This window comes from Nicotiana tabacum, chromosome 19 (assembly GCF_000715075.1).
Source record: "Nicotiana tabacum cultivar K326 chromosome 19, ASM71507v2, whole genome shotgun sequence".
In the NCBI taxonomy this organism is placed as follows: Eukaryota; Viridiplantae; Streptophyta; class Magnoliopsida; order Solanales; family Solanaceae; genus Nicotiana; species Nicotiana tabacum.
The window spans coordinates 131958826-132103004 of record NC_134098.1 but is presented as its reverse complement, the minus strand read 5'-3'; the positions used below and the strand labels follow the sequence as shown (position 1 = coordinate 132103004).

At 36.6% G+C, this 144179-nt stretch overlaps 6 protein-coding genes and 1 long non-coding RNA gene across 20 annotated transcripts; 2 read left to right on the top strand and 5 right to left on the bottom strand.

Moving 5' to 3' along the window:
- Positions 1-15201: 15201 nt before the first annotated feature.
- LOC107806591 (uncharacterized) lies at positions 15202-17154 on the bottom strand. Its single transcript, XM_016630774.2, has 2 exons — positions 16938-17154; positions 15202-16786 (listed from the first exon to the last, which is right to left on the bottom strand). Exon 2 carries the CDS (start codon positions 16475-16477, stop codon positions 15287-15289), a length of 1191 nt encoding a protein of 396 aa, XP_016486260.1. The 5' UTR covers positions 16478-16786; positions 16938-17154; the 3' UTR covers positions 15202-15286.
- Positions 17155-28364: 11210 nt separating this feature from the next.
- LOC107806590 (COX assembly mitochondrial protein 1) lies at positions 28365-33429 on the bottom strand. Its single transcript, XM_016630773.2, has 4 exons — positions 33221-33429; positions 29314-29380; positions 28798-28902; positions 28365-28688 (listed from the first exon to the last, which is right to left on the bottom strand). Exons 2-4 carry the CDS (start codon positions 29356-29358, stop codon positions 28599-28601), a joined length of 240 nt encoding a protein of 79 aa, XP_016486259.1. The 5' UTR covers positions 29359-29380; positions 33221-33429; the 3' UTR covers positions 28365-28598.
- A 4016-nt stretch (positions 33430-37445) lies between these two features.
- Positions 37446-39943, bottom strand: LOC107806589 (uncharacterized). Its single transcript, XM_016630772.2, has 4 exons — positions 39806-39943; positions 38381-38446; positions 37904-38008; positions 37446-37795 (listed from the first exon to the last, which is right to left on the bottom strand). The coding sequence occupies exons 2-4, from the start codon at positions 38423-38425 to the stop codon at positions 37700-37702; spliced, it is 246 nt and encodes an 81-aa protein (XP_016486258.1). The 5' UTR covers positions 38426-38446; positions 39806-39943; the 3' UTR covers positions 37446-37699.
- Positions 39944-83621: 43678 nt separating this feature from the next.
- LOC107806587 (uncharacterized) lies at positions 83622-102230 on the bottom strand. Of its 14 annotated transcripts, none has more exons than XM_075238648.1 (13): positions 102099-102230; positions 100934-102014; positions 100215-100406; positions 99822-100022; positions 98401-98520; positions 98205-98313; positions 87027-87278; positions 86841-86953; positions 86571-86635; positions 85638-85882; positions 85399-85546; positions 84053-84093; positions 83622-83975 (listed from the first exon to the last, which is right to left on the bottom strand). In XM_075238648.1, the coding sequence occupies exons 4-13, from the start codon at positions 99924-99926 to the stop codon at positions 83851-83853; spliced, it is 1323 nt and encodes a 440-aa protein (XP_075094749.1). In that variant the 5' UTR covers positions 99927-100022; positions 100215-100406; positions 100934-102014; positions 102099-102230; the 3' UTR covers positions 83622-83850. The 14 variants fall into 14 exon arrangements, with proteins under 14 accessions (XP_075094749.1, XP_075094748.1, XP_016486252.2 ...); XM_075238647.1 differs by having other exon boundaries at positions 101930-102014; XM_016630766.2 differs by having other exon boundaries at positions 99822-99972; positions 101930-102014.
- A 71-nt stretch (positions 102231-102301) lies between these two features.
- LOC107806584 (uncharacterized) lies at positions 102302-105606 on the top strand. Its single transcript, XR_012702967.1, has 3 exons — positions 102302-102640; positions 102998-103351; positions 105396-105606. It is a non-coding gene; the product is annotated as an uncharacterized LOC107806584 (long non-coding RNA).
- A 2726-nt stretch (positions 105607-108332) lies between these two features.
- LOC107806593 (uncharacterized) lies at positions 108333-114855 on the top strand. The gene is made up of 12 exons (XM_016630778.2): positions 108333-108487; positions 108573-108728; positions 109241-109414; positions 109864-109946; positions 110066-110264; positions 110575-110696; positions 111356-111422; positions 112062-112112; positions 112702-112754; positions 112903-113113; positions 113380-113550; positions 114402-114855. The coding sequence occupies exons 1-12, from the start codon at positions 108425-108427 to the stop codon at positions 114462-114464; spliced, it is 1413 nt and encodes a 470-aa protein (XP_016486264.1). The 5' UTR covers positions 108333-108424; the 3' UTR covers positions 114465-114855.
- Positions 114856-115244: 389 nt separating this feature from the next.
- On the bottom strand, positions 115245-132545 carry LOC107806595 (dynamin-2A-like). Its single transcript, XM_075238645.1, has 22 exons — positions 131992-132545; positions 131176-131226; positions 130934-131054; positions 130730-130819; positions 130229-130290; positions 130028-130142; positions 129593-129935; positions 129152-129299; positions 126059-126160; positions 125855-125974; positions 124910-124993; positions 124702-124829; positions 123024-123108; positions 122724-122856; positions 122523-122599; positions 121107-121163; positions 117910-118057; positions 117679-117827; positions 117245-117358; positions 117104-117171; positions 116651-116823; positions 115245-115784 (listed from the first exon to the last, which is right to left on the bottom strand). The coding sequence occupies exons 1-22, from the start codon at positions 132133-132135 to the stop codon at positions 115627-115629; spliced, it is 2670 nt and encodes an 889-aa protein (XP_075094746.1). The 5' UTR covers positions 132136-132545; the 3' UTR covers positions 115245-115626.
- Positions 132546-144179: the final 11634 nt, after the last annotated feature.

Here is a 144179-nt window from a genome sequence, read left to right as displayed (position 1 = left end):
TGGGCATGATGAGTGGAATGTGTGAGAAAGTGATATTGAGTACTGTGAGAGTGTGAGTACATGAGTTCATCTCTGAGATACATTACATTGACATGCACACATGACATACAAGCATGGAGATGTATTTCCTCATGTTGTACAGTGTAACATCATTCATGATTTCTCACACATGTTGGCAGATGGGCATAGTGATGCATTTCTTTTACACTGGTTATCTGGAAAGAAAACGAAATGTCTTATTTATTATTGAAAGGATTTTGGGAAAATTATTGTTTTCAAACTTATTCATATTTTTGGCAACTCCGGTAAACGATTTGGGGTTTTCATTGATGTACTTGAAAGGGAGAACTATTTTCAGAAATCATGTTTTGTTGAGCATTTTATTGTTGAGTTACTTCTAGTATTACTTGCTTTATGTTATTATGAACTGTTGTTGGTTATGGGAGTTGAACTCTGACCTTGGTACAAGCTCGTCACTACTTTCAACCTAAGGTTAGGTTTGTTACTTATTGAGTACATGAGGTCGGTTGTACTCATACTACACTTCTGCACCTTGTGTGCAGATGTTGATTGTTGATGTCGCCGTGTTCGTTGGGAGCTGGATCTGAAGATGTACCTGCACTCCGGTTGTATCTGCCTCTTGTTCATAGTAGCCTTAGATTCACAAAACTTTGTTTATGTACTTTTCAAACAGATGATGTATTTACTTCATACCAGCTTGTATACTCTATTTTTAGAAGCTCATGATTTATACTACCACTTCTTGGGGAATGTACAAGATTAAGATATTTCTTTACTTAAATTGCCTTATTAATTGTTATTGGAATTTGTTAGTGGTTAATTGGCTTACCTAGCGGGTTGGGTTAGGTGCCATCACAACTAAACGGATTTTGGGTCGTGACAAGGTAGTATCAGAGCTCTAGGTTCATAGGTTCTACAAGTCATGAGCAAGTGTCTAGTAGAGTCTTGCGGATTGGTATGATGACGTCCATACCTATCTTCGAGACGCTACATGGCATTTAGGATATATACTTCCCATCTTTCCTTCCTTATCATGCGGAATTGATTCAGCTCGAGACATAACTCTTTGAATTTCTTCCACGCATTCGTATACGCACATGAGCGCTCGGTATCAGTTGTGCAACGCCGGCTATTGATTCTATGAACGAGGTTCGAGAGGTGTATTATGTGTTTTGGTGATGGGCCATTCTGGAGGACTTGAGGCCATGGTTGAACCTCAGCTTAAGCTCGGTAGCTTCAGTTGTAACTTGTACATTTGGACACATATGTCCGGTAATGTCCCTATGAGTGAAATTTATGGCTCGATGAGCGGTAGAATGGTTTTGTGATGAGTATGATGTGACTGCGGGATGTGATAAGACGATTTCAATGTGATGAGAAGTGTTTCCTTGAAATGTAAAGAAAGGGCCATTGGGTGCTTGATTTTCGTTTTGATGTGACGTACAGTCTCGAGTATGAATATTTTGAAGGATCTTTCACGCTGTTAAATTGTGGGACAGATTAAAGTCTCATGTCTTGTTAATATGTTTGGACTCAGAAAGATTAAGTGGTTGCGTAGTAATTGTGGCTGCGAAAGGGTATAACAAGATACCAAATTAAGGCTAAACAGGTGAATTATCCCCTGCGGAGTAATCTATGTAGGTGTGTTCCTTATAATGTGAATAGAGAGAGCTTCTTTTCTGCCAGCGGAGCATATGTATTGAGACTTTATTTTGAATCTGGTTGAGAAAATTGACTTGAGTGTCAAGAGAATGAATGCGAACTTAGCGGACGATTGGGGTATTTTTATGATTGGCGTGGTATGAGCTTGAGAAGAATTTTTGTTGAACTGACCGCGGTGTTATGGCAGTAATAGAGTATGGGTACTGTGAATCATCGAGTGATATAATTTATGGCTTTGAGCCAAGTAGGGGAGCCTGCTATTGACAATTCAATTTCATGGTTATATGTTAAATTTTAGTTTTGGTCTGAGGCATATTTGTGGATTAGTTATGACTTGCAGAGGTTGAGATCGAGGATGACGCGAATACTGAAATTCCTAGATACGGGATATATTGCACTTTATGAGTATATGAAAATTATGGGAGGAGTGAGTTGTTAATTGTGAAGGATGTAGTGCGCACGGAGTATGAATTTGATTGATGGTGTTAGGGCAGGGTTACCTCTTTGAGTGTTGTTGATCTAATGAGGCACGTGTCTTTCAGCCCATTTGGGTGGTGCAATTTAGATTTGAGCAAAATGGGTGACTCCCGAGAAGGTTCTAATGGGTTCGAGAATTATATATACTAATCGAGAAGATTTGTGTATGGATAGAATATGATATTTATATTTAGTGGTGCCGGGATTTGCGGTAATTCTGTATGATTATGAATTCTATATTTTTGTATAAAAAAGGTAAGAAGAAAAATTTTAAATTCACATAAGGTATTTTCAGAGTGAGTGTTACATTTATGGTATTTATGGAGGTGCTTAAGAAGAATACAGTGGCTTATGGACCTTAGGGCGATATGGTATTATGTTAGGATGTCTCGTAGTGAGCTTTGGGTAAGGATCGTTATGTTCTGACAAGGAGAATTGTCAACTTGAGGGTAATTCAGAAGAAACTCGGAGAAAATAGGATAAATGGGTAACATGCTGGATCAATATGGTAATGGTATGCTCGGTTCTTTTGATTCTTATGATGAGGTGGGGCTTTACGGGTGTTTTGTGGCAATACTTTCGGATTTGGCAACCTGTGTGGCTTAGTTGAGTTAGAGAGATTCAGTTCTGATGGCTTGATTATGTACAAATGGATTCCAAAGCATTCTCGAGGATTTCTACCACGGTTTGAGATGGATATTTCCTACCGGCCTGAGGAACATGTTGAGTATTATGATTTTCTACCGGATAGGATCAAATGGAAGGCTTCTGGTTGATCGAATTTGTATTCTACTTGTGACTCAGAAAGATTATGAGGTTCTCGTATTTTTCATATGATGGAATGATAGCTGTGGGTGTTGTGCGGGGTTTAGATTTACATGTACAAGGTGGCAGTTCATTCTTGAAAAGGGAGATCACGAATTTTGGACAGAATGGTAACTCTCAAATATTTAGACGAATGTTATAACTGCTCGGTAATCCCTGAGAAGGGTGTGCATTTTAAAAAGTGCATAGTGTTTTGATTTATGGGTGTTCATTGGTATTGCGGTACTCACATGGTTGATAGACTGTTGATATTCAGATTTTTGCTATGTGGCACGGGAGAATTATAGAAGTATTCCTCGTGGGATGATTGTGCATGAAAGATGTGTTAGTCATTCTAGTGATGGAGTTGGTATCAGTTACGGTGATTCATGTGCTCGATGAATTTGGAGACTTGGAGTTCTCCGAAGCATATTGTTTCGGGTTGCGACTTGTTTAAGGTGAGTATTTTATTTAAAGTCAGTGGAGGTACTAGTTGCGTTAATTATTTGTGATAGCTACGCGCTATAAGTGTACTTGTTTAATTGCTCATGTATGATATGCTGGGACTGGAGGCCTGTGACCATGCCAGGCGATTCATATTATTGGCACGTGAGTTGTCCGTGCCGTGTACGAGAATTGTATTTCTATGATAATTTATCTGATTCATTAATTTCCTTCCTCTACAATTGTGCACATACGCATACGGTTATCTTCTTCACAAAATTTGAGGAGTTGGTTGTAATATTGTGGTTGTGATGGTACTTGTTGAACTTGCAATACGGTTCTCTTCCTTGAGACATCTCCCATATTTGGGTACACTAATTGCGCAGATGTGACTGGAGTTATATTGATGTGGCATGTACGTGGGATAGTTGCATTTAATAATGTAAGGTCATTGGACCTAGAATGGGTACTATCATGTTTGATTACAGTATATTCGGAAGGATAATATTGAAGTCGGCTTAGCAAGTGATTATGGTTCTGGTTGGGGTGAGAGAGAGCTCCATGACTTGTTGATCTGATAATGGGTTACGAGATTCTGTGTGTTTCTTTTATTATCAACAGTGTACGAAGGTGTTGGGATGAGGTTTTGTTCGATATGGGGTTTAATGCTAGTACTCGGCTGGTTTGAAATAGTTACTATGATCAGGAATGGTGCTACGAGCGGGCAAGTTATGTAACATGCTGGGTGATTATATCCGTGATTATAGTTATAGCTCGATACAGCTTGTTCAGACTCATACAGTGTGTAAATATAAGATTCGTGTCTTGAAAAGAAATTCTGAAGGTTGGGAATTGAATTCCAAGGTTTTTGGGCTAAGGTTAAATTAAGAAATTTCAGTTGTATTGTGTTGTCAGGCCTATGTGGAATAGGGTGACGTAGGATCACCCTCGGGGACGTGCGTGGTAAGATGGAATAGTGATTGGATGGCTTGGAAACAACTCTTGGCACGTTCGAGGACGAAAGTATGTTTAAGTGGGAGAGAATATAACGACCCGATCGGTCGTTTTGAGTATTACAGCCATGTTCCCCCATTTACTGCTCTGTTGGTGCTTTATAGCTGTTGTATGACTTATCGGGTTAGTTAGTTCGGGTCCGGAGAGAATTTAGAGTGAAATGAGACACTTAGTCTCTTAAATGGAAAACTTAAGTTAGAAAAGTCGATCGGATGTTGATGTTTCCGTAAACAACCTCAGATTCGAATTCTGATGATTCTAGGAGCTCTGTATGGTAATTTTGGACTTAGGAGCGTGTCCAGAAAATTATTTGGAGGTCCGTAGTGAAATTGGGCTTGAAATGACGAGAGTTAAATTTTTGGAAGGTTTGACCGGAGGGTTGACTTATTGATATCGGGGTCGAACTCCGATTCTGGAAATTTGAATAGCTTCGTTATGTCAAATGTGACTTGTGTGCAAAATTTGAGGTCAATCGGACGTGATTTGATAGGTTTCGACGTCGTTTGTAGAATTTGAAAATTTCGAAGTTCATTAGGCTTGAATCCGTGTATAGTTCATATTTTTGAAGTTGTTTGAGGTGATTTGAGAGTTCAAATAAGTTCGTATTGGGATATAAGACTTTTTGGTATGTTTGGTTGAGGTCCCGGGGACCTCGGCTTGATTTCGGGTGGTTAACGGACCAAGGTTCGAAGTTGAAGAATTGCTGCACATATGCTGGTTCTGGTGTTGTCGCACCTGCGGAAATGGACTCGCAGGTGCGATGGGCGCAGAAGCGACAATGAAGTCGCAGAAGCGAGGGAGTGCTAGCTAGGGAGGCATCGCAGAAGCGGACGTCCAAGCGCAGAAGCGGGGGTCATAGGTGTGACCATGGCCATTGCAGAAGCGGCCAGCTTTGCAAATGCATGCCTTTTTCCACAAAAGCGAGGGTCGCAGGTGCGACCTCTTGTTCGCATCTGCGAAAGTGTTGGGCAGAATCCTTTAAGTTCGAGGTTTCGTGATTGTTCACCATTTTCGGATTTTGGAGCTCGGTTTAGGCGACTTTGGAGAGGAATTTTTTCACACAACTTGGGATAAGTGTTTTTGACTCCCTTGTGATTATATTCCATGAATCTATCTTCATTTTTAGCAATTAGTTGATGAATTTAAAGAGAAAATTGGAGGTGTTGGCCTAAAGTTCATAATACGAATTTTTGAGTTTTGAACATCGATTTGGAGTCGGAATTGAGTGAAATTAGTATGATTGAATTTGTAATTGGATGGGTTGTCAGATTTTGTGAGTTTCGTCGGATTCTGAGACGTGGGCCCCATAGGAGATTTTTGGAGTGTAATTTCGGCTTTTGTGAGAAAATATTAGCATTTTGTTATGGAATTAATTTCTATAATTGTGTGGACTGAATCAACTAATTATGGCTAGATTCGAGCTGTTCGGAAGTTGATACGCACAGAATGGATTTTCTGGAGCATTGTTTAGCTTGCTCGATATTGGATTCGTCTTGTTCGAGGTAAGTAACTCTTCTAATCTTGGAGTTGAGGGTATGCACCCTGAATATACGTATTATATGAATCGTTTGGAGGTGACGCATATGCTAGGTGACCGGCGTGTGGGCGTGCATCATAGAAATTGTGACGTAATTGTTTCCGTGGAATTTTGTAATCAAATAATCTTGGCATTTTCTATGCAATTTTATATGTTGAAGAAATTTAGTTGAGAATCATATTAAAAATCATATTGAGGCTATGTGCCAGTATTATTGGGACCCACAAAGGTCATATTACTGTGAATTATTTGTTTTAAATTAAAAATTTATACTCAGTCATATTTATTTCATTGCATATCATATTTCAGTCTCTGTTGTTATTTATTGATACATCATATCATCATTTTCGGGCTATTTTCATGACATTGTGAGCCCATGAGAGAGAGACTGGAGAGATTAATGATTGAGGGAGGCCGAGAGCCTCACTGTGAGGATATTATTATGTGGATCGGGGTTGCTCGCCTGCAGCAGGCCATATTGGCCTTATATGTATTATTATTATTATGTGGATTGGGGCTGCCCTCCTGCAGCAGGCCTTATAGGCTTTATATAGCGCATAGGCTGAAGGAGCCCCTCCGGAGTCTGCACACCCCCAATGAGCGTGGTTGATATTATTGAGGGATGGATCTTCCCTGGACATGGATCTTGTCCGAAGTATTATATACCTGGAGATGGATCTTCTCCATGGACTGGATTGGCCCTATTCGGTACTGAGTGACTGATGATCAGTTGATGTGTATATTCCGGGATGGATCTTCCCTGGGCCAGATTGTCCATATACAGTACCGAGTGATTGGGCATGATGAGGGAAATGTGTGAGAAAGTGAGATTGAGTACTGTGAGAGTGTGAGTACATGAGTTCATCTCTGAGATACATTGCATTGACATACACACATGACATACAGGCATAGAGATGTATTTCCTCATGCTGTACGGTATCACATCATTCATGATTTCTCACACATGTTGGCAGATGGGCATAGTGATACATTTCTTTTACACTGGTTATCTCGAAAGAAAATGAAACATCTTATTTATTATTGAAAGGATTTTGGAAAAATTATTGTTTTCAATCTTATTCATATTTTTGGCAACTCCGGTAAACGATTTGGGTTTTTCATTGATGTACTTAAAAGGTAGAACTATTTTCAGAAATCATGTTTTGTTGAGCATTTTATTGTTGAGTTACTTCTGATATTACTTGCTTTATGTTGTTATGAACTGCTGTTGGTTATGGGAGTTGAACTCTGACCTTGGTACAAGCTAGTCACTACTTTCAACCTAAGGTTAGGTTTGTTACTTATTGAGTACATGGGGTCGATTGTACTCATACTACACTTATGCACCTTATGTGCAGATATTGACTGCTGATGTCGCCGTGTTCGTTGGGAGTTAGATCTGAAGATGTACTTGCGCTCTGGTTGTAGCTGCCTCTTGTTCATGGTAGCCTTAGATTCATAAAACTCTGTTTATGTACTTTTCAAAAAGATGATGTATTTACTTCATACCAGTTTGTATACTCTATTCTTAGAAGCTCATGATTTGTACTACCAGTTATTGGGAAATGTATAAGATTAAGATATTTCTTTACTTAAATTGCCTTATTAATTGTTATTGAAATTGGTTAGTGGTTAATTGGCTTACCTAGCGGGTTGGGTTAGGTGCCATCACGACTAAACGGATTTTGGGTCGTGACATAAGCGCTGAAATACTCCCGGGCCACCCGATACTCGACCCGAACATATGCTCAAGTACGAAATCATCATACGATCCTATTGGAACCTTTAAATCCCGATTCCGAGGTCATTTACTCAAAAGTCAAACCTTGGTCAACTCTTCCAATTGAAAGCTTTCGAAATGAGAATTTTCCATCCGAATCAACTCCGAACCTCCCGAAATTTAATTTCGACCACATGTACAAGTCATAAAATATGAAGTGAAGCTACTCGAGGCCTCAAACTACCAAACGACGCGCTAGAGCTCAAAACGACCGATCGGATCGTTACATTTGAGAAGTACTTTTGATAATTGTCAGAATTTTCATATGGTGATACTATGATTTGTCACAAAATATGACAATCATCATAATTTTTCATATGGTGATCACCAAGATTAGCCGCAAAATATGATAATTGCTAGAATTTTTAATTGTGGGAAAATTATTGCAATTGCCTTGAGCGCTTCGCAAAATTTTGGCGGGAGGCTATTTTAAAAAAAAAAATATCGGGGTCAAAATATCAATGGTGATCCTACAAAGGTTCATCTAGCGTAATTTTTTGATTAACTTATTTCTGATTCAGGTTCATAAAGGATAGGCTGCCAAAAGGGAACTAGTTTGTGTAAATATATTTTGGGTTATAATTAACTAGTATATCTCTTGTTCTTGATTTACTATCATCTTTGACGTTTATCTTTTTCAAAGTTTCATATTGTGACAGTACAAAGACGTGAAACTGAATAGTAAATGAAAAAAACTATGGAAAAGGAGGAAAGGTAAAAAAAAATGGACTTGTGATAGATGATTTGCAAATAAATCTCTATACACTCACCTTTTTTATTCATATGATATACATGTGAGGTCATAGTGATGCTCTTATTCAACTGTTTCGACCATTTCGAGTACCTCATATCTTTTTCGGGGTATCCGAAGATTCGATAATTTTTAGTTTCGTGATGAAGAGAAGTTTTTTTAATGTTGAAAGGTATCGTCACGGCAACTCAATTTGTCCGGTAAATTATTCGGTGTCAATAATAGATTACCTAGAGAAATAGGTAAAAGAAATTTTCACCCAAAATTAAAAGTTGGTTCATTCTCAACCTCTGTAAAGTCCATCTTGTTGTAATAGGAAGGAACAAAAACAATTCATTTTTGGCTAATGCGATAAAGATACCAATTAGTGTTCCCCCGCTGGCAGCACTCCACTACTATCATCATGTAAATGGTACAACAAGAAGAGAATTAGCAGAAATCGAAAGATTTTTACCCAAAACCTCGCTCTGATACATCCTAAAGCGAAATAGGATAGGAAAAGTTTTATCAAACAATAGTAATATGAGTCCATTAAGATTATCCTCATGCTGCATATAAATAATAACCTCTTAATCACTAAATAAGTTTCTTTGAAAAGCAAGACGTCACTAAATGAATAGGTAAATTTAATTTATTTTGTCAGTCATTAATTTCTAACAAGCAAAAAGCATATGTATCGGAGAGGTGCGTCTTACAAATTTGACCTAAAAATCAGAATAAACTATATATTCTACATTTATATACATACTTCAATGTTCACATATTTTGAACATTGAAGTATGTATATAAATCGACTTATTAAACTTATGTTTCTAATTCACTTCAAATCCACCTAAAATATGAATTTTTCTAATTGTGTACTATTTAGTAACTTGATTAACTACTTATCTTATAGACAAGTAGTCGATATTTTTATTCTGCTCAGGAAAAATCAAAATACGTCCATCAAGAAGTAGAAAGAAAAAGAAAGAAGTCACATACGATTTGGCAGTAGATTTAGTGCTTGCAAGTAGGTCAAAGTCTAGATAATCAAGATTACAACAATTAAGCAATTAAGAAAGTAATTAGAATGTGTGCACCATCAAACACACTTAATTCGGTCAAATCTGTTGTTGCTACAGGTTATCACCGTTTGGAGTTTATCATACTGTATTATAAGTATGAAGGTATAAGTGTAAAGTTAAATTAGCAAGTTATCCATTAAAAGTTAAGAGATAACTTTACCCCTCATTTAAGCACTACTTTATATATATTTTTTGTATTACCAAATAGTAAATTTGCCTTCCGATAAATGTAAAAATACTTTTATTCTTTATTAATTATTGCAAAGGTGCAATTTGTGTCTATTCGCGTTCATTAATTGTCATTATTTTATTTTTTTTAAGAAGTATTTGTTTGAGTTTTTTAACCAAAAGTTAAGTGTAGTTGAGAAGTCAAAATAAATTTAGAGAAATATTTATGTATTATCGTTATAATTAAAGTTTGGTTTACATCATCACAAATGTAGAAACATCATAGAACTTTTCTCTCTAAAAGTTACCTTTTTCTTTTTAAATTTATATCCAGCATGTAATATTTGAAACCGAAAGATAAATTACTAAGCGCTTATCGTATGGGATGGGATGCCTTATTTGTTTTTTTATTTGTCCTGATAAATCATATCAAAATTTTATTCAAATCTACCTAACAATATCATCTTTACGTAAATTTTGGGGTAACGAGCAAACAAGCACCGGTCACAACATATACAAATTTTATCGTATTAAAGTACTTAGAAGTATTGCTGCTCTTTGTAAATTTTGATCAAGTCCAATTTTCTTTTTGTATGGAGTTATAAAATTTCTTAAAATATTTTTCTAAAAATAACATATAACATTAGGGCTAACAGGCTTTCTGGAATTTGAGGACAAATAAAGGAAAGAGTACACAAGGTTCTTCTCTCAAGAGTCAAGACTATAACATTTTGAATAGAAATAAAAATCACATTCACATGTCATTTCTTCATCTGCATGATTATCATTTTTATACTTTATGTGTAAGAAGCTACATGTGATTATTAAGAGATATTTACAGGTCTATTTTTCATATTATGCTATATGTCATGAATAACAGATGGAAGTTATGACTAATGAGACTTTATTTGATTTTAATATCAATTATTGTAAAGTGATGTCAAAATGAAACTTTACTTGGGTTGTTAATTAGTCTAAAGTTCAATTCCAAAAATTCCAAATTGCATATCGATCATTATGTGAACTCTATTTAATTGTTTCAATTTTATAGAAATTTTTGTAGTCAAATCTAGATGGTAAACTCTAACTAAAATTTTCTAACTGATTTTTGCCTTTTATCTTTTATTACTGCCTTAATAAGAAAAAATATTTTATAATAGACTCGTCTATCAACTTTCCCTAATAATGAATGCCATCTTTCCGTTAATAAATTGACTCGCTATTTATTAACGGAAAGATGGCATTCATTATTCATATGTTTGTAATGCAATAAGGCATTTCAGGACTTTTGTATGGTACCGTTTCCTTCTATTGAGTTAGTTAAACAATATTAGCTTTATTTTTAGGACTTGAATTTTTATAACTCATACATTCTTTTATGCTCCCTCTATATCAGTCTATGGTATTCTTTTCTTTTAAATCTGCTATAACAAGAACAATACATTTTTATATTTTGAAAAATTATTTTAAAATTTTATTTTACCTTAAGATGATTTACAAGCACACAAATATCTGCAGATTATGTTGGGAATATCACAATCTTCAATAATTCTTCTCTTTTTCTTAAACTTCATTCACAATCAAATAAAGACACATAAAATGGGACAAAATAAATAATTTTTATGTAATTCTTGAAATATATATATTCATTAATAGGGATACATGTCTCATGCGCGTTCCAAAAATTAGTACACTAAAGTCGGTAAGCAGTGGGGATGCGGGCAGATGGCATATCATTCTCATTTATAGGCATGCGGTATACAATTTATGCCGATAAATTCTTATTGCAACAAAATGAGTTTTTTTTTAATTGCCCACATATTGCTTATTTAATAAAATTTTATGGCATTTATTCGTCAAATAATTTTTAGGTTTTATTTGTTTGATAGTTTTTTGAAAAATACTCATTTTAAATGGAGCGACTCCTTTTTTGGGTCAATTTGAGATCAATTCCAACTCATTCTTATCTACAAGATTATGCAAGGCTTTCTTCTTCTTTTTTCTTTTATGAGAAAACAAAGGCATATTGAAGATTTTCTTGAACTTTTTATTGTTTAATTTTATCTCAAAGTTTTCTTTATTTAGGCCAATAAGTTTGACCATTCAAAGTCTAATAAGTGACTTACATGCTAAAAAATAATCAAACAAAAGAAAATGGGAATGAGGACAATAGATTATACCTTTGGGCCAGAAGCTATACCCAGATTGAAACTCATTTAAGACTAATATTTCAGATTCAGGTTCAGAAAGGACGGATTGTAAGAACACGAGGAGCCGATCCTTTCTGCCAATGAGTTGTGCAAATGTATTTTGGGCTGAAATTAATTATATCCCTTGTTCTTGATTTTCCATAATCTTGACAATGATTTTCCTTAAAAGTCCCATATTATGACATTAACAAAATTAAAGAAGTCTTTGGTGACACGTAAAAAAACTTAATAGTAAACAGAATAAGAAGAAAAAAACAAATAAAGATTACTTGCTTGGCATAAGATCTGTTGAGCCCAATCAGCTAGAGGTTTGAATGCGGTTGATGTTGAAATGTAGAATAAGGCTGCAAATTGCAATTAGCAAGCAAGCACTAATGCACTAGCTACTGGAACCTTTGTCAAAAAAAGACAAACAATGGATTCTATTATATAATTAAATGAAAGTTAGCGTAAGAAGTAAATCCACCACAAACATCTTATATGATCAGAAAGATATTGAAGGCCCAAGAATACTTTGAGGAAGCTGGGTTCACTCACTCAAGATGATGTACTGAATATGAACAAATTTTCTATACACAAGGGATAGATTTGTAGCAATCAAGACTGTGTAGTATGAATGTAGAGCACATATCTTATTGAGATGTTCATATTCATCTTCAGTTTGGTCCAAACTTCTGAGTAATAAGACTGGACAAGAAAGTATGCTAATGAAAAGAATGCCAAAGCCCACATTTATAGAATGATATTGGCTATAGTATATATACAAGGCAGGAGAGGAACAACATAATCTTTCAAGGTATAAAGAGGAGCGCAAAATGTGTTGTAAATAAAAAAATTGTTGGACAACCACGTCCAATGAATTGCAATCCTTAAAAACTGTATAAGTAATTTGAAAAATGGTAACTTGGAGGCTAGGTGAATTAGGTGTGCAGTTGTTTGTAAAAGTTGGGGTTTATCCAACTAACCAACTAATGAGTTTTTTGCTTTGCTTGTACATAATTTTCCCTTAGTAAATCAATTCTTTAGACTCTAATTCCCCCCAACATGGGAAACTAAAGAATAGAGGAGGAAGAGGAGGAGGAAACATAAAGAAATGGACTTACGATAGGCAATTTGCAAGATAAATCTCTGTACAGCTCTCCTTTTTTTTGTTCATATGATATACATGTAACACGTGGGTAAGAAAAGTTTAATCAAATAATAATAGTATGAAACCATTAAAATTATCCGCATGCTACATAGAAAAAAAAACCTCTTAATCATTAAATAATCTCAACGAAGACTCCTTTGAAAAGAAATATTTCACTGACCAAACTAGCAATATTTCTGTTGATGCAGTAGCATTATCAATTTTGTTAATAAAATGTTTATCATATCATGGTCGGCATTATTTTGTTAGCAAGGGTCTAAAATTACTAAATTGTTTATGAGGCCATTGTTATTCTGTTGTCAGCTAGCAGCCGTATTTCTTCACGACGAAGTAGTTTATGATCTGACCAGCGACTTGTTATTTAGTTGTCTTGAGTTGTCATTTGGATTTTTCTTATTTGTTTCTATTATTTGGAAGATATGGTCAGCTGTTCACATTAGTTTCTTGATTAAGGCATCGTTCGGCAGAACTTTTTTGAAGATTATTTAGAAGGTTTTAATCGTATAAGGAGCTAATTAAAAGCTATAAATTGCAGACCAACACTTAAAATGTACGTCTATGCACCAATATTAGCTAACTTAACTCATACATTCTTAATATTAAACAATCAAAAAGGTATTTTTATGAATAAAATCCTAACGAGCCAAATTTTGTTTATTACGGTTTAGATTTATTTTCTTAGTCATGGTTTAATAATCTATTTCTTTGATCATAAATCATATTTATGAATCTTAAAGTATTCTACTTAATAATTAAGTGATAAATAATCTTAATTCTATTTAACTTAATAATTAAGTGATAAATATTTATATAACCAGAGTGATACATGACATAAATTTGTTTATCCGGCGCCAAATGAAGCTTCTTAATTGGAGTAGGCCCTCATTTTTCTCAAATAGAGGTGAAAGTAACATGTTACATTTTTGACACGGTATATAATCAAAGAGATAAATATTAGATTCTGAACAAATAATTTTTGAAGCAAGTGGTTTAATGGTTTTTTTTTAAAGTCAAACCCACTAAAACTTAAATTTTGAATTAAAAAATCAATTGAAAAAGATTTCCTAATTTCAATTAGGAATTCATTAGGCCTATTAAGAACATCCCTTCCAATTGAAAATTTCTATTCGTCCGGTCAATTAATTAACTCATAATTAGATCTTAGTAGATAAATATTTCCAACTCGATAATTTAATACAAATTTTTCAAGTAATTATTTAAATATTATTTAATAGATGAAAATGATAAAAAATTAAATCCAACCCATGTTGTAATATTATTTCAAATTCATTCAATTTGAATTGATACTTTTTTTATCATAATTATTGTGAAGAGACATCTAAATAATTAGTCAACCGCCCCTCAAATCGGATAAAATTATACTTATTCAACTTCACTAAATAGTGATACGACCAGTTAAGCCTAACTTGACCATCCACTCTGAAAAAGAAATGGAATTTAGAATTCGTGGGAGGAAATTTTATCTTCCCCTACTTCTCTTCCACGAGTTCCTCTCTAAATCACCATTTCAACGTAAGAAAGCAATATTCTTCTAATTTATTTATCTCCTCTTAATTCTTTTCTATTAAAAGATTCTACCCACTTGAAAGACAGCTTAGAATCTCGCAAGGCTCAAGGCTGTGGCTATCCTGCATAGACCACAGATAGAGTAGATGTCACGACTTATCAGAAGATGAGGAAATTTGATGATTGTAGTGGTTAAAGACGTAAGAATAAATGTCAAAGGCTGGGAAAATGTAAAAACGCAAAAGTACTCATTTTACTAGAAAAAACCTTCCAGTTGGTGGATGCAAAATGGCAAATGAAAACCACACGAGGGGGAAAATCACAAAAGGTCAACTTATAATGGTCTTAGCATCCTCAATTTGGTTCATAACTTCATGTAGTATTCATTCCCCATAGGTGTATTTGCAATACAAACTACTGTTCGGTGACTCAATATTCAGCTATATGGAATACAAAAGAATGAAAGAAAACCTTTTATACAGCAAATTTTGTTAGATTTCACCTCTCCATCATGTTCGCAAGTCCTAATTATTATTACTAGTAAAAAATGTACCAAACATCAAAATCACTCAGATAATGAACACAAACAATATAAAACCCAAAAAAGTGACCTTTCAGTTATAATCCACCACCATGACAGTAATAGGAGAATACAAGAAAGATACAGCCCCAAGAAACTATAAGGGACCTTGAGCTTGTGAGGGTGGTAGCATAGGCCAGCCAAGAAGTTGAGGTGAGCCAGGAGGGGATGAATGCTGGCTAGGAGAGAATACACTTAATTCCACAAAGGCCCCTGAAGTAGTTTCATCCTTGTCCGTTGTTCGAAAGGAGATGGATCCTCGCTTCGTTGAGGTAGCTGAATTTCTCCCAGGACTGCTGACCATACTTCCTCCAAGGTTAGCAATTAGGGAAACAGTATCATTTCGTTCATCACTTAACCTTCTCCTAGCCTCTATATCCCTCTCTGAGCTCTTCTTCAATGCTAAAGAATCCCGCACGGGCATGAAAACGAGCATGAAGATGCCCAACCCAATACAACAAAAGAAGGAAACAAAACCCACAAATGCAAGAGCTTGAAAAGGTAAATATTCTGGCTGAGTTCTAACAGTTAAACCAAGCAATAGAACCCTTATAGGAAAGAAAGCAGAAACTGATACAACTAGCATGTATACTCTCTTTTGCAGACTCCTATTGATAACCAAATGCAGGATTCTTCTACCAAGCCAGAATAAATAAGAAGTCAGAATGATGGCAAAAAGACCAAGGCAGAAAGTATTCAACAGAGGGTAAGTGCAGAGGGCAACATCCTGATCATTCGTAGATCGCTTAACTGGACTAGTGAAATAATACGGCAATTTGCTAATGTAATCCTTCTTAAATTGCGGTCCAGCCAAAATAAGTATGAGCTGTAGAGCAAAAACCGGTAGGCAAAAGAGAAGTATATATCCAGCTGTTTTGCCATTCCATTTCTGGCCTAAAGTTCCTGACTTCTGTAAGGACGCCCGAAGGAGAAACACGACCGTGAGGTAAAGGCAAGGTTCTGCAAAACCTAAGCTCGAAACAATGTAACACTTGCAAACAGTTTCCTGCCATTTGAAGCTAAGAGCATTCAACAATCTCCCGTCGCCTCTGAACAAGTTAAGCCGAACAACCTCCCCAAAACCCCACCAAATTGCAAACAATATAAACGTAATACGGATAATCCAAGGACCATTAAAATAGCCAAGCTGAATATAACCTTGCCCGTAAATCCTCGTGTGAAAGTAGACCAAGTACAAGATGCAGAACAACCCAAAAAGTACCAAAATTGAAACAAGAAAAATAGTAAATACACCTAGTGCATCACTAGCAACTCTCGAATGGGGCATTACCCAAACCACAAATTGCACGCATGCTCTCTGACAGCATGGAGACCTGAAATCCCTCTACCACATGAACCACCCTCCTCACTCCTCCTCAACAACACAAGTGAAACCACAGATTTATCCTTGTTAACTCCTTTCAACCTCAAAACTACCATATATGAACAGTCTCTCAAGATCTGATCACCAACACCACCTCACACACCCACCAAAATATCAATTCTACCCTCCTTTCTTCGCTCTTCTTCAACAATGAACTCTACCTATATTCACGCCCAATTCAATGTTCAACGTTATAACTGCTCTAAAGACAACCTAAAAAAACATACAAAACCATACACAAAATGATCACAATCTACATATATAAAGTACAAAACTTGCGCATTAACCTTGAAACAAACCCTAAACCAAAAAATCAACAAAAAAGTACTGACATATGCGAAAAATAGATCAATAGAAAGCTTACAGGATGAAGAATCTTGATCTGGAGAGCTCAAATTCTGAATCTTCCGGTCGCCAGAGAGAATCGCGAAAAAAAACCCTAACCAGAGAAAAAAGAGAGAGGATTGGTGGAAGAGAGGAGTGAGGGGGAAAATGGGGGAGAAGATAGAGGGGGTGGGGTAGTGTGGTAGGGGGGAGCTTTGTTGGAAACAGGCTGTCGCCAGCGAATAAACCAAACCCAGAAATGGAAATTATTATTGAGATTATAATGTAAGGAGTAATGTTTAATGGGACACAGAGAAATAAGAGAAAATAAAAATAAAATAACAGGCTGTATACAGCTGGATGATTCCGAGCCTCTAGCTTTGGAATGCTCCGAGCCTAGTTGGCAACCTGACCGTGGCGGCGTTTACGGTGAATGTTCTAACTTTGATTTTTCCTCTCTTTCTTTTTTTGGTTTAATTCATTAATTAATACTTTTGTATGGAAAATTAAAAAAAATTAGAATAGTGATAGTTGAATGGACTTTCACACCCTGGAATTTCATCATACATTCGTTGGTTTTGTGGAATCGAATACACTATTTTTCTCTCTCTTTCATCAACGCATTATAAATAGTCAGTTTTATTTTTGATATTATGAGTATAATATAATATAAAAGTTTTCTTATATAGCTTGTCTGTGAAAAGTATTTATAAAATCAGTTTAATGACAAATGAATTTTAATCATTATTATTAATTGATAACTTCATAAAAATATAAGTAACTTACAATAATAGGTTCAATTATATTAATCGTGTAAACGATTGTTATATTATCACTGTATATACTTGGTTAAACTTAATTCTGGTATGGTGATAAAAGTCTAAGGTGACAGCAAAATATGTGATATAATGTATGGTGATAAAATGTTTTGAGAGTCAATTTCAATATTAAAAAATGATAATAATGTGTTGATTTCAGCAATAATATGGCAGAATTAGTTGAGATACTTTTAAAGAAGTATGCCCATAATTAATACAAACAATTTCCTTGGTTTAAAAAGAAAATCCCCGTTTTGGAACTCTGCTCCAATCAAGTCGCCAGTTAATCGTTTAGTATTTTCTATTTATATTTACTTTTTACCCTTTTATATAATTGAGATGACAATATTTTTAGTGTACGTAGCTCACTATTCAGAACTTGGTGGAATAATGACATCTATGTATTCTTCTTTACGTAAATATAGATTATGTATTCTTTTTCACTTAAATATTAAAATTTTATTTGAAAAAAAAAAATTCGTAACATACATCTAATCCACACTCTCTAACATTTACAATTAGACAAAAGCTCTCACCAAATATTTAAGTTCATACTTGTATACGGTCGAAATAGATTTCGGCATTCGCACGTCCGATCGAGTTCGAACGATGGTCGATCGAATTGAGACTCCAAAGATGGAACAAATAAAACTCGAACTCGAGGGGCCGACCCATGTCGAGTTGGACGTCGTTTTCGAGCTCTAGTCCAAATCGAACTATGACGCAGAGTAAAGCTATCATGTTTATGATCCAGAGACCGACCAACATTGACCCAAAATCAATTCAAGAGCTCAAGTCAGAATCGAGCTCGAGCCAAGATCGAGAGCTCGAGTCAGAATCGAGCTCAAACCAAGATCGAAGGCTCAAGGCAAGATCGAGCTCACAGACAAAAGCCGTTGCAATCCCACTAGCGAGAATCTTGGCAGAAATTATGGAAAAACTGGTTTATCATGGGTCTCCCACTGAGTATATTTTTTTAATTATGTTTAGAGCAAGGTCCCTCTATTATAAAAGGGCATGGTTATCATTTATCAAGGGGCAAGTTTTTCTCAGACTTACATTGTAATAAAAACGCTATATCCTTCCACAGTAAAGAATCGTTCTTTCAGATTTCTTAAATTGATTATATTTGTTGAGTCCTAAGATTCATTGTTCCTTACAACCTTATCTATTTCGCATTCTTTGCAATCCATATTTATATTTCTATTTATCCTTACAATTTGTATTAAGTTACGCCACATATCCTTGGAACTACGTATAAATTCAACTCTATCCATTTTTCGGGTAAACACTTTAGTTTTTGATTAATTAATTAGATTTTCTAAATACCGTAATTGAAATTGAAACTGATATAATCATAGAAAAATTACCAATTTAGTAATCAAAGAATATTCTTAAAATGCACTCGTATTTAAACCAGCTGATGCCCCCGAAGTGACTTCAAATGTGCTATTTCAAACGATTCTTTTTTATGCAGTTTGATTACTAAAAGAGCCCCCTCTTTCTGTTATTTTAAAGAATATAAAACGATTAAAAACGCTGGAACTTCTTAATAATGCAAGAGAAAGAAGAAAGTATTAAGAACTAACGGATCAACAATGATGAATTTGAGTTATCCAATTCCAGCCTTTTTAATCGTTTTATATTATTTAAAATACGAGGGGATCTTTTAGTAATCGAATCGCATAAAATTATGATGTGCTTAGTTTAACCTATTGAACTCCTATTGACTCTTAAGTCTATAAACCAAGATAGTTTTTGAGGGACCGGGGGTTCAAGTTTCATCAAAGTTTGTCTATCCAATTCAGGCGTTTGTGTGTTTTGTTATATGTTCAATTTGAATCAATTTTTATTTTTACTTTTTTTTCTTTAAATTCGTCCCAAATTAGGAGAATCTGTAATATTTTCACACTTCTCTTCCACCGTGACTCGAACCCAAAACCTAATGGCTGTGGGTAGAAATATTTTATCAATTGAACATGTCTCACTTGTCAATTTGAATCAATTGATAACCAATGGGAAGGGGTAAAAATGATAAAGCATCCTTAAAATTTGAAAAAGAACATTAGAGTAACCAATGAAGGCTTCTCTGTAGACATGTGATATCGCCAAAGAGATCCACAACTCTTATCCTTTATAAGGTGCCCCTTTAATTTTTGTACGGAGAGGGTGACTCTGTTAAGTATATATCGCAATTTTGGCACTTATGATTGCTTTTATATCAATGCTTGTTTCAGAACTAATTTCAAGTTTTCAACAGAAGAGTCCAGTAACTAATATTGGTCATTTTCTATTTGCTTTTATACCAATGCCTATTTTCACAACTAATTTCAGCGGCAAAAGAGTCCACAAACTAATAATGGTCAGATGCAACATCGCAGCAGCAAGTTCATCTAAACCAGTATTTTTAATGTGGAACATTAAACTAGTATTTATGTGCGAAAAAATTTATTAAATCGTAACAAATAATTGATTGGAGCCCAACAACAACAATCTAGTGAAATTCACAAGTGAGTCTGGGGAGGGTAGTGTGCAGGCAGACCTTACCCCCACTCCGAAGGAGTAGAGAGACTGTTTCCGATAGACCCTTGGCTCACAAAAATGGAAAGAGACAGTGGAGCAATAACATCAAAGGAAGTCAGAAAGATAACACCAGCAACATAATAACCAGAAAATAGAAAAAGAAAAAAAATAATAACAATAAGCAGTAACAATGGCACAGTACTACATATACAATGGAAGCAATAAGGACACAACAAAAACCTAAGACAAAACACTATCAGACTAGCATCCTACAACCTAACCTGCAACCCTAATGAAGTAATATGGACACAACTAAGCCACTAACAATCCAAGACAAAACACTATCAAGGGCCATGTCCTCGAAAATCTGAAGCCGCACCATGTCCTGTCTAATTACCTCTCCCCAATATTTCTTAGGTCGCCCTCTATCTTTTTGCATACCCGTCAAGGCCAGCCGTTCACACCTCCTTACCGGGGCATCCAAGCTTCTCCTCCGCACGTGCTCTCTATCTAAACCTAGCTTCTCGAATCTTGTCTTCTATGGGAGCCACGCCCACCTTCACCCAAATATCTTCATTCCTAATCTTATCCAGCTTAGTGTGCCCGCACATCCATCTCAACATACTCATTTCTGCCACTTTCATCTTCTGGATATGAGAATTCTTGACTGGCCAACACTCTGCACCATACAACATGGCCGGTCTAACCACCGCTCTATAGAACTTATCTTTAAGTTTCGATGGCATATTCTTGTCATACAAGACTCAAGATGCTAGCCTCCATTTCATCCACCCGACCCTAATACGGTGAGTGACATCCTCATCAATCTCCCCATCTCCTTGGATAACCGACCATAGGTACTTGAAGTTCCCTTTCTTGGGGATTACTTGAGAGGCAAGCATCACGTCCATGTCCGCTTCTCCCGATACAACGCTAAACTTGCACTCCACGTATTCTGTCTTAGTCCTGCTCAACTTCAAATCTTTAGACTCAAGGGTATGTCTCCAAACCCCCAACCTATCGTTAACACCGCCTCACGTCTCATCGATCAGAACTATATCATCAACGAATAATATACTGTAACGACCTGACTTGTCGTTTTAATAATTTACGTTCCGTTCGGTGGCTTAAGGTCTCGAGCAGCTTTGAAATGTGTATTATGACTTGCGAGGGTGGTCAAGTTTGATTTTTGGATGATTCAGGATTTAATTGAAAGAACAATTCTTGTTTTGGAAACTTAAGTTGAAATAATTGACTGGATGGTGAATTATGTGTAAACGACCCCAAAATAGAGTTTGATGATTCCAATAGATCTGTATGGTAATTTTGGACTTAGGAGCGTGTCCGAAAATTTTTTTGGAAGTCCGTAGTGAAATTTTGCTTGGAATGGCGAAAGTTGAATTTTTGGAAAGTTTGACCGGGGAGTTGACTTTTTGATATTGGAGTCGGAATCCAATTCTGAAAATTTTCACATATCTATTATATTATTTATGACTTGTGTGCAAAATTTGAGGTCAATCGGAATTGAATTGATAGGTTTCGGCATCGAATGTAGAAGTTGAAAATTCTTAAATTCCTTAAGCTTGAATTTGGGTATGATTCATGGTTTTAGCATTGTTTTATATGATTTGTGATTTCAACTAAGTTCGTATGATATTTTAGGACCTGATGGTGAATTGGGTTGAGGTCCCGAGGGTCTCGGGTGAGTTTCGTAGTGGTTTCGGATCAATTTTAACTGCTGAATTGTTTTTTTACAGCAATGTGCGAAATTTCTAATGCGCAGAGCTGAATTTAGAAGCTTATATCTTGAAATTTATAAGGAATATGGAAATTATTAAAACATGAAAGTTGTAGCTCTTTGATTCTAGTTTCCATAATGATAAATCATTTATCATTCGAACATTTGTATAATAAGTTATGATCGATTGATTGAAGCTAGTACTATAAATTTTGGCTACAGCAGTGTGCATCGCCAGAAATTTCTGCTGCATAGGGCTGACTTTGGGAGCTTATATCTCGCAATCTATAAGGAGTTGGGAGATGAGCAAAACATAAAAGTTATAGCTCTTTGTATCTAGTTTACAGAAATTTAAACTGTTTGGCAGTTGAAGTTGAGTACAAGAAGTTATGGTTGATACACTACAGACTATCGGGGAAGAGTTTTGGAAGAGTTTGATGTTTTCATCATAAGCATGTAATGATCCAAAGGTCCATTTATAGTTTTAGAGGTCGAAATTTGACTTCGAGACTTCCGAAATTTTGATAATGAATTATAGAAGTGATCTGAAAAGTTTGGTCTAATTCCATCAAGTCGTGGTTGAGTTTTTAGCGTGAAACATGAGTTAATTGTTTAACGAGCAAAATTGATATCGCATTGAGCAAATGAGCTCTGAATTGAGTTTTGATTGAACGAGTAGGTTTATATTATTATTTGTGACTCATAGGAATAAGAATCGTCGAATTCCAAGTTCGTATAATGGAGTTAGAGCCTTTTTAGTGAAAACAAAACTGCTGGTGTAAACAGTTTTATTGCGCACATTTAGCGACCAGATTTGACACTTTTAGCGACGAGATTTGGACTTTTAGCGACCAAAATAGCGTTTTTTGGGTAGAAACTTAAGGACCAAAAATGGTCATTTCCTTCATTTCATTTTGGATTTTTGGAGCACGGTTCTTGGGCGATTTTGAGGATTTCTTCAAGACTCCAACTTGGGTAATAACCTGTTTGGCCAAGCTTCTCAAATCAGCTTATTTTGAGAAGTGCTTTAAAGTACTTTTCAAAAAAGTGCTTTTGGCGAGAAGCAGTTTGTGTTTGGCTAATTAATTTGAAAAGCACTTTTGAGCAGTAATTAGTATTTGGCCAAGCTTTTGAAAACTGCTTCTAAGTGTATTTTTCTCAAAAGTGCTTCTCAGAAAAATGCTTTTGGAGAGAAACTACTTTTTTTTACTTCTTAAAAACTGCTTCTGCTTCTCCTCAAAAGCACTTTTTTCCATCTAAAAGCTTGGCCAAACACCTCAATTTTTGGCCAAAAGTGCTTTTGGCCAAAAAAAATATACTTTTGGCCCAAAAAAAGCTTAGCCAAACAGGCTATAAGTGTCCTATATCCAAAAGTGATTATATTTCATAAATCAGTGGTTATATTCATCATTTAATTCGGATTTAAATGGAAGAAATTGGGATTTTTGCAAAATCTTTCAAAAACGGAAATTTTAGATTTGGAGGCCGAGTTGTTATCGGAATTTGATAAAATTGGTATGAGTGGACTCGTAATTGAATAGGTTGTCGTATTTTGTGAGTTTCGTCGGATTTTGAGACGTGGGCTCCACTGGCAATTTTTGAGTTAATTTTTGAATTTTGTTGGAAAATTAGTATTTTCATATGGAATTAATTCCTATAATTAGTATTGACTGAATTGAAATAATTTGGATAGATTTGAGCTATCCGGAGGTTAATTCAAGCAAGATGGTAATTTTAGAATATCGGCCTAACTTTAAAAAAAGTAAGTATCTTGCCTAACCTTGAGTGAGGGAATTACCCCGTAGTCATCGAGTCTTATGTGCCATTTGTGAAATGTGAAAAGTTGTGTATGCGAGGTGAAGAGTACGTACTCGGGCTTATATATGCAAATTTTATTTGGTTAAAGTCTTAGGCATTATTGTGTAGTAAATTGAATAATTGTTGGCATTTATTAAATCATCTATTTATCATGTCTCAATCCTTATTTGTTGAATTTGTTTTTATATGATAATTTGATATAATTGTTACTTGAATATTTATGTAAATTTCGTGAGTTTGGTGATTTGATATTTCCTGAAAATAATTATATTATGGATTTTCCATCTGTAAATAATTAATGAAATAAGTTTAAACCGAGGCGTTATATAATTATCAAGAATTTGTATTAATGAAAGTGTTGCCCTATATTGAGTATTTTCTATCTCTGTTGTTATTTTGAGGTATTATATACATTGTGTGGAGCCTTGGACTACTTATTGTGAAATTAATTAATTTTGTTATATCTTTGAAATTGGTTGTGGCCATTGGGCAAATTGTGATATGAATTGATTTTGTTATGTTGCCGTGATAATAATTCGTGTAAATTGTTGTGTTATTTGAGTTATTATTTTGAGGATATAAGGGTGGCATTTCAATATTGATATTATGTGGGTATAAGGGTGACATTTTACTGTTGTTATGTGTGTTGGGATATTGTCTAGGCAGAGCGATAAAGGTGGTTATAGAGAGAGATAAAGGTGAATATAGGAGCGATAAGGGTGGCTATTGATATTGTCAGGGCGGAGGAATAAGGGAGGCTATTATAAGGGTTATAATGGTGGATATAGGAGAGATAAGGGTGGCTATTGTCAGGGATGATATGTGATGATGTGGGGTTATTGCGTTGGTAATTTTTATGTGATGTTGTGATTTTTCTTGTGTTTATTTTTATACCTTGTACAATTTGTCTTGTTGTTGGTAAATTGATAATAGTCTGATCTATGTTGAAATTGGGAGCCTGTGGTTATTGCCAGGCAGATTATAAAATAAAATGTGGGCACGAGGTGCCGTGAGTAAATAATGATAATATTGACACGTGAACTATCCGTACAGTTGTGATATGAAATGTGGGCACGAGGAGCCGTGAGTAAATAATGATGATATTGGCACGTGAATTGTCCGTGCAGTTGTGATATCAATGTGGGCACGAAGTGCCATGAGTAAATAATGATGATATTGGCACGTGAATTGTCCGTGCAGTTGTGATATAAAATGTGGGCACGAGGTGCCGTGGTTAAATGATGATGATATTTGGCACGTGAGTTGTTCGTGCGATTTTGATAGAAATTGGCATGGGGTGCCGTGGAAATATGAAAATGGGTTGAGACCCGTATTTTATGATTTTGAAATGCTGTGTCACAGGGTGACTTTTATTCGAAAGAGATTTATTTGAAAGAATTTTATTTGAAAGATATTTATTTGAAGGAATTATATTTGAAAGAGATTTATTTGAAAGTATTATATCCTGAAGATTTCTATTTGAAAAACATATAGGCGAAAGATTTATATTGGAAGGACTTGATTAATTGGTTGTACTTGTATTCATTATTTGTTATGCAATATTTATGGTATTTTTGTCGCCCTGCTGTGTATATCACTGGTTGATTATTGTTGCCAACATTGTTATTTGTTTCCTATTATTTTTGGATACTATATTGCATAGGTTATTAGACTAGTGAGTATCTCGACTGTACCCCGTCACTACTCCATTGAGGTTAGTCTTTATACTTACTGGGTACCGACTGTGGTGTACTCATACTATACTGATGTACATTTTTGTGCAGAGCCAAGTATTTGAGCAATCGGACTCGGACAAAGTTAAAGTGTGATCGCAAGGATTCAAGGTAGAGTTGCTTGGTCGTCACAGTCTATTCGATCCTTGAGATCATTTCATGTATTCAGTTAGAGTTCGTGACTCAGTATTACCAGTCTTGGGAGGTTGTTATATTTGTAATTATTTTCGCTGTTGGTTTATATATAAATAAAAAAAATGGCTTGAATTGTTATAAAATCGGCTTACCTAATCTTAGAGACTAAGTGCCATCATGACGCATATGGTGGGATTTTGGGTCGTGACACATACAATATGTCACCTCCCCTTGAATATGGGGTGTCAGTGCATCCATCGCTAGAGCAAATAAGAACGGGCTAATCGCAGTTCCTTGGTATAGTTGGATACAAAACTAAAAGCTTAAGGCCGATTTCATAAAGCTTAAATAATGGATTCGCCTCTAATATTGGTGCTTATTTAGCTAGAGTTTGGCCATAAATTCCTAAATTTATTTTTAAAAAATTGATTTGGGTGAAGTTTGGCTTGAAGATGAAAATCTGTTTGGACATAATTTTTCAAAACATATTTTACTTTCTTTTTTTTTTTGAAAAAACATGAAATATGACTTATACCCATATATTTAAAAACTATCAAAAATACCCAACAACTCTTAAGAAAATTCATACAAAACAAGCGAAACAAATCTGAAGAAAATTTATACAAACATTAGCAAATTTTAGCAAATTACCTTCAGATTTTATCTTTGCGGTGGATTGTCACGGATTGGCACAACAACTGTAGCGAAGGTTTGCTTCTGTTTATAGAGAAGGCAAAAACGCGTGAGTTTAATGAGGAAAAAGTGGATAGATATGAATTAGTTGGGTCATAATATCAGAAAGTGGGTTTTTTTTTTATAAAATACAAAAGTTTAGGGCAATCTTTGAATTTTTTTTTAAAATCAAACAGTAATATTATGGGCAAAAAACAACTCTTGAGCCTAATTTCCTAATATTTAGGATTTTGGAATTAACTAGAATTTTAGTTATTAAGTCTCTCCTTATTTGGATTATATAAAATAATCCCTTATATGTAGGAATTTAAAGTCAAATAAAATTTAACTTATACAAATACATTCTTAATTTAGGTTAAATAACTATTAGCCCGTCATTTATGTTTCTTCCATTTAGAATGAAGTGATCTTAACTCCGATCCCGAAAAGTTAATTAGATAGACATATTTAAAAAGTTAATTAGATAGACATATTGCATACTTTATAATTACGACTATGTTGTTTCCTAAAGACACATACAAGCCTACGTATTTATAAAACATGATAGTATAAACAAAGCCATATATTGAAAATCAACGAGGATTTTGGTTTTGGAAACCTAAAATATTTTTCAAAATTGCCATGAGATTTGGTTACTTATTAGTATATGTTTTGATAAATAATATTCTGCATATAAAAATAAATACAGAAGTTCTAAAAATAAACCTAACAAAAAGTAAAAATATCCAAGGTACCTAACAATGTAAAACTTTATGGAGTAATTTACGAAGTTAATTGCTACAAATTTGAGTTCGCCGGCATATCCAATTTCATACCTTTTAAAAAATAAATCATTCCTTCAACAAATAAATATATGTTAAAAAGTTACAATAAATTTTTTTTTTTTTTTTTTTTTTTTAAAAAACTAATAGGATTGACAATCATTATATTCATGATTTAACATTATTTATTCGTTATGTTTTATTATATATCTCAAACACAAATATTACAATAATATATATTTGACTTGATTAAAACTTTGTATTCGTTGAGACTAGGTACACGCGCGACACGCGTATCCCCTAAAAACCAGTGAACTTAAATAAGCCATAACATGAATGTAAAATTTTTAAAACTTGTGGTCTGAAACTTGCCATAACATCTATGTCGCTATAAATGATTCCTATTAAGAAAATATTGAAAGGTGCTAATCTTTTTGAAACAGACTAATAAAAAAATTGGCCAATTTTTTTGAAAAAGAGTGAGTAATACCCTTTTGTGGAACAAATTATGGCAATTGTTCGTTCAACCGTCCAACTGGCCCCCGACACAAATCTAGAGTTGCGACTTGCCAGTATGCACTCGCAGGCTCCAAGTTCCAAAAGAAACTTGGCTTACAAATTGTAGTATAACAATTTATTTACAGTATACTTGAATCCATAATACAGGAACAAAGGAGAATATTGATTTAGCACAGGTTTTTTCCTTCGCATTTGGTTCTTTAAATATTCACCTTTTTTAGAGCCGAGGGTCTATTGGAAACAAATTCTCTACCTCGCCAGGTAGAGGTAAGGTCTACGTACACACTACACTGTCAAGATCTCACTTGTGGAATTATACTGGGTATGTTGTTATTGTTGGTTCTTTAAATTCCAAACAAGATTATGTTTATTCTCATGTAGGATTTTTTTAAAATCAATTCTTTCTTTCCCCATATTACTCTGTTTCCAAAACTCAAGAACAGATAATAGAAAGCTTAGAAAAAAACTCAAAAGAACCAAATTTACTTCACTTCTATCAGTTCACACAATCAATTATGTACTTTGATTTTAACTCTTCCCAGGCAGGGCGGATGCAGTGTATATGTTATGGATTCATTAACCCAATAGCATTGGCTCAGACCCTATATATGGGTTAAAATATTCACTAAACAAGTAATACATTTGGAACCCAATAAATAAAATGAGTTATGGTAGACCGGTAGCATTCCAAACTCAACCAATAAAGTTCAAATTCCGGATCCCCACTTCTGCCCAGATAGAATGGTCGGACAAGTTGCTCTTATAATTGATCAGTTCTTGTGTATATACATCTTATTTCACTTCAACTGACTTAAATAATGGAGATACATGAAAACATCAGAATAGACAAACAACAATTCTATTCACGAATCTTTCTTCGATCAACCCCAGCAGCTAAACTTGCGTTCATGAGTTGAGATGCAAAACAATGTCTCGAAAACAAACCTCCTATCACCATCTTGATTACAAGTCAGCAGTTTCCTTCCTGTAAGCCTGGAGCCTCTCCTTCAACTTCTTGCTCTGCTCAAAATTCGCTTTCCTCTTTATAGCTTTCTGCAGGAGGACATCTTATTTCTTTTATATTGACTCATACACGGGGAACATTAAAGAAGATATTTTCAAAATCATACAATTTCCTAATAGGTAAAGCAAGAAGACTTACCTCCTGCCTGAAGCACCGGTCAAGCTTTATCTTCAGATCTGTGCATTGCCCAAGGAATTTTCCTAGTGGGTGGTCTGTATGACACTTCTGAAACTCCTCAATAATCTGCACCAGAGACCTAGCCATCTTAATAACGTATTTAAGATGTTTTTGACACTTATTTCTTAACATTTACCGGAAAAAAACTAATTGATCAGCAATACATAGAGACTACATGTCAATGCGAATAACGACATGCAAAGAAACAGCAATTAAAATCAATTTGCAACAAGAAAAGTATATGCATCTTCTAAATGCGAAAACAGATGCTATATTATAACTTCACCGAGAAAACCTGCAAAATGCATTGTCCAGCTGTAAAATGGCTATCCACAAAACAAGAAAGAGAAAAACAGAAGGGAACAAAACCACCTGGTGCAAGTATCTACCATAAATTGACATAATGAAATGAGCAATCAGCGCTTCAAAAGCACAAGATGAACTTTCATTCTAATTATTAAGAATGCGAAAACTTACATCAGCACATAACGGGTGCCTATGTAGAGTCAAAGGGGGGTGCATCTTTTTCCGTTGACTTCAAAACCTATTAAAGTAAGATAATTTACCAAATAAATACTTCCCTTTCTCCATAGATTAAGAAAAAGCATAAGGACAAGAATCAAGAAGACAAAAGATTAAAGCATAAAGGGAAACACGTTTTTTAGGTAGTGAAATATCTTAGATTTTTTTCCCACCAAATAGCAGCTGGGACCAAGTACTTGGACCTCCATAACAACTCTGTAAAGGCACATCACATTTTCTTTCTTATTTTCAACTGCTAATTTAACTAACCCATTGCACCACATATTATGCATTCCATATTTTCATTCTTATTGTCGACTTCTCTTCCTTTTTGCAGCTCATTTTAACTAAACCATAATCCCATGGCTCACTTTGCATTCAACAACGTAACCATTGGTCCAATCAATCCAACCTTCTTAATATACAATAAATAACACGGATCATTCTTCCAATATAATCATGAAAGATGCCCATAAATGTTCGGACTCAACACACACATTGATACGATATTAGTTGGTATAATTAATAGAAGTTGTGCAGCAGTTATACGGGAGGCTTCCGAAGCAGTACTTAGTCCGTTGAGTCAGTTGTAATACGCGTCAGCTTGATTGCAGAATAGTCCTTCTATCTTTATTAATTTCCTTATTTCCACTTTAGTCCTTCTTCACTTTCCAGAATATCTACTCTGTAAAGTCGTTCGAGAAGGTTATGAATGAAGTGTTTGCTTAATTTTCTCTATAGTTTTTTCTTTCCTTCTTCAATTAGCTTTACTTTACCTATCTTATCAGTTCCATCTTGCATCACCCATCGATTCAAATGAACTTCCATAATTTTAATTCCTTCAATAAATCATACTATATAATTGGTCATGAGCTCTTTTACCTAGGAAAACCATAGAATTACCTAGGGGAAGTTAGCTGTCAGAGATGACCGGAGGTAGAGGAGGAGGACCGGCGCTGGAGAGGAAAGCTGCAGATTAAATACCGATTCTCTTTCTCGAGTTATACTTAATTTAGTTTAGGCTATCACTTCATTCAAAACCTTCTCGAATGACTTTACCGGAAAGTGAAGAAGGACTAAAGTGGACATAAGGAAATTAATAAAGAAAGATAGAAGGACTATTCTGCAATCAAGCTGACACGTATTACAACTGACTCAACAAACTAAGTACTGCTCCGGAAGCCTCCCGCATAACTGTTGCACAGCTTCTATTAATTATACCAAATAATATTGTATCATTGCCCCTCCCATCAAAGCTTTCTTGACCTCAAGGAAGAAATGCAGGAAATCGAGCCTTCACCATAAAAGCATCTTCCAAGGTTGCATTTTCTTCAGGAACCTGCTCCCATTGAACCAACCATTGAGTAACAACCTTATTTCCTTTCTGAACCATCCTACGTTGGAGCACTTTAACAGGCTGAGGTCAATACGGATTAGCAATGTCTAATAAGGGAGGTGAGTGGCTCGCTTAGGCAGTTTATGACAAGGTTTCAGCAAGGACACATAGAAGGTAGGATGCAGCTGCAACTCAGGGGGTAAGGCTAATTTATAAGCAACCTGGCCAACCTTCTCAGTAATCATATATGGCCCATAATACTTGCAGGACAGCTTATTGAAGTGATGAGTAGACAAAGTAACTTGTCTATAGGGTTGAGCTTTCAGATACATCCAATCACCAACACTGAACTGCCTGTCCGATCTGTGATTGTTAGCCCGGGATACAATCCTCTGCTGAGACCTAGCTAAGTGATGTTTGAGAAGCTGAAACTTAAGTTCCCTTGTGACTAAAATTCTGTCAAATATCTTCATAAGCAGAATCCCCTGACATATAAGGAAGATGAAGAGGAGGAGGTTGTCCATAAAGAGCTTCATAAGGAGTCGATGGATGGATAAATAAATGAAAGGTGGTATTGTACCACCATTCTGCAAAAATGAGGAACAGAGACCAATCACCAGGGGCATCTGAACAGAAGCACCTAAGATTAGTTTCCAAACATCTATTAAGCACCTCAGTCTGCCCATCAAAATGTGGGTGGTAAGCCGTGGAAGTGCTCAAAGTAACCCCTTGGATTGAAAAGAGCTCTTGCCAGAATTCGCTCGTGAATATTAGATCTCTATCACTGACAATATCAGCAGGCAATTTTTAGATGTACTCTATAAATAATTTGGCAACACTAGCAAAATAAGGATGAGACAGGGAGATGAAGTGTGCATACTTGGTGAGCCTATCAACAACCACCCAGATAACTGACTTTCCCTGACTTTCCCTCTATAAAATCCATATTGATACTACTCCAAGGAGTGAGAGGAATTTGAAAGGTTGGAGTAAACCAGGATAAGCTAAGGTGTCATATTACTTTTCTGACAAATGTCACACTTTTTGACAAAAGTGGTAACATCCTCTTTGAGACCCTTACAGTAGAAAATAGCCGAGATTCTCCTGTATGTATTATCCACCCCCGAGTGTCCTCCCTGAGGAGAGGAGTGCCACAATGTAATAATTTCTGACCTCAAGTCTAAGTCAACACCTACAACCAACTTCCCATATCTTCTGAGTTGCTGGTTAGTGAAACTGTATCCTTTACATTCCTTTGGTTTGGATTGTAATTGGAGAATAAGTGCTTGCATCCCTGGATTAAGTCTCCAACTGTCTTGGATAGAATCCAGTTGATTAGTCCTCACAGTGGACGGAGACATAGTTGCCAGTTCAACTTCAGGAACTCCAGGCAAGGCATCCGCAACCTTGTTCTCTTTACCCTTCTTATATTCAATTTCAAAGTCAAATTGCATGTGTTTGGTGATCCACTTAAGTTGAGACCCTGTATGTAGTTGTTGTTCAAGCAAAAACTTCAATGCTTTCTGATCAGTTCAAACCACAAAATGTCTGCCTATCAAGTACTGACTCCATTTGGTAATTGCCATTACTAAAGCTAAGAGTTCCTTGTCATATACAGAGAAGATAAGTGCTTGACTAATAATCCCCTACTCAAATAGGCAATTGGTTGCCCTTGTTGCATCAGTACAGCACCCAGACCCATGTCACAAGCATTAGTTTCCACTATAAAGGGAATATCAAAATTAGGCAAAGGTAAAACGGGAGTTGTAGTCAACACTCTCTTCAATTCCTCGAAGGCATGGGTGGCTTCATTAGTCCATTTGAAGCAATCCTTCTTCAACAAATCAGTAAGAAGTCTGCTAATAACTCCATAACCCTTGATGAACCTCCTATAATACCTTGCTAATCCAAAAAAACCTCCGAGTTACTTAAGGGTGGTGGGAGTGGGCCATTTCTGTACTACTAGGATCTTCTTAGGGTCAGTTGCAACACCTTTTAGCAAAAATATAGTGCCCCAAATACTCCACTGTGGTTGCAGCAAACACACACTTAGATTGTCTGGCATACAGCTGGTGTTGAAGCAACAACACAAAAGTAATCCTCAGGTGCTCCACATGTTCAGAAAGGTCTCTACTGAATACCAACAACACAAGTGAAACCACATATTTACCCTTTTTAACTCCTTTCAACATCAAAACTACCATATATGAACAGTCTCTCAAGATCTGATCACCAACACCACCTCATACACACAGAAAAATATCAATTCTACCCTCCTTTCTTCGCTTTTCTTCAACAATGAACTCTACCTATATTCACGCCCAATTCAATGTTCAACATTATAATTGCTCTAAATACAACCTAAAAAAACATATAAATCCATACACAAAATGATCACAGTCTACAAATATAAAGTACAAAACTTGCGCATTAACCTTGAAACAAACCCTAAACCAAAAAATCAAAAAAAAAGAAGTAACAAAACAGTAGTGATATATGCGAAAAATAGATCGATAGAAATCTTACAGGATGAAGAATCTTGATCCGGAGAGCTCAAATTCTGAATCTTCCGGTCGCCAGAGAGAATCGCAAAAAAAAAAAAAACTAACCAGAGAAAAAAGAGAGAGGATTGGTGGAAGAGGGGAATAGGGGCAAACCTGACCGCGACGGCGTCGTTTACTAATACATCCTATTCAGGATTATTCTTATCCACCCTACCAAACGACCCCTAACTTTGATATTTCCTCTCTTTCTTTGTTTTAAATTTTTCCAACTCATTATTCTTTTGTGTAGAAAAGAGAAAAAGTTAGAATAGTGACAGTTGCATGGACTTCAGTTCACACCTGGAATTTCATCAACGCATTAAAAATAATCAGTTTCTTTTATTTTTTTTAGATTATGAGTATAAAATATAATGTCAATGTTTTTTATATAGCTTGTCTATGAAAATTATTTATAAAATCTGTTCAATGACAAATGAATATTAATTATTAACGTAATTGACAGTCATAAATTAATACCTAACCTATAATAATATGTTAAATTATATTAATCTTATAAACGATTGAACATTGTCAGTTTGTCACTGACTCACTGTATATAACATAGATCATTCTTTATATGGGGTTATATCTTAAAAAAATATTTTGTAGATTAACTTTTCATATATTTGGTTAAACTTAAATATTGAAGTCTAAGGTGACAGTAAAATATGTGAGATAAGGTATGGTGATAAAATGTTTGAGAGTCAGGGTGTGTTTGGTACGAAGGAAAATGTTTTTCGTGAAAAATATTTTTCTAGAAAATATTTTCTTGAAAAATGAGTGGTCTTGTCACTTATTTTCCCTTGTTTGGTTGGTGAGTGAATTTTTTTTTTTGTAGAAAATATTGTTAGAAAAATAATATTTTATGCTGCTTTCATTACCCCCTTCCCTCAAATCCCCATGTTTTATGTGGTCCCCCTTCCCCCTCCAAACCCCAAATACCCAATATTTTCATAGCTCTATTTTCTTCAAGAGCATAATTATTCTTTTAAAAATTCACATAAACTCAATGGGACTAATGTGTTGCTTTACCTTTTCATCCAAAAATAACGTTGAAATTTATGCTATATAACTAAAAAGAATATACTCTTTTTTTTGGTTGAAAGATAAAGTACTCTTTCTACAACATGAAAAAAAGTACTCATTTTGTTAAAATAAAAAAAAATTCTATATCATGAAAAGAAAATATTTATTTTGTTGAAATAAAAGAAAATACTTTTTACTACATTGTTTTGTTGAAATAATATTTTTTCTACATCATAATAAGAAAGTACTTTTTTTTGTTGAAATGAAATAAAAGACTTTTTTTACATGATAAAAAAAAATGAATACTCATTTTGTTAAAATGAAAGATAATACTTTTTACTACATCATTTTGTTGAAATGAAAGAAAATACTTTTTCTACAACATGAAAGAAATATACTTTTTTTGTTGAAATAAAAGAAAATACTTTTTTCACATCATGAAAAAAAATACTCATTTTATTGAAATGAAAAAGAAAGTACTCTATTTACAACATGAAAAAAAGTACTCTTAATAACATTTTTATTTAGGGTGGGAGTAGGGCAGGGTTGGGGGTGGGTGGGTATGTGTGGGGATGGGAGGTAGGGGTGGGGTTGGTGGGAATGGAGAATAGGGTGGGGAATATTAAAGAAGAGTTTTGGAAAATATTTTCCCTTTTTTTAATAAGAAAATTTTTTTCAATTGGAAGAAAATGAGTTCATGAGGAATATATTTTCTAAAATATTTCAGTCAATCAAACATGAAAAAATTAAAAAAAATAGTACCAAACACACCCTCAATTTCAGGATAAAAAAACAATGTGTTGATCTTAGTTTGACCATAATTAATACAAACACTTTCCTCGGTTTGAACCGAGATAAAAAATCCCCGGTTTGGAACTCTGCCCCAATCAAGTCGCCAGTTAATCATTTAACATTTTCTATTCATATTTGCTTTCTTATCCTTTTATATATCGAGAAATCTTTTAGTGTAAGTAGCTCACTGTTCGAAAATCGAAACTTGGTGGATTAATGACAGTGTCTCTATATTCTTCTCTAATTTAATATTAAATTTTGTATTCTCCTTCACTAAAATATAGCAAGAGTTTATTTGAAAATACTCTATACGTCTAATCCACATTCTCTTACACTTGTCACTAAATAATGACTCTCGACAAATATTTACTTTCATACTCTGGAAGGACAAGTGATAAATGGAGATTATTTGGTTCTTCAAAGACAGTATATACCATATCAAACACGCAATATCAAACATTGAAAATGATATAATCGCAGAAAATTACCAATTTATTAACCAAAGAATATTTCTTAAAATGTGCTCGTGTTTAGTCCAGCTGATTCCCCCGGAGTGATTTCAAATGTGCTTCAACTATTTCAAACGGTTCTTTTTATGCAGTTTGATCAGTAAAAGAGCCCCCTTTTCTGTTATTTTAAAGAATATAAAACGAATAGGAAGACTGAATCAACTCATCTTCATCAGTGCTAATCTTCATACCTCTACAGCTCTACTAATCTACTTCATAAGTAATTGAGATAAGTTAGTTCCTAATACTTTCTTCTTCTTTTATCTCTTGACATGTCAAAGAGTTTTTCTTAACCCCCTTGGAGTGGTAAAAGGAGGAAGTAAAATTTTAGCTTAGTAACTTAGCTTATGGAGGGGGTGAAAAGAAAAATTTATTTATGTCTATCTTTTCTGTAAAAAATGATTGAGTTTAGTTTAATCTATTGAACGTACACTGAGTGTGCGTCTGAATCAAGATAGTTTTTGAAAAGAGAGGGGAATGTTCAAGTTTCATCAAAGTTAGTCTCCAACCAATTCATGCGTTTGTGCGTTTTGTTTTATATGATGTCAATTTGAATCAATTGATAACCAATGGGAAGGGGTAAAAATGCTAAAGCATCCTTAAAATTTGAAAAAGAACATTAGAGTAACCAATGAAGGCTTCTCTGTATACGTGATATCGCCAAAGAGATCCACAACTCTTGTCCTTTATATGGTGCTGCTATTAGGTGCCCTTTGATTTTTGTACGGAGAGGGTGACTCTGTTAAGTATATGTCGCCATTTTGGCATCTTTTATTTGCTTTTATATCACTGCCTATTTCAGAACTAATTTCAACAGAAGAGTCCAGGAACTAATATTGGTCTTCTTATATTTGCTTTTATATCAATGCCTATTTTCATAACTTCTTTCAGCAGAAGAAGAATCCAGGAACTAATACTGAGCAGAAGAATAATCCAGGAACTAATACTGATCAAAGGCAGAGGCGCTCATTTGAATCCAGTACTATCAGTGCACAACATAATTTTAGGTGTAAACATTCACTAATACTATAACAAATAGTAGATAAAAACCATAATTTTAAAATTACAATTTTGATCAATGCTAAAATCTTAAACGCCGAATCAAATTCGCCCCTAATACGGGTTGCTTATTTACTACCAGCAGTTAACTTCTAAAAGGGAACAAAACTGGAAGTCTGAACATTTCGTTTCATATTACCCAAGGAATACAATCATTTATCGTAAGAGTACAATCATTTTTACCTCCTCCCAATTTTAGAGCTTTTCTTTTTTCTCCCCTTTTCCCCCTTTGTGTTCCACAACAGGAAGAATACTACTCACATTTTTATTTTCATAGGTACAGAAGGAGTACCACTTACATTTAACTTACAGCAACTGTCCATTTAAGACAACATTGGTCATCCTACCAAAACTACGAAAATTTAAAAAGTATGGCAATTGTTCATCCAACTGTCCAACTGGTCCTCGACACAAATTTAGAGTTTTGAGTATGCACTCCAGGCTCCAAAGTTCCAAAAGAAACTTGGCTTACAAATTGCAGTAGAAAAATTTATTTACGGTGCGACTTGTTCCCCATAATCCAGACATAAAGGAAAATATTGACTTATGTACAGCTTTTTCCTTCGCATTTGCTCTTTCTTTTCCCATATTACTGTCATTCCAAAACTCAAAAACAGACAATAGAAAGGTTAAATAAAACTGAAAAGAACCAATTTACTGCACTTCTATCAGTTCACACAATCAATTCAGTATTTTTATTTTGACACTTCCAGGGCGCCCAGACCCTTTACATGTGTTGAAAAGTTCACTAAACAAGCACAAATAATAGATTTCGAACCTAGTAAATCAAATGAGTTGTGGTAGAATCCGAACTCAAACCTATAGAATTCAAATCCCAGATCCACCTCCGCCCAAATGGAATGGTCGGATAAGTTGCTCTTATAATTAATCAGTTCTTGTGTCTATACATATTATTTCACTTCAACTGACTTAAGTAATGGAGATCGATGAAAACATCAGAATAGACAAGCGGCAATTCTATTCACGAATCTTTCTTCAATCAACCCCAGCCGCTAAACTACCGTTCATGAGTTGAAATGCATAACAGTGTCTCGAAAACAAACCTCCTATCACCGTCAAGATTGCATGCCAGCAGTTTCCTTCCTGTAAGCCTGGAGCCTCTCCTTCAACTTCTTGCTCTGTTCAAAATTTGCTTTTCTCTTTATAGCTTTCTGCAAAAGGACATCTTATCTCTTTTATCGGCTTCATACACGGGGAACATTAGCGATGAATTTTCAAAATCATTACAATTTCCTTACAGGTAAAGCAAGAAACCTTACCTCTTGCCTGAAGCACCGGTCAAGCTTTATTTTCAGATCCGTGCATTGCCCAAGGAACTTTCCTAGTGGGTGGTCTGTGTGACACTTCTGGAACTCCTCTATAATCTGCACCACATAAACCTTGAACTAATCTGCAATTATGATCTACATCATGACGTCAAGACTACACGTCAATGCGAATAACCACATGTAAAGAAACAGCCATTAAAATCAATTATCCACAAGGAATGTATATACATCTTATAAACACTAATTTCCTTAACACAGATACTATATTAGAACTTTACCTAGAAAACCTGTAAAATGCAGTGTTCAGAAGTAAAATGGCTATTCACAAAAGAACAAAGGGAAAAAGAGAAGGGAATAATAACACCCCAGCAAGTGTTGGACCACAAATTGACATAATAAATTGAGCAATTGGTGCTTCAAAAGCACAAGATGATCGCTGATTCTAATTTAACAATGTGAGGAACTTACATCAGCACATAAAGGGTGCCTATGCAGAGTCAAAGGTGGATGCATCTTCTTCCGTTGAGTGAAAACCTACAGGAGACAGACAATTTTCCAAATAAATACTCCCCCTTCTCAGGAAATTAAGGAAAAAAACACAAAAAAATAAAATAAAAATATATGACCAAAAAAGATTAAACCATCAGGGAAACAAGCTTCTTTTTTAAAGCAAACAAGCAAGCCTTTGTTACAAAATAAAAGTCAAGTACCGGAAACTTATGAGAAATAACAGATCATAATGAAAATGCCCGAGCACTAGGTGAATGATGGTGGAGGATAGTTACACGTAAAACACATTTTTATTACAGGTTGCGCACAGAATTCAGGAAATTTAGCACGGAATCAATATCAGCCATGCTACACCACAAAGTTAGCAACAACAAACAAAGCATCTTTTTTAAAGGCTAATTACATTCTCCTTTTCCCCTCAAAGTACCTTAGATTTCTTTCCCACCAAATAGCAGCTGGGATCAACTACTGGAAACCTCTATAACAATGCATAAAGATTCTGTAAATACTTCAGATTTTCTTTCTTATCTTCAACTATTCTACACTTTTCCTGCTGATTTAAACTCACTGCACCACATATTTCACATCTAAAAGATTCTGTAAATGCAGTTCATATTTTCTTTCTCGCTGTCGACTTCTCTTCATTTTTGTTGCTCATTTTTACCAAACCATTGCACCATAATTTCTGCATCCAACCATGGCTTACTTTGGATTGATCAAAGTATAACCAATCATTAAAGCAGAGATAGGCAAATCAACTAGCCCAATTGATGGAACCTTCTCAGATATCTAAAAAAACATAGTGAAATGTAATTCCTTCTCTCAAAAATAATTACATCAAAGATGCCCACAGCCTTCTGACTTAACACCAGTGGCGGACGCACATGGTGGAAAGCGGGTTCAGTTGAACCCGCTTCGTCAAAAAATAATACTGTATATATATATATAAATTACGATTAAAGCTACATAAATTTTGTATAAATATTTTATTTGAACTCACTTGACAGCTACTATTTTACGACTAAAGTTATGTACTTCTAAGATTAAATCCGCTTGCACAAAATCCTGGATCCGCCGCTGCTCAACACTCATAGATTCTAAATTAATTCCCCCTAGTTTTAATTCCTTCAATGAATCATACATAATTAAGAGTTCTTTTACCTAGATTTGAATTGCAATTTTTGTGATATGACATGAATTTTAGCAGCGAGACAGATTTAAGACCTCTCTTTGTTTAGCTAACCTTTTATACCAGCAAAATTCATCTGTTTATCAAAAGACAAATCTTTATATTCCAGTTTTCTCTCAAAATTCTTTAACACTAACAAAATCGGTCAAATTAATCTCTAATACGTAGGTAAAAGAAGGCAAAGAAAGAATTACCTAATCGGAGAAGACCGGAGGTAAGAGGAGGAGCACCGGGCGCCGGAAAGGAAACACCGACTGTTTTTGTGCGGTATATTTATTTTACTACTATTTAGAAGCGGGAGTTTAGCAGCTCTTAGTCGTCCTTACAGGGTTAATTTAGGAATTTCGTATTCTTAGTTTGACGTGGAAGATCGTCCTCTAATAGTCATCTCCCTCTCTTTTTACTTAGTGGGCGTTTGGATATAAGAATCGTAAAATTTTAAAATAGGGCGAAATTTTTTTTAAGTAAAAATAGCATTTTAAATTTAGTATTTGGACATGAATATAATTTTAGGATATTTTTAAAATTTTGTGAGTGATTTAAATAAAAATTTTGAAAAATAGTTTTTTGGAATTTTTTAAATTTTCGAAAATTTTTAAAATGCATTTTTGAGTGAAAATTAAAAATTTTATGAACAAACGTTGATTTCGAAAAAAGTGAAATTGTTTTGAAAAAAAAAAATTCTTATGTCCAAACGGGCTTTTACTCTCCTATTACCTATGTCGAAGCGTCTCTGATGATTTATTTTGCAGAGCCTTTTTGTCGTTGGTGAAGCCGGTGCATTACTGGCTTTGATTCAAAGATCTATGAATTCCTAGGTTAGTTTCTACTGAGATGAGACAGGGAGGGTATTTCGAAATCCCTAGGTATTATTTGATGCTCTATCTCTTTGAGAGGCGAGCTAGAATTTGAACCTTATAGGTTCAGGATTATAATCCTTTTAATTTATTGAGTTCTAAATTAATAATTTATACATATTCATTGGATTTCTTAATACATATACAAACTGGGTTCGGTCGAACCCGCGACCAACACTGTGGCTCCACCCCTGATATCTTTTCAGTTTTCCCTTCTCTTGTCTTTTTTCTTTCTTTTACCTTTGGTGTGTACCAATTTCTGTCTGGCTGGGTTCAAATGTGATCATCGGAAGGTGTTGGTGGTTATCGGGGGCTGAAAAATAAAAAATGGTATAGCGTACTTCTTCCATGTCAGTAGATGTGTTTCTCAACTATTATTGGCTAGTTTAGTGTGTGACGAATGGAAGAAATGTTGTCATTTGATTTTCAACGGATTGCTAAAGAAAAAGGAAGGTTTTTGTGTTATTTGTTGGCTGGATTTGGACACTAAAAGGGACTGATAGGTAGTAAAAAAATTATTTTTGATTTTTCCTTGTGTTTGTTTGTCAATTTTGGAGATAAAATTCAATTTCCCTCACCATTAATGGTATGAGAATTTTCCTATTAAAATAGATAAGATATAAGACTATGCAGAAGCATTCGTTTGTTTATTTTTGCACATTCTTGCTCTGCACAAGTTTCTTTTGAGATAAAAGAAGTCACAATTTTATTTATCTCAAGCGATCGGTTTGTATATTGCTTCTCCTGAATAAACACAACTTTATATATTTTTTTTTGATAGGTCTGGAAGAATCAAAAGTTTATATTTCAACCTATATAAGCATTGGTGATTGTACATTAAATTTTTTTCTCAATCTTTGCTTCTTTTTTCTTTATTCCACTCCTGTGTTTCTCGGTGGGAGAATTTTTACTTCACAATCAATATGAACATAGCCGTTTCTAAGAAGGATCTTATTTCTGCACCTATGTGCTACTGAACTGTAATGGTAGCCCGCCCATGCCTTTCTATATCTAAACAGGAAACATGATTATGCTGAAAAATATTAAAAATTAGCTAACGCCTAAACCAAACTTCTTGTATACTCAGTTTCATTCTCAATAATGCTCAAAGTCTTATTACTTTAGATGCTAAAATCTACCAAGATCAAGTAAAACGGCACAAATAGCAAAAGAATTAAGTAAATTGAGAGAAATAACAATAAATAAAAAACTCAAAGATGGGGAGAAAGAGAGGGAGTCGTTTTATTATTGTTCTAGTGTCTAGTCCAAGATTCAAAGATTTCTTGTCGATATAAATTCAGTCAAGTCTAAGAACAAGAACAAGTAAAACAAAGAGATCTTGAGTAATATAATAGTTGTAGTGAGTTAATGATTATTGATGCCCTTGCTTGGAATATTTAGGCTCCTTTTATAGGGTGAAGACATGGTCTCTATATGAGTTGACAAGAATCACGGTGAGTTGATAAGAAGAGCGTGACCATGGATGTTGGATTGATTCAGAGTTTGTTGGTCGTCAAGTTTGACTTGATTAGAAGAGGCTTGTTATTCCTGTATTTTTATTATACCAGCAACGCACCAACTATGTTCTGGTTTCTCCTACTTCATCATGTATTAGATAAAATCCAAATTGTGAGTTTACTTTTTGAGGCTCCTCAACCTTAAAAAATTCAAAGAAGTCTAGGGCTGGTTCGGGGAAGATAACCCCCGAAATTTTGTCTCTGGGCGATGCAATATTAGTTTGTTAAAATGTAACTCTAAAAATATGATGATGCTTGCTTGGAAGACTAGGAATTTAGTAGGTGATTTGATTAAAAAAAGGATAGGCTTGTGTTAATATTAAAGTTCTATTGAGTTATAGACATAAAATAAACCTCGATTTATTAGGCGTTTTGACGAAAAAAGGTAAAGACTTTGATTTGGGAAAAAATCACATCTAGAGGGGGAGCTAAAGGATGCATCAGTTAGTAAGTTTCGCAAGTTTCGTTTTCCCCTCTTCAGGCATATTGTGCGTTCCAAAATACTTGTTTGTTGCTGATGAGAGTAAAGTGCAGGTTGTACATAACTTCAATCTGAATGTGGACTTCTGGTTCTTATCATGCATGATCTATCTAGTATTCTCCATGCAATTCGATTTGCTTTCTGTTCTTATATGACTGAACTTCTAAGGACCTCTCGTCTCCTAAGGAGTCCCAATCCAGTGCAGATCGTCAGTTCTTAGACAACTTTCTTCATGCTTTATATGAAGCTTTTTATTCACCTTTATAATCGTCATGCATCATTATGTCCTTTATTATTCTCTTTGTGCACTTACACTTCTTTTGGGAGGAAATTCAATCGTGATTAGACTTTGACGCATTGGCTTTGTTGTAGGTCTGGACTGAATGAACATGGCTGAATGAATTCGCTCGTAGAGTTGGAGTTCGTGAAGAGTATTTGGTACATTGTTGATGTAAGTTCGGATCTCTTATCCGTTTTCACTGTAGTTACGGGTGTTGGTCTTCTGGTTGGTTTTAATTTTATGAAACTTCCACTTGGAAGAGACATGATGGGGCCAAACAATATTCTTCTTTCATACGTCTGAGGTAACTTACATTGGGTATGGATCTTTTGACATCTTTGTGGTCCTTAAGCGTTATTCATATGGGTGTCCGTTGTGTAAATTAAGGTCAATTGTATTGTTTTCATTTTTTGTTTTGGTTTTTTGCCTCTCTTTTCTTTGGCTCTTTTGGGTGATTAAGTAGGTCATTCAGTGTTGACATTGTCATTTTCTGAATGTAGTTAAGGGCAGTTCAAGTTTCGAGTGTTAACAAATTGAATGATCGTTCGGCAATGCATTGTTGCTGTATATATGTTAGTAAAGATAACCTTCGATGTCAGCGTATCGATATAGCTATTAGTCTTTGGTAGTGATATCCTTTCAACAGAAATGGATGCATAAACAGATGCATATGGGTGCTACTCTAGAAATTCTATTAGAGATGTCCATACCTCATGTTTGTTTTATGGATCTAATTTGCTTAGATCCTGATTGTTCAAAATGCTTCATTATCTTTACACAGTAATTGTTAGGAGTAAATTTCATGGGTGATCATTTAACTTTGTGTTCATTACCTGTAATGATCCAGCCGGTCGTTTTGAGCATTTGCATTCTGTTCAGCCATTAGAAGTCTTGAGCAACATCGTATGATATATTATGACTTGTGTGAATCGTCTGTTTTGATTTTTAGGTGATCCGAAATTTGATTTGAAAGAATGAATTTCATGTTTGAAGCCATATGTTGGAAGAGTTGACCGAGTTTGATTTTTGTGTATTTAACGTCGGATCGGAGTTTTGATGGTTCCGTTAGGTCCAAATGGTGATTTTAAACTTGGGCGTATGCCCGAATTTGCATTTGGATATTTCTAGAAGGTTTCGGCACTAATTGGAGAAAGTTGGAAATTTAAAGGTTTGGAATATTTATAAGTTTGACGGGAGTTGAATTTGATGATATCAGGTTCAGAATGTGGTTTCAGGAATTGGAATAGCTTCGTTATGTCATTTGGGACTTGAGTGCAAAATTTGGGTTCATTCCGGGTTGAGTTGATATGTTTCGGCACGAGATTTGGAAGTTGAAAGTTTAAAAGTTCATTAAGTTAGATTTGAGGTGAGATTCATGATTTTGATGTTATTATGCGTGATTTGAGGCCTCGAGTAGGTCCGTGTTATGTTTTGGGACTTGTTGGTAAATTCAAACGGGGTCCCGAGGGGCTTGGTTAAGTTTCAGATGTAGTTCAGATCATTTTTGTCTCATGTTGCATTGCTGAATGCGTGTTGGTTCTGGTTTTGCGCAGGTGCAGTGGCCGCAGAAGCGGAAATGCAGTCGCACCCGCGAAAAGGGGCTAAGTTTGGAGTCTTTGCAAATGCGGAAATTGGTGCGCATCTGACCTCGCAGAAGCGATGGTCTTAGGCGCAGAAGCGAGCTGGAGCGCAGAAGCGTGTTTGGCTTCACACCTGCAGTTGCGCAGAAGCGGATGGAGATCCGCAGGTACGAGGAGTCGGCTGGTTAGTTGTTATTGCAGAAGCGAAAAGTTAGTCGCAAAAGCAGCTGGGATGTCGCAGATGCAACGATGCCTGGGCAAAAGCTATATATTGAGGGCTTGACTATTTTATTCATATTTTAAGATTTGGAATTCGGTTTTAGGCGACTTTGGAGAAAAATTTCACCACATGGATTGGGGTAAGTGTTCTCTACTCAGTTTTGATTATATTTCATAAATCTATCTTCATATTTGGCATTTGGATTATGAATTTTAAAGAGAAATTAGGGGGTTTTGTCTAAAGTTTCATAGAGTGATTTTTTTTGAGTTTTGAACATCGATTCGGAGTTGGATTTGAGTGAAACTAGTATGGTTGGACTCGTAATTGAATGGATTGTCGGATTTTATAAGTTGTGTCGGTTTCCGAGGTGAGAGCCCGGGTTTGACTTTTTGGTTGACCTTGGGACTTTTGATTAAAGATTCGACCTTTATCATTTGGAATTGTTTTCTTAGGCATTAATTGATGTTTTTGAGTTGCTTTTGGTTAGTTTTGAGCCGTTCGGAGGTGGATACGTGCGGGATGGCATTTTTAGTGTATTGGTTGGCTTGCTCGGTATTGGATTTGGCTTGTTTGAAGTAAGAATCCTATCTAAACTTGGTTGAGGTACTAGTTGCCTGAATTATTTGTGATAGCTACGTTCTATGGGTGCGCACATGCGTGGGGTTTGAATCCATGTGCTGACCCCGGGGACATTTATCCATACGCGGGTTACGTTTAGGCTATGATAAGCTAAGAATTGACTGTTAAGCTTTAAGCTATGATGTTTCTCATATTTGTAACATTGTGTGAACTATTTGAGTTGTGTTTGAGGCTATATAGAGGTTTAATCCCTGAATGAACTTGATAAATGCTATTATGTGATGAAATTGCCGATTTGAGCTATGATAGCACACTCTGCATATGCCTACACTTTAGCATGTAATTTATACCAGTCTAGGAGCATGATATTTGTTATTCATCCATCACATACATGTATTCTTTTTTATTTGCTCCTGTGTGATATGATTGGACTAGATCCATGTGACCACGCTGGGCGAATTGTGTTGCTATACCTGTGACCATGTCGGGCAGATTATGACATTGTGCCCGTGACCATGCTAGGCGGATTGATATTAATAGCACGTGAGTTGTCCGTGCGGATCCAGATATTGATACTAGAGTACGTAAGTTATCCGTGGGGATCCAGATATTGATACCATAGCATGTGAGTTGTCCGTGCGGATCCAGATATTGATACTATAGCACGTGAGTTGCCCGTGCAACACGTGAGTTATCCGTGTGGATCCAGATATTGATACTATAGCACGTGAGATGTCTATGCAACACGTGAGTTGTCCGTGCGGTTGATATTGATGTGAGCTCTGGGAGAACCGGTTATCGCTATTGGATAGGATTGCGCGCCGCTACGGGATGATATTTGGTTATTGCATTTCAACTTTACTTGCAAATCCCTTGACTGATTACCTGATTTACCTGCATATCTTCCTTATATGCTGGATTGTTGACTGAGCAGAACACTTTAAAATAAAGAATTGTGAGTATCAAAGTAGTTTTACCTGAGATTTTCCTGATTTGATCATATAACTGTTCTATCATTGTTGAAATTATGAACTGCACAGGTGCTAATGAGTATCATCCATAGTTCTTGCTTCTTTTATCTCGCCGAAGTTAGTTAGGATACTTATTGAGTACATGGGGTCGATTGTACTCATACTACACTTTTACACCTTGCGTGCACATCTCGGTGTGATATTGTTGTGTATGGCGGGAGCTGGCATTGAAGATGTACCTGCATTCCAGTTATGGCTATCACTTGCCATTGGTAGCTTTAGATTCAAATTCTATTCATTTACATTTCAAACAGATGTTGTAATTATTTCAATTCAGTTTTTGTAAAAATCTAAGTCTTAGTGGCTCATGACTTGTACTACTAGTCATTGGGGAGTTGTATAAAATTTAGTTATTTCCTTCTTGATTCTTAGCATTATTACTACATTATGTTTATTGCTATTTTGCTTACCTAGAGGGTTGGGTTATGTGCCATCACGACGGGTTGGAGTTTGGGTCGTGACATTACCCAAAAGTCACTTTTCTTTCTTTTGTTACGTAAAAGTCATTCAAATTTGTGTTTATTACCCAAAAGTCATTTTTCTTTCTTCTGTTACATAAAAATCATTTTACCATGCTCTAGTTAACACAATAATCACTTTGACCAGATTTTAAAAATCTTTCACCTGAAAAGTCTATTATGCCCTTGACATTATAAAGCCTCCCATTTATGTAATATATTCGTACATTTAAGTAAGGAGTTGGAGACCTGACCGGTCGTTTTGAGCTTTAGCGTTCAATTCGGTGGTTTGAGACTTAAAGTAGCTTCATATTATGTATGACTTGCGTGTATGGTTGGTTTCGGTTTTCGAGCGGTTCAGGATTGATTTGGAAGAATGATTTGGATAAGTTTGGGTTATATGGTGATAGTTTTCGGTTTCGACGTCAATTTGAGCATAAATGTTACCATATTGAGAAAACGATTTTTGAGTCGTATTTCGACTAAACCATTATATCCGTATCGTAATTTTGGAACCATATCATCTGAAATCATCAAATTTTGACATCGTATGAGGAATTTATGGTCATTTTACTAAGAATTGGGTTGCTAGATTTTATAAAATAATTACGAAATTGCCACTGAATTCGTATTTAAAAATTTGCATTATTTCCAAAATTGAAACCACCATATCTCCTTCATTATAAGGTCAAATGGAGTGAGTCAAAAGCCTAACTTGACTGGAATTTTAGGAGGAATCTATTGGAGGCATCAAAAGCATGTTTCGGGATATTTAGCACAAGAAATGAGGCAGAACAACTGGATATTTTTGGCTATTAGTGTTGTTTGAAGTTTTTCTCATCTTGAAAGTTTGGGATTGGAAAACTTCAAAGATGTTCTTCAAGTTTTTTTCATGGGGTAAGGTCTAAACTATAAACTAAGTATTTCCCTTTGATTCATTCCCTTGGTTTAAGCGTTAATCCATGATTTTAATTGAAAATTCATTTAATTCTTTAAATCAAGACCTAGGGTTATGTCCTAAATTTTAAAAAATTAAAAATGAGTTAGAGGCGTTTATTTCCCGATTCCTTTTGGGGTCTTGTTCTCCTATATTAGGAGAACAACATACTCGAATTTGACAAGTTTTGTAGGAGTATTTCGGGAGATATGGGACTCAACTAGTGTGGGTTGGACTCTTGGGTTATGAACACCCAAGATCAATGTTTTGGCGAATTGGTTGAGCTATCAGACTCTTATTGAGTCGGTTTTCATTCGTGTGAGCTTGTATTGGTTCGGCCTTCGCTCAGGTAAGCTTGGATTCGGAATCCAAGGCGAGTCCGACGTTGACTTTTTGGAAAAAAAATATAAAGATCATAGCTTTATTTATTGTAATTAGTTTCTCTTGCATTGTTTGATATTATTAAGTCATTTTTATTAGATCTGAGCCGCATAGAGGTAAATTTTAGGGGGAAAGCTATTTCAGAGGGTTGAGTTGACCTAGTTGAGGTAAGTATCTTACCTAACTTTATGTGAAAAAAACTACCCCTTAGAAATTGGTATTGACTGATTCATTTGTGCTATGTGAAAGTCGTGTACGTAAGGTGACGAGTGGGTACGCAGGTTGTATGTGGTATTTGACCGGTTTAGGCTACTTAGACTATTTACATGCTTTAATTGAAATATCATATCATGTTCTAAATTCTCATAGTAAATTTATTCTTAATTGTGTTAGTCTATCCTTACATGCCTTAAATGATTTTGTTAACACTTGTTCTACATCCTAATTGATAAATTACTCACATGCTTTAGTTGTACTTGTTGCCTCTATTATTGTTACATGTTATCTCTCTTATTGTTATTTATCATTATTTGAAGTCATTTTTCGTGTTATCTCTCTCATTGTTGATTATAATTATTTGAAGTCATTTTTCGTGTTATCTCTCTCATTGTTGATTATCATATTTGGAGTTATTGTTCATGTTATCCCTTCCCTGGTTGATTTTTATTATTTGAAGTCATTGCTACACGTTTTCTCTTCCATTGTGAGTTATTTTTATTTAACATTGTGGTTATACATTGTCTCTCATTATTGAGTTATTGGTGTTGAAGTTGTGAAAGCCACTATCACGTTGAGGCGAAATTGTTATTGTTGAAACATTTTCCTTGTTGAGCATTTTACATTCATTGTTGTTATTGAAATTCTTGTACCCATTGTGGTGGAGCCGTGGGCTATTGTTGTGGAAACATTAATATTGTTTATTGTTGGCAAATTATGATATATGGGAACTTGTGGTGCGAGTTATTATTGTAATGTGATATTGACGTGCATGCGGCGGTATAAGGCTTGGGGTTAATGTGTATGTGGCGGTATAAGGTGGGACTTATGTGCGTGTTGCTTATAGGGGAACTATGTGAAGCCACACAACATCATAAGGTGGGCTAAAGTACGTGTATCTATTTCGGGAAAACTGTTTTCAAAACCTATTTCAAATGTAAGGCCCATGCGGCGATATAAGGAACGATTGTGATTGAAATTGTAAAATGTAAATACGAGGCGGTACCTCGGTTGTGATTTCATTGTACATTCCATGTTGGAACAACTTGTTGATTTGAACGGTCATTGTTCTTCCTTCAATCATTCATCTGCATTTTGATTGTGTTTGGTTATTCGTTGTTATCTTGGTGTTGGAACAATTGTGGTTTCTTGTATGAGTCATGCATTCTACGTGATTTGTTGTGTTACCTTAACATGCCAATCTGTGCCTCCGTTATAACTTGATGGAATTGATTGTCAATGTGAATTTAATTGCGTATAGTCACTATATCATATTATGTTGAGTTGTTGGTAACATAATGGTTTGAATAAAAGAATTATTAATATGTTTTATTCTATGTGCCTCTTAAGATAGAACTCGTTATCTCACTCAATGCCTTATTATTCTAAATGGTTATCGCACGTTCACTATAATTGGGTTCTCAAATTATACTCATCACCCTGTTAGATGTTTACCTTACTTAAAATTGTTATCATGTTTTTTCTTAACAAATTCTATATTTAATTCGTTAATTTAGCTTATGTTTTGCTTTGATTAAAATGATACTTTTACTTTTATTAATTTCTAAACTAAACTCATCTTATATTCTGTTTCGTACAAATTGTCTATTATTTTACTTTACTTGATTTCTAAAATAAACTCATTATTTCATTTGACACCTTATCTTATTCAAAATTGTTATTATATTTTATCTTGTTTAAATATATCTTTCGTTCATCTAAATTAATATTTATCACACTTGCAAAGTACATGGTAGCACGTGGGCTTTGCCATGCGAAGGTGATTGTTATTGTGGGCACGAGATACCATATGTGTAAGATTTGGAAATTGTGGTTTATGACTGTGGTTTATGAGGTGTGGTGCCTCGAGGTAATTCTTGTTGTAAGTCCATACGTTAGGAGCGATTTGATTATTTGAGTTGTCTTTCGTTTTTCCTTATTTGAGTTCATTTACATCTCATCGTTGTTTTGATTATGTTATTTCCTTATTACTCGTTTACTAATTGCTATCATTTATGTTTCTATTACTTCATTGTTGGTTGTAAATCAATAATTTTTCTTCCTTTGGTCTTATATTGATGTTCTTTCCATTGTTAGCTTATGTATATCTTGAACAGGTTTCTATGTCTAGTAGTTTTCATGACCTAGCCTCGTCTCTACTCTACCGAGGTTTGGCTTGATACTTATTGGGTACCATTGTGGTGTACTCATGCTACGCTTCTGCACATTTTCCTGCAGACCTAGGTATTCTGATTGTGTTGTTGAGAGTTGCGTCTGCACGACGGGAGATTTCAAGGTATACATGCTTGACGTTTGCAGGTCTCGGAGTCACCATCTTACTTCATTATGCTACTGTTAAATTGTAATTCAAAACAATATTATGTTTAGAATTCTAGTGTGTTTTAGTAGTGTTTATGACTCTGTACTACCGGTTTTGGAAAATGTATAACTATTGGCCGCTTTCATCTATGTATGTCATTTAATGGTTTATGATAAATGATTAAATAGTTTAATTATGTTATTAAATCAGCATATGTTAGGCTTACCTAGTCTTAGAGACTAGGTGCCATCACGACATCCTAAGGTGGAAAATTAGAGTCGTGACAATGTGGAAGCTAACAATGCAAAACTGGTGGTCATAAACAAGTTTAGTAGAGTCTTGCAGATCGGTACAGAGATGTCTATACTTATCTTCGAGAGGCTACAAAACTTTTAGGAACCACTTCTTTCACTCCTTATCGTATGATATTGATTCATCTTGAAGCATATATCTTATATCCCTTTACATACACTCACATATGATGTTGCGCGCTCAGTATCAACTATGCTACGACGGTTTGTAATGCTGCGGATAGGCTACGAGGGGCCCATAGATGCTCGATCATTGTCTCGAGGTATTGTTCAAACTAAGAACGTGGACGTGTTGGTAGATCTTCAGTCGTTCAAGTGTGGGATACAACTGGTTCGTGTATCTGATTAGTGCTATACGAGCGTATGAAGGTTGGTAATATGGATCATCGGATGTTGTGCCCTATGACTCCGCGCCAAGTGGTGGAGTATACTCTCGACGATCAGATTGCATGGACAAGTGTCATATCAGTCTTGAGTCTGATGTATATATGCAGTGTTGAGGGGTTCCTCAGAATTGTACAAGACTGAGATGTGAGATTTTCATGGGATGGTGCTGGACTTACGGTATATTTGTATCATTGCTAAATCTACATTCCAGTATCAGAGAGGTTAGAGAAACATCTTCAGATTCATAAAAGGTCCCTTCAGAGTGGGTATCTCGGTTACAGCATTGTTGAGTGCTCCAGAGGAAATACATCAGTTTATGGGTTTTCGGACGATGTGGTTCGTGCTAGTGTCTTCCATAGAGAGCTTTGACTTAGGATCATTGTGTACCGATAAGGGAAAGTGTTGACCTGAAGACAAGTCGAGGAGGATTAGGAGAAATGAGTCAGCTTGATGGTGTTGGGTCAGTATAACAACAAAGGTAACTGGTCTTTTAGTGCTTACTAGTATTCTGTGGCAATAATCTTGGGTTTGATGACTTGCGTGACTTGGTTGAGTTGGGGAAGTTCAGTTCTGATGGCTTGGTGATGTGCGGACTAGCCTCAAAAAGACCACAACTTGAGCTAGATGTCTGCTACCGGGATAAGGAACGTGTTACGTGTTATGATTTTCTCCTAGATGGGGTCACGAGTTCTAGACAACATGGATGATTTCAGATGTTTAGAATAATGCTGGCATTATTTGATACCACCTAAGAAAGGTGCACACTCCAGAAGGCGCACTGTGTTTCAACTTGCGAATATTTGACTGATATTATGGTAATCTCCTGGTTGTTCGACTGCTGATGTCTAGATTTTTCTTTGTGGCACGAAAGAGTTATAGAAGTACTTCTCGTGGGTGCCCGTATATGAGGAATGTGTCAGTTATTTGAGTAGTGTAGTTGTGATCAGATATGGAGATTCTAGTATTCTAGGGATTTTAAGACTAAAAGGGTTCTCGAGGCAGATCGTTCCATGATTGTGAACAGTGAAGGTATGTTAAGAGGTTAGCAACTTATGGTATGTACTATAGATGTCACGACCCAAATCTCAATATAGGTCGTGATGGCACCCAACGTTGTCGTTAAGCAAGCCAACGGTGAACTACCAACTTAGTTATTCATTTTATTATTTTTAAAATCGTGAATCTTATTAGATAGAGATATTAATTCATTAAAAAATAGTAGATACGTACAATTTAATTACAATATAAAGTAATAGTGTGTCAATGTAAAGCAAACTATAAACAAATTCTAGAACACCCCAAAATCCGGTGTCACAAATGCATGAGCTATACTAGGAAGTACAATAACAATACAACATCTGTCTGGAATACAAGATAGACAGGATAAAGTAAATAATTATGATGAAACCTCTGTGTGCTGTGAATCGTAACATGGAATGCAGCTCACCATAAAGTCCCCTCAGCAGTTGCGACTACGCGCCCAAATGACCACCAAATGAACCTGTTAGATCCTCCACATTTAGTACAAAAGTGCAACATGAGTACGTAAATCAACGTGTACCCAGTAAGTATCTAGTCTAACCCCGAAGAGGTGGTGACGAGGGGTTGACATTTACACTTACTAGTGGTCCAAAAAATCAAATACAACAAAGTAGACAAGTATGAAACATGGTAAGTAAACAATGAGTACATATATAGGCAAATAATACGGTCTACAGCTGAATAATGAACACAAAAGTCCTCAATTATTGGATACCTCCTCAAATGGAATATGTAATGGTCAATACCAAATCAACGGTCACATCTCAAGTCAGTAAACTCATGAGTACGCGGACTCCTTATCAAGTATTTTGCATGATTCTGTCTAGGCGAGTGGCCCAATCCCATAAGTGTGTTTCATAGAACTTCCAAGGTGAATGACCCAATCCCATAAGAGTGTGATACATAATTCTGCTGAGGCGAACGGCCCGATCCCATAAAAATATGATACGTGATCCTGCCGAGGAGAATGGCCCGATCCTACAAGATTGTGTTACAATATCCTGCCAAGACGAACGACCCGATCCCATAAGAGTGTGTTATAATATCCCGTCGAGGCGAACGTCCCGATCCCATAAGAGTGTGTTAAAATACCTTATCATGGCGGATGACCCGATCCCATAAGAGTGTGTTACAATATCCTATCGTGGCGGATGACCCGATCCCATAAGAGTATGTTACAATATCTTGCCGAGGCAAACTGCCCGATCCCATAAGAGTGTGAATCTTTTACGGGTCTATTACCACACTTATGAATATACGTGTGAGCTATGGAATTCAAGAGAAATATTTCGATGAATAAACACAACGCGGAAGAAATTCGAAAGAGAAGTAAAATTCTTATGGCTAATCAAGTAGTTGTGACGAGTCGATCAGTCGTTTTATGTAATTGCTCCCCGTTACCCATTTTATTGCCTCACACTTGTGTGTTTATGTCTTTATGACTTGCAGGGTTGATTAGTTTCAGTCCGAAAAGCTTTCGGGTTGATTTGAACCCCTGATTTTAGACTTAGAAGTTTAAATTTGAAAATGTTGATCAAATTTTGACTTCTGTGAAAACAACCCCGGAACTAATTTTTATGACTCCGATAGCTTCGTATCGTGATTTTGGACTTGGGCGTATGCCCGTAATTGATTTTGGAAGTCCGTAGGTTGATTTGTGTTGATTTACCGAAATTTGGCAATTTTAAGTTGAAAAGTTTGACTGCCGGTTGAATTTTATCTATCGAGATCGAAATTTGCGGAGGTCCATGGTTCGCAATTGCGAACTATTCATCGCAATTGCGATGACAACAGGGATGAAAGGATTCTCACATTTGTGAGTGATTCTTCACATTTGCGGGGTTCGCAAGTCGCAAATGTGACATTAGCGACTGGACTAATAGCTGAGGGACGGGATTTTTGAGTTCATTCTCTCATTTTTGAACCCTAGACTCGGTATGAGGCGATTTAAAGAGGAGATTTTCTCCTATAAACCTTGGGTAAGTGATTATAATCTATTTCTAATCATATTCCATCAACATATCTTAGATTTTAACATCAAAATCATGTGAATCAAAGTAGAAATTTATGAAACTTTGACAAGTTTTGGAAAAATAAGAAATCAAGTTTTAAGAGTCGATTTGGACTCGAATTTTGAAACTAATCACATATATGGACTCGTGGGGTCATGAGTAGACGGAATCTACCATTGGACCCAGGTTTTTACCGAGCAAGCCTTAGGTTGACTTTTTGGGGAAAATGTAAAGATCTTAACTTTATCTATTGCAATTGTTAATGATATTGAGTCAATTTTGGTTAGAACTGAGCCTTGTGGAGGCGGATTTTAAGGAAAAAGCTATTTCGAGTGTTGAATTGGCCTAGTTGAGATAAGTGTTTTTTTTCTAACTTCGTGTGGAGGAACTACCCCTTAGGATTGGTATTGTTTGATTCAATTGTGTTAAGTGAAATCCGTGTAGACAAGGTGACGAGTGGGTACACGGATTGTACGTAGTATTTGACCGGTTTAGGCTACTTAGACTATTTCCATGCTTTAATTGAAATGTCATATTATGTTCTAAATTCTCATAGTCAAATCATCCCTAATTGTGTTAGATTATCCTTAAATGCCTGAGTTGACTTGTTTAGTATTTGTTCTACATCCTACTTGCTAAATTGCCCTCACGCTTTAGTTGAACTTGTTGTCCCCTTTATTGTTACATGTTATCTCTTCATTGTTAATTATCATTGTTTGAATTAATTATTCATGTTGCCCATTTACTTGTTGACTTGCATTATTTGAGATTCATTGTTGAAGATTATTTCCTTTACTGTGAGCTAGTCTTATCTAATGTCGTAGTTATACATTATTTTCTCATTGTTGAGTTATTTGGTGTTGAAGTTGTGAAAGTCGATAATACATTGAGGCGATATTGGTTATTGTTGAAATCTTTATCTTATTGAGAATAATACCCAACAAGGAGTCGGGATCGAATCCACAGGGAGTTGAGATGGGATTAGTGGTATATATTTGGACAAAACACGTAAAGTATCTTGGTTGCACTTCCACAAATATGGTTTTGTTTTTACTTCTAAAATTACGTTAAGGATTACAATTCTAAAAATATATAACTAGAGAATATTAGTTTGGATGGTTTTCAAATATATAAAAAGTCCTTAGGGTATGACCTTCACCTAGGCGTTTGCCTAACGGGTTGTAAACTATAAAACTTGTTTTGTTGGTCGGGGTGTATTATAGCAATCAACACTCAAATACCCACTCAATACCTCTCGGTAAGAGAGTGATTTTTCCCAATTTGGCTTTCTCAAGTCCAATTGGGTATTGAACAAAACAGTTGATAAAATACTCAAGTCTGGTTTTACTATCTCTAGGTTTAACCCTTTAATTGGGACTATCAATCTCTTGATTTTATCCCAAATTTTTGTTAGCCAAGATTTCCTAGACTAAGTCTCTCTTTCTTAAGTAGAGACCAAGTCAAATAGGCATGAACTAATATTTGCAACCATTAATTCTACAATTAAAGGTAAGAACAAGGCTAAATAATAAACATCCAACCATAAACAAGCCATAAATCAAACACCCATTAGGTTCACACACTAGGGTTGGGTCACAACCCTAGCTAAAAATCTAGCTACTCATAATGGGTATAGAGGAAAATAGAGAAGAAAAGATGATAAAATTCATATTGCAAGATTAAAAGATAAAAATCCAATGTTAACTCACCAAAGTAAGCTAAAGTTGCCTAAAAGGGTAAAGAAAAATGACTACAGGACTTTCAATATTCAAAACTTGACCTAATTTCGTGAAAGTAGTCTATTTATACAAAGCTAGAATTTTCGGATAAAATTGCTCTTTCGGAGGTTCTGCGGCCGCACAATTATATGTGCGGTCCGCACTTTTCTTCAAATCTTGATAGGAGTTTACTCTGCGGCCGCACAATTCTGGATTGCGATCGTATCTCTCATTTTCTACGGTTCGTACAATTCTGGGTGCGACCGCACTGGGCTCTTCTGCGGACCGTACATTTCTTGAGTGCGGTCGCATAGCTGTTTCTGCGGCCGCACAATTATTATACGGTCCGCATTTCTTCTTGAGCTTGAAATGAAACTCTATGAACTTTGGCTCTTACGTAACTTCTACGGTCGCACAATAATTGTGCGGTCCGCACTTTGCACTAGGGCTCTGTTGATTTTCCTTCACATTTTGCGACCGTAGATAAAAATCTGTGGTCCGCACTTGAGCTTCTGTGCCTGATTTTGTCCTTGTTCAGATCACTCCTCCTTGAGTTGGATTTCATCGTAGTGACTCATTTTCTAATACTCCTGCAGGTAAGCATATTTCATCAGTTTTCGGGAATACAATTAGACACTTTTGGACTAAAACGAAAGCTAAAAGGCGCTAATAAGTAGTCAAAATTCCCACTTATTAGGAATGACGGTGTGTTACGGATGTAGGGCAGGCTATGTATGCCCAATGTAGATGGATTGCCTGAGTTGATTCTTCAGGAGGCTCACAGTTCGCAGTACTCCATTCATTCAGGTGCGCTAGGATATATCAAGACTTGAGGCAACACTATTGGTGGAGGAGGATGAAGAAGGAAATAGTGGAGTGTGTAGCTCGGTGCCTAAATTGTCAGCAGGTGAAGTTTGAGCATCAGCGGCCAGGTGGATTGCTTCAGAGGATAGAGATTCCAGAGTGGAAATGGGAGAGAATTACTATGGATTTTGTTGTTGGGCTCCACAAACTCAGAGGAAGTTCGATGCAGTATGGGTGATTGTGAATAGGTTGACCAAGTCGGTTCATTTCATTCCAGTGGTGACTACTTACTCTTTAGAGCAGCTGACTCAGGTCTATATTTGCGAGATCGGTAGACTTTATGGGGTACCGGTATCTATCATCTCTAACCGGGGTACGCAATTTACATCACAGTTCTGGAGGGTCATACATCGTGAGTTAGGTACACGGGTGGAGTTGGGTACATCATTTCACTCTCATATAGACGGACAGTCCGAGCGCACTATTCAGATATTACAGGATATGCTTCGTGTGTGTGTGATGGAGTTTGGGGGTTATTGGGATCAGTTCTTACCGCTTGTGGAGTTTGTCTACAATAACAGCTACCGGTCGAGCATTCAGATGGCTCCGTATGAGGCCATGTATGGTAGGCATGTCGGTCTCTGATGGGTTGGTTTGAGCCGGGCGAGGCTAGGCTATTGGGTACAGACTTGGTTCAGGATGCTTTGGAAAAGGTTAAATTAATTCAAGATTGGCCTCGTACAGCCCAATCTAGACATAAGAGTTATGCAGATAGGAGGGTTCGCGACGTTGCATTCATGGTTGGGGAGTGGGTCTTGCTTCGGGTTTTGCCCATGAAAGGTGTTATGAGGTTCGGGAATAAGGGCAAGTTGAGCCCTAGGTATGTCGGACCTTTTGAGATTCTTGAGAGGATTATAGAGGTGGCCTACAAGCTTGCACTTCCACCTGGTCTAGTTGCAGTTCATCCAGTATTCCATGTTTCTATACTCTGGAAGTATCACGGTGATTTGTCTCATATGTTAGACTTCAGCTCAGTCCAGTTGGACAAAGATTTGTCTTATGTTGAGGTGCTGGTGGCCATCTTGGACCAACAGGTCCGGAAGTTGAGGTCAAAGGATATTGCTTCATTAAAGGTTCAATAAAGGAGTCATCTTGTCGATGAGGTGACCTAGGAGACCGAGCACAATATGCAGAGTCGTTATCCTCGTCTATTTACCACTTCAGGTATGTCCTTATGCACGTTCGAGGACGAACATTTATTTTAAGAGGAGGAGAATATGATGACCCGATCGGTCAATTGTGTAATTGCACCCTGTTACCCCTTTATTACTTCACACTTGTGTGTTTGTCTTTATGACTTGCGGGGTTTATTAGTTTCATTCCAGGAAGCTTTCGGGTTGATTTGGACCCATGATTCTAGAGTTAGAAGTTTAAATTTGAAAATGTTGACCAAACTTTGACTCTTTGTGAAAACGACTCTGAAACTCTGTTTTTATATCCGATAGCTTTATATCGTGATTTTGGACTTAGGCGTATGCCTAGAATTGATTTTGGAAGTCCGTAGGTTGATTTGTGTTGATTTGCCAAAATTAGGCAATTTAAAGTTGAAAAGTTTAGCCGTAGGTTGACTTTTAGATATCGAGTTGGGAATTTGATTTTGGGACTTTAATAGGTCCGTTATGGCATTTAGAACTTGTTTGCAAAATTTGGCGTCGTTCGGAGTTGATTTGATTGGATTCAGACGCTTAGTTGAAATTTTAGAAATTCCTTGAAAATCTCTTTAAAAATCATGCTTTTTAGAGTTCAATTCATAGTTTTAGATGTTATTTATGTATTTTGATCACGCGAGCGAGTTCATATGATATTTTTAGACTTGTGTGGATGTTTGGCTTGGAGACCCGAGGGCTTTGGTGAGTTTCGGACGCTTAGCGGAGTGTTGTTAGAATTGAAATTGCTGGTTTTCTGCACATACCTCAGATCTCGCATTTGCGAGGTCTGAGTTCACATTTGTGAAGATAGGCCAAGTCTGTTGGGTTCGTATTTGTGAACCCAGTGTTCACATTTGCGAAGTGCACAAGGGGAGAGCTTGTTCGCATTTGCGATCTACATGGTCGCATTTGCAGAGATTCATGGTTCGCAATTGCGAACTATTCATCGCATTTGCAATGACAACAGAGATGGAAGGGTTGTCGTATTTGCGAGTGATTCTTCGCATTTGAAAGGTTCACAATTGTGAACCCCAGGTCGCAAATGCGACATTTGCGGCTTGAAAAATAGCAGAGGGACGGGATTTTTGAGTATATTCTTTTATTTTTGAACCCTTGACTCAGTAAGAGGCGATTTGGAGAGGGAATTTTCACCTGCAAACCTTGGGTAAATGGTTCTAATCTATTTCTAATCATATTTCATCAACATATTTTAGATTTTAACATTAAAATCATGTGAATCAAAGTAGAAATTTATCAAACTTTGTCAAGTTTTTGAAAAATAAGAAATCGAGTTTTGAGAGTCGATTTGGACTCGGATTTTGAAACTAATCGCATATATGAACTCGTGGGGTCACGGGTAGACGGAATCTAACATTGGACCCGATTTTTGACAGGGGGCGGGCCCCAAGTTAACTTTTGTTGACTTTTTGAGAAAAGTGTAAAAATCTTAACCTTATCTATTGCAATTGAATTCCCTAACATTGTTGATAATACTAAGCCGATTTTGGTTAGATTTGAGCCGTATAGAGGCGAATTTTAAGGGAAAAGCTATTTTCGAGTGTTGAATTGTCCTAGTTGAGGTAAGTTTCTTGCCTAACTTCGTGTGGAGGAACTATCCCTTAAGATTGACATTGTTTGATTCAATTGTGTTAGGTGAAATCCGTGTACGCAAGGTGACGAGTGGGTACATGGGTTGTACGTAGTATTTGACCGATTTAGGCTACTTGGACTATCTTCATGCTTTAATTGAAATGCCATATTATGTTCTAAATTCTCATAGTCAAATTATCCTTAATTGTGTTAGATTATCCTTAAATGCCTTAGTTGACTTGTTTAGTAATTGTTCTATATTCTACTTGTTAAATTGCCCCATGCTATAGTTGAACTTGTTGTCCCCTTTATTGTTACATGTTATCTATTCATTGTTAATTATCATTGTTTGAATTAATTGTTCATGTTCCCCATTTACTTGTTGACTTGCATTATTTGAGATTCATTGTTGAAGATTATTTCCTTTATTGTGAGCTAGTCTTATCTAATATCGTGGTTATAAATTATTTACAAACTGTTGAGTTATTTGGGTTGAAGTTGTGAAAGTCATTAATACGTTGAGACGATGTTGGTTATTGTTGAAATATCTATCTTATTGAGCATTTGCTACCCATTATTGTTTTACGTTGTGGTGGAGCCATGGACTATTGTTGTGGAAACATTGATATTATTGTTGGCAAGTTGTGAAATGTGGGCACTTGTGGTGCGAGTTGTTATTGTAATATAATATTGATGCGCATGCGACAGTATAAGGCTTGGGTTGATGTGCATGCGGCGGTATAAGGTGGGACTTATGTGCGTGATTGCTTGTAGGGGAACTACGTGAAGCCACGCGGAGTCATAAGGTGGGCTAAAGTGCGTGTAGCTATTTCGGGAAAACCGTTTTCAAAACCTATATTCAAATGTAAGCTCACACAGCGGTATAAGGAAGGATTGTGATTGGAATTGAGAAATATGAATATGAGGTGGTACCTCGGTTGTTATTCTTGATTATACAAGGCGGTACCTCGGTTTGATTTCATTATACACGAGGCAATACCTCGTTGTGTTTCTTGTTGTTTGTTTTCATGTTGCAAAGTGTTGTGGAAGGAATATTTCTTGTTGCTTCATTCTTTATTATTCTTGTAGTTATAGTCTGTATATGATCATTGTAGCACTTTAGTTGCTTCTTTTATGCTATTCTATTGTTAACTTGTGGTATTAGCTCTTGCTATTATCTTGTTCCGTATTAGTTATTCTTCACTTCTAGTAAATTATCGTAATTGATCGAAAGGTAATTATTCATATCCTAGTAGGTGTATTCATCTGGCCTCGTCGCTACTCTACTAAGGTTAGGCTTGATACTTACTAGGTACCGTTGTGGTGTACTCACACTATGCTTCTGCACATCTTTTTGTGCAGATCCAGGTAAGTCCGCTCGTGCCGGTAGATAGAAATTTTTTGCTATTTGCTTTTACCAGAGACTTCAAGGTATGCTTGCTCCGCGTTCGCAGACCTCGGAGTCACCTTCCCTTATTTTCATTACTGTTGAATTTCCTTTATGATAGTGATGTAGTAGTACTCTAGTTGCATTCTATAGAGCTTATTACTCGGTTCCACCGGTTTTGGGGTGTGTATTTGTGAGATTCTAATTTCAGAAGGCTTTATCTATTATTCAGTCGCTTTCAGTAACTTGTTATTATATATCTGTTCAGTTGTTGTTATTTGTTAGGCTTACCTAGTCGTAGAGAGTAGGTGCCATCACGACATCCTTTGGAGGGATTTGGGGTCGTGACGGTAGCTCGTCCAATATCTAAAATAGCGAGTCTAGTCTCACGTCAAATCCTGAATTAAAGTAATTAAACAGTCAAGAATAACTTAATTAGTACAATTACAGCATGGTGTGAATCTAAGTCTACCTGGACATAATCAGGAACTCTAGCATACGCACGGACACTCGTCACCTCATACGTGTGTAGCTCCCATAATATGTAGCATGTAATAGGTATAACACCTACATGGTAAATTCCCTCTCACAAGGTTAGACAGGAGACTTACCTCGCTCCTAAATTCCATAACCGACTCCAACACCTCTCTAACACCCCAAACGGATGCCCATCGATTAGTCAAACACCGTGCAAACCAATAAAAATATACTCAAATACTCATAATTTGACAATTAATAACAATTCCCAAATTCGCTCGAAAAGTCAAAAATGTCAACCCCCTGGTCCACGCGCCCGATTCCAAAACTTTTTGAAGATAAACATTACCCATAACACCACGAACTCAAATACATAATTTATTCCTAATTCCATGTCCAATTTCGTGGTCAAAAATTCGAAAATACCATTTTTAAGTTTTCTTTAAAACATCCACAATTTCTATCAAATTCCATGTTAAAATCCATATATAACCCATGTATTTAACTTGAAACAAGTAGAAATTACTTACCTTATGATATATGGCAAAAATGATCTTTAAGAATCATCCCAAATCTCCCCACATGAGCTACAAGAACTTAATGAAATGAGCTCAAAATCCCAAAATTAGATGTTTAATAATCTTGCCAGGCCTCCTTCTTCGCGATCGCGGTCATTGGCCATGCGATCACGGTTAACAAAAGTTCCAACATCAATTCCTTCATCGTGATCGTTGCCAAAATCCCGCGATCGCGATGTACAAATTGTGTTTTCTTCTTCACAAACACCCTTCAGTATAATGGTCATAACTTTTTATAACAATTCCAAATGATAAAAGGTTTGCGCTTATGAAACCTAGATTCAGAGGGCTACAACTTTCATTTTTGGAGCATTCCCAAACTCCTTATAGATTGCAAGATATAAGCTCTCGAAGTCAGACTATTGACAGCAGAAAATCCTTCTAGGCGATCGCGACCTTCCCTCCGCTATCGCGATTCACAAAGTCCTGGAATGCACTTTGCTCTTCGCGATCGCTACCTACACCTCTGCAATCGCGTAGAGCACCCCTGGCATGAGATAACAGCAGTTCAAAATGGTCTAAAAGTGGTCCGAAATCACCCCAAAACTCACCCGAGGTTTGAGGAATCCCGTCCAATCATTCTAACAAGTTTATATATCCTATGTAAACTTGTTCAAAGGCTCGAAACATAAATTACTACATCAAAACCAAGAATTAATAATCGAACTCAATTTCTTAAACTCTCTTAACTTTCAAACCTTCACCTTTCGCTGAACACGTCCGAATCACACTTAAACATTTCGGAATGACGCCAAATTTTGCGTACAAGACACAAATCACAATACGAACCTATTCCAAGGCTCGGAATCCCAAACGGACATCAATAACACCAAATTCCACTTCAACTCGAACTTAGAAAATTCTAAAACCTTCAAAATGCCACATTTCCACAATAAGCGTCGAAATGCTCCCGGACCATCCGATACTTAACCCGAACATACGTCCAAGTCCAAAATCATCATACGAACCTATTGGAACCTTTAAATCCCAATTCCTAGGTCGTTTACTTAAAAGTCAAACTTTGGTCAATTCTTTCAACTTAAAGCTTCCGAATTGAGAATTTTCTTTCCAAATCAGCTTCGAACTTCCCTAAAATCGAAACTGACCACATGTACAAGTCATAATACATGAAGTGAAGCTACTCAAGGCCTCAAACCTCCGAACGACATGCTAGAGCTCAAAATGACCAATTGGGTATTTATATTCTCCCCCACATAAAATATAAGTTCGTCCTCGAACATACCAAGAACCGTTCTGGAGTTGCCAAAAAGCACTTTTTAACGCATAGTGCACCTACCCATGCCAGCACAGCCCCTGTGGGCACATTAACTCGAGCCAGACTGAAGATCCTTCCTACTACCTTAGCCCACCAGCCTTAGAACCAAATTCGAACCAAATTCCAACACCCGAAATTCTCTACGAGACCTGATTCTAGCATAAAAGAGTAGCACTTGAAATAGACGACGTCGGGAATACCATCCACTATGCCCGAAGACCCGTCCATATGTGCCCACAGGGGTTGTGGTATAAAATATACATTCACATTAGGCCTACCAATAGACCTCAAGCCGATTCTGATCATCTCTAAATGGGTCAATAACCTCCCAAAGATCCACAATGACCATATCCATGACACCTACGATCAACCATCAAATTAGAAATAAACTTCCACAGTCCGCAATAAGAGAAATAAAGCGTCTCTCAAACATAAACTCTCCCATCAGCAACATCACTAGAATCTCCACACCTGATTTCAATCTCTACCAAATAAATGGCTGACACATCACTCTTATACAATCATCCCCTGGGAGTCACTCCATGACCTCCCGCACCAGGTAGCAAGGTCTGCACATCCATACCACCAACCGTACAAATTCTATAATGCAAATCAAGAATCCGCAAATCAATACACCATGCCTCTTACACAGAACTCTGTTCTCAGGCGACACTAAGATAACGCCAGCATACTCTGAACATCTGAAATCTCCCCCCGCTCTTCCGAGCTCCTGCCATTCTTATTAAAATTGAACCATAACCCTGATCATCAACTTCCAATCTCCATACTGCTCACTACACATATCATGCTGCTACTCGAGAGTACGAGAATTTCATCATAATCTCCTAATCCATCAGTAGAGTTCACACTTCACCGGCTCGAAACCTTTCACTTAACTCATCTTAGAAGAAGACTCGCCACCCATAACCAACTTCCCATAACCGTAGAAAATGCAAATCTCAAGTCGCGGTCTAAACCGCCATAACTCTTCTGAGATCCATTCACACATAACCAAGCTATCAGAATCAAATACCTCCAAATCAATCAAACCACAACGGTTGTCAAGCCTGAACGTATAGCCACGAACCACTAGTATAGCCTTACCACACCGAAGAAATTGATCATTTCCATAACCCTGCAGATTCAAACCATTACTAGCTAACTCTACTTCTCCCAGCTTACTCTTGACTTGCCTTCGAACTAATAGTTCTATTCAAACACATAACGGACCCCAAACTACACTCATCTCGAGTGACCCAAATCACAAGTCCAAATCGTCTCAATACCCACCAGTCATCTCATACCATCCTCATGCACTCAATAGTATCTCCCGCAGATACACCCGTCTGGAAGCCCTCCTGTGAATCCAAAGTTGTTTCCCCCATTTCTCTAACATTACACCATAGACACGATGATAACATAGAAATTCCCCAAGCATTATTCACACTCTGCTGCAAAACCCAGTCCTCAGCAGCGTAACGAACCCAAAATCCTTAAACACCGCACTTTAGTTCTTGAACCCACTAGAACCATTGTTGAGAGTCACCCACTCTGACCTGGTCCCGAATATATAACCAAACTCTAGTGCTCTGCTAGCACATGAACACTTCCAAAGAAGCAACCAGATGAATTCTTTTCCTTGTACATCACATCCACAAGATGCATAAATTTTGAGTCATCCCCAACATCTGCACATGAATCGATAAGGTGAAATTTAGCACATGTAAGTCAAATTTCATGCCCAAAATACCCTTGATTTTTTTCTTCTCTTAGTCATAACTAATCCACCAATGCAATAATAACTAAAAACTATAGGTGTCAAGGGGATGGTCCGGGCCGGTTAGCGGTTGGGGAATAGAGAACCAGCCGATTTTATTACCAGGCCGGTTCCGATTATTTTTTACCGGATTAATCGGTTCCGGGCTTCCCCTGTGCAAAATTTAACGGGAACGGTTCCGGGGCTAATGTGTCGGGCCGGGCCGGGCTTTTTTTTTGTATAACAATTGTCAACTTTATAAAATTTTAAAAAGAATCAAAAATAGCTGCACCGGTCCAGGCTGGGCCGGTTAACCGATTTCCATATGACTTGGCCGTAACGGATCATTCCGGTATGGTTAACCGGTACCAAACAACTACCCATCCCAACCTAGCCCTACCCAGCCCCTTACTATCGGGTCGGTCCGATACGGGCTAAAATCGGTCAGGGCCGGCCGGAACCGGACTAGCCCGACCCGTGTAACAGCTTTACCATAAACTGGACAGGCACACAATTACGTGACCCAATCGTAGATGGTGGGATCCCCCACTTAGCTTCACTCTACAATCACATAGATCCAAACCCCACAACGACTTCTTCTTCCGAGTTACCACGATCCCCCACCGTTACTTGGCCAACTTCTTGCAAGCTCTTGTTGCACCAATCATAACACGTCCCGAATTATCAGCCACCATCACACGCTCAACCTCCTAGGGGTCATACCGTTTTCTTCAAGCGACCCAAGCTCGCATCGCAATACATGCATTCCATGTTGGGCAGAAAGTAGAACTATTCATAGGAACCTCCTCAAAATCACACAACCGCTAACCTGCTCGCAGGGGATAGCCCGCCTGCATAACCTCATATCGACCTCCTCCAACATCATTTCTATAGTTACCTCCATCATAAAATAAATTAATCTCCTTGGGTCCACACTGATCCGCCAGCCATAAGAATCCCTTCATTCATTAACATCACCCGAAGGTCCAACAATGTGTTTGAAACTCGAAGTCATAATACATCCAACATAATAATCGAACACTTATATTTTACTACATTCCAATCATGCCCTTCTCGTCACATTCAAAATGGTCATATCCCTCGAACCATTACCACTGGAAACGCTGATTCGATCCTGAAGTCACAACATACAACCATCTCTGATAACTTCCTCGTAGGTTCCATCTCACAGCACCATGCCCAAAGGCAAACAAATAAAGGCCAATATGTCGATGAGCCTCCATGCATTCAGTCAAGGACGGTGACACCACAATATTAACAAGAATTTCACCAAATTCGAAAATATCAAATCTCGACCGTAGGCAACTCCAACACTGGGCTGAAATGATAGAACACTCCTCCACAAGGCGACGATAATGGTCTGCTCGCATTCGCAGGGAAAAGCATCCTACACTGCATCTGTAGCATCTTCACAACTCTTCGATGCTCAACTGATTACAAATGCCCAACGTCGCGTACGAATGAGTAGGAAGGAACCAAAGGCATAAGCTTCAACGAAATCAAATCGCACGATGAGGAATCAAGGAAGGGAAGTTTTCCTAATAGCCATGTAGCCTCTCGAAGATAAGTACAGGTGTCTCCGTACCGATCTTCAAGACTCTACTAGACTTGCTCATGACTCGTGAGACCTAAGTGAACCTAGTGCTATGATACCAAGTTGTCACGACCCAAATCTCAATATAGGTCGTGATGGCGCCCAACGTCGTCGTTAGGCAAGCCAACGGTGAACTACCAACTTAATTACTCATTTTATTATTTTTGAAATCATGAATCTTATTAGATAGAGATATCAATGCATAAAATGATCGTAGGTACGTATAATTTAATTACAATATAAATTAATAGTGTGTCAATGTAAAGCAAACTATAAACAAGTTCTAGAACACCCCAAAACCCGGTGTCACAAATGCATGAGCATCTACTAGGAAGTACAATAATAATACAACATCTGTCTGGAATACAAGATAGACAAGATAAAGTAAATAATTATGATGAAAACTTTGTGTGCTGCTAATTGTAGCATGGAATGCAGCTCACCATAAATTCCCCCCAGCAGCTACGCCTACGCGCCCAAATTACCACCAAATGAACTTGTCAGATCCTACACATTTAATGTAGAAGTGCAGTATGAGTACGTAAATCAACACATACCCAATAGTATCTAGCCTAACCCCGAAGAGGTAGTGATGAGGGGTCGACATTGACACTTACTAGTAGTCTAGTAAATCAAATATAACAAAGTAGACAAGTATGAAACATGGTAAGTAAACAATGAGTATAGATATAGGCAAATAATAGGGTCTACAACTGAACAATGAACACAAAAGTCCTCAATTATCAGATACCTCCTCAAATGGAATACATAATGGTCAATACCAAATCAACGGTCACATCTCAAGTCAGGAAACTCATGGGTACGCAGACTCCTTATCAAGTATTTCGCACGATTCTGCCAAGGTGAGCAGCCCGATCCCATAAGAGTATTTCATAGAACTGCCGAGGCGAACGGCCCGGTCCCATAAGAGTGTGATACATAATTCTGCCAAGGCGAATGGCCCGATCCCATGAGAATATGATATGTGATATTACTGAGGCAAACGACCCGATCCCATAAGAGTGTGTTACAATATCCTATCGAGGCTAATGGCCAGATCCTATAAGAGTGTGTTATAATATTTTATCGAGGCGAACGGCCCAATCCCATAAGAGTGTGTTACAATATACCGCCGAGGCGAGTGACCCAATCCCATAAGTGTGTGTTGCAATATCCTTCTGAAGCGAACGGCCCGATCCCATAAGAGCGTGAGGTTTTTACCGGTCTATGACCCCACTCACGAATATACATGTGGGTTATAGAATTATAGAGAAACTTTTCGATGAATACGCACAACGTGGGAGAAATTCGAAAGAGAAGCAAAATTCTTATGGCTAATCAAGTAGCTCGTCAAATATCTAAAATAGCGAGTCTACTCTCTGGTCAAAATGCAAATTAAAGTAATTAAACGGGCAAAAATAACTTAATTAGTATAATTAAAGCATGGCGTGAATCTAAGTCTACCTGGACATAATCAGGAACTCTAGCATATACACGGACACTCGACCCCTCATATGTGAGTAGCTCCCATAACATGTAGCATGTAATAAGTATAACACATACGAGATAAATTATCCCTCACAAGGTTAGACATGAGACTTACCTCGCTCCGAAGTTCTATAACCGGCTCCAACGCCTATCTAACACCCAAAACCGATGCCTATCGATCCGAAAATAGTCAAACAACGTGTAAATCAATAAAAATATACTCAATACTCATAATTTAACAATTCTCAACTCCACTTGAAAAGTCAACAAAGTCAATCCCCAGGATCACGCGCTTGGATTCCAAAATTTCTTGAAGATAAACAATACACATAACACCACGAACTCAAATATGTAATTTATTCCTAATTCCATATCCAATTTCATGGTCAAAATCTGAAAATACAATTTTTAAGTTTTCTTCCAAAACTTCCACAATTTCTATCAAATTCCATGTTAAAATCCATATATAACCTATGTATTTAACTAGAAACAAGTAGAAATAACTTACCTTATGATACATGGTGAATATGATCTGCAAGAATCACCCCATATCGCCCCACATGAGCTCCAAGAACTTAAAAGTGAAGAAATGAGCTCAAAATCCCAAAATTAGATTTTTAATACTCCTGCCATGCCTCCTTTTTCACGATCGTGGTCATTAGCCATGTGATAGCGGTTAACTAAACTTCCAGTATCAATTTTTTCATCGCGATCGTAGCTAAAATCCCGCGATCATGGTGTACAAATTATGTTTTTTTCTTTACAAGCACCCTTTAGTATGATAGTCATAACACATTGTAAAAAATTTCAAATGTCAAATGGTTTGCTTTTATGAAAACTAGATTCAAAGATCTACAACTTTTATTTTTGGATCATCCCCAATTCTTTATAGATTGCAAGATTTAAGTTCCCGAAGTCAGACTATTGATAGCAGAAAATCCTTCTACGTGATCGCGACCTTCCTCCGCGATCTCGATTCACAAAGGCCTGGAATGCACTTTGCTCTTCGCGATCGCAATCGCGACCTATACCTCTTCGATCACGAAGAGAACCCCTGGAATCAAATAACAAAAGTTCAAAATGGTCTAAAAGTGGTCTGAAACCACCACAAAACTTACCCAAGGTCCGAGGAATCTCGTTCAATCATTCTAACAAGTTTATATATCCTATGTAAACTTGTTCAAAGGCTCGGAACATAAATTATAACATAGAAAGCAAGAACGAAAGATCAAACTCAATTTCTTAAACTCTCTTAACTTTCAAACTTGCATCCTTCGTCGAACCCGTCCGAATCACACTTAAACATTTTGAAATGACGCCAAATTTTGCGTACAAGTCATAAATCACAATACGAACCTATTCCAAGGCTCAAAATCCCAAACTAATATCAATAACGCCAAAGTATACTTCAACTCGAACTTAGAAAATTCTAAAACCTTTAAAATGCCAGCTTTCCACAATAAGCGTCGAAATGCTCCCGGGCCATTCGATATATAACCCGAACATACACCCAAGTCCAAAATCATCATACGAACCTATTGGATCCTTCAATTCTCGATTCCTAGGTCATTTACTAAAAAGTCAAATCTTGTTCAACTTTTTCAACTTAAAGCTTTTGGATTGAGAATTTTCTTTCCAAATAAACTCCGAACTTCCCGAAAATCGAAAAAGACAACACGTACAACTCATAATATATGAAGTGAAGCTACTCAAGGCCTCAAACCTTCGAACTTCGTGCTAGAGTTCAAAACGACTGGTTGGGTCGTTACAATAGATATGTTATTGTGGCTTTTTGGAGGCTATCTACCTACTTCGAAAGGATCAAAATTGATTTGGAGGCTACTAGTGGGTCTAATAAGGATGTGTGCTCTAAATTGGATCAGATTTATCTACTCAGCACAGTTATTGTGGAGGGGTATGTTATCGGTTAGGGTGGATCACATTCGTATTCTGATATGTCTCATGTGTTACCCTCCTATGTTGTGATGGGTTGTGATATGTTGGTTACCTGAACACCGATTTGGTTATGTTTGCGCTTTGTAGCGAAATTTGAGCGAGATTGCTCTTGGGATGTTGAATAGTTGATTGTGCCTTGGTTATGGTCTTCTTGTTTCTGGTATATAGTGATATCCATATCTTCGTGGCTATGGTCACGCGCGTCATGTGTTTGTTGTTGATATGCTTATGGTTGTTGATTGTGAGTATCATGATTCGACATATTCCAGGTGGACCGGTGTCAGATTGGGTCATGCATCGCAGCGGCGTTATGCTAGGATATGATCCTTTGTGCTTATTTCGTGTGTTATGTTTCCCTTTGTGTGGTGGATTGATAGCACTGCGCTTCGTGGTGGTATCTGTTGAGCTGGCGAGATGGTTCCTTCATTTCTATTCTCCTTCCGTCATTAGGTATATCTGAGTTATCATTTGTTGGTGCACGGATTGCATGGTATGTGGCTCTAAGTAGGATTTGTGTGACAAGTAGATCGACTAGCTTGTACAGGATGAGATAAGGTTATTGGGCCTGAAATGAGGGCCATCGAATTTGATTAAGGTATGTTTGCAAGAATTGTGTCACTAGTCGGCTTAAATTTTGGCTATGGTTCTTATCGGTAAAGAGAGCTCCATGACTTGTTAATCTGATGGGTGGTTATGAGCTTCTATATGTTTCTTTTATCATTGGCAATGTACGAAGGTTAAGAATAAGGTTTTAGTTGATATGAGGTTTGTTACCAGTGTCGGGTTGGTTATCGAGCACCAATTGCAGTCGGAAGTTATTGCTATGAGTATTTGAGTTATGTGGTATATCTTGAGATATGCTTATGGATTGATATAACTTTTTCAAAGTTATACGATGCATATATGCAAAAATCATGTCATATAATGAGTTCTGGATGTTGAGGATTTGGGTTTTAAGGTTTATGGACTAAGGTTGAAGTAAGGATCCTCTGTTAGGTGGTGTTATCAGGCTTATATGGATTTGAGTGAAATGATATCACCCGTGGTTATGTGTATGGTGAGGTTATATGGTGATTTGATGGTTTTGGAACGACTCTTGGCAAGTTTGAGGACGAACATATGTTTAAGTGGGGGAGAATGCAACGACCCGATCAGTCGTTTTGAGCTTTAGCGTTCCATTCGGTGGTTTGATACTTTGAGTAGCTTCATATTATGTATTATGACTTGCGTTTATGGTTGGTTTCGGTTTTCGAGTGGTTCGGGATTTATTTGGAAGAATTATTCTCGTTTTAGAAGCTTTAAATTAGAAGAATTGACCAAGTTATGACCTTTGGGTAAACGGACTCGGAATTGGGGTTTAATTGTTCCAATAAGTTAGCATGATGATTTTGGACATGTCCACAAAAGTTTGGTTAAACTCCGATGAGTTTTGGATAAATTTGGGTTATATGGTGATTATTTTCGGTTTCGACGTCGATTTGAGCATAAAGGTTACCATATTAAGCAAACAGCCTTTGAATCGTGTTTGGACTAACCATTATATCCGTATCATAATTTTGAAAGCATAGCAACTGAAATTATGAAGTTTTGACATCGTATAAGGAATTTATGGTCATTTTACTAAGAATTGGGTTGCCAAATTTTTCAGATTAATTACGAAATTGCCACTAAATTCGTATTTAAAAATCTGCACAATTTTCAAATATTAAAACCAACATATATCCTTCAATTATAAAGTCAAATGGAGTGCTTCAAAAGCCTAACTTGACTGAAGTTTTACGAAGAATTCATTAGAGGCATTAAAAGCGAGTTTTGGCTATTAGTATTGTTGAAGTTTTTCTCATCTTGAAAGTTTGGGATTGAGAGAATTCAAGGATGTTCTTCAAGTTTCTTCCATGGGGTAAGGTCTAAACTATAACCTAAGTATTTTTCTTTGATTTATTCACTTGGTTTAAGCTTTAATCCATGATTTTAATTGAAAACATATTTAATTCTTTAAATCAAGACCTAGGATTATGTCCTAAATTTTAAAAATTGAAAATGAGTTAGAAGCGTTTATTTCCCGATTCCTTTTGGAGTCTTGTTCTCCTATATTAGGAGAACAATATACTCGAATTTGGTAAATTTTGGAGGAGTATTTCGGGAGATATGTGACCCAACTAGTGTGGGTTGGACTCTTGGGTTATGAACACCTAAGAGCAATGTTTTGGCGAATTGGTTGAGCTATCGGACTCCGATTGAGTCGGTTTTTGTTCGTGTGAGCTTGTATTGGTTCGGGCTTCGCTCGGGTAAGTTGGATTCGGAATCTAAGGCGGTCTCGATGTTGATTTTTGTTTACTTATTGGGAAAATATAAAGATCATAGCTTTATTTATTGTAATTGGTTTCTCTTGCATTGTTTGATGTTATTATGTCATTTTTGGTTAAATTTGAGCTGCATCGAGGTGAATTTTAGGGTAAAAGCTATTTCAAAGGGTTGAGTTGGCCTAGTTGAGATAAATATCTTGCCTAACTTTGTGTGGGGAAACTACCCCTTAGGAATTGGTATTGATTGATTCATTTGTACTATGTGAAAGCCGTGTACGCAAAGTGACGAGTGGGTACACGGGTTGTACGTGGTATTTGACCGGTTTAGGCTACTTAGACTATTTACATGCTTTAATTAAAATATTATATCATGTTCTAAATTCTCATAGCCAATCTATTCTTACTTGTGTTAGTCTATCCTTATATGCCTTAAATGATTTCGTTAATACTTGTTCTACATCCTAATTGATAAATTACTCGCATGCCTTAGTTGTACTTATTGCCTCTATTATTGTTACATGTTATCTCTCTCATTGTTGATTATCATTATTTGAAGTCATTTATGTGTTATCTCTCTCATTGTTGATTATCATTATTTGAAGTTATTTTTCGTGTTATCTCTCTTATTGTTGATTATCATTATTTGGAGTTATTGTTCATGTTATCCCTTCCCTTGTTGATTTTCATTATTTGAAGTCATTGCTACACATTTTCTTTTCCATTGTGAGTTATTCTTATTTAATATCGTGGTTATACATTATCTCTTATTGTTTAGTTATTGGTGTTGAAGTTGTGAAAGCCATTATCACGTTGAGGTAAAATTGTTATTGTTGAAACATCTTCCATATTGAGCATTTTACATTCATTGTTGTTATTGATATTCTTGTACCCATTGTGGTGGAGCCGTGGGCTATTGTTGTGAAAATATTAATATTATTGATTGTTGGCATATTGTGATATATGGGCACTTGTGGTGCGAGTTGTTATTGTAATGTGATATTGATGTGCATGCGGCGGTATAAGGTGGGACTTATGTGCGTATTGCTTGTAGGGGAACTACGTGAAGCCACGCGGCGTCATAAGGTGGGCTAAAGTGCGTGTAGTTATTTCGAAAAAATTATTTTTAAAACCTATTTCAAATGTAAGGCTCACGCGGTGGTATAAGAAAAGATTGTGATTGAAATTGTGAAATGTGAATACGAGGCGGTACCTCAGTTGTGATTTCATTGTACATTCCATATTGGAGGAATTTGATGATTTGAACGGTCATTGTTCTTCCTTCAATCATTCATCCGCATTTTGATTATGTTTGGTTATTCGTTATTATCTTGGTGTTGGAACGATTGTCATTTCTTGTGTGAGTCATGCATTCTACGTGATTTGTTGTGTTGCTTTAACATGTCAATCTGTGCCTCCGTTATTACTTGGTGGAATTGATTGTCAATGTGAATTTAATTGCGTGGAGTCACTATATCATATTCTGTTGAGCTGTTGGTAACATAATGATTTAAATAAAAAAATTATTAACATACTTTATTCTATGTGCCTCTTAAGATAGAACTTGTTATCTCACTCGATGCCTTATTATTCTAAATGGTTATCACACTTTCACTATAATTAGGTTCTCAAATTATACTCATCACCCTGTTAGATGTTTACCTTACTTAAAATTGTTATCATATTTTTTCTTAACAAATTCTATATTTAATTCGTTAATTTAGCTTATGTTTTGCTTTGATTAAAATGATATTTTTACTTTTATTGATTTCTAAACTAAACTCATCTTATATTCTGTTTCGTACAAATTGTCTATTATTTTACTTTACTTGATTTCTAAAATAAACTCATTATTTCATTTGACACCTTACTTTATTCAAGATTGTTATTATGTTTTATGGTATTTAAATATATCTTTCGTTCATCTAAATTAATATTTATCACGGTTGCAAAGTACATGGTAGCACGTGGGCTTTGCGGTGCGAAGGTGATTGTTATTGTGGGCACGAGGTACCATATGTGTAAGATTTGAAAATTGTAGTCCATGACTTGTGATTTATGAGGTGTGGTGCCTCGAGGTAATTCTTGTTGTAAGTTCATGCGTTGGGAGCGATTTGATTATTTGAGTTGTCATTCGTTTTTCTTTATTTGAGTACATTTACATCTCATTAGTGTTCTGATTATGTTATTTTCTTATTACTCGTTTACTACTTGCTGTCATTTATGTTTCTATTACTTCATTATTAGTAAATCAATAATTTTTCCGTCATTGGTTTTACATTGATGTTCTTTCCATTCTTAACATATGTATATCTTGAACAGGTTTTTATGTCTAGTAGGTGTCTTGACCTGGCCTCGTCATTACTCTACCGAAGTTAGGCTTAATACTTATCGGGTACCGTTGTGATGTACTCATGCTATGCTTCTGCACGTTTTTGTGCAGATCCAGGTATTCGGATTGTATTTTTGAGAGTTGCGTCTGCACGGCGGGGGATTTCAAGGTATACCTGCTTGACGTTTGCAGGCCTCGGAGTCACCATCTTACTTCATTATGATGCTGTTAAATTGTAATTCAAAACATGATTGTGTTTAGAAATTCTAGTGTGTTTTAGTAGTGCCTATGACTCCGTACTACCGATTTTGGGAAATGTATAACTATTGGCCGCTTGCAGTTATGTATGTCATTTAATGGTTTATGATAAATGATTAAATAGTTAAATTCTGTTATTAAATCAGCATGTGTTAGGCTTACATAGTATTAGAGATTATGTGTCATCATGACATCCCAAAGTGGAAAATTGGGTTCGTGACAACAAATGTTAAATCAGGTAAGTTTTTTACTTTTCCTGTTAGTATTTGTGAGCGTTGTGCTAATTCCATAGTTCTTGTATGTATTTCGAGTGAAACTGAATTCTTATTGACTCATTTCTTATACATGGAGAGTCTAGAGTACCTTGAAAAACTCTATCTTTTTTGTCTAGAATTATCTTGTCCAATTTTGATTTTATTTGTATGACTGCTTGATATTTAACCTTCTATGTAGCTGCTATTAATTTGCTTAATATATAGGACTTGCAAAATAATATTTTATTCATGTTTTAATTATTTCTATTTTCTTATTTCATAGAAAATGAAAAAAAAATGTAACAAGTGGTTGTTGTGTTGTTACAGTTTCAGTCAACTACTACTAATTGCTAAAAGATTAGTTCTACACAAAAAAAAGACACCAAAAGCATTTTATGGAGTTAACAGCAGCAACGAAAAGAAACAAAAGTGATTATGATTCACTTTATAAAACTAACTCAATTAAACAATTCTTTCCCCTGTCAAATCATTGTCTATTGGAAAAATCTTTATTTTTTCAATAAACGGATATTTTTCTTTTTATTCATCCTTTTCTCATCATTTCTGTCACTTTATAAACCAAGTCAATTAAACAATTCTTTCCCCTACTTTTTCACCCATATACAACTCAAGGCACTTTCAACGCAGTTGAAACTCATAAAAAGCAAAATCCTAAGCCTTCCCAATTGCTGAAAACTAACCCCATAAAAAACCATGTCCAAAAGTAGCTATGGTTAGGGTGCCAATTCCAGCACAAGGCCATCTCAATCAGCTTCTCCACCTCTCTAGGTATAACATCCAACATACTATACTGGTATGACCATTCATATCCCCCAGGTTTTGACCTTCTTAGGAGGAGGAATGATGGCATAAACAAATGGGCTATTGGCCCATTTAATCTGTTGTTGCTGACTGAACAGAACAAACTCTCAAATAAACGCCACCAAACCCTGGATTGGCTTGGACAAACAAGGAACAACTACTTCGTTATCTAATGAAGAAATCGAAGAACTTGCCTTCAGGTTAGAAAAAAAAACTGCATAAGTTTGGATGAAAAAGAAGACCGTAGCAAACAAGATCTACCATAATATAATCAAATGAAACTCACTGATAATACAAGAAACCATACGAAACACTAATTTGTTGATAATTTCATACAACAATAGAATGAGCTAGATAGACAATTAACGCGTACTCCAAACATTAACTGCAACAACAACAACAACAACAATCCAGTGAAATCCCACTAATGGGGTCTGGGGAGGGTAGTGTGTGCGCAGACCTTACTCTTATCCCGAAAAGGTAGAGAGATTGTTTTCGAAAGACCCTCGACTCAAGAGGACAAAAAGACAAAAAGACAAAAGGAGACAATATCAGTATCACCACAGAAATCATAGGAAAAATAGGAACAAATGAAATCCAGAAGGAAGATGCAAAGCAAAAGCGATAACTAGTAAATAGGTCCGGCACTGAAAAGCGAAATAGTAAGACACGACATTGCCACTAGCTAGCTTAGACAAAAATCCTACCAGACTAGTCTCACAACTGTACGAAGTAAGGCAAGACTCAACTACCTCCTAATCTACAACCCTAATATTCGACCTCCATATCTTCCTATCAAGTGCCATGTACTCGGAAATTTGAAGCCTCGCCATGTCCTACCTGATCACCTCTCCCCAATACTTCTTCGGCCGCCCTCTACCTCTTCTCGTGCCTTCCACAATCAGCCGCTCACACCTCCTTACCGGGGTATCTGGGCTCCTCCTCTGTACATGCCCGAACCATGTGACCCTCGCTCCCCGCATCTTGTCATCAATGGGAGCGACGCGCACCTTCTCCCGAATATCATCATTCCTAATCTTATCCATCCTAGTGTGCCCGCATATCCACCTCAACATCCTCATTTCTGCTACTTTTATCTTCTGGATATGTGAGTTCTTAACAGGCCAACACTCAACCCTGTACATCTTGGCCGGTCTAACCACCGCTTTATATATAGAACTTACCTTTGAGTATCGGTTGCACTCTCTTGTCACACAGGACTCCAGATGCTAACCTCCACTTCATCCATCCTACCCCAATACGGTGTGTGACATCCTCGTCGATCTCCCCTCCCCGGATAACTGACCCAAGGTATAACCAAAAATTATTTACTGACTTCCTAAAACAAGACTTTTTCTTATCCTGTACGTTACTAATATATTATTAATTTACAAGCTTACACCATCTCCAGCTGCTTAAAGGATATCAAAATTCCCAATACCAAACCTTTAGAAAGAAAATTCAGGTTGTCTGAGAGTAGAATAGTCACTTCAAAAAAAAATGATGACCTGAGGGACATCTTGGCATGTAAGCATTGTTCTAGGATCACGCTAATGCAAACTGTACGACACAGGAAAATAGTCCAATTGAAGATTGACAAGCTATGCTTTATAGGATTCCAGTCAATTTTTCACGTTTTCAGAAAGTAACTACAGTATTTCCATATTTTTGTGTAATCTTTCAGCTAAATGAGACAGTCAACTACGGATATAAGATAAAACCATATAAAAATCTTCTCTGGTGTCTGATCCACAACTTCAAAGCCCCTTTAAAATTAGAAACATATTCCCAACGGAGCAGAAGAGAGTCATAAAAAGAGGTTAAAAGATTCAAAAGCTAACAAGACAACTACTACTTCAGAATTAATTGCAAATTAAAATTCTTTTCATAAGCATTCTATGATCCATAAAAAATAATTAATAATCGTGGTGTCTGGACCAACTTGCACGCACATCGACTAATTCCATTTGATACCTACTACCTCCCACCTCTATGATCCATATTGTTGTGCGATGCAAATAGCTTTGTAAAAGGGGCAACTCTCAAAAGATAAATGTTCATCTTTAATTTATTTCAAAATAAACCATTTAAATATTATCCAGCCTTTGTATAACATCCATGACATTGATCATTGACTAATTTTCCGTTGTTCCAGGACTAGCAATAAACATTGACTACAAATACAGAGATGATGAGAGAATCCGTGGAATCGTCAATTGTTAGTAGAATTTAATACTTGATACCACCAACTACGATGCACCCGTAGAATTCAAAGGGTAGACTCTTTTGAGATTCACACAACGTATTACTACTAGGCTTATTTTTACATCCCAAAGAGTAAATCCAGTCAAACACAAAGGACAAAGTCTTGCCCGAAATGCTATGGAAAGTGAAGTCATCTATTAATAACAACAACAACAACAATAAACCCAGTGATATCCCACAAAGTGGGTTCTGGGGAGCACAGAGTATACGCAGACCTTACCCCTACCTTAGAAGATAGATATGTTATTTCCGATAGACCCCCGGCTCAAGAGAAAAATAAAACTAAAAAGGAAGCACAAACAACAAGTAGTAACCACAACAAGCAAATGTGATATAGTAACCAAAGCGAAAGAAACGACATATGGTAAAAGAAATATGTAAATGCGAAGAAATGAAAGTACGAGACTAACGCTAATGAGACCGGCATATAAATAAGACATGCCCGCTTAACCACTACCATTCTACCCTAATTCTCAACATTTATACTTTCCTATCAAGGGCCATATCCTCAGTAAGCTGAAGTAGCGTCATGCCATACCTAATCATCACTTCCCAATACTTCTTAGGCCTACCTCTGCCTCTCCCCAGCACCCCTCCCCCACCATAGCCAACATCTATACACCTCCACTTCACATGTCACTCCCACCTTCATCTTGTCCTCTAAGGGTGCCACTCCCACCTTTTCCCGAATATCAATATTCCTTATCTTATCTAACCTAGTATTCTCACGCATCTATCTTGTCATCCTCATTTCTGCTACTTTTATCTTCTGGACATGAGTATTCTTAGCAGGCCAACATTGTGCCCCATATAGCATAGTAGGTCTAACCATCACTCTGTAAAACTTACGCTTAAGTCTAAGTGGCACATTCTTATCACACAAAATTCCGGAAATGAGCCTCCATTTCATCTATCCCACTCTAATACGATGTGTGACATTCGTCAATCTCAGGGATAACTTGTGAATCCGAGGTACTTGAAACTCCGAGGTAATATATCCGAGGTACTTGAAACTCCCTTCTTAGGGATGACTTGTGAATCCAGCTTCACTTCTATGCCCGCATCATGGGTCACGTCGCTGAACGTGCATTCCAAGTACTCTGTTTTAGTCTTGCTCATTTTGAAACCTTTTGACTCTAGGGTTTGTCTTCAAACCTCCAGCCTCGAGTTGACACCACCTCGCGTCTCGTTAATTAGTACTATATCATCCGCAAATAACATACACCATAGAACTTCCTCTTGAATGTGCCGTGACAGAACATCCATCCCCAAGACAAATAAAAACGGGCTAAGCGCGGATCTCTGATGCAAGCCCATCCTGACAGGAAAGTGTTCCGAGTCCCTTCTCAACGTCCTAACCCGGTATTAACGACATCATACATATCCTGGATCATATTAATATAAGTTACAGGCACACCTCTAACTTCCAAACACCTCCGAATAATCTCCCTCGGAACCTTGTCATAAGCTCTTTCTAGGTCAATCAACACTATGTGCAAGTCATTCTTCCTATCCTTATATTGCTCCACTAGTCTCCTGACAAGGTGAATGGCTAGGTCTAGTAAATTCTTAACAACTCATGCTAGCTATAATATAGCAGAAGGAAGTAAAAAATGCATCAAGTAATCTAAGAATAAGAAATTATTAACAATTAAAAGTAATAAACTTGAATATTTCAGCATTCTAAAACTTAGCAACTATTATCTACGTCTCCCTCTGTTTCAATTTATGTGACCCTATTTTCTTTTTGGTCCGTTCAAAAAAGAATGACCTCTTTCTACATTTGGAAACAATTTAGCTTAAACTTTCAATCCTACCCTTAATGAGAAGCTTTTATAACCACACAAATATTCTGGACCCCTTTCTGACAAGGACCACAAATTTCAAAAGTCTTTTTATTTTTTGAACTCCGTGCCCAGTCAAACAGGTTCACATAAATTGGAAAAGAGGGAATAGTATTTAGGGGATGAATAGTACTTAAAAGCCAAGTGATTGCTCTACATAAGAGAAAAGATAATGATTTTGTATTACACGTATAGGGGATTATCCAAACTAGTACATGCCAAGATATGAACATGTAGAACAGATTTTGGTGATGGACGGTTGCTTCAGTTTATGAAATGAGAGAAGTCCCAAAAAAAATTCAAAAAGACCTAACGTAACGATCCAACCGGTTGTTAAGAATTCACTAACCTAGACAGGATTACTTTTGTTCCCCTATTAATAGATATTTTATGACTTGCATGTATGGTTAGTTTGGGTCCCAGGAGGCTCGGGAGTGATCTGGAATACTTAATTCCTAACTAGAGGCTTAAAGTTAAGAGAGTTGATCAAAGTTAACATTTTGGGTAAACGCACTCGGCATCTTGATTTGAAAGTTCTTATAGGTTCGTATGATGATTCTGGACTTGTACGTATATACGGATTAGGACCAGAGGGGCTCGGGTGCAAATCGACACTATTGCATGAAAATTGAAAGTTTACGGTCCATAACCTTGACTTGAGAGTTGACTTTGTGTTGCAATATTTTTATTTATGTTTTGAGCCTTTGGACAAGTTCATATAGAGTATTTGGACTTGTCGGGATGGTTTGGAGGGGACTCGAGTGAGTTTCGGCGCATTTGGAGCAAGTTTTGGAAAGATTTGATGTGCCGAAACATAGTTTTCTGCACTTGACCTAATTTTACGAGATAACTGACCGCAATCTATAGAGAATTTGAAGATGATCCAAAAATAAAAAGTGTATCTCTTTGAATCTAGTTTCCAGAAATTCAAACCGTTCGTCATTCCGACATCTGTACGGAATGTTATGATTGTTTTAATAATGTAAGGGTAATGTTATCATTTTGGAAAATCAGCACTAAAAATCTCTGCACCTTGCCTCATTTAGTACTTGGACTTTATTTTATCATTTTGGGTGCTAGAGGGCTCGAAATGAGGCAATTTTTGAAGATATTTTTACCTAAGACGATGGGTAAGTGATTCTCACTCAAATTTATGATTATAACATGAATCTATCATCGGTTTTTCCTTAGAATCAAGGATTCAAAAGGGAAAAGGGATTTTTAACTTGAAAGTTAAAAAAGTGTATTTTGGGGTTTTGAATATCAATTTGCACTCGGAGTTGAAAACTATCCGGGTTTTGACCACGTAGGCTCAGGTTGACTTTTGAGATTTTATTAATGATCGAAGCTTTATCATTTGGAATTGAGTTCAATAGCTTTATTTGAATTCTTTGAGTACTCTTTGGGCTAGATCGGGCTTGTTTGATGGATTTGGAGCTAAAAAGGCGGATTTTGAAGAATAGAGCTAGCCCAGGATTAGGTATGTATCTTGCTTAACCTCGACTTGAGGCATTTTTTTCTAAAATAAGACTTATACGCTAAATTCTACGTGTTTGGGAGTGACGTATATGCGAGGTGAAGAGCGTATATGCAGATATCAAGATTGTACCATGCTTGGGTAGATTGTCTTCTTTATGCCTTGTTTTGGTACATGTTCTACTTGCAACATGCTTTACTCGTTTGTATGACTACTTGTGCATTATTACGCATGCTAGAGATTATGTTTAGGCTTTTGGCAATTTAATTGGGCATGATGGGCTAAATATATGTTGGATTACAAGTTATAACTATGGTGCATATGCATACACTATGCATAATTATCTCTCTTGTACATACACATTGCATCATGCATGCCAGTCTCTCGTGTACATGCATAGTATGGATGAGAGTGATATTGGCACGATAGGTGTTTCCGTGCTCTATATATATATATATATATATATATATATATATATATATATATATAAATGGTGAGGATGAGAGTGATATTGGCACGATAGGTGTTTCTGTGCGGATTGATATATATACATGGTAAGGATGAGAGTGATATTGGCACGATGGGCGTTCTGTGCAGATTGATGATTGATTATGGAGCTCTCGGATATGGCGCATGGATTGGATCTATCCCTCCGGAGTCACGTGGTTACCAATGTTACCTTGGGCTGTGTGAGTGCAAGTTGTGAGAAACCGACTGGTTTATGGTTTGACATGAGATACTCGTATTCATGGATTCTTATATGCATCATTCATGCATATCATTCTCAGATGCTACTAGGTGCATTTTACATATGCATGAGACTTATTAGTAGGTTGTTGGACACTTGGAGGGTGTCAGTTGATGTAAAGTTTGAGTCTATCATGCATAGACATTCTAGACTCATGTAAAAGCATTCGAATAAATGTTGCTTGACATATATCTCCTTTATTTTATTTTTTTGATAAGGAACATATATCTCCTTTATATGCGGATTCGATGCATTGATATATGCTTCATGATATCTAAGAAAAACATGTTTCATATCTTCTCTTTCGATTGTGCACCTTATTATTCATATTTGTTGCTCCTTGATTGTTTCACTATTGTTGTATATGCTTATGAACTGCACAGGTTATATAAAGTGAGTATTTTTTGACTAAATATGAGTACATGAGGTCGGTTGTACTAATATTACACTTCTGCACCCTGCGTGCAGATTCTGGAGTTGAGTTGTTGCAAAGTTCGAGAGCGAGCATTGAAGACATATCAGCATCTCAGTTATCAGTTGCTATTTGTTCATAGTAGCCTAGGATCTCATACTACACTTCTGCACCTTGCGTGCAAATTCTGGAGTTGAGTTGTTGCAAAGTTCAAGAGCGAGCATTGAAGACATATCATCATCTCTGTTATCAGTTGCTATTTGTTCATGGTAGCCTAGGATCTTATATTTCTATTTATGTATATTCAAACTGATAATGTACTTTCTCATATCTGCAAGAGTATTCTTATTTTTAATTGCTCATGACTTGTGACAGCAGTTCTTGGAGTGGTTTGTATTAAATTTCGCGTTCTTATTTTATTATTTATTTGATGTTCAGTTTGGGTTGTCTTGTATGTTGGTTGGTTCGCCTAGTGGGTTAGGTTAGGTGTCATCACGACTTGATGGGATTTGAGTGGTGACACCTATCTACTAACAAGGAGACTTGTTGCCAACCTTTTCTATACTTATCCCGGAAATCACTTATACTTACAACATGGAGGAGTGATCAGCCAATTTTTACATGGAGAAGCCGGCATCATTTCACTAAGAAGCTGCTTTCCAGATTATGCAATACGTCAAACCACTCGGGGAAGTTGATTCTTGACTAAATTTTTGGCAACTCAAAAGATCCTCTATTAATTAAAGATTCCAAAAGGATCTGTTATTTGTATGGTACTGAGTTACTAGACTCTCTCCATGTGTTATTTTCTTTTACCAGAATGAGAAAACGAAATTTTCAAAATATAAACTAATGAGCTGTATCATCATATATGCTTGCAGGCCAATTATAATTCATGGTAAACATGATTTAACCATAGAGGACTGCTTAGGTAAGAGGGAACCAAGTGCAAAGTCAGATTAGTGGAGCATTGGGAGGACAACTGTACATACTTACAACAGACATCATGAATAAACAATTGCTTGTAAGGATTACAGAGCAACTGGAGTTGCTGTATTCCTTCCTAATGATATGGAGGCGTTGATTGAACACACAACTCCGACTCATCTTCTTCATCATCGTCGTCATCTGCATCTACCCAGTTACTAGGATGGTGTTGAGAAGCATTACCTTTCAAATCTGTCATGCCTGAAGAACACAATTGGAGCATCTTAAGCTGATTAGACTAGAAAAATTAAAATGACCAGAGTTGGAATCTGACTAACCTTGAGGTTCTTCCAAATGATTTCTGTCCTCAGAAGGGAAGCTAATGGATATTGTCAAGAAAAGCCACTTTCGTCTGGGAAGTCCACTTATAAAGTACTTCGAATTTCACACCAATTTTCAAATTCACCATCAAAATCCATTATCTCGCTCACATAGATCATCTGGATGATTGGAGCGTGTGTGTGTGTGTGTGTATATGCGGTTTCATCTAGTTACTATGTCTATCCTAGATACCGCTAGGGGTTGTTTGGTTAAGGGACTACTTAAACAAGGGTTTATAACATGAATTGCTATGCAATGAATAACCTAGGGATTGATATGCAGAGATTGCCTACTATAAGGGTAATTTTGTCTTTCCGATACTTTATCCTTGAATTGCTAATATACATTATTATTTCAGATTCTATCCCGCATAAAATAATATTTAGATTCACGTATAAATTATGTATGCACGTAAATAGAGTTTAATATCGGAAACCAACACTGCATAAGTTATGTAGAGTTTTATACTTGAAAACTAGTCAAGTAGATATTACATCAGTGATGCAGAGCTTTAATATTTCAAATGAAACAGTGTACTATTAGATAAGGAATTTCATTGGATTACTTTTCTTATGAGGGCAGCCAAATGACCACTTAACGTAAAGAGAGCTGACTCAGCATAACATGTTATCCACTACAACCTGGAACAACCACGTGGAAAATGCAGAAGAAAATATGCAAGAAATTTGGAACGGTTGATATAGGTGCCTTGTCGTATAAATACCTTCCCATTATATTAGCTTCAGATGGACAAAGGTTTCTCCCCGAAAAATTTACTGTATCAATCCAAACCAGACCTGAGAGTCATATTCCCTGAGACATTTCATACATATCGAGGCTTATCAAGGCTACCCCAATAGTTTGGGACCAAAACCCCACACTTCTTACCCCTCGATAGGTTGTAAAATATGTACCTATAATTGAAACTTTGGCAAACCAAATTTACTTGACATGTTGGCTAGCTTTAAGACAAGAGTGGGTTGCTCTAGTGGTAAGCACCCTCCACTTCCAACCAAGAGGTTGTGAGTTTGAGTCACCCAAGAGCAAGGTGGGGAGTTCTTGGAGGGAGGGAGCTGGGGGTTCTATCGGAAACAGCCTCTCTACCCCAGGGTAGGGGTAAGGTCTGCGTACACACTACCCTCCCCAGACCCCACTAGTGGGATTATACTGGGGTTGTTGTTTGTTTTGTTTGTATGTTGGCTAGCTTTAACCACTTTAGCTTATATTTTGCAGTTAATAATAGGTTTTAAAATGGAGCATTAAAATTGCTAATAACTTTGACAGCAAAATAAGTTTAGGATACTCATTATGTATATCAGACATATCTCTTCCAGCAGCTCCAGCTTCAGATATGTGTATTGCACCAATTCGGTGAATTTCCCTTAGCTCAATATTGTTTTCATTTCTACCCCCTCCAGGTTCAGCATCATTACCACCTTTTGTTCTGCTTCCTGTTTTATAGTTGAAATTTATGACAATTAAGTAAATATTACCATCAAATATCTTGTACCATCTATAAACAAGAGTTCAGAGAATAATAACCTGAAAGATCGGACCAAATCCTGGTCTGATCAGATGGAAGCCCAGAATTCCCTTTTGATCTCTCTTGGGGTGGGGCCTGTCTTCCATCATTAGCCTCACCATGGGAAGTACCAGCAACTTGTGGATTTTCAGAGGAGCCAGCAGTATTGAGCTGTGACATAAGCATGGTTGCAAGTACCAAGGTGGCATCAAAAGTTGAGATGGAGCCATCATCTAAACCAAATTTTGGAGCCATTAGAATTGGCCTGTCCATGAATTCAGTTCGATTAGAAGAAAATCTTATATGAAAACAAAAAACTTGTGCCTAAAACAGCAAAGAAGAAATCTACTAAAGAATTGAAATTGAACGACATTAAAAATCGAAGGTCATAATAATTGAAGAGACGCACATATGCACACAAATGTACATTCATTAGTAGTTTAACATGGTCCATACACTAGATCCACGAGACTCCGAAGTAGTATGTACTGGGTCCAGTAACAGGTAAAGCCAAAAGTTGTGACCCGTCTTGTCAGGAGAGATGCCAACCTTATTTCCCACAATAATCAACTGCAATTAATTTAAACATGCTAGCCAAATTGATTAAGTAGCAGACATGTCTTTTGACGTTATTGCGTTCACCTTTTCTTTCACTTTCTTAGTAATAGTAAGTGAATATCCTCCTCATTAAGCCGTTTTACAAAAACCATACAATCTAAATTATCATTGTGATGAGAGCAGATTAGTATTATATTCATTTGAATTACTGATCAACCATCCAAGCCAACAAGTGCTGATATGGAGGCAAAAGTATGGAGTATGTCCTGACTTCACAATAGCTTTCTGTGCAAATATCCTAAACATAAAGAGTTCCTCTTACTGAAGACAAGGACGGTAAAAAAAAACAACGAACTGATGTCAATGGAGAAGCAGAGAGTGTAAGATTATCTTACTCGCCAGCTTTATCAAAATAGAACTGTATGTCAACTTCACATCCCTCACAGAAAGAAAGGAAAGCCTGAATAGAAAATTTGCAAAAGAAGAAACAAAAACAAAGGTTCAGCAAACATTACAAAGACCTCCATAAAACAAAAGCACTATTTTACAGCAACAAAATTGTGATTACATGCCATCAATGAAATAAATCAAGAAAAAGGTTTCAGACTTGGAAAAGGCTTAGTTGGATTAGAAAAGTTCCTATCAGAGACGAGAAATGAGGATACCTTCGATTCCTTCACTCCAAAGGTCACATCCACAGGGTTTCCAATATGATTGTACTGCACAAACTCTTCAGTGGGATCTATCCACAACTGAGTGTGTAGTGATGAATCATTGTCTACAAAGAAAGATCTAAAGTTTAAAACTGCCTACAAACAAGCAAGAGAAAACAAAAAGAAAACCCACTATACCTTTTGTTGGGTCTATATAACTTCTGAGCTCAACAGCTTTCCCTCCAATTTCAGTTGCAGCATCAGGAGGCAAGGAAGTTGGATTGGTAGCAATGATTGTGATCTCCTGAAGGGTTGTTTGGAAGTTGGACAATAACCTGTTCAGATCACGAGGCCTCACCACAAAGTTGCTTGGAAGCTTTCTCCTATCAAGGGATAGGTGTTGTATGTCAGGTTCAACATTGCAGGTAATCCAATAAGCTTTCCTCATACCTGTAAAATTAGCATGGTAAGGAGATGGTGCTATACATCAACTGGAAACAAAAAAGAAGGTTCAGCAAACATTACAAAGACCTCCATAAAACACAAGCACTATTTTACAGCAACAAAATTGTGATTAAATGTCATCAATGAAATAAATAAAAAAAAATTGTGAAAGCTCAACTCAAAGACTGCTAATAAGTGCTCAGGAAAGTTTAAAACAGAAAATGTTGAAAACTATTACAAATAAAAATATTAAGCATTACTTCCAGGAGATTAAAATATAACAAATGGTAAGCATAACACTTCCAGGAGATTAAAATATGACAAACTACATACTCGCAATATTCCAATGATACTCCTTTAAGAATCTGGCAAAAAAAAGTATGTAACATATATTATTTTTAAGTTGTTTTAAATTTCATACTTGGAAAACCCAGGTTCCTTAAGATGCATCCCTAAAGATATAAGAGATTTTATACTAGAAAAGCCAAACTATTGTTTACTTTTGATATTATCTTGCTAAATTTCCGTATCATTTTCCACATTATTTTTACAATTATTTTTGTAATTATCTTTTTAGATTCTTATGATATGTCAAATTTATCTATTAGACCATACTTGAACTTATCATTTATTACATCCTATTCATTGTTATTATAACTTGCTTTAGTTTGAAATTATCTTTATCATTTAATTAGATAGGATCTGAAAACTACGGATCTTTTTATTATCTCTCCCTCACCTCTCCTATAAATTCCCCTCCGTATCTTTTCCTTACCTTTCTCCTTTCCCTCTTTTTGGTAGTGCATCGATCTTAGTATAGGAGCATAAATTCTAATTCATCGCGTGGCACTCTTAATATCCATATCTATGAACATAATCATCACACTCTCCTCTACCAAATAACCCTATCCTCAGCATTCAACTGAAACCGTTTTTGTCAAAGGCTCATTTAAGGCGTGTCTAAACCCTGAAGCCCAGAAAAGCTCAAGAACAGTGTTTCGCCTCGCTTAAGCTACGCTTCAGTGTAGGGAATGCACTAATGCGGGAGCACTCATTGCCCATGAGTTCTATCTTGAATGAAGTGGTACTAAACAACAAATATAATCGGCAAATAAGTATATTAGTTGTTGAGGAAAACATTAAGAATGAATTTATTACTTTTTTCTGAACTTACATATATAATTGTATTTTTGTCCTTCATTATGCCTTTTTTACTAAAGCCCACACTTAAATTGCGCTTAAAGCACCTAGAGCGCTTTTTAGAGCTTTCTGCCTTTGACAACACTGGTTTCACGGCATCGGTGCAGCTATGGTAGGGAGGTTATCTCGACAATCACTCTCAGTTATTTTGAGATTTTGGAAGTTGGAGACAATGGTTCTGCAAGACAGTATAAAAAGTAACGACTTGACCACCTTGAGGAACTTGTCTTTCCGCTCAATACGGAGTTAATGTAAGGTGATTCACTCATTTTTTCCCCATACATAACCATGAAAACCTTCCAAAAGGAAACCCTTCTCAGAAAGAACCCATAAAAACTATCACTCAGTGAAAGGATCAACAGTCAAGATAATACTATCATTCGGTTCGATTTATCCTAATCATTGATTACAGTGGGTCGAGTTTTCGCCCACCAAGACAGCATGATGCAGCTTCTAAAAATGAGATATTTTATATCAGACTCTAGATTTCTTCAGATTAGTTTACATTTATTTTATTTTTATTCTTTAACCAAATTATGATTAGATAAATATATTTTATCCCGCAGCAGGACAGCCCGGTGCACTAAGCTCCCGCTATACACGGGGTTCGGGGAAGGGCCGGACCACAAGGGTCTATTGTACGCAACCTTACCCTGCATTTCTACAAGAGGTTGTTTCCACGGCTCAAACCCGTGACCTTCCGGGTCACATGACAACAACTTTACCAGCTACGCCAAGGTTTTATCCTGCGATATTATTACAAAATTTAGTTTGATTTTTCCGTTGCCCTTTTGTTCAATATTGAGTCTCAGTTCTCTTAAGAGTTCTACTTTGTTCATGTTCCCTAATTTATAAATAGGAACATTATTTTTTTTTGGTGAGGTAAAGTTTATAAATGGGAACATAGTGTATATTGTGCTAATGAATATAATAATCTAAGAACCATCGGTTGGTTTTTGAACTCGAAGGGTTCGACGTGAGCTTGTTTTAGGCAAATACAACATTGGAATGGGAGGGGAATGTTAGGGGCCTAGTAGGACGAGTTGGGAATTCAATTTTTGAGGGGTCTTTTAGATTTGTTAAATAGTTAGTAATGTATAGTGTCCCACGTCGGGAAGTAGATACCTATTACTCCCTACGTTTCAAATTAGATGAGGTACTTTCATTTTTAGTTTGTTCCAAAATAAATGGCATATTTCTAAATTTGGAAATAATTTAATTTTAAACTCTTCGTTTTACCCATTATGCCATTAACGAGAAGCTTTTTAAACCACAAAAATGTCATGGCTCCACAAAGCTTTTACTCCTTAAGCTTTTAAGACCACAAGTTTCAAAAGTTCTTTTTTTTTTCTTAAACTCCGTGCCTAGTCAAACTCCCACATCGGGAATTAGATACCTATTATTATGTAATCACTGTATATAAATATGGCATTGTACAACACTTTAGATAAGAAATATAAAACTTTTTCGTGCTATACTTCTCACATGGTATCAGAGCGTTGGTGAGAAACATCCGGGAAAGAAAACTCCGCCAGACAGTCGTCGTGTGTCAATTTACGGCGACTTCTAGGGTTGTTATTGCGTCACCTACTTTTCCCTCAGTGTTGTGCTAAAACCAACACAACCACAGGGTCCTACACCCTCCTGCGACCAAACCCCAGCAAACCCCGCCGGAAAATACCACCACACGCGCCGACCATAAGGAGGAAAATTCCGACGAGATCTCCTCACGCGTCGGCGCGTGAGCTGCCCTCCGGCCAGTTTCTGACAAAAGTTCTTTTGGACAGCTTGCTCGCGAGGCTATTCCGAGCCTATCCATCCAAATTCCATCAAATTCCGACGACCTTTTAATTATCCGGTGAGATACAGTGTTTTCTCTTCATTGTTCTTGTGCGTTTTTATTGTTCTTGATTGTCTGTGCTATTTGGTCCAACAATGTCTTTGGGACTTGATATTTTTGGTTCTAAAAATATGGGTTCTGGAGGAAGTTCAAACTACTTAGCCTGCTTCTTCTGTTGAGTTGTGGTGCAAGGGTCAAGGTGTTCAAGATCACCTAGCCAAGAAGACTAGTGATGGGGATGAAAAGGCCAAAGCACTCTAGGAGAAAATTGATGCTCAATTATGTTGTTTGTTATGGTGATTGATTGATTCCAAGTTAATGCCTTTGTTTCGTCCATTCCAGACATGTTATTCAGTTTGGAAGAAGGCTCGTACTTTATACACTAATGACATATCTCGTTTTTATGATATGATATCTCGGATGACAAACTTAAGAAACAAGAATTTGTATATTTCTACCTACTTGGAACAAGTGCAGGCAATTATGGAGAAATTTTAGAAGTTGATGCCAGTCACGGCTAGTGTTGAAAAACAAGAGCAACGACAGAAGATGTTTCTAGTTCTTACACTTAGTGGACCGCCTAATGACCTTGACTCAGTGGGAGACCAAATTTTGGCTAGTTCTTCGGTTCCTACAGTTGCTAGTGGACCGCCTAATGACCTTGACTCAGTGGGAGACCAAATTTTGGCTAGTCCTTCGGTTCCTACAGTTTCTAAACTATTCTCTATATTGCTTCGTCTTGCTGCGCCACCAGTCACACAGTGGTCTCACCACCAACCGTTGACTCCTCTATTCTCACATATCAGACAATGGAAAATCAAACATCTCAAGCTATGGAGAATCGACGAGGAGGAGGTCGTTTTGGGAGATCTCGGCCCAAGTGTTCTTATTGTAATAAATTTGGACACATTCGTGAAGTGTGCTATTCTTTACATGGTCGACCACCCATAAATGCTCATGTTGCTCAGACCAAGACTATAGGTAACCAAGGAATTTCTTTATCTGAAGGGGAATATAATGAGTTACTTCGGCATCAAGAAAGTAAGCAGACATCTCCACAAGTAAACTCTGTTGCTCAGATTGATACTCATGTTGCTGGTAATTCTTTTGCTTGTGTTTATCAATCTAGTACTCTTGGACCGTGAGTCATGGACTCAGGAGCTTCTGATCATATCTTTGGTAATAAATTACTTATGTCGAATATTGTGTATTCACGGTCTCAGGATTTCCTACTGTTACTTTAGCTAATGGGTTCAAAACTAAAGCAAAAGGAGTTGGACAAGCTAATCTCTCATCTTCTGTCACTCTAAATTCCGTTCTTTATGTCCATGTCTGTCCTTTTAGTCTTGCATCTATTAGTCATTTGACTCGTGCCCTCCATTGTTGTATATATTTTATTGTTGATTCTTTTATCATGCAGGACCGCAATACGGGGCAGACGATTGGCACAGGGCTTGTATCACAAGGCCTTTACTACCTTAACTCACTCAATTCCTCCACTATATGTCCAGTTAGAGATCCTCCGGACCTAATTCACAGACATTTAGGACATCCGAGTTTATCAAAGCTTCAGAAGATGGTGCCTAGTTTGTCTAGTTTATCTACACTAGATTGTGAGTCGTGTCAACTTGAAAAACATACCCGAGCCACCTTTTCGCGTAGTGCTGAGAGTCGTTAAGAGTCAATTTTTTCTTTAGTTCATTCTAATATTTGGGGTCCTAGTAGAGTTAGTTCAACCTTAGGATTTTGTTATTTTGTTAATTTTATTAATGATTACTCAAGATGTACTTGGATTTTCCTAATGAAAGATCGTTCTGAGTTGTTTTCTATCTTCCAGAATTTTTGTGCTGAAATTAAAAATCAATTTGGTGTTCTATTTGTACTTTTCGTAGCGATAATGCTTTAGAGCACTTATCCTCTCAGTTTCAGCAATTTATGACCTCTCAAGGAATTATCTATCAAACATTTTGTCTGCATACTCCTCAGCAGAATGGCGTAGCAGAGAGAAAGAATAGGCATTTCATTGAAACTGCTCGCACATTTCTCATTCAATCCCATGTTCCGCTGCATTTTTGGAGCGATGTAGTTCTTACAGCTTGTAACTTGATTAATCGAATGCCTTTATGTGCTATCCAGAATCAGATTCCACATTCAGTATTGTTCCCCAAGTCACCTTTATACTCTCTTTCTCCTTGTGTGTTTGGGAGTACATGTTTTGTTCACAACTTAGCCCCTGGAAAAGATAAGTTAGCTCCTCGTGTTCTTAAGTGTGTCGTTCTTGGTTATTTTCCAGTTCAAAAGGGGTATCGCTGCTACTCACCTAACCTTTGTAGGTATATAACAGTCATTTACTATAAAAGCCAAAAAATATCGGAACAAACGAGGCGGTTATAGAGAGGTGTGACTGTACAACTTTTTCATGATTTTGTTTTTGTTTTCCGAAAGAAGAGTGCATAACTGAAAGTTAGGGGAATAAAGAAAAGAAAAAACGTGATGGTTGAAGTGTCGGAAATTCACATGTTTGAAGGACTACTGAAAGCTTATGGAAAATAATCAAAGGATTGGTGGCAGAGTTACTCGGTATTGTGTTGGTGGGGGTAGCAGATGCTCGATGGAATAGTCGAGGTGTGTGCAAGTTGGTCTGGACACCACCATCATTTAAAAAAAAATCAAAGGACTGGATTAGGTAGTCAAAGGAACTAGGGGTGTACAAACCGAACCGGAAAACCGCACCAAACCGAAAAGTCAAACCAAACCGATTAAAAAAACCGACTAGGTTTGGTTTGATTTGGTTTGGTATTGAGTAAAAAAACTCGAACCAAACCGACATATAAATATATAACTTTTAATATATTTTTAAGATTTTATACAAAATTTTCTCTAAAAATGTCTAGAAATATTTGGGATTCTCTTACGTGATATAATATTTAACAGAATATGACGTGCTAGATATTTATTAACCTTAAATAATGGGTTATATGATCACTTTCTTATCAAGTGTTACTGAAATGCGTCAATCTCTTTGTCCTTCCATATTCATATGTCAAGATCTATTAAATTTTTATATCTTTTTCGAATTTGAAGTGATTATTATTATTTCGGTATCGTATTGATTTTTATGTTAATTACTAAATTCGATTAACCTTAAAAGTATACATCAACAAAAAAATTATTGTCAGGCGACTAAAAAAATAACTATCATGTGTTACTAAGTAAATTCTCCCATAATAATATTTTAATAGATAATATGTTTGTCAATTTTTTAAATTTTTATTAAACATATATTTACTTATAAAAAATTTAACAAAATAAGATTGAAATAATATTTAAGTAACAAAAACCCGAAAAACCAGACAAAACCGACAAAACCGAACCAATCCAAACCGATATAATGGTTTGGTTTGGTTCGGTTTTGATAAAAACCGAACCAACCCGGTCCATGTACTCCCCTAAAAGGAACTATAACTCTTGTTTTCATTTTTTGTATTTTTTTAGATGAAAAGTGGATAACAGTTATTTTATGAAGTAAGAGTAAGTCAAGACTATGCTGGCATTATTATCTTAGAAATTGATTTGGCAATTTAAGTCTTTAAAGTTGGATTATTCACATAGATTCACGTAGTCTTTGTATATACCTAGTGTAAAGAATTAGGCAAATTAGACACTTTTAGATGAAATTATATTCTACACCAGCATCAGAGGCTGTTTAATATATAGCTTTTACACTTTCAACAACACTAGACTGCTCTGTTCTTTTTTGAGAAATGTTAAGTGTGTATTATTGGATCATGTACTAAGCATGGTCATGTTACTTTATTTTTACTGTTCCTTGAGCCGAGGGTCTATCGAAAACAACATCTCTACTTTTATAGGGTTAGGGTAAGGTTTATGTACACACTACCCTCCCCGCACCCCACTTTTGGGATTACACTGGATTTTTTGTTGTTGTTGTTAACCTTACTTTACTTCTTCTAATCATCTTAGTATATCTGAGATCTTACATGTACCTACTTGTGAGGAATCCACATCAACAGCACCACCACAACCACAACTACCTATACATACTTTTGAGGAGTCTACAGTTGCTCCTCCTACATCCCCAGCCGCAAGGCCACCACTCTTGACTTATCATCGTCGTCCACGTCCACCATCAGGCCCAGGTAATTCACGTCCATCATCAGATTCTGCACCTACTGCAGACGTGTCTCCTCCTGGTCCACCAATTGGACTCCGAAAAGGTGAACGATCCACACTTAATCCTAATCCTCATTATGTCGGTTTAAGTTATCATCACCTCATTATGCTTTTATATCATTTTTGCCCATTGTTTCCATCCCTTAAGTCGGTGAGGATGGCGACAGGCTATAGTTGACGAGATGTCTGCTTTACATGCAAGTGACACTTGGGAGCTTGTTCCTCTTCCTTCGGGTAAGTCTACTATAGGTTATCGTTGGGTTTATGCAGTCAAAGCCGGCCCAGATGGCCAGGTTGATCTGCTTAAGGCTCGTCTTTTTGCAAAAGGATACACTCAGATATTTGGGCTTGATTATAGTGACACTCTCTCTCCCGTGACTAAAGTAGCATTTGTTCGCCTCTTTTTGTCCATGGTTGTTGTACGGCATTGCCCTCTTTATCGGTTAGACATTAACAATGTTTTTCTCCACGGTGATCTTGAAGAAGAAGTTATATGGAGCAACCACCTGATTTTGTTGCTCAGGCGGAGTCTAGTGGTCTTGTATGCCGATTGCGCAAGTCACTATATGGTTTGAAATAGTCCCCTCGAGCTTGGTTTGATAAGTTCAGCACCGTTATTCAGGAGTTCGGCATGACTCATAGTGAAGTTGATCACTCTATATTTTATCGGCATTTTACTCCTAATTTGTGTATTTATCTGATGATTTATGTTGATGATATTGTTATTACTGGCAATGATTAGGATAGTATTACTAATCTGAAGCAGCATCTCTTTTAGCACTTCCAAACTAAGGATTTGGGCAGATTGAACTATCTTCTAGATATTGAGGTCGCTCAGTCTAGCTCAGGTATTGTTATTTCACAGCGAAAGTATGCCTTACACATTCTTGAGGAGACTGGAATGATGGGCTGCAAACCTGTTGACACTCATATGGATCTGAATGCTAAGACTCTTCTAGGACAGGGGGAGCCTCTTACCGATCCTACGAGATATAAGAGGTTGGTTGGCAAATTGAATTACCTCACAGTGACTATGACTAAACCTGATATTTCTTTTCATGTGAGTGTTGTAAGTAAGTTTATGGATTCTCCCTGTGATAGTCACTGGGATATCGTTCGCATTCTTCGATATATAAAGTCAGCTCCATGCAAATGATTACTATTCGAGGATCGAGGCCATGAGCAAATTGTTGGGTACACAGATGTTGATTGGGCAGGATCAGCTTCTGATAGACGTTCTACGTCTGCATATTGTGTTCTAGTAGGAGGTAATTTGGTCTCTTGAAAAAACAAAAAAACAAAATGTAGTTGCTCGATCTAGCGCAGAAGCAGAATATCGGGCCATGGCTATGACAACGTGTGAGCTAGTTTGGATCAAGTAGTTGCTCAAGGCGTTGAAGTTCGGAGAAATCAATCAGATGGAACTGGTGTGTGATAATCAAGATGCTCTTCATATTGCGTCAAATCTGGTGTTCCATGAGAGGACTAAACACATTGAGATCGACTATCACTTTATCAGAGAAAAGATACTCTCAGGAGATATTGTTACAAAGTTTGTAGAGTTAAATGATGAGCTTGCAAATATTTTTACCAAGTGTCTTACTGGTTCTCGTATTAGTTACATATGTAACAAGCTCGGTACATATGATTTATATGCACCGGTTTGAGGGGGAGTGTTAAATAGTTAGTAATGTATAGTGTCCTACGTCGGGAAGTAGATACATATTATCATGTAATCATTGTATATAAATAGGGCATTGTACTAACACTTTAGACATAATTAATAAAACATTTTCGTGCTATACTTCTCACAAGATTATAACCAAATGGACAAACCCAAAGGTTAGACCAGAGCTGACAATACCTTGGCAATTAGGCATGGGGCATTACAAGTGGTATCAGAGACCATACCTCGTAACAGCCTACAAACCGCTAATCATTGAATTCAAAAGGAGGTTCACTATAATACTTTCCTTTAGGGTTCATCGAACGGTACGGTACGGTATTTAATCATTTCGGTTCGGTAACTGGAAAAGTTGCTGCCATGTGACCAGGAGGTCACAGGTTCGAGCCGTGGAAACAGTCTCTTGCAGAAATACAGGGTAAGGCTGCGTACAACAGACCCTTGTAGTTCGGCCATTCTCCGAGTCCCACGCATAACGGGAGCTTAGTGCACCAGTTCAGTACTTTTGGTATTTAGTTTCTTAAGATGCTATATCAATACCATACCGAATGTAATTAGGTATGGTTCGACTTTTCTCCTTTCGGTCCGGTAATTTCAGTTTATTCGGCTTGAATATTAACTAGTGCATAGAGCCATAGACTATAATATTTTTAAATGAAGTACTCAATAAAAACGTTCTAAGCTCACCTGCCTGTTGACAAAATCTTTGTCCAAAAGCATCAAATATCAACTAAGAGAAAAAAAGTACATAAAGGAATAAACTTGATCATTGAAATTATCATATTATTTGCTTAGAGTTAATTGTTGAAATTAGAGAATACAACATAGACTAATCCAACATATGCAACAACAATACAAGAGTAACGGAGAAAAAAGCACCTTAAAACCGTTAAAACATTACGTTAAACTGCTTAGCAACCTAGAGAGTAAGAATCAGAACCTGCATCCTACCTTGTTCTTCCATTTTTCTAAAGAAGTACATTGGCTTTACAGCCAATCTCAACATGAATGCCAAAGAAAAGTATTATTTAACTTAGTATGTTAATTTAGTATATATTTCGGTACGGTATTGGTATTTCGGTATTATTTTTTTAAATACCAAATATCATACCTAATACCAAATTATTTTAAAAACTTAAACCAAATACCATACCAAAGACCAAAATACCGGATACCATATACCAAAAGTTTCGGTTTCGATACGGTAATTCGGTATTTACTATATTATGCACAGCCCTATTTTCCTTAGGCAAATCCCATAACTGAATAGGAAGGGAAAGTTAGAGGCCATAAAAGGCGAGCAAAGGATTTCAATTGTTGAAGCGCCTTTTGGACCAAAGCCCAAGGGGAAAAAAATGTGAGGCCCCAAGGAGCGGACAATACCTTAGCAGTTTGGTCTGAGCCGTTATACTCTCCCTCTTAGCTTTCTTTCTTAGTTTCTCTCCATTCTGATGTTTCCTTTACCTTTCTATCTTCTCCCTTTTGGTATTATATCACACTGTGACCAAAATGTGAAGAAAAAGCATGGAAGATAAAAAAAAGTGACCATTGATTCATGAGAATCATAGTACTCCCTCCGTTTCAAATTAGATGAGGTACTTTCCTTTTTTGTCTGTTCCAAAATAAATGACACATTTCTAAATTTAAAAATAATTCAACTTTAAACTCTTCATTTTACCCTTAATGAGAAGCTTTTATAGCCACGCATATATCATCACCCCACAAAGCTTTTACCCCCTTAAGCTTTTAAGACCACAAGTTTCAAAAGTCTTCTTCTTTTTTCTTAAACTTCGTGCCGAGTCAAAATAGCTCATCTGAATTGAAACGGAGGGAGTAACATTTACCAGACCTTTGACACTAAAGCTGCGAGAGTCTCTACACGGTTCATCCGTCAAATTAAAGATGTTTCGTCCTAATCTATAGGCTCCTAACCAGAAATGTATTTTCCTTCTATTTGGTTAAATCCTGAAAAAGTTGGAAAAAATGAAAAGAAATACTATAGAGAAAGTCTTACCATTATGGCAGTTCAATGTCCATTGCACCTTTGATGCATCAGGATTAGGCAATGACACACTCAAATGATCAATACTAGCAATTGGTGTTCTTAAAACAGCACAAATAGCCTGTAAAAATAAGGTAAGTGAAAATTCAACAGTCGGGTAACCAACACATTTTAGACGATGCAGCATTGCATTGCTAAAAGCATATACCTTCAAGAGCACACTACATTGCACATGTGGACCCAAGACGGTGTAGACATCAAAAAAATCAGGTTCAAATGTCATTGATTGATAGGCAGATCTTGAGGAGTTGAGAGTGTGACATGTGAGCTGCCAAAAATAAAGAGACAATGAACTGGGAACTTTAATTTCACATCCATTTTGATGGTTTCCGGTTTAACAAGATGAGACCAATTTTTCCCTGTGTTATCAAAGGCGAAAAGCGCAAAAAAACTCTACTAAGCGCAAATAAAATGTGGGCTTTAATGAAGAAAGGCGCAAATAGAGAAAAAAATATATAAATATATATGTGCAGTCCAAGAGTAATAATTATTTATAGGCATGAAAAACAAATATGAGGACAAAGAAATTTTAAAAAAATAACAATATAGTGAAATATCAATTGTTTAGTGTCGCCTCTTCAGAAGTACGCTCATTGGCAAAGAAAATATGCCTTAGAGCCTTGATGATGACATTGAAGCCTCAACATGCTTTGTGCATCGCTTCAGGGCTTAAGCGCACTTAAAGCGCGTCTTTGACAACACTGATTTGCCCTTTGTCAAACATTGTTGAATCATCAGGGACCTTGTTATATCAGATACAACAACTATTACTACGCCTCAGTCCCAAATAAGTTGGGGTGGGCGATATAAATTCTCATTTCTTTCATTTAGCTTAACTCATATCATCATCACTTTGTTATATCAGAAAAGAGAACGATGCAATTTACTCTAAGCTGACAAATATCTAATTCCGAAGGGGGTTAGCTCAATTATCAAGAGTCTGATCCTAAATATGGAACCCAACCCTATATATCCTAGGTACAAACCAGGACAATATTTGCTCCCCCCTAGAAGTTTGCAACTCTATTATTGTATGACTACCAACAACTCTATGCATTAGGTCTTTGCGACCAGGCTTGGAGGTGGAAATATACTTATCTGATTTATGCGAAATCAAGCAATTTAATCATAAAAGTCACAAATTAAAGTGTGAATACATATGAGGTAAGTTGTACAAGTTTATATAAAAGATCTTACATTCATTTGCTCGGTGTAGAAAATGGGCACGGATAAGTTTTTTTTCATGGGACAGCGGTGTTCATGCTTGGATATTGCATCAATCAAGGTCCAGCTTTCGTTTATTTTAGTTTACGCCTCATATGCCCACAACATAATCTGAAGCTTCTTTATACAACCTCGTTAATAACAAAACCCTAATTACTGTAAGAGCACGAAGTTATGGAGCAAAAGCAATCCCAAAATTACATCCATATACTTTTAGTTCTTCAGCTAACTTATTACAGAGCACCAAACACTAAGGGACTATCAAGAAAATTATAAAGTTATGATCAATTAATTGATTCTAAGACTCTGAAAAGAAATAAATAAATAAACCAAAGTAGTGTTCACCTGGGAAGAAGAGGCTTGAATGACGAGCTCATTGCCAATGCGTGCGAGGCACGTGATGCATCGGGCGAATGCCTTCAGTCCATTCCCACTGAGTGTGAACTCCATTTCTTCTTCTAGTTTCTACTACTCGCTGCAGATTTTGGGGGCAGCCCTTCTCTCCAAAGGGCGGGAAGGGAAATTTATTAAACCCCCAAAAGAGGCCTTTAATCATAATGACAATTATTATTGGTAGGGTGAAAATTATTCACATCCCGAAAATTAAACTCAATATCCAACTTTAAACAATAATATTTTCCGCCCCTAATCCTACACAATATTTATTTTGCCCTAGACATTATTTCCAATCTAAAAAAAGCTGCTTTAGAAAGTTAAATTTGTAAATTCAGCACTTACCAGTAACCAGAGAGAGGAAGCGGATCAGAATTAGAGTGCAATCGATATGAAGGTCTAACATAGGAAAAAGGAGAACACTGATGGATGAGAGAAGAAAGGTGGGTACTTTGTTGCTGTCAGCGTTAAGCAGAGCAAAGAAATGCAGCGGAGATGGAATTGAAATGTAAGAAAATTCGAAGCGGTGCTTTCTACCTGGCAAATTCAGATGAATGTGTCAACAACACATGAAATGACAAAATGAAGCAGGCATGTTGACCATCAGGTGCCTGGTTATCCTCTCTTATATATTATAGAGCCATAATGTTAAAGTAATATGGCTTTCCAGCACTAGGTGATATGGATCTAAAAGATAGCAGCAGTTACAATCGTGGTCAACAAGATGATGATGATGATAAACTATTATGTAAAATAGCACCAGATAATATTACAATCGATATCGATGTTAACAAGATGATAAACTATTATGTAAAATAAAGTATAACAATAGTGAAACAAATTAGCTATTGACATAATTTTAGGGATCAAATTTTCATGAAAACACTTATGGATCATGGAGCACATTTGGTGTAGGCATGATTTTGTTACTTTAATGTGTAGTTAAACATTATGCCTAAGAAGGATTTGAGCAAGCAGTAGTATGCTACACTTTGAAAACAACATAAGAAGCACAGATGTAAAATAGGAAAAACTAAGGATAAAGGACGCAGCAAGATAGATACCGACTATTGAGCAAAACTGAATTTAGTGTGTAAATTGAGAATGAGTCAATTTGCAAATCCTCTCTAGCTGATTAGCTGGTACTTCAACATAGTTAATCTGGTTAACCCATCAAACTAAGCTTGGACAATTTTTTCTGTTAATAAGTAGTCAAACTTGAACACACTCTTCCTTTTGGTTTTCTTTTCCATGGGTGTGTTTTCTTAATTTATTATACTTAGTTAGAGCTTGACTCAATAACCAATAGATGTACTGAATACACAGGGTAACAACTTGAGGTTGACTCATAATCGGCTCAACTGAACTTGTCTGAGTTTGGTAAGACCAAGCAAACCACTGTAATGCTCATTTCCGAGTCGAGACAAGTTTGAACATCCTAAATATTTGCTCTCAGTTGTCATAGACCTTTTAGTACTATAAAACACATCATTAAATGAAGGAAATCTGAGCTACCATCACGGTCAGTATAAAACACATCTCTGTGTGAAGGAAATGTGAGCTTTCATCGCAGATGCGAGGAAGTTAAGTCAAAGAATACCATTCATCAACCTTCTCTTAAAGTTGCCAAATCTCTCTATGCAAACAACTACGGCACTATGAAAACAAATATGCATAACAAATTACTACAGCTCTCTGAAGAGGACGGTTAATATTCATTCTCAGCTTCAGATTCCAGTCGCATTAAGACCAAATCTCTGTTTCCTTTCCCCCATGAAGTATGAATGTTATAACTTAAACTAAATTTAGGTGCTTCTTGTTATTTCACTTGCTTCCTCTACCTTTGGCACTTGAACTAAGCCCTGGGAACTTGAATTTGTGACCTAAGTCACAACTCCCTCAACCAACCTTTGTCACTTGAATTAAGAAATTTAAATTATTATTTCTGAGAATATTCTATTCGAATTTTCCAATAACAAATTGTGACGCCCAAATGCATAATTTGGTTGGTTTCTCAGTAACTGCAAATTTCTATCCAAAAATTACGCATCATATTCAACCTTTCATTCTTCATTCTATACCATCTCCTTCGCCATGAAATTGAACCAATTCACTGATAGCCGACAGTTATAGAAGAATGATTCACTACATTAAATCAAAACAAACGAGGATGAAACAAATTAAACAAAAATAATACTACAAAAGAGACGAAAGAAGAGAGAGACATACAGAGAAGAGAAGAGTAGTCGCCGAATCCGAATCGCTGATGCCGACGCCCTTTGCCGGTCGGAGGAGTTCGTGATTTAGCTGAGAAACCAGCGGTGCTTATAGAGAATATTGATTAAAATTTTATATTACCGGTGATCAACTGGAAATATGAGGATATATAGTGGTGTTTTCTATACATTTTTTTTGGCGGGGGGGGGGGGGGGGAAGAGGTAGGGCTATGCATTATTTGGGTCGAATGGAAAATCCGAACCGATTCATGTTATTTGGATCGGTTTCAACTATTTGGATCAGATTTCAGATTATAGATTTAAATATTTTGGATATCGGATCGAATACGATTTGGCTTAATTTAAATCCGAACCAATCCGAAATCTGAAATATAAGGCCTACATATAAAAGTGAGGGTGCCATCAAATAGGATTTTATTTCTCTTATTTCTCATTTTCTCTCACATCACTAAGTATCTCTTAGAGCTTTTAGACCTGCCTCCATCACTCCAAATCTCCGATATCGCCGCTTCATCTTTGCTCTCAAGAAGTAAGGTTTGTTGGTTTTTTTTATTTTTCATTCTCTCCATCCTTTCCATTTTAGATTATTGATTGATTCTTTTCTATTTATGGTCGATTTTTATTTTAGATTGATCTAAGATTTTGGTTTTTTATTATCTCCCTCCTTTCCATTTTAGAACTTAAATTTTTCAAAGATGCTATTTGATTAAAAATATACTGTTGCTCATCTGATTTTCTCAAAGCTTAAATATTAAGTTTTTGCATGAATTTTTGTCTGGTGTTAGATCGTGCACTTAAGCACTTTTATGGGTTCTTGTATTTCTTCACTATCCTTTTTTAACTGTCGGTACTGATTTTTTACATGAATTTTATTTTATACTTGTTTCATAGATGACAGAGCTAGAGGCAGAGAAGGGAAATGAGCTTCAAATTATCCTAAAAGGTACTGAAAGTGGTGCTTCAAATAATTCCACAACGAACACACTCCATTATGAATCTGCTTCTAAGAAAAGAAAAGGCATGAAAGAAAGATCAGTTGCTTGGGGCCATTTCGACAAGTTCACCGATGACGAAGGGATTAAAAAAGCGAGATACAAGTATTGTCAAGAAGAATATATAGCAAATACAAAAAACAGCGGTACAAGCAATTTGCTATCCCATATGATCAAGTGCCCGAACAATCCCCATAAGGTGAACACCAGCCAACAGAGACTAGCTTTTCGACCAAAAAAGGGTGGTCAAAAGGTGATGTATCAGTAATCCCATAGAAATTTGATCAAGAAGCATGTAGGAAGGCTTTAGCTCGTATGATAATTATTGATGAGCAACCCTTTATTTCTGTTGAAAAGGAGGGTTTTAGAGATTTTGTGAGAACTCTTCAACCTTTATTTCATGTTCCTTCTCGTACTACTGTGACTAGAAACTGTCTTGAGATTTATAATGAAGAGAGGCATGTTTTGAAGAGAATTTTCAAAGAATCAAAACAGAGAATTTGCATTACAACTGACACATGGACTTCAATTCAACGAATTAACTATATGTGTGTTACAGTACATTATATTGACAAGAATTGGAAATTACATTAAAAAAATATATTGAATTTTTGTCCAATTATTAGTCACAAGGGTCAAGATTTAACTATTGGTGTTGCTAAGTGTTTGCTTGAATGGAGATTGGATAAAGTTCTTACTGTGACTGTTGATAATACAAGCTCTAACGATGTTATGGTTAAAGAATTATCCAAATAATTTACTAGATGGAATACAAATTTGATGGAAGGTAAGCATGTTCATGTGAGGTGTATGGCTCACATCATCAATCTAGTTATTCAAGATAGGTTGAAAGAAGGGAGTGTGTCTATTGAACGAATAAGACAAGCTGTCAGGTACATAAGGCAATCTCCTGCAAGATGGAAGAGGTTTAAAGAATGTTGTGATCTTGATAAAATAACATCTAAAAAATTATTATGTATGGATGTTCCAACTAGGTGGAACTCCACATATTTGATGTTGAAGGTTGCGGCAGTTTATGAGAATGCTTTTACAAAATATTGTGATATTGATTATGGATTGATGCATTGTATTTCTAATTGTATTTGTGAGGATGGGCAGCCTGCAGGTCCACTTTTTAAGTAGTGATTGGGAAAGTGTAAGACGTATTGTGAAGTTTCTTGAAATTTTTTATGAACTCACCTTGAAGGTATCGGGCACACTTTATATTACATCTAATGTACATTTTCTTGAGATATGTGTGGTAGTTTCTTCTTTGAAAGAATTGATGGGAAATGAAGATGTTGTCGTGCAAGAAATAGCAAAGAATATGAAAGAAAAAATTGACAAGTATTGGGGTGATCCTCACAAGATGAACAAGATGATATTTATTTCATGTGTGTTGGATCCACGCCACAAGTTTCACTCTCTTTCTTTAGCACTTGCTGCTATGTTTGGAGAAACAAAAGATGTGAAAATACAAGAGGAAGTGAAGACATACATGAAAACTTTGTTCAGTGAGTATGTCAAAATGAATGGTGATTCATATCCATCTTCAACTTCATCTTCATGTCCATCTTCCCCATCTCCTCCATCTTCACCATCTTCATGTTCTTCTTCATCATCATTCTCAAAATTCATGCTAGATTTAAAGAGGCATAAGAGTGGTGGAGGTATTGACTTAAAAACAGAGTTGGATAAATATTTGGGTGAAGATGTTGAGGGAGAAAAAGATAAATTTGATGTTCTGGGTTGGTGGAAGTTGAACTCACCTAGATTTTCCACTATTGTTGATATGGCACGTGATGTGCTAGCCATATCAATTTCTAGTGTTGCATCTGAATCGGCCTTTAGTACTGGAGGACGCATACTTGATCCATTTAGGAGTTCATTGACTCCTAGATTGGTTCAAGCTCTTGTGTGTGTCCAAGATTGTCTTCGTAACGAATCAACAACTCCGGTTAAAATTGAGGAAGATTTAGATAATCTTGAACAACTTGAACTTGGTAAGACTATCTTTCTTCTTTTATTCTTTGCTTTGATATATATTTGATAACTTATTTGTATGTTTATTTGGATTCTTTTTATGTTAACATATGTGTGGTTTTAAACTTTCAATAGAAATGGTCAATACTGGAAAAGAGCCTTGCATCGTCGACATATAGTATTGATGAAGATTATTAAACTATATTTTGCTGGTATAATTATTTTACTAGTTATATTTTTGTCCAGTATGTTGGTCTTTGATTTTATGTTTCAGCTTTTTCACTAAATTCTAAACATTTTCTTTGTTATTGCAGAAACAAATGGGAGTCATCTGGAATTGGGAGGGAGATGGAAGTTGGAACTCTTTAATATTTTTTTGCCTTCTTGAGTTCATCCTTTAAATAGTGGGATACCTATATCTATTTTGTTGATTTGTTGCCTTGTTGGTATTGCAGTTTATTTAGTTCTGTTGCTACAATTATTAGCTAGTATTATTCAGTTTAACCTTTTGGGTTTGTTCAGTTCTGTTGCTACAATTATCAACTAATATTATTTGGTTTAACCATTTGAATCCATATTGAATTATTGATATTGTTTATCCTTATAGAGTATGTATTTCCTTCTCGTTCTAGCTGGGTAAATCTTTATGGATCAATTGTTAGATCCCCTCTTTATAGAGTATGTTGATGGTTATGCTACACCGATCACTAAGAGATGAACTCATGGAATAAGCATCTTAATATATAAGGCTTACAATCCGAACCGTAATCCAAAATATTTATCCGATCCAAATATCAAAATCCAATCCGAACCGAATTTAATTTGGTTCGGATCCGGATTACAATTTATCAAATCTGATCGGATAGTCCAAAATATGCCAAATCGGATCCAATCCGATCTAAGAGGGAAATCAAGAGGGTCGATTTTAATGTCTAACACACTTCAAACCTTATATCAATTTTGAGGACAAAAGTGTTAAGAATAGGGTTAAAGCAAAGGTATTAGTCGGTCGGTACGGTACGTTATTTAGACATTTCGGTTTGATATTTTTGATATTCGGTTTCTTAGGATCCGTTTGGCCATAGATTTTGCCAAAATAAACTTGGGTTTTATTTGGCAAACACATGTTTGGCCGTAGATTTTGCCTACATTTTGACCAAATCACAAATCCCAAATCTCAATAGCTGGTTTTGGGCCAAAATATCACTATTATATTTTTTAGAAATTGCCCCAAACTTTTGTATTTTATAAAAGAGCTCACCATTTATTATTTTGTAACGCTGTTGCTTCGTCTTCTCGGTCATCTGATAGTGTATCATGTAGTTCATTATAACAATAATAATTTTGTATCAAATTTATTTATGTTTAGGATTATGGTTTGCGATAATATAATGAATGTTATTGATAATGGTATTGTTGGGTATTTATGATAGTTTTTAGAACTTGTAGGTGTAAGTCATGTTTCATGTTTTTCCAAACCAAACTTCACCCAAAACAGATGTCCAAACATATTTTCATCTTTAAACCAAACTTCACCCAAATCAGATTTTTTAGAATAAATTTGGGAATCTATGGCCAAACGCTAACTTAAAATGTTATACCAATATCGTACCTAATTAAATTCGGTATGGTTTGGTTTTTCTCCTTTCGGTTTATTCGGTTCGGTAACTTCGGTTTATTCGATTTGAATACTAACTAGTGCATAGAGTCATAGACTGTAATATTCTTAATTAAAGTACTCAAAAATATAAACCTAAAAATGTTTATTGATAAAAGTTTTGCCCAAAACCAGTAAATATCAATCCAAAGAGAGAAAACTCTACATAAAGAAATAAATTTGATCATTAGAAATGTCTTGTTAATTACTTAGACTTAATTGATGAACTTAGAGAATAAAAAAAAGTAAAATTTTAGATTTTTTATATTTATGTTATAATTAATAATATGTATATTGTGTAATATAATATATATTTTGGTACGGTATCGGTATTTCGGTATTTTATTTTAAAATACCAAATACCATACTTAATACCAATTTTTTTAAAACTTAAACCGAATACCAAAATATCGAATACCAAATAACAAATTTTTTTATTTCGGTACGGTAATTCGGTATTTACCAAATTATGCACAGCCCTAGATTAAAGTGACATTTTTGTGATTAGTGTTTAGTAAATGAGTAGTTTTGGACCTTTCTCTTTGTTCTCTATTTGCATGCATCTTTTATATTTTCTTGTTGTTTTTTTCCCTGTGAAAAGTGTAAATGAAATATCTTTATCATGTGTTATACTATAAGGTCATTCGTACCATTGCTACAAGTAAATCATCGAGCTCCAACTTAATAACGAATGATAAAAATATCCTACTGGGTAAATGCAGTCTAAATCATGGTCTAAGGATCAATATCCAACATAGTTCACCAGAAGGCACATATTTGGAATTTCATTGATTCTTGCTATTGTGTATCATCGGTACTATGTTGCTGTATTTGAAAGCTTTCATTCACCTTTGATCATGGTAAAGGAATTCCATTTTTGTTTTTGTTTTTATTAGGCAGTATATTGTCACATATTAAACGCTGGAAAACTTTCAAAGATTTTGTTTGCAGAGTTTACAGCCATCAAACTTGAACTTCAATGGTATATCGACACTGGAGTTAGAATTCGTAGAAGCTGATTATTAGCCTCTACGGGCATCTTGTGCAGACATTTTTTCTGGAAATAAAATAAATCACATGAAAAAAAAGGAATAAAACTTCTTCTTCAACGTATAAAACTTGTCGACAGAGTTTTTGGTACCTCGATATGAACCCGACTTGTGTTGAAAGAACAACAAAATTCTTTGTTTTGAGTTTTTTTGTTTGTTTGTTTTTATCAGCAACAAAACAAGCCTGGACAACTCTTGTTTAATTCTGCAAAAAAGGTTGTAACAAAATTGAACAAGTTTTTTTTTTAAACACAAAATGCGAAGAAATGAAAGTTTTTCAAGAAGCATCTTTTAAATAAAATTGAAGTATCTGGATATTTGGTTTTCATTTATAAGTTCAACAAAATAGAGGACTACTTTTATCTTGTTTATTCACTTCTAAAATAAATTTAAAAAGATTTACGAGATCATAAAATAAAGTAAAAATAAACAATAAAACTCTATTTTAAAGACATGTCATATATTTACACATTTGTCCTCAATCATTTTCCTTTGTAATTGACGTTAGCTACTTTTTAGTGGTTACAATTTCAAGCAATAAATAGGAGTATAATATTTCATTTTACTTATTTATTGTTTTGGCAAAAAGTAATATCAGTGGTCAGTCAGTCCACCTACTTGGTGTTAAAGAGACGCTATGGCCATTGCAGGGACAGCTCCTTATTCACCGTTTCTCGGAAATACTATTCCTTTCCACTTTGTAATCTTCTCTACTTCTGTTTTAGAAATTGACTACTTTTAAAAATGAAGTATCTTTATTCAAGCTTCAATCTTTGTAATTGTAGGGGAAATCCCCGTCCGTACAGTTTACCCACAACAATTCAGTTTGCATTTTTAAAGTCAAAGCATTGTTTTGGGGTTCTAGAAAAACTGTGCAGCCTGCTGCTGATAACGTTCTTTCACTTGGGCAATTCACTTTATCAGGTGCTGCGGATTCACAGGTAGTATTTCTTTGTTTTTTTTCCCGTTTGTAGATAAACCTGTTAGTATTAACATTATCAAGAATACAACGTACAGATATACTAGTATTTAAGTCGTGCTCCTTTTGACAGTTATGGTAGGTAATCAGCGGCGGAAATTAAAAAAAAATGTAAATTTGAAAGCACTTAATTTTAGGGGATTCAACAATTTATATATATACCGAGAAGTATGTTTTTTACCCTCTTTATATTCTGGAAGGGGAGCATTGGCTTAACTAGTAAAGTTGTTGTCATGTGACCAGGAGGTCGCGGGTTCGAGCCGTGGAAATAATAAGGCTGCGTACAATAGACCCTTGTGGTCCGGCCCTTCCCCAAACCCGCCCATAGTGGGTGCTTAGTACTCCAGGCTTCCCTTACCCTCTTTATGTTCTGGATGAAGGGGATTCAATTGAAACCCCTTCGCACTGGAAAGTTATAGTGACAGTTTCTTGTGATGTTAATTCAAATGTAATTGGGTTTCTATTTTCTTTCAGGGGGACATGGGAGCGTCTGAAAAGATATCCATTTCTGTGGTTTCCTCAATCTCAGCAGTTTCACCAGACGAGTGGGATTCCTGCAGTCTGGATTCCACAGGAACTCAACAGTTTAATCCCTTTCTGTCACATGGTTTCCTTTCGAGCTTAGAGGACTCTGGCTCTGCGGTGGAGGTTATAAACTATCACTTTGATGACTTCTGCTTAGAATCCTTTGCTTGATTGTTTATTTTGTTGCATGGTTAAAAGAAGTACACCTGCCATTATTTATCTTCTCTCGCTGTCTTTGCGTACTAGTGTTTGTTTATTTAACAGTTGATTTTGTTTGTTAGCTTACTATTATCTATTACAGTGAATGCTCCTGGTTTAGGTTGTTTATTCTCTCTTAGTATCTGCAATATTTTGGGGGTAATTATGAATATCGATTACCATTCTTTGGATATCACCAATACTATTTTTGGGACAGATTTGATGCTAACTCTTATTCAACCAAATTCTCTTGAAAGTAACAGGGCAGCTAGCTAATTAAGTATCTTTTCTATCTTCGTGATCATCAATTTAGTGCTGCCTCTGTCATTGTTATGACCTTTTTTGATGGAAGAAAAGCTTATATTCTTTCTCAGGGAACTGGCTGGATGCCACAACACATCATTGCAAAGGATGAAAATAATAATATCTTAGGTGTTGTTCCCCTCTATCTCAAAAGGTTCAACATCTGCCATGCTATTTCTGGACCATGCTTTTAATTTGTTTCCTTTATTGTATAATATCTCGACTTTTTTCTGATGACATGCTTGGCTAACTCCTTCTGATCCAAATCTGCAGCCATTCTTATGGTGAATATGTGTTCGATCATTCTTGGGCAAATGCCTACTACAATTATGGTTTGAGCTATTATCCGAAGCTGCAGTGCTCGGTACCTTTCACTCCTGTTACTGGCCCGAGGATCTTGGTCCGTAACACATCAAATAGAGATCAAGTCTTTGACATTCTGGTCTCTGCAATGAAAGATTTGGCAGTCAAGGTATGCTTTTCTTCATGTTCATCATACTTCATAATACTTTGAATTTCGTAAATACCTTTTTTACCTCGTCCATTTGTAAACTCTATCTGATTCTTTTTATTTTTATTAACTGTTGCTCATTGGGTATGGAAGATCCTGCATATTAAAGCCAATTGTTTCTGTTATCCTTATTTAACGGAAGGTGTGATTTCTATTAGTCTGACTTGATAAAGATTTGTGAGTTATAAGAATCATTGTTTGGAATGCACTATATTTCATATGCATAAAAATACTCCATTTTTCTGTATTGTGATGACATTTACCTTGACAGTTCAACGTTTCATCTCTACATATTACTTTTCCCACCGCAAATGAGTGGCACAAGCTGAAGGAGAAAGGTTTCCTGCAAAGGATTGGAATGCAGTATCATTGGAAAAATCGTAATTATAAAAGGTGAGTATGTAGATCTACTTCTTACTTGAGATAAGTTGCTCTGAGATTTAGAGGAATGGATTTCACATAGTTGTAGCTTGTAGTTTATTCTTTTTCTTCTTCTTAGTAGGCGATCTTATTTCATTTGGTCATATTACATTCTATTGAACTATAGATTCCGAATGCCTCATGTGGTGGTTGATGTGTGGAATGAAGGAGCTTGATGCTTGTGGAGATAAGCAAAGTCTTATTGGTAATTGGGTTAAATAGATTTCCTTTGGTAGTACCTCTAAAGGAAACACAATGGAAGGGGTGGCCTTGCTATCTTAGAGTTGGAGTAACAACCTTGGGAACCAAGGTTCGAATCTCCCACATGCGACACTAGGTGAATTGTTTTCATCTATCTAAATCTTGATAGGTAAGGTTACCTTGTTCCTGTGTTGGTTGGGAGGTAGAAGGTACCTAGTGGATTAGTCGAGGTATGTGCAAGCTAGCTTGGACACTACCATTAATCTCCAAAAAAGAAAAAGCCATCAAAGTAATTGAAACTGCTTCATCTGAAGAACATCAGATAGATCTTTGAATTTTGTCCGCAGTTTTATGTGTTCGGATTTACCACTACATCATGATAATGAGTTTTTGTTTCTTCTTGATTGTTATAAGTTTGTTGCATTATTCAGCTTTGATGAGTTTTTGATGGACATGAAGCAAAGTAAGAGGAAGAACATTCGTCAAGAGCGCAAGAAGGTTTGTAGAAGTAGTTGTTCCTTTTTCTTGAAAATTGCTTGGCCAGTCAATAGCTCTAGAAGATTCTCTAAAAGAGGCTGTATAAAGAAAAGAATTTGAATCTAAAATATCTAATTTAAAAATGAACGTGGTGTATAATAACAATTAGACGTGCCTTTTAGTCACACATGCCCATGCTGAAACTTGTATCATAGAGCAGTTCGTTAGAATATATTGCAGAGAACCCGTCTGTGGTACACGGAACATATAAAGTTCCCTGCTTCAGAAAACCAAATGACTGGAGCACTTTGGTCTTAAATCTAAATTATATCCAATCCTACTGGGAACATGCTTATATTGGCTCTCGTAAAATCAAGAACGAATCTATTATTGTTGTATAAACAAGGCTTTACTATTGTTTATTTAGTTGTGCTGCATCTGCAGCGTCGCTTTATTGCCATGGCTGTATGGCTTGCTGCAGTGCCATCTTTTCTTCATCCTGTGTTCTTGCTTATTTCTATCTATTACATCAAGATTTTTCTTAGAGGAGTATAATATTTCCTTTTAGTTTCATAATTAGCTATATAGTGCTTCTACCTCCTCTCGCTTCTCAATGTCTTCAAACTTGCAAAATACTGATAAGATCTTTTCTTATTTCAGGTATCGGCTCAAAATGTGACCATGAAACGCTTAAGAGGATATGAAATCAAGGTGTGTTGTTGAAGCTTTTGACTTCCCATTTAATTAGTTACTTGAGCTGGGGTGACTTTGTTGGAATAGGGTATATTTTTCTCGAGAGTCGTAACAGCAATTTGTTGTGTCTATCTTCTCTTTTAAGTATGTGGTGTTTAACTTTATTTTCTAAACATAAATAGACTAGTTGTGCAAATACTCAAAAAAGAAAAAAAAAGGATTGGTACCTTTACTAACTTTATCTGTTCATATGTTTAATGTTTTTACTTATTCTTTTTATTGGGATAAATTACCTGATTGTGATCATGTCATCTACTATTATCCTTTTCCTAAAGGTTTAAATATTGTGTGTATATCATTTATCTCTATCTTTCTGCGATGGCCTGGTGTAATCTGCTCGGCACTTTTAAATCACATTATGAACAAGTGAGGCCCTTTACAGCTGGACTCCCCTCCACCCAGCTTCCCCCCAAATTAATTATGGTTTTTTATGTGAAATGCTAATTTCTTGTTTTAAGGCACATGAACCGCCCGTCACGTGCAGCTATAATTATGTCCTTGAATAATATTGAAATTCCCATTTCATGTTTGTCTATTGTACTGGCAGGCTAGCCATTGGGACACGTTTTATAAGTTCTACAGAAATACAGCCGACAACAAGTAGGAGTTCTTTTCTTTGGACCATACATTTTTTCTCTTCATAATACTATCTTAACTAAACTTTATCAGCTAAATTATTCTACTTAGTGTACTTTACAGCTGTATTTTTGTACCTGCATTATCTAATGTGTGTTCTCTGTCTCTTTAGGTGGGGTACTGCTTATTTGACGAGAGATTTTTTTCATCAAATGGGTGCAAAGATGGATGACAATGTACTGCTTATTGTTGCTGAAGAAGGTGATGAGCTTGTAGCTGCAGCCCTTAATCTTATTGGAGGAGATACCTTGTATGGACGACTATGGGGATGTCTCCCAGGAGCCTATTATGCGAATTTGCATTTTGAAGCATGTTATTACCAGGTATTTTGAACCATCAATTAGAAAAAAGAGAAGAATGTGTCTTGCCGCGTGCAGGTGTTCTTTACTTATAACAATATTGTCCCCAGAGATAACTAGTTGTGTTTTTCATAGTGTAGAATTTCAGTTTGATTTGCAGTATTGATTGCAGAAACTCGTATGTTTCAAGAATTAGCTTGTAGAGGTTCAGAAGTAAATCAGGCTCCTCTAAGTCTTAAATGTTTCCTGCTTGAAAATTGATATCTAATTTCTCTTGATCTGCTTCTCAGGCCATAGAAGCGGCGATTGAACTTAATCTTGGCACAGTAGAGGCTGGTGCTCAAGGTGAACACAAAATTCAGAGGGGATATATGCCAGTGACTACTTACAGCTGTCACTATGTTCTAGATGAGGATTTTAAGCGAGTCTTTGATGATTTCTTGGTACGAGAATCTACTCAGGTGACTATTCTTCCCAATGAAAAGCATTTCAGATGACAGTTACCTTTTTCTCAAAGGATTTTTTTTCTCCTCAAAGGAAAATTAGAAAAGAAAAACTTATTTCGCATAATAGGTAAGAACATATTTTACGAGCAGAAGCACCTAAACGACAAGGTCACGAGGTTGTCTTGAACTTAGAAAAATGAATTTTCATAGCTTTATAAGACTTCTTTCCCCAACCGAAGATCCAGGAAGCTTGGAAGGCGCATTCTTAGTGTCAATATAATTTCCTGTCCTTTTAAGCCAATAGGTGCTACATATTCCGACCAGTTTGTAGCCTCATATTATTCTAACCGACCATCTTGGATCATCTTTCACGGAGAAGGTATCGTCCAGATAAATCTGCCAAGGTTAGATTTGAAGGACCACATAAAGAGCTCTGCTGACAGTCCCAAGGCAGTGAAGCTCTCCATCAGGATATGAGTCCGTAAATCAATTACAAAACACTACTTTATCGTGGTTGATGGGTAACAATGTAGTGGTCAATATGCGTTTCTCAGGGGAACGCCATATAATCCTGGGAATATATCAGATGAAAGAGTCTGACAACAGACCCATATGGGTACTCTTTAATGGACTCTCCCCGTCAGTCTGAACAATTTTTTTTTTGTTCCCCTCCAAAAATCCTCCAGCCGTAGCCTAGTTTAGATTGTTATACAAAAATCTCTACATAATCGGTTAAACACTATCTTGATGTGCTGATGAAATAAAGATGTTTAGTTGCTTTTCAAGATTATCTTCAAATATTTGAAGATGGAACCACTTCAATATGGCGAGTTTTCACTAATCTGTCTGCTTGCATTTTCCTACAGGTTAAACTTGTTATGAAATTATTACAGGATGATGGTCCCTTCAAGGAGAATGTATGGAGTTGATTACGTGTTTAACATTCAACGTTTATAAATCGCCAGCTGTTCCCTGTTGAAAGGTTCTCAAAAATTATATTTCACCAATCAGAGTGGCATAATCATCTTCTGAGGACAGAAAAGATCAATTCAAGCTGTTCTGCAGCATATTCACCAATATACAAAGACTAAATTTGGAGAAACTGTAAATATCTAATCAGAATGCAGTAAGAATCTTCTTAGCCATGTACAGAAAATGATCAATGTTCATCCTGTATAGAATAGTTCTTCAAAACCTTAGTCATACACGTACCATAAGTTCTACTTACTATTTATCTTGTTTAGGCGTTTAAGAGATGAATTATTACCGTATTCATTTATGAAAAGATCAGTATTAGAGAGATGACAGTGCATTTTGAGGTTAAATTGCCTAAGTATTTAACATTTTGAGTTTTTCTTTTCGTGCTCAAGTACAATTACCAATTTTAAAAGCACCACAACTTCATGTATTAAACACTTTCTTTAGTCGTATATAAATTAAAGTTTCTGGGAATATCTTTGTCTGCACCTCAAATAAAAAAGAGACCAAGAGACTAGATGATCCAGCACAGCAGGAGCAAATTGCAATCGCTCAAAACTTGGGCAAATCATAAAAAGCTATGAAAGGAGAAGAATACAATGATTTAATTATAGAACCGTGACAAAAAATCTCACTTCAAAACTTATATCCTGAAGTTTGATCAACAATGCTGGATAAAGGTGTGGAAAGTTTAAAGCTAAAGGTCAAATCTAAGGATGCAACTGCAATCTGATAGCATCAAATAAGGTTATAAATCAAAAGTATTATCCACGGCAGAATTGTTTCACCAACTTTCCCAAGCAACCTTGTCAAAATTTAAGCCCAGCTGAAGCTCAACCAACAGTAGAGATACCCACCAACCCAACAAGATTATACATGAAAATTGTCCTGAAATTCCTAAATTTGAAAGCTATGTGTAGTTAGGATCAAGCAGCAACTGGAAAACTTTTTCTTTGTTGAGAAGAGAGGCCGCTGGACCAATAGCTAAACTTTACCTAAAAATGTAAAAGCTATGTATACAAAGATCTCATGACAAAATGCGAGCACGTCAAGAGTCCAAGAAGAGAGCAGGAACCAAAACATCCGCAGCTGCCAAGAATATGAATCAAATGCCTAGGATCTAAATCCAGAACCAGGAGGTGCAGGTGGCAGCCGGCTAGGTGTTCGTCGACTTCTAGACCCTGCATCACCATTTTGGGCGCCATTCGCAGCATCAAATGCGGATCTCCAATCATCACCTGATGACTGTCCTCCAGATCTTGGGGTGCTTTCTGCAGATGTCAATATAATAGAATGTTGGTGATAAACTAAGTTTGTAGAAAGCACTTCATGTGTATTGATAAACTGGGAGAGAGAGGACGGTGGTCTACAACGTCCAATTTGCAGCAGTTGTTATTTGTTAACAAAAGGATCATAAACAATAAGTTCAAGGCTCTCTAAGTTTCAGAAATTTCTCTTATGCTGCTTATTCATTGACAAGTTTGCAAATTACTGATGCTTCAACCATTTATCTTTCACAGTATAAAAAGTCTAAAATCTAAATATTTCACTGCATTTACTTCTGCAGTTGTTATTTAAAAGCCCGCAAAATTAGAAGTCAGCTATATCAGCTTGCGGTATTGACTAAGGTTGTGTCCCAGGTTCACTAGACCTATCTTTTATTGAATTGCGGTCCCGTGGAACTAAAATTTCATCCGTCTTCTAGGGCATAATCTTAATAATATACTTCCTTAAGTTTCTACGGGCAAGTGTCAACCACTTTAATTCCGTATAACTTCAGCAAATGTCCTAGTAGGTAAATGCACTCTAAATCATGGTCTAGGCAGTGATATCCAACATAGTTCACCAGATGGCACATCATTGGAATTTCATGTTTCTTTATATTTTGCATCAGCAATACTATGTTGCCGTATTTGAGAGCAGTCATTCAACTCATATGAGCATACATATGCTAGGTCATGGTGAATTACAAATTAGATGATTTCATTTTTATTTTTATTTTTATGGAGGCCGTATATTTTACCACAGGAGTTCGTTTTGATACTTTAAGATGGCAACATTAAAATGATGGAAAACTGTAAAAGAATTGAAGATTAAGGCTTCAACTAAAAAAGCTATCAAAGGATTTGCCAAATACCAGCTCCATCACTATCTGAGTAGCTAGACACAGCAGCTGCTCGATTATCATGAACACTAAGCTGCTGAGTGACCTTAGCAAGAAAAGAGGATTGTTTCTGATAGTGCTCCCTCCTACGCTTCACATTCTGGTCTTCCAGGAGTAGCTCTTCGATCCTTGTTCTACTTTGCGCACTACAGTCAAATTTTGATACGTAGATGATAGGAGTGCAGTCAGAAGACAATTAGAAAGAAGCAAAGATGATAAACAATAAAGAAACTTTTGTTAAGACCACAAGGTTGTATGCATGACACTTTTCATATGCCAGAGATATTCTGGATTGATCAGTTTCAAGTAGAAGTAAAATTTGTGAGATTGGTTTCTTATATAAAGCATCCTCAGTATATATATTTGGTCAAAATCAGAGCTCCTAATATCCATGATTCCTCAAAAGGAAATACAGCTGCTGCTAACCTGACAGAACTGTACAACTTATTAAGCATATCCTCTCTGGCCTTTTCTACTTGGCAAAGAACAACTGCCTGAAAAACCAGTTAAAGTTAAACAGGGTATGGAGAACAAAAATGAAGGGCATAACGATGACATTAAACTGACCTTCGGTACATTAGCAGCAAGGCTGTTGAGAACAGCTTCAACATAACCACGTACTTCTTGAGCCATCCAACGGAGTTCTTCTTCTGGATCCGCAGGTTTCCTAGTCATCGTGTCCTAAATAGAAATTGATCCAAGTATTTGACATGTAACATGTTTGAAAACAGAGATTGTGGAAAGAGAAATATTCCATAAAATGCTGGCGTACAAATTAAATGATCTCAAACCAAGAAGTCAAAATTTGGAGAGATTCCTTATAGGTAAGACAAGAAGAATACTTTTGGCAGTAAAAATCAGCTGTGCAGTAAAAACATTTGAAAACATTGGTGGTAATGAAGTGAAGACGTTTTTTTCTGCTGAAGTAAATTGAAGGAACAATTATAGGCCGAATCAGCAAAAGAATTTTTATGTGAGTATAACCGTATTTTGCTACTTACAAGTGACCCCTCAGACAAATTTTGCCTCACAGGTGGACCAGAATCAGCAATAACCTGACCTCCTTTAGAACTTATGACATTTTTCAATTTGTTTATCCATTCAATCTTCTCAGCCAAACTTTCTGCCTTCAAAATAACAGCACTTTGGGCTGCAATATAGCATAATTTAGTTGTAAAAAATGTAAGAAGAAACCATATAATTCCCTTACAAAGAGTGTAGGAATGCACCACCTTTAAGAACAGTCTTGTATTGAACCCTGCTTGTTAATTTAAACAAGAGACTAGGTCCTTTTCCTCCATCAGGCCCATTTGCCTTTTTGTCTTTCAAACTTTTCGATGATCCTTCATCTTCTTCAGAAACCTCTTCAAGATTACATTCCTGAAAGTTTTGGATAGCATGTTACACGATAAACTAAAGGCACAACATATCCACAAGATGAATGTAATAGAAATGTTAATATTAAGATGGATATGCAGCCAGTCCCTCGTACAAGATTGGACAAGATTACAAATTATCATATTCAACTGAACACAAGCAGCACACACAGAAGATGAAGTTTTTGGCCATTTCCCACATAAATCTCCATATGAGTAGGTCCATAGGTGCAACATTATGATAATTGAAGGTGCTAAGGGAATGGGGAAATTGTTTCAGACAACCTACAATCTTTCAAAATGGTTTTAGCTAAGAACAGATACAGTGGAAGCAAAAAGATCATACAAGTGATACCATCTACTTGGAATGAAGGCTTAATTGTTGTTAATGAGGATAAGTGTGAGATTTAGAAAACTCCTAGCTTTAGAGAACCTCTAATTTTCCTTAAAAGACAGGTTATTTAGTATTGGAATAAAATGAGGTCAAATAGAGCGAAATGAATACAGAAGATTCATATAACCATCCCCTACTAATTTTGTATTGAGGTAAAGTTATTGGTTGATGTTACTTGATAAGCTCCGCAAACTCGGTACACCAATTTATATTTCTTCATGAAATTTGACAACAACAATCAGAACCGAAGCCAAATACAGGTATAGCTTCTCTAATAGACCCAAAACCCTTGTAAAAATGCAGCCATCCACTGTAAGTTTTTAAGGAATACCAATAGATAGAATGCAATATCTAGCATGAAGAAATACTGATTTGGGTCATTTTATGGTCTTTCAATTTAACCTGTTCATGCACAATTAAATCGTCTCTTCTCTGCTCCCCATGTCCCAGAGTGAAAGGTCACGAAATGTGGTGACCAGTGCATCATGTTCAGAATTCTCGGTGAATATGTACCAAGAATTACTTCTGTGAAATATCCTTCCCAACCAGAATTGAATTTTGCTTCAAGTATTTCCACTATCCTAAGGAATCGAAAAATCAAAATAATAATGAGATGTTTATTGGGCATTTCTCCCTTAACTATGCTTAAAGCAGTTTTGAAAATTGTTGCAACACTGTGGCAGGTAATTAGATAGAAACGCATTCAACTACTGGTACCCTAGGAATCAAAGAACATAAACCACATAGATATACATGAAACTACATTTGCCAAGTGAGATCATAGATTCATAGGTGACCCATCAAAGAACACACCGCATCAGCAATGACTACTACACCCCCATGTCATGTCAATAAGGACCATATGACCTGTATGGATATACTTTATTGACTGCTAAAACTCGCACATGAATTGTCTTTTAGCCCTTGTCGAAGATCTAAAATAACAAAATAAAATTGTTTCTTTGCTAATAGTTTAAACTTTTACAACAGGTGGTCGTATACGTCAATAAAATATCTTTACATGCTTGCACCAAGACCCCCACGTGAGGAGCACGATGTATATAAAAAATAAGTAGTATATAAAAGTGTTCACTCTCGAACAACTTAAGCTGTTAGGTGGCCACACAGTTCATTAACTCTCTTTCATTTGACCTTTTATTATTTTTTCCTTTACCACCCAACCCACCTCTCTAACTAATATATAAGGGAAAAAAGAAAAGCAAATCAATCACACTTTTAGCTATAGTTCCGTAAAGACTTGCTAATTCTACCTGGAGCGCCGAGATATTTAAATCACCTAGGGGACTTCGGAAGGGTCATACTAGATTGAGAGATTTTTGTCTTGCTGATAGTAAATTAACTAAGTTGAGACTCCATACAAACTAAGGAATATTGTACATACCAAACCCAGGGATAAACAGCACCAAGTCATTAATAGGATGAGGTAAATAATCCATATATCAGCAAACGAAAGACCACGACAAACCAAGTCAACAATAAAAAATTTGAACTCATTCCCTGCAATCTATACAAGAAAAGGAAACGACTATCTATTTTCTCTTCAGATTCTTCCTTTGAGTGGGATCACTTGATAACTCTAACACCAGCAGACATGAGTTTCAAATCAATATTTCTGGATTCTCTTGCACATGATTAAAAAGACAAAAATACAACTATAATATTCAATCTTGAAATGTAGATGACAGTAAATAATAGATGCAATTTACAGAAAGAAAAGCAGAGAGATGTATATAAATTTATGACAAGTGCAGCACCACTAGGCTAATAGGTCCGATGATTTTAATTCATAAGCTTGAGAGTTGTGAACTTCAATGTTTGGCCCTTGAATTTTCTTATACCTGACTTCAAAGAAGATACCTGGACTCTATGATCAAACCCATTTTTGCAGCTTGTAAGTTAATGTGCATTTTTATTACTGCTCTGGAAATTCTATAGGGGTGTCTCAATCTACTATTCAAAGAAGCAATGTGCGCATAAGACTTGATGCTTAAACAGGTGCAGACCCTAAATGTTACTCATATATCTCTAGAGGGGGCTCATCTAATTTTCTTGACTTTGATATGCCAGGTGACTCTAGCAATATTTGATTTGCACATGCTGTGGCTCCTAGATCTAGCACTACTGTACATGTAATGCACAAAAACTTTTGTAAAGTTACTCTTTTTTTCTTCTGACAACTAAAGACAGCCTTTCTGGGCCATAAGAGAGCATAAAAAGGAAAAAACCCTTCAATAATGTACACAACCATGAAGCATAACATGCCCAAACACTTATAGCAAGAGCTGTGTAATAGGTGTTTTTAGTTTGTTACATAAACTTTAACATGGAAAGAAACAATCTAGATGAAACAAACTGAAGCCAGAAAACATATCTATGTACCAAATGAAAACGAGAAGCGGCGCACAAGTGTCAAAACAGCTGGAAAACACTTTCGGTATTTAAATACCTCCAATTAAGGCGATCACCTAATTGTCAAGGCTTACCCAGAAAGCTTAACCGAGCAACAATTTGAATAAACTAAATGAACTCACTAAAGGCTTTCTAATAAAGCTATAAAAGAGACGAATGCAAATTACTTGTCCAAAATTGAATGTTAGGTATTAAAAGCACTCAAAAACACCAATTAGCAGTTTGGTACCTCCAACGTAATTACACCATGGAAATGCCGCTCTTCTTGCTTCTTGGTGTATCCAAGCTGCAAAAGCATAACGAAAAGCTATGAGACAGTAATAACTAAAAGCTATGAGACAGTGGCGCGAACTAATTAGTATGATATCTCATATATTTTAGAGAATGTTTTAGTTTTGATTTACTTCATGAGGCACAAATATCCAAAATAACATTCTAACTTGCATATAAATACTACTTAAATCGATGATATTGCCTTGTACATAGCCATCTAGTATACATCCTATAATGATATAAAAGGGTGAAAAGCTACATCTCACCAAAAAGTAAAGAAAAGCTATAATCAGCTTATTGTTAACTACACACTAATCTAAATAAAAATGATTCTTAACTATTCTAAAAAAATAAAAAATGTTCAAATGTTTCAATCCCCGGAGCTACTTTTCATTCTCTTTTTCTACCACATAATTTGTCATTGGGTTCGATTATACTTGTTCTTTCTTTTTTTTCTTTTGGTTATCTTCCACTACTTATATAGACATGGATACAAATATTGTACAGGTCTTTAAATTACTAGTGCATGCTCAATTTTAGCTTTTTATTTTTAAGGGGACAAATCTCATGTATAAGAAATTTATAAAGGTACCAACAAAGAGAACAATATTGAGTCATCTTATATTGGAAGATCTAAACTGGTCGTACACAGGTACATTAGTATCCAACAAAACGGTCCAGGAAAAGTCTTCCAGCTTTTCTCTGTTCACACTCTTACTGCACAGATAATACCCTACTTGGGAATGGTTCATCTTCCAAATTCTTCCTATTGAAGTTTGAGTTTGGACATATAAGTTTTCTTCTAGGGTTTCGAACAAAATATTTTATGAATTTTGAATTTGGAAAATTGGAAAGATTTAGAAAGAGAAAAGAAATCCTTCGAAAAAGTAGATTTTCCATTTAAATAGGCCCAAATACAGCTGAAGAGAAACTAATCATTTGGTTTGGGATACAAACAGCAACATCATTTCACCGCTTAATCGGATTTAAGCAACCACAAATAAGACATTTTTTTCTTCTTTTTTTAAAATTCCCTCCCAATTTAGGAGTATGTATACCACACTTCCCCTACAACGTCACTCGCACCCAGGACCTAATGGTCGTGGGTAGAGGTGCTTTACCAACTAAGCAAGCCCCACTTGTCACAAATAAGACATTAATTTGCAGTAAAACTCGGAAGTATTGTACTTCTATTTTTCCTTTCTACCATAAGCAATTGACTCCACTATTGCTCTAAAATAACTGGTAAGTTACAACATTAAATGTTGACAGGAAATGCTATAAAAGGATCACATACATAAAATTAGTTCAAGTAAAGCAATGGATTATCATCAGCTGATGTTACAATGGCTTAAAAAACTTCAATACTGACCTTTCCAGTCTTCTCATTTAAAACAAACCATCGCTTGCTCCAGCCACTTTTTTTATCACTTTTCTTTAGTAGAAACCCTGCATGTACAGGAAAATTATGTGTGAACACAAACAAAACTAGCACTTTGGTTCCAAAAAAAATTCAGCTTAGTTATCTTGTATTGGATCAACAAAAATTGGAGACAAACTCAGCAAGTTAAACCTGCTGTGATTTCTCCATCGGGTCCTGCAGTCTTCAGGACTGGTCCTTCTTGTGAATCCTTATCTTGCTGAACTGATTTATCCTTCGCTGACTTTCCACCACTTTGTTCACCTCCAGTTTGGGAACTGGATGCCTATATAGGAAACTAGTTGCAATCAGGAGAGGTTTTCAACTCAAATAGCCATGGAAGGAAAAAGAAAAATAAATGAGAAAATCCAAGAAGTTCCAACGCTTCAGGACAGCAGAAGGTAAAGAACTCGAGCAATCAGTACACTGTACTCATTGAAAAGATTGGCCTACCCTATTCGATATGGATTGCTCTGCCTCTGCTGCCTTCTTGGAGGGTCGGTTCTTCAGGTCGTCCTCTCGCCGCTGCCTATCCATCCTGGAGAAACCAAAAATGTAGCATTCACCAAACAGCAAATAATTGGGAACAAGGAAGTTAAGGACAGAACATCAGAGAAAAATGAAAAAATGCATCATAAAAAGAACAAACATCTCACTCCCAGTATTTTCCAAAAAAGTAGTCCTTGATTTCTCATTTTTGTTCCTCTTTTGGTTATTCACAGGGAGCTCCCAGTGAAAGTATGAGCGTTCTAACATTTCTTTTTCTTTCATAATCAGTTTGTGTCTCAAAGCAATTTTTAACGATGAGATAACATCAATGTGAAACAGCACATCAATGATGTTTTATTTTATTTTTATCAGATAAAGTGACGGTATCCTCATGATGATAATAAACATAAAAAGGTCAACTGCACTTGAGATTAAATACTCTTGGAAGCACAAGAGAACTCCTGTTCAAGCTGTTCTATTTAACCACTTTATGTGGTCTGCATCAACTATTTTGCTTTTCTCTTCTCAGCAAGTAACTTAAAGTCTTAAATCTGTGCAGGTTTGGGTCATTGCGCCACTGCAGTTAAGGTGAATAGAAATTCATCTACCTTACCCACTTATCTCATGAATAAGTAGTATCATCTCATGGATTAAGGAACCCCGACCATATCCACCAAAAAGAGAAGAAAATGAATAAGAATCCAAAAATCAATGATACAGGGATATTATGGTAGCCTTGTCTCAACTGCATGGTAAGGGTTCCCTAATCCACGGGATGCAAATTTAATATGGTTAACAATTGGATTTTTTTTTCTGTTGGACTAATCGAAAAACTGTTTCTTTCATAGCACACCAAGACAGCGTCAAAAGTATCTATAAAAGGTGTGGCTCGCCCATAGTCATCTACCAAGCTAGCCCAACTATGTATTTTGGTTATCAGCCTAGAGGAAAAAAGAATTACCTGAGGAAAATAGAAGGAAAACAATTATCTTTGAAATAATCATTTTCTTGGAAGATAATCATTTTCTTGGAAGATTTGCAGCGAAGATATTGTTGCAGTCCAACGTTAGTTGAGTATGTATGTTGTTGTTTCCTGATATTGTCTTGGACAATCCTCACCTCATAAGCTAGTTTTTGAGGTTGAGTTAGGCCTTAGGTCTATTTTCTTTACATGGTATCAAAAGTCAGACACATCCCTATTGTTGTGAAGTTAGATCCCGTATTATGTTCACGCTCCAAATGTCCAGCCAGGAAGTGCGAGAATATGTTAGAGTCTCATATTTATTGAGCATAGGTTTAGAGTCTCATATTAATTGAGCATATGTTGTTATCTCCTGATATGATCTTGGACTATTCTCATCTCATGAGCCTTTTGAGGTAGAGTTAAGCTCAATGTCCACTAGCTTTACAAATACACTAGAACAAAATCGACAGGCAATAACAGGTTGCAATTAGTAAAACCTGTAGATAAGGCTGTGCTTGATTTGTCTCACACTACAATATTTTGGAAACACAATTATTAAATATTTTGACATAAACCAGATTACTTTACATACAGAGCTAACAGAAGAAAATACAAACCAAAATGTGATAACAATACATCGGAAGGAGACCAATAAAAGGAGCTACATTATGAGCATACCGCCTTTGCACCAAACGGATAAAGTGCTGTGGGGGAACATACACCCGCTCCATGTCAACAAGGGCAATAACCATATTCTTCGCTTCAGTTCTAAAATTATCCAAAGCAGTAGTCGCAATTGCAATTACCTAAAATGAATTATTTCCATAAGAAGCCAAGAAAATCACAAGATTCAACTTGTAAAACAACAGATCCACTTAATGGTCACCTCTTGCTTAAAAGGAGGATACTTTCCAAGACCTGGTGTTGAATTAGCAGCTTTTGAGACAATATCAACAAGTACTCGGTGCACCTACCAAAATTTTAAAGCGGCTTAGAATGTAGAAAGAGGAAGTTCAAGGAAACATAATTCTCATTAACTGTCTCAGGTGGCCGATAAATGTTACAATTAACTTGGGTTCATTTTGCATGAGAGTATTGCCAAAGGCCAGCCAAGCTATTGAAAGGAGAAGAACAAAAACAAGATACTTCTGCAAGACAATTGTATAGTGCCATTGCATAATTTCTGATTAACATTACTGTCTCAGTCACAGATAAATGTAGCAATTAACTTGGGTTCATTTTGCATGAGTGTATTACCAAAGGCCAGCCAGGCTATTTGAAAGAGAAGAAAAAAATCAAAATGCTTCTGTAAGACAATTGTATAGGGCCAAAATTGCATATATTCTGATTAACAAGTTGACAGGAGTAAATTAATATTACCAAAAAATCACCTAATGAAACAATGGAAGGATATAATGAACTGCAGGCAGTGACTGTCAACAGGTCCTACTAACCACAACTGTTCCCTAAATAGTATCATGTTTACAGGAGCTATGATGTCCATCATGATATTAAAAAAAATCATTTTTTCCAGTTAACCAAATTATTGAGATCCACGAGCAAAGAAGCTCAAGGACCATAAAGGGAAGGGGAAAATACTTGAGGTGTTGCATGCAGCCAGGAAAAAGACATAAAAGTTGCAAGAAGAATTTCTACATGTTTTCCCTTTTGGTGATTGTCAGTAAGTGGGGAAAGAGATAACAACCACTATGACTCAATAAGAAACTAGTTGGAGAAGAGGGGAAGTGAGATACAATGAAAACTACCGAATAGGTCAAGCAAAAACAAATAACTCCCTTGATTAAAGCATATAATATTGGATAGGGATCACCTCTTCGACACAAAGTGTTGAAGGTTCTTTTGCCAGCTCCAATACACCCTTTATTAAAGACCTTAACCCTTTTTCAGGAGAAATAAGGTAAGGTTGATAGCCATCTGCTTCTAGCACAACCTTCAATTAACATGAAAGGGTCACTTGAAAAGATGAAGAGGTAATATGCACTTGACTGAAGCCATGATGGAGTAAGAAATATACCCTCTTCACATTTTTTAACTCAAAGTGTCTATCCAAAGGAAGCTGCTTGATCCTATCAGGGAATTTGCCTTCAAAACTTGCAATTACTTTCCAACCACCACCCTACAGAATTAGTGCACAAGCAGTATGTATGTATCCAAAGAAAATACACTTTTAACCAAAATAACAACTAAGTAGCACATAGTTCTGTATACTAATCACAGATCCCACTTGCCAGAGGGGCCTCTAGGTTAACATGATAAAGGAAAAAATGAAACGGGAAAAGGTGAAGTGGCTAAATTCTGTTGTGCACAAAAATCTAGTCATAATTATCTCATATTGGCATAAAAAACCTAGAGGTTCTGATGAACAACAAAGTGAAAAGAATCTACAAAAGCACGAAATCATTTAAATGAAATAGAGACAAACTCTTTTACACATACTAACCCTATACCAAAACAGCTAGGAATTATACCAAATGATTTTACGAGTTAAAGATACGCCTTTTGCTATATTCAAAATCTGAGTGAAGGGTTTGGGGACTTAAAAGCAAGCAGAAAGAAGCTTTTGATTTTTGTAAGGGAGAATCCACGACATGAGTTCTTAAATTATAGGGTGGAAGAATTTATTTGCTAAAAAACATGAACTGAAACAAAAAATGAATTTTCTCCAGCAACCAAAAATGTACATGTTTAAAGCGATAAACACACCTCAAACTCAAGAAAAGAGTACGGCAAATTTTAGCAATGAAGCGGTCTTGCTCACTCATCGGTTTCAAGCAAGGGTAAACAAAATATTTTGTTCCCCATAGAGGTGCTTTTTCTTTAGTGCCTATCTCTTAATTTCTGTCTAGCTTAAATTAGCTGTTATTCTTTCATGGGATGCTGTACTGCCTTTGCTCCCTCTTTGGTAAGAAAACGATAAGAAACAAGACTTTCTTCCTCATTCACATCCTCTTTGTTAATAATTGTCAGTCACTACAAATTGAAGTAGATACTTTTATTGGACTAATATCTTTCATTGAGATTTCAACAATATACTGAAATATAGCATGGAGTCCAATAGTAGGGGAATTTGAGAAGGAAAGATGGAACTTCAAAATTCTAAGTTGGGGAATTGTGCAAGTTCAATGTAGATAAATCCTGAAATGAACATCAACTAAACGCACATGCATTATCATAAAACGTACATTACAATACCGACTAAAGAACATCAGAATCTCAGAATCCTCTCAAATTTATTTTAGGGTAAATTACATTAAACACCCCTGTAATATGACTCATTCGCAATAAATTCATTATTTTCAATTCGTAGAGCAACTGAATATATAGAACAAGGAAATCCCCTTTTTTGATAGTTCTAACTAAGAAATTTCTATAATAATTCGAGTGTGAATCTCCTCCACCCCAACCAACTATTTACCTTGTTTTTCACCTTAAAACTCGAATGAAACAGAAAGTTGCACTCATGTCATAATGATATTCACGGTATGCTTCATGAGCCAGAAAACAACTTGTTCCAAATTTTAGACCTGGTTAACTACAGAAAGGAGACTGTGGAAAAACTGAACAAAGTTAAGATTTCAAGCCATAGCCTGGCGTATGAATTCATGGCTGCAAGGTGGCTAATTTTTCGATTTCACAGTCGAGGATGCCTCTTGGGGAGATAAATATAGAATGCTGTGGCAACTAGTAATCAAGAAATTCAGAAAAAAACAGGTGGATAAAGGAGGTCGTCTTTGTCTATAGGAGGGGATATAACATTATGAAGTCTACCCTCTCTAACATTATTACATGTCCTTGGTTAATATGCCTCTAACTATGCCCAGATTGTAAAAAGATGATGAGAGACAATTTTGTGGAAAGTTAAGGAGGAGAAAAAGAAAATTCAATTGGTAGAGTGGAAAGGATAAAGATCCTTATTGCGGAAAGGAGGCTGGGATTCAGAGCTTGTCCACCTCTAGCATGTTGGGGAAATGGTTCTAGAGATTTGCTCAAGAGAAAGGCTCTATGAAGAAGGGTTTTAGGGAATTTCAAACCATTAATGGTTCTCTAATTTGATGAGCCTGTATAAGGAGATAAGAGGGGGAGGAACAGATCCACTAAGGGTATCTGGTGGTGAAGGAGGCATGATAAGCTTCTAGAAGGGTATATGATGCAATGAGACTATATTGAGGTGTGTACCCCCACTTTGGTAAATGTTAGATAGCTATGTTAGCCGTTCTTTAAGAGAGGATGACCAGGAAACCATGTGAATGTTAAGTTTCGGCTAGACCATATAGGATTAGGAATAGGATGAGGTTGAAAAGTTCCTAGAAAAGATATGACAGCCCAATAGGGGGAGAGGGCAAACAAGGTGATATATGGAGGGGTGGAGGAGGAATCATTCATGGTGTAATCATACTACCTGGAGCTATTAAAGGGAATAAGATGAGGGGGTGTAGGAGAATATTTAGAAAGCTAATCACCCAAGAGAAGGTTTTTTCAGTTGCTGAGCAGTGTAGGAATTCTCCTTTGTATAGGTAGTTGAGCAAACTTGACAGATGAAAATGGATGCACCGCACTCAATCTGGACATATTTTGACACCCTCTTGGTATTCCATCAATAAAATAATTTTGACTTATCAAAGAAACGAAAAGGAAAGGTTTCCCACCGGCTTGCTGATAAACATATACTAACAAGAAGAGGAAAAACTACTCCCTCTGTCCCAATTTATGTGGTATACTTTCTTTTTTAGTCTGTCCAAAGAAGAATATCATACTTCCTTATTTAGAAACTATTTAACTTTGAACTTCTCATTTTACCCTTAAAGAGATGGCTTGTAGCCAAACAAATGTCTATGGCTTGTTTTAGACCACAAGCTTCAAAAGTCTTTCTTTCGTACTTAGACTCGATACTCAGTCGAAAAATAAATTGGAAGGAAGGGAATAATAAAGAGAGTGGAATTCACTTCCAATAACACATAGTAGCACTTGTTTTCTTGAAGGATAATTGACTTTGAAATTGGCCAAATTGTTTTTACAGAAACACTTCAAGCAACACTTTAGCATTATCATGATTATAAACTGTAAGAGTGTCATTAGCTTTCATTCTCTTTCCTACTCCAAGGCTCACCTCTCCAGTTGTAAGATGTTCGAGAAACTTATCCTCGAACTCACGGCAAAGCTCAAGGGCTAAAGCTTTTGTACCTTCAGCACTATTAACCATTTGTTCGCCATACTTTACTAGCTCATCCTTTACTGCTTGAGATTTTCCCTGGAGCCTGCAGGAGTTATAAAGGAAGGATTAAATGATGTAGGTCTTTACAGGTAGCCGATGAAAAAAATTAATTAAAAGGGAAGAGACGGTGACTAGAAACTCGTGTTCTATACAACAGTGAGCAACTTGCTGCAACTTTTACATAATTTGTGGTGCCTAAGTATGTAAAAAAAGAAATCATTGAAATGTGTTGCTTTGTAAACTAAATTGGTACAAAACAGAAACATTTGCTTTTGAAACTAATTGACCAAATGTAAATCAAGTATGGGAAATTAAAACAATGGAATAGGACATCACCCTGAGAGGAGATTCGGAAGCCTGACTTTCATTCGATTACGGATCTGTTGAGCAAGGGTCTCCACTAGTGCTAGCCTACCAAGCTTGCTTTGAGGAGCCTTTGTTAAAATGGATTTAAGACTTTCACTCTCAGCACGCCATGCTGTTTCTAGCGAATTATCATTGCCTACATTTCCTGACTGTGCTGAGGCTATAGAAACAGATTGACCAATCAAAGCAACCCATGGTATATCGGATGTGCTTGGTGGTCCCTGATTTAACAAAAGGGCCTGGGTAGCTGCAAGAACTTTTGGATCTGAAGCTGCTTGATCTACCTTGCTAATAACACCTACAGTTCTTGTACCTGAAACATTAGCGAAATATGCTTTCAGCGATTTTGAGATAGGGAGAAGTGAAACTAATAATTGAAGAACAAAATTTGATAGTGCAACTCACATTCTCCATCATGCTCTTTTGCAATTCTAAGCGCTTTATACGAGGAAATTTCTGGTGCTAGAGCAGCAGGAATCACAACAAGTAATATGGCATCACTGCGTGCAACATATGTACTCTGTAAGGAAAAAGGAACAGCCTTTAAACTCCTATAAGAAAGTGAATTTCATAATTGGAATCCATGATGTTTATTTTTACACTAACCAATGCATCATCAAGATGTCCCTTATCTACTCCAGGTAGATCAACCAACTTCAATGGAGGAGCTGTACGGCAAGAAAAAAGAAAAACACAGTTGAAACAGACAATATTTCCCACAGAAACAACTATGAAAAGCAGAAAACCAGTTTGCTCATGCAATCTGGACAGAGAAGCAACAGTAAAAGACAGTCCAAATTTCAGAGATCAAATATCAAATAAATAAACAATATAGGAAAAAATAAAAAATAGAAAAAGATTTTCTCCAGTACAATTAAAGTGCAGAGAGAAACTACCAGGTACTATACCGAAGTTCAACTAAATCCAACAACAAATATCAGCGGAAGAATCCTAGGATTGAAAAACTCCAATAGGAAAATAATGTCAACCCATATTGGGGTTAATATCCTACTAAAGTGTGGAATATTATTACTAGGTTAACACGGCAACAAAGTGAACATCCATACCACTTCAAAAGTATCTGTAAACATCAATCCCAAGACATACCTGTACTAGTTCGAAGCTTCAAATATATCTCGTCTCGGCTCTTGCTTGAGATTTTGCTTAGTCTATCCTGTAAAGAATGGCGAAGAGCACCTTTTGTTGGGCCAAAGAGTGAACAAGTATGATCAGAGTATGCCCTATTTATAAGCTTTTAGTGAAAATAGAATCGTAGAGAACTGTACTATAATAACTGGGGAAAGGCCTCACTTGCAGAGACTTGTTGGGATTTACTGTCAATTTGCAATATAATTGACTTGCTGCTTAAGGAACTATCCTTTTTAAGGTCAATGCATATAGGAGCACGAGTAGCACCTCCTTCCCCAGTTGGCTGGCCAAATCAAGATAAAAGAAATGGAAACATGAACAAAGAGTTGCAGCAATATCTTACATATGAATCTAATTTGTACTCTCTGAAACTATAATGAAAAATTTAAGCAGAAGAAACTAACCAAAGCAGGATGTCCTATAAGACTATTCAATACAGCTGATTTACCAGCACCCTGAGAAATTGTCAAAGATTAGAAATTGTCAAAGATTAGATATATTACCAGCACCCTGAGAAAGTGAATGAAGAATTAAGCTGAAGATTCATTTCACAATATTGGGAATGATTCAACAGTCATGCTGCAAATGTTTGGTTCTTATACAAAATTCTAACTCAGTTTGGAACCTAAATAGAGTGAAAACAATTAAAGCCAATTGTTTAATTATGTAGCTGCTTGTTTAAGGTAAGTTGACTGTCACCTTATCATGAAAAAAATCTCTGCGTGTCTGTTTATCTCTGTTAAACTTAACAAGAGGTACCAGCTCCAAAGGACAAATGCTCACAAATTTATTGGACAATTATAGCTTGTCATTGTCAGATAATTATGTAACTGCTTGTTCCATGAGCAGGTGAGTGCAAATACTATAAGAGATTAAGTTCTATACACTGACGTCATAAAAAATATTTACACAATCAGGTCACTTAATTGATAAGCATTAATTGGTAATCTGGTAAAAATGGTAACACCAGATGTCACGGTTAAAATTCATTGATAGTATGTGTATAACTTAAATCCAAACTATAGGATGTCGCCATTCTCAAGTATGCAAAACAAGTGCATTTGTACATCAAGTTGACAAATACATATCCTTTCTAGAAAAATTAGGTATGTAGTACTTCCAAAATATGTTGCATTGTATCTAGGGAAGAATAACATAACACATATCACAGAACATACAGAAGAATCACAAATCACGTGGTAATTGCACAGAAAACTTACGGTATTGCCAAGCGCCACTGCATTGAGGAACGTTGAAGGCCGTTTAGACGATGCCGCAGCGTCATCGACATCCTCGTCGGCTAACAGAGCAGCCGCTTGCCTCATCGCATCGCCGAGCTGTTCCAATTCCTCGATCGCCTCCATTGATCCGCTTCACCACCAAATCAAACAATCTCGGATACAAAAACAATACCAAAACTACACCGCTTTTTTCACCAATAACAATCAGATCATTCGTACGCCAAAGAAATCACGCATTACATGCATAAATACGTTTACAAAAAATTAGTATCACCGAATCCTACAGAACAATGCAGTTGCTAATTGCGAAGAATTAATGCAAAGAATCGTCTCAAGATTCGCGAATGCGAAAATTTGTTGATCTAGAGCTGGTTGATGGAATTTGCCATGACGTTCACGGCGATGAAGGGGTCAGTTGTTGAGATTTAACAGATACCGAAAATGGCGAAAATGGGAATGCTTTTCTGATTTGGTATTCGGTTTTTTATATTTTATTTTGTGAAAAGAAAATTTTCTTTTCTGAGAATTTGATCGTTGGACTGTCATCTCGGCAGTTACTACATATTAAATATCAACCGACTAATATGCGCCTGTACGTAAGGGGGAAACACCACCTGCATTTTGCTTTTACGATTTCCAAAACTTCCTTTGTTTGATTTATATTTCAATTAATTACAATGAACCCCATCTACTTTTTAAATTGTGCTAACGGGCCGTCTGAATTTCCAAAATCGCAAATGTGTTTTCTTGGAAAAACGTAACTGCTTCTAAAAATTAGTATTAATTTTTTTATCTTTTTTTTTTACAGAGTTAATATGGAAAAATGAAGACTAGTTGATTCAAGGTGGCATTGATCTTGATACTAAATTTAAACTCATAGCATTATGATACCGATTATGAGTTACAACGTGTCAATTTCTGGTGATAGTCTACAAGGTTCATAATTACTTCTCTTGCTACAAAATATTTGCCTAATCAACGCTAAGTCCAGCTAGATCACACTTTTCTGGTTTACCCCAATATTCCCATCTTGCTCGATTATTGCTAAGCCGTTTTTGGATATCAACTAGATCAACCAATCTTTTTTTTTTATCTCGAGAGAATCAGATAAGGAGGAGCTAATTCAAACCCCTCCAGTAAATATGAATAGCCACACCAAGTGGAAGGCCAACCAACATCGAATATAGTTGGTTTTCCTTAAAATATATATCAATAGAACTATGATATCGACGACCCGAGGTAGATACTCAATGAGCTACAGTAGTCCAATTCACCTTATCAATCCCAAAAAACTTTGAATACAGTTGTAGGCATGCAAAATTTATTGAATTTAAATTCAATAAAATTATTTGGACTATATTTAAATATATTATCCAAATAAATATTATGCGTTAATATAATTGGATGAATTGCTTAAGTCAAATAAATATTGATTGGACTAGCCCATTTAGTTGGGCTACAAATGATGAGCCCACTTCATTAGGCCCAATATGTCATCCTCCTAGAGGCTCAATTTGGTGCCACGTATCAAATGACGTGGCACGCCAAGTCAAACGTAACCAATAGGATCATGCCACGTATCAAAATGGCAAGGCATGCTAAGGTAAATTAAAAGGCCAATAAAACAGTGCCACGTGTGCAAGTGACATGTTCTGGCCAATCAAATGCGGCCTTATCACACTTCAATTTGATTGGTCGGAAAGAGTTTATTCTTATCATAACTCTTCCTTTCCACAACTATAAATATGGGTCTTCATAACCCAGAGAAGATCAACGGAAGTTATAACAAGAAGCAAGAAAGAGCTCGTGGATCAAACGCTATAAATTCCTCCATAAGTTTCAAGCTTCAAGCAATCAAGTTCAAGTTCAAGTTCAAGCTCAAAAAACGAAGAAGAAATCAAGATTCAGGAGTGCGAGTTCAAATCAAAGTTCGTGCTAGTTGAATTCAAGATCATCGTTCGTGGAAACAAATTCAAATTTAAGATCAAGCTCAAAGGCCCTTAAATTTATATTGAAAAAGTAGAATCATAGGATTCATAGAGATTGTAACATTAAAACTATTTGAAATCAAATACTACGATTGTTGCAATATTTTTCGGTTTTGATTTAATTTTTACGACGCAAATTTATTGTCTACAATTCTCACACGCCCAGTGGGACAATCTCTACCTCTCATCTCAATTTTTCAATCACCAAAGTTCAAGAACATCGAAATGGCTTCAAAGAAAATCAACTCCAAACCAACTTTCACCAAGGATGCTAATTCCAGGTTCTACATTGATGTGGAAAGCATCCTCGATATTACCTTTGGAAGCTTTGGACTAGTTACAAGGAGTAAAGCAAGCTCTTTAGGACAACAAGCACTATAAGTGCTGTCCGTATCAACCCCTATTTTCGGATCTTCATCTTCAAAAGGAGCAAGATCCTCCACGATCGCACCTGAAGGAGGAAGCGATGTTGTTGAAAAGATTATGAAAATTCTTTCTCTGCTTGACCTCTCTAGATCCGAGAACTCTGTTGTGAAGGAAGTTGATGATATTTCAAGCGATGGATCATCCCCACTTGCACCGCATAGAGTGAGCCATTCGAGGATCAATCTGTGTGACAATCCATGCTACTCTCCATCGTCCACAACAATCATGCAAGCCATGGTGACAAACGCTTCATCTGTGGAGGAGTAGTTGGCAAACTTGACGGAAGCAATCGCTGACTTGACTAAGTGCATGCAAAATCAAGATGCTAGAATTGACAATCTAACATGCAAGGTGGGAATCTTGATGGAAGAAGAATCTACCCATGCACCTGACAAGCTCCCAGAAGTTCCAGAGAGTGATTCTCCCCCAAGAGAAGTAGCATCCGCTAAGTCTATCCCTGTCTCATCTGAAGAGATGATTCCAATCGTCAACTGAAGGAGTTCATTGAAGAAACTATTAAAAATAAGTATGAAGTTGCTGCCAAGTCTTCTCTTACATACGCAAAGCCGTATACTGCAATGATCGAAATGTTGAAGATAAGTATGAAGATGCATGTTGGCTATCAAACTCCAAAGTTTCAACAGTTTGATGGTAAAGGTAATCCAAAACATGTGGCACACTTCGTTGAGATGTGCAATAATATTGGGACTTATGGAGATTACCTTGTCAAGCAGTTTGTCCTCTCGCTAAAAGGAAATGCTTTTGACTGGTACACAAACCTCGAGGATGGATCTATCGATAACTGGGATCAACTAGAGCAAGAGTTCCTCAATCTCTTTTATAGCACGAGACGTACTGTGAGTATGATACAACTTACAAATACTCGTCAACGAAAGGGTGAACCAGTTATCGACTTTATCAATCGTTGGAGGAATGCAAGCCTCAACTGTAAAGACAGGCTTAGTGAAGCTTTTGGCATAGAGATGTGCATCCAAGGCATGCACTGGGGACTACGCTATATCTTGCAAGGTATCAAGCCTAGCACATTTGAAGAACTTCGACTCGTGCCCATGACATGGAGTTAAGCATGGCCTCTGTTGGAAATGAAAGGTTGCCCATCTATTAGCCTCGCAAAGGTAACGACAAGCAAGAAGTCAGGAAATTGAGCAAGTTTATACCCAAGTCTGAAAACAAAGAAGCTATAAATGTCAACACATCACCTGTGAAGTTCACAACGAAGGTAAGCAAGAAGAAGAGTACGAAATCCACTTCTTTTCAAGATAAGCCAAGTGGAAAGTTGACTCTAAAAGAAATGCAAGAGAAGGAGTACCCATTTTTGGATTTTGATGTGCCAGCCATTATTGAAGAACTCCTCGAGTTAAATCTCATTAAGCTTCCGGAGATGAAGCGACCAAATGAAGCTGGGAAAACGAATGACCCAAATTACTGCAAATACCATCGACTTGTGAGCCACCCTCTAGAGAAGTGCTTTGTCTTCAAGGACAAAGTTATAGACTTGGCTCATGAAAAGAAGATTGTGCTTGAAGATGAGAAAGCAAGCGCAAACCAAGTCTCTATCACCTTTGTCTCATTCAGTCCAGATGAATTATGTGATTTTAAAAAGAGTAAAGATGAAGAATTACGGGACAACAAAGTTGAAGTCGATCAACCTGATGATGATAAAGGTTGGACGTTGGTGACTCGTCGTAGGTGCCACAGAAGGAGCCCACAAAAAGAATCAATAAAACAACCAACAAGGAAAATGATGGTAAAAAAACTAAGGAAACAGAATACAGTTAGGCATTTAAAGAAAGCAAAAATGGAGGTGCGCCACCCTCAAAAGCCACGACATCCAGTGACCTTGGAGGATTTCTTGCAATATTGGTTCCGTATGAAGATTTCCTGTGATGGTATTGAGGCCTCTTGTTGCATTGCTAATAAAGGGGAAGAAAAGAGTGATGACCTATCATTGGCACCATCTTCAGAGAATCTCATCGACTCTATTCCTCAAGAACTTAACACGTGCGAGGAAAAGGTTACGTTTAGAAATGACGATCTTCTACTAGGTGACACTCTTCATAACCACCCATTGTACCTGGTTGGCTATATGCGTGATGAAAGGGTAAATCGAATTTTGGTTGATGGAGGATCCTCAGTGAACATCTTGTCAATTCACAATGTGAAAGAACTTAGTATTCTCGTGAACGAACTCTTGGAAAGTCATGTGATGATCCAAGGATTCAACCAAGGGGGGCAAAGAGCCATAGGTTCGATTAGGATGGGAATCAATATTGAAGATATGCAATCAAGTGCATGGATACATGTGATCGATGCAAAGACTTCATACATCGTCTTGCTTGGAAGGCCTTGGATACATGAGAATAAAGTGGTTCCATCTACCTACCATTAATGTTTGAAGTACTACGAGGGAGAAGTCGAGAAGAAGATAGTTGCTAATGAAGAGCCGTTTACCGAGGCTGAATCACACTTCGCCGATGCAAAGTTCTACCTGAAGAACTGCATTGTGAAGGAGCTAAAATCTGATGATATCATGAATGGAAAGAATGACGAGTCCACGACTAAGAGAGCTGAGGTGGTTGCCGACAAAACCAAAAATGTTATTGAGGAGGTGCACCCTAGCTCAAATAAATCTCATAAGGGGAGCATTGTGTCTCACGGCAAGAAAGTAACTCATGCGCTTCGCTATGTTCCTAAAAAGAAGAAAGATGAGGGAGAATCGGCCAAACTCCAAACCAATATGCTAAGGGAGTTAGCTCTTCCGATCAAACGAATTGAGGCAGTAAAGTTGCCCTCAACGCTACTTACCGGGTTTGTGGCCCAAAATCCTTTGCAGAATGTGGCACTCTCTACGAAGCGTATAGATGAAGGCTTTGATCTTAATGCTTACAGTCTATTTGCAAAAGCTAGATACAATCCCAATGAGCCATCAAAATTAGGGAGGCTCCCATAAGAAGCTGCTACAAGGCAACCACCTGAAGGTTTGGGGTACAAGAAACCATCACCAGTTCGCCTCTCCATAAGAAGGGCAAACAATAATTATATCACTGTAGAAGATGAATCTGCCACTTCTAATAGACCTTCAGTCTTTGACCAACTTGGAAAATCAACTGTGAGGACTTCTTTATTTGAGAGATTGGGTCCATAAAAGAAGGGGAACAAGTTCCAGAGAAATTATCAAAGCATAAGAACACCCGTTTTGCCTAAAATCCAGAAGATCTCTAAGGATTTTCAAAGTTTGGTTCCTTCTAGAATGAGGTGACAAACAAAACTTGTGGTTTCGTGTAAAACATTACTAAAGGTAAAGCCATATACTGTTGTCTACACTAACCAACGTGACGAAGACAAAGAAAGTGTGGGTTCTTCGTGTCATGTTACTGTACAAGGCGAAATGGTGTTCTATCTCTAATGGAGGATGATGCAGAATTGGAGGATGTTTTACCGTGTTATCACATATCCTTCAATTATGAGGACCCTCAAGAAGATGAAGATGCAAAGGATGCTCCGCATGAAATTGAAGAAGGGGTAAAGACAACAGTAGATGCTTTGAAAAAAGTAAACCTTGGCATTGATGAAGAACTAAGGCCCACTTATCTAAGTGCTTTACTAGCAGCCAATGAAGAAAGCACTTATATGGAGTTACTCCAGGAGTTTAAAGATGTCTTTGCTTGGAGTTACAAAGAGATTCCTGGCTTGGACCCTAAAGTAACAGTCCATCACCTTGTTGTCAAGAATGACGCTCGTCCTGTTAAGCAAGCTCAAAGGCGTTTTAGGCCGGACTTGGTTCCCCTGATTAAAACCAAAGTTAACAAACTTATCGAAGCTGGCTTTATCCGTAAAGTTAAATACCCAACATGGGTTTCAAGAATTGTCCATGTAAGGAAGAAGAATGGCCAAATTCGAGTGTGTGTTGACTTTAGGGATCTCAACAATGAATGTCCGAAAGATGAATTCTCGCTTCTTATTCCAGAGCTGATGATCGATTCTACTACTGGGTATGAGGCAATGTCATTTATGGACAGTTCATCTGGCTATAACCAAATTCGTATGGTACCAAAAGATGAAGAGCTTACCCTTACCCTAAGGGTATTTATTGCTACAAGGTAATGCCTTTTGGCTTGAAGAACGCTAGTGCTACTTACCAAAGGACTATGCAGAATATTTTTGATGACCTTCTCCACAAGAATGTTGAATGTTGTGTTGATGACATAGTGTTAAAATCAAGAAAGAGGAACGACTACTTGAACGAAAGCTAGTGCTACTTACCTTAGGAGATTCATCTACTTAGCTGGGAGGTGCCAACCATTCAGTAGCCTCATGAAGAAAGGCATTCCTTTCAAGTGGGACCAAGCTTGTAGAAATGCCTTTGAAAGCATCAAAACTTACTTGATGAGGCCTCCGGTTTTGGCAGCCCCTATACCTGGAAAGTCGTTGATACTATATATTTCAGCATAAGAAAGATATGTTGGAGCGTTGTTGGCCCAAAAAAATAGTGAAGGGAAAGAAAACTCCCTTTACTACTTGAGCAGGATGATGACACAAAATGAGCTGAATTATTCGCCAATCGAAAAGTTATGTTTAGCACTAGTCTTCTCAATACAAAAGTTGAAGCACTACTTTCAAGCTCATGTCGTTCGTCTTATTTCTAGAGCAAATCCCATCAAGTTTGTGATGTAAAAACCTGTCCTTAGTGATCAACTAGCAAAGTGGTACCTCCAGTTCCAACAATTTATAATTGTGTACATCCCTCAAAAGGCTATAAAAGGACAAGCGTTAGTAGACTTCTTGGCAGATCACCCTATACCTGATGATTGGGAGCTAACTGACGAACTACCTGATGAGGACGCAATGGTCATTGAAGTTCAACCTCCATGGAACATGTACTTTGATGGTGTTGCACATCGCGAAGTAGCTAGTGTTGGCATAGTATTTGTCACCTCTCAAGGCGAATTTTTGCCCTACTCTTTAACGTTGACACAACTCTGCTCTAACAACGTTGCTGAGTATCAAGAACTAATACTTGGGCTTGAAATGGCTGTCAAAATAAAGCGGTTGCAATTGCAAGTATTTGGTGACTCTCAGTTAGTGATCAACCAGCTTTTAGGCAGTTCTGAGGTCAAGAAACCTGAACTGTGACCATATCATGATTACGCAAAAAAAAATTAATGGGGTGGCTCGGTGACGTGACTATTAAACATATGCCTAGGAAAGAAAACAAGAAGGATGATGCTTTAGCTGCCCTAGCTTCATCGTTAACCTTGCCAGATCAGGCTCAAGTTTCTATCTGCCAAAAATGGGTAGTATCGCCGCCAAATGAGGGTGAAAGTGAAGAAAATGAACTCGAGCATCTTGTCGCTATTTCTGAAACTGAGAAGGAAGAATGGCGACAACACATTATCGATTACTTGAGCTACGAGATACTTCCAGAAAATCCGAGGAGAAGGACTGAAATACGCCGTCGTGCACCACACTTCCTTTACTACAAAGATACCTTATACAAAAGATCATTCGAGGGAGTACTCTTGCGATGCTTAGGGAAAGATGAAGCACTCCAAGCTTTGCAAGAAGCACACTCTGGGATATGTGGATCACATCAGTCTGGACCAAAGCTCCACTTTCATATAAAAAGGAAGGGATATTATTGGCCAACAATGGTAAAAGATTTCTTGGACTACACTCGAAGATGCAAGGCTTGCCAATTCCATGCAAATTTTATTCATCGGCCTCCCAAAGTGTTGCATTCGACTGTTGCATCATGGACATTTGACGCTTGGGGACTGGATGTTGTAGGACCACTGCCAAAATCATCTGGTGGGCACTTATACATCTTGGCTGCAACTGACTACTTCTCAAAATGGGCTGAAGTTGTTGATCTTAAGGAAGTAAAGAAGGAAAATGTTGCAAGTTTCATCCGAGTAAATATTATCTATCGCTTCGAAATTCCTCGTTACATAATTGCGGATAATGGCAAGCCATTCGACAATAGGTTGATGAACAAGATTTGTGAACTCTTCGGCTTCAAGCAGCGTAACTGTTCTATGTATAATGTTGCCGACAATGATCTAGCCGAGGCATTCAACAAGACTCTATGCAACTTGTTAAAGAAAGTCGTCTCCAAATCCAAACGATATTGGCATGACCGTATGGAAAAAATTTTGTGAGCATATAGGACAACTCACTGCACGCCAACACAAGCGACCCCTTATGCACTCATTTATGGAGTCGAAGTCGTCTTACCACTCGAGCATCAAATACCTTCATTACGATTAGCTATTCAAGAAGGGATCACTAATGAAGAAAATGCTCGACTTCGATTAGCAGAGTTGGAGGCTCTTGATGAGAAGAGGTTGGAAGCTCAACAGAGCCTTGAATGTTATCAAGCTCAATTTTCTCGTGCCTTTAATAAAAGAGTTCGCCCGAGATCCTTTCAAGTAGGAGATCAAGTCCTTGTTATTCGAAGATACATTATTACTTCCCATAAACCTGTAGGGAAGTTCACTTCAAAATGGGATGCGCCATATGTCATGCAAGAAGCTTATTCGAGTGGGACTTACAAGCTGGTTGATGCAGATGGAATGAGAATCGTCTCTATCAATGACAAGTTTTTGAAGAAGTATTATCCTTGAATTTGCAACGCTCCTTGATGCATGAGCCTAAACTGCATGTTCCTACACTCCTGGCCTGCATGATTCTAAACTCTGTACGGCCCAAAAAAAAAGTTCGCTAGGTTGAAAACCTCGAAGGAGGCGGCCTAGGCAAAAGTTAGGACATAAAAAAATAAAAATAATAAAAAAAATCACCCATTCTGAACTACGGTATGACTTGATCCTCTTCACCAAGGTACGCAGGCAGCTTAGAGTTTCATTCTGAGTTCAGTCTCATAAATTCAAAAGATACATAATCCCCAAATTGTTGTCCGAATGAAGTACGATGGAATATAATCCATTCAATCAGCACTTGAAAATCGAGCTGAGATACCATTTTTCTGTTAAACTTTGGATCCCATTTGATTTAAAGGGGGCAAGATGCTATGGTAAATTGGTGTCTTCAATAAAATGATTAATATCTTTTAGGAGGCTGCCAAGCATTTGCATTAAAGTTCGGGGATTCGCTTTGCCTTCATGTTCACCAAACCTTCATGTTTTTTTGGTGTGCATTGACAACGTTTCAAATTAAGTGATACTTGAACCCAAAATATTTGGTGAGAATGAAGCTCTTTAATTTCAATTTCTGGCAATTAAAAAGGTCTTGCGATCTCGAGGCTTCCACACCAAGATACAAAATTTTTGGTGAAGTCGTGCTAGTTTGGAACTGTCGGCATATCAGAAACCAAAGTTGACTTCGAACTATCATCTGAAACTATCCTTAATGCATTAAATTTTATATTTTGGATATGTTTTATATTTTGAAGTTTAGTTTCCATGAAATCAAACGGTTCATGATTTCAACATTCCTACATCAAGATACAAAACTTTTGGTGAAGTCGCGCAAATCGCAAATCATCAGTGTGTCAGAATTTAATATTGTCTTCGAAATATTATCTGCAACTATTCTTAAGGCATTAAATTTTTTATTTTGGATATGTTATAGATATGGAATCAGTTTTTAATAGATCAAACGGTTCGTGATTTCGGCATTCCTACATCAAGATACAAAATTTTTGGTGAAGTCGCGAAAATATGAAATCGTCACCGTGTCAGAATTTATTATTGATTTCAAACTATTATCTGAAACTATCATTAAGGCATTAATATTTTTATTTTGGATATGTTATATATTTTGAAGTTATGTTTTTAAAATATCAAACGGTTGGTGATTTTGACTTTTCTACACCAAGATATGATTTGTTTGGTGAGACTGCGAAAATCTAAAATTTTCAACATTGTGGAATCTAAAGTTGTTTTCAAAATGTTATCTGGGATGATTTTGAAGGCGTTTGATTCTACGTTTTGGATATGTTTTAGATATTGAAGTCTAATCTTCAAGAAATCAAACGGTTCATTATTTGGACTCTCCCACGACAAGATATGAATCTTTTGTTACAAGAGCGTAAAGCTAAAAATTATGCGACTAAGATAAAAGTCGGACAATGTAAAACAAAAGAGAAGCAATATTATTTATTATGAAATAAATATCCACTAGTTCAATCTAACATAAAGATAAAAGGGGAAATAATTCTAATAGTCTAATCTAAACAGAACTTGTAGTTGGTCAATTCTTGACAGCTGGTCTCCAGGTTCTTCTTCTTCTCCTCCAGATTGGTCGAATCATCAACAGTCAGCAAATTTACGTTGTCATATGAAGAGACCTAAGTCTCGACAGCTGAAACTTTTGCTTGAATCTCTTCAACCTCCTTTTGAGTTACTTCTATAACACCTTCGAGGTTCTCCCTCTCTTGTTGTAATATCTGCAACCTCTTCACAACTCTCTTTAATTTCTTTTCACTAGAGGAAATTTTATTGACTTTCTTGCTTGCTTCAACTTTGAACGATTCGAGACGCTCCTTAGCTTTGGAGATCAGCTCTAGCTTCTTATCTTCACTCGCCTTATCAGCCATACTGGATCGCTCTTGGTCATATGATGCGGCAAGCTAAAAAAAGAATCCAGTAAACTCTCTAATAGAGAAAGATCCAAAACATTCATCTTCTTCATATCCTCAAAAATCTCAATGATTTGCTCCCTATAAGATGAGAGCAATTCTTCATGAGTTTTGGAGAGTCTATTGCAAATATCCTCCCAAAGTACCAAGATGAATTCCTTTTTGTGATAAAAGATAATATTCTTTCCTTAAAAAATAGATATTGTTGCATTTGTCATTGGTGGAACGCGAGTTATCCCATTTGTAGTTTGTCTTTTTAGGGCTTTGCCATGAGGAAGAGATGATGTTTTTAAAGATGACTTCACTTTAGACGTAGGCCCTCTAATAGATTCATCACTCACTTGCAGCTTGTCATGTGGGGATACCGTCGGATGCCCAATGGCATTTAACTGCATAAGGAAAAGGCAAAGAAAGAAAGTAATTTTTTAGTGAATTTATTCGTTCAAGAAAAAAAAGGAAGGAAAAAGGCGAGGTGATTGTATTTTACCTCTTTGTCACAAGTTGTATGCATTTTTAAGGGACTATCAACACTTGGAATCTGTACGATCTCTACTGGGTTAGGCCGTTTCTTTTTCCAATTTTGATCTCCATTGGTACTCTGGCTTGTATCTTGAGGAACTCGCATGCTAAATGGAAGAACTAGATGGTGTCTCTTTATATCTGTTGAAGTGCACACCACTTTTTCAAAGCTTCCTTCATCAGGTATTTGAATTTTGAGAGCGTCTTTCCAACACCTTGATCTTCATCTCCTAAAGGAGTATTAAATTTTAGCCCAACATTGTCTACCAGAGCGTGTAAATTATCTTTGAGAAACTTTCCATGCGCTTTCTCCCACCAAGATATATAATTGGTGGAGAAAAGCTTCTCCACAGGATCTCCCATTAAGGGAAAAGCCGCACGTGACATAGAACGATACAATGTGAAAATCCTCCAAAATCTGAGTCCTTCATCTAGAAAGGCACTACAGATATCATTCTCCAAAAACCCGGGGAGGTTCTAGTAAAACCCAAATAAACGACCAATACGATGCGGGCTATATGACTTGATGATGAATGAGTTATCATACCTCAAAGGGAGGTAATTAAAACGTAAGCTCATGAAGTAATTTGACTCCAACTCTTGAGGGGCTTCGTTAT

Excerpts from the sequence above, each read along its gene's own strand:
- LOC107806591 (XM_016630774.2), bottom strand. The coding sequence starts at position 16,477 with ATGCCCCATTCGAGAGTTGCTAGTGATGCACTAGGTGTATTTACTATT.
- LOC107806590 (XM_016630773.2), bottom strand. The coding sequence starts at position 29,358 with ATGCACCCCCCTTTGACTCTACATAGGCACCCGTTATGTGCTGAT. Across the intron at positions 28,903-29,313 it reads GGCACCCGTTATGTGCTGAT|ATTATTGAGGAGTTTCAGAA; the intron begins GTAAGTTTTCGC and ends TCTCTGGTGCAG. Across the intron at positions 28,689-28,797 it reads ACCGGTGCTTCAGGCAGGAG|AAAGCTATAAAGAGGAAAGC; the intron begins GTAAGTCTTCTT and ends GTCCTCCTGCAG.
- LOC107806589 (XM_016630772.2), bottom strand. The coding sequence starts at position 38,425 with ATGCATCCACCTTTGACTCTGCATAGGCACCCTTTATGTGCTGAT. Across the intron at positions 38,009-38,380 it reads GGCACCCTTTATGTGCTGAT|ATTATAGAGGAGTTCCAGAA; the intron begins GTAAGTTCCTCA and ends TATGTGGTGCAG. Across the intron at positions 37,796-37,903 it reads ACCGGTGCTTCAGGCAAGAG|AAAGCTATAAAGAGAAAAGC; the intron begins GTAAGGTTTCTT and ends GTCCTTTTGCAG.
- LOC107806587 (XM_016630761.2), bottom strand. The coding sequence starts at position 99,926 with ATGGAGTTCACACTCAGTGGGAATGGACTGAAGGCATTCGCCCGATGC. Across the intron at positions 98,314-98,400 it reads AATGTAGTGTGCTCTTGAAG|GCTATTTGTGCTGTTTTAAG; the intron begins GTATATGCTTTT and ends TTATTTTTACAG. Across the intron at positions 84,094-85,398 it reads ATGTCTGATATACATAATGA|CTTCCCTTCTGAGGACAGAA; the intron begins GTATCCTAAACT and ends AATATCCATTAG.
- LOC107806593 (XM_016630778.2), top strand. The coding sequence starts at position 108,425 with ATGGCCATTGCAGGGACAGCTCCTTATTCACCGTTTCTCGGAAATACT. Across the intron at positions 110,697-111,355 it reads AAAAATCGTAATTATAAAAG|CTTTGATGAGTTTTTGATGG; the intron begins GTGAGTATGTAG and ends TGCATTATTCAG. Across the intron at positions 112,755-112,902 it reads AGAAATACAGCCGACAACAA|GTGGGGTACTGCTTATTTGA; the intron begins GTAGGAGTTCTT and ends CTGTCTCTTTAG.
- LOC107806595 (XM_075238645.1), bottom strand. The coding sequence starts at position 132,135 with ATGGAGGCGATCGAGGAATTGGAACAGCTCGGCGATGCGATGAGGCAA. Across the intron at positions 129,300-129,592 it reads CTTCCGAATCTCCTCTCAGG|GCTCCAGGGAAAATCTCAAG; the intron begins GTGATGTCCTAT and ends TAACTCCTGCAG. Across the intron at positions 115,785-116,650 it reads CTCAGATAGTGATGGAGCTG|AAAGCACCCCAAGATCTGGA; the intron begins GTATTTGGCAAA and ends TGACATCTGCAG.